This window comes from Vigna unguiculata, chromosome 7 (assembly GCF_004118075.2).
Source record: "Vigna unguiculata cultivar IT97K-499-35 chromosome 7, ASM411807v1, whole genome shotgun sequence".
In the NCBI taxonomy this organism is placed as follows: Eukaryota; Viridiplantae; Streptophyta; class Magnoliopsida; order Fabales; family Fabaceae; genus Vigna; species Vigna unguiculata.
The window spans coordinates 3124815-3252314 of NC_040285.1; the positions used below are offsets into that span (position 1 = coordinate 3124815).

General features: G+C 29.9%; 10 protein-coding genes across 10 annotated transcripts; 5 read left to right on the forward strand and 5 right to left on the reverse strand.

Annotated features, from left to right (window-relative positions):
- Nucleotides 1-477: 477 nt before the first annotated feature.
- On the forward strand, nucleotides 478-4188 carry LOC114190980 (probable glycosyltransferase STELLO1). Its single transcript, XM_028080086.1, has 3 exons — nucleotides 478-2475; nucleotides 2849-2975; nucleotides 3441-4188. Exons 1-3 carry the CDS (start codon nucleotides 791-793, stop codon nucleotides 3909-3911), a joined length of 2283 nt encoding a protein of 760 aa, XP_027935887.1. The 5' UTR covers nucleotides 478-790; the 3' UTR covers nucleotides 3912-4188.
- A 12965-nt stretch (nucleotides 4189-17153) lies between these two features.
- LOC114192511 (protein N-terminal glutamine amidohydrolase) lies at nucleotides 17154-22414 on the reverse strand. Its single transcript, XM_028082257.1, has 6 exons — nucleotides 22210-22414; nucleotides 21796-21901; nucleotides 21184-21261; nucleotides 20920-21047; nucleotides 18087-18211; nucleotides 17154-17572 (listed from the first exon to the last, which is right to left on the reverse strand). Exons 1-6 carry the CDS (start codon nucleotides 22260-22262, stop codon nucleotides 17403-17405), a joined length of 660 nt encoding a protein of 219 aa, XP_027938058.1. The 5' UTR covers nucleotides 22263-22414; the 3' UTR covers nucleotides 17154-17402.
- Nucleotides 22415-26566: 4152 nt separating this feature from the next.
- Nucleotides 26567-29589, forward strand: LOC114192510 (LEAF RUST 10 DISEASE-RESISTANCE LOCUS RECEPTOR-LIKE PROTEIN KINASE-like 2.1). Its single transcript, XM_028082256.1, has 3 exons — nucleotides 26567-27412; nucleotides 27716-27751; nucleotides 28068-29589. Exons 1-3 carry the CDS (start codon nucleotides 26674-26676, stop codon nucleotides 29153-29155), a joined length of 1863 nt encoding a protein of 620 aa, XP_027938057.1. The 5' UTR covers nucleotides 26567-26673; the 3' UTR covers nucleotides 29156-29589.
- Nucleotides 29590-37762: 8173 nt separating this feature from the next.
- Nucleotides 37763-51169, forward strand: LOC114189847 (villin-3-like). Its single transcript, XM_028078563.1, has 24 exons — nucleotides 37763-38075; nucleotides 40612-40718; nucleotides 41232-41331; nucleotides 41643-41711; nucleotides 42041-42277; nucleotides 42349-42526; nucleotides 42623-42755; nucleotides 44266-44425; nucleotides 44510-44660; nucleotides 44751-44851; nucleotides 44935-45093; nucleotides 45799-45867; nucleotides 45941-46009; nucleotides 46102-46239; nucleotides 46340-46468; nucleotides 47469-47616; nucleotides 47730-47740; nucleotides 47861-48001; nucleotides 48088-48213; nucleotides 48520-48582; nucleotides 48920-49024; nucleotides 49349-49610; nucleotides 50155-50378; nucleotides 50582-51169. Exons 2-24 carry the CDS (start codon nucleotides 40663-40665, stop codon nucleotides 50693-50695), a joined length of 2943 nt encoding a protein of 980 aa, XP_027934364.1. The 5' UTR covers nucleotides 37763-38075; nucleotides 40612-40662; the 3' UTR covers nucleotides 50696-51169.
- A 3230-nt stretch (nucleotides 51170-54399) lies between these two features.
- LOC114190109 lies at nucleotides 54400-55698 on the reverse strand. Its single transcript, XM_028078878.1, has one exon. It carries the CDS (start codon nucleotides 55696-55698, stop codon nucleotides 54400-54402), a length of 1299 nt encoding a protein of 432 aa, XP_027934679.1.
- A 9202-nt stretch (nucleotides 55699-64900) lies between these two features.
- Nucleotides 64901-78077, forward strand: LOC114190649 (RRP12-like protein). The gene is made up of 18 exons (XM_028079610.1): nucleotides 64901-65523; nucleotides 65942-66488; nucleotides 67121-67372; nucleotides 69789-69880; nucleotides 70556-70766; nucleotides 71257-71438; nucleotides 71537-71758; nucleotides 72101-72270; nucleotides 72938-73031; nucleotides 73147-73215; nucleotides 74165-74299; nucleotides 75107-75178; nucleotides 75266-75379; nucleotides 75613-75774; nucleotides 75857-75985; nucleotides 76097-76198; nucleotides 76956-77029; nucleotides 77116-78077. The coding sequence occupies exons 1-18, from the start codon at nucleotides 65038-65040 to the stop codon at nucleotides 77444-77446; spliced, it is 3444 nt and encodes a 1147-aa protein (XP_027935411.1). The 5' UTR covers nucleotides 64901-65037; the 3' UTR covers nucleotides 77447-78077.
- Nucleotides 78078-78158: 81 nt separating this feature from the next.
- On the reverse strand, nucleotides 78159-79766 carry LOC114190650 (shikimate O-hydroxycinnamoyltransferase). The gene has a single exon (XM_028079611.1). It carries the CDS (start codon nucleotides 79610-79612, stop codon nucleotides 78251-78253), a length of 1362 nt encoding a protein of 453 aa, XP_027935412.1. The 5' UTR covers nucleotides 79613-79766; the 3' UTR covers nucleotides 78159-78250.
- Nucleotides 79767-81972: 2206 nt separating this feature from the next.
- Nucleotides 81973-85320, reverse strand: LOC114189595 (heat stress transcription factor B-3-like). Its single transcript, XM_028078205.1, has 2 exons — nucleotides 84926-85320; nucleotides 81973-82456 (listed from the first exon to the last, which is right to left on the reverse strand). The coding sequence occupies exons 1-2, from the start codon at nucleotides 85160-85162 to the stop codon at nucleotides 82058-82060; spliced, it is 636 nt and encodes a 211-aa protein (XP_027934006.1). The 5' UTR covers nucleotides 85163-85320; the 3' UTR covers nucleotides 81973-82057.
- A 15005-nt stretch (nucleotides 85321-100325) lies between these two features.
- Nucleotides 100326-109183, forward strand: LOC114192284 (thioredoxin reductase NTRC). Its single transcript, XM_028081962.1, has 10 exons — nucleotides 100326-100635; nucleotides 101993-102200; nucleotides 102272-102377; nucleotides 102794-103059; nucleotides 104375-104654; nucleotides 105095-105202; nucleotides 106823-106909; nucleotides 107047-107151; nucleotides 108663-108793; nucleotides 108925-109183. Exons 1-10 carry the CDS (start codon nucleotides 100407-100409, stop codon nucleotides 108983-108985), a joined length of 1581 nt encoding a protein of 526 aa, XP_027937763.1. The 5' UTR covers nucleotides 100326-100406; the 3' UTR covers nucleotides 108986-109183.
- A 10068-nt stretch (nucleotides 109184-119251) lies between these two features.
- LOC114190291 (protein MIZU-KUSSEI 1) lies at nucleotides 119252-120429 on the reverse strand. The gene has a single exon (XM_028079119.1). The coding sequence runs from the start codon at nucleotides 120274-120276 to the stop codon at nucleotides 119383-119385; it is 894 nt and encodes a 297-aa protein (XP_027934920.1). The 5' UTR covers nucleotides 120277-120429; the 3' UTR covers nucleotides 119252-119382.
- Nucleotides 120430-127500: the final 7071 nt, after the last annotated feature.

Here is a 127500-nt window from a genome sequence, read left to right on the forward strand (position 1 = left end):
TCAAGATAATTGCTAACAACACATTTTTCATTTTTGGGTGAACACAAACTAGCTTTTCAAGCCAATAAAAATCTATGAATCATATCATATTACAACCGTGGTTGATAATCTATGTCCATCCCTATTAAAAGTAATAGTTTGATGAGAAATCTAAACATGTGCTAAATTGGTATAAGAAAAAGAACCCATTATCTAATCTAAGGTAATATGTCTTTTGAAATATATTATTTATTATTAACTAAAACTTTACTAAAAGTCATGATAGTACGTGAGTATGGTTCCAATTTGTTGGGTTTTGGTTATGATAAATGTTAAAATGTGAACTAATAATATAAAAATTTTAACTGAGTGAAAATTTTGAAAGATATATCTGGAAAAGGTATTGACATGGCAGCTCATAAATCAAAAGCATTATAATAGCAAGTTCCAAATCCAATTAATACCCTAACGTGAAGTATTACCTAATGAGTCCATTTTCCAACAACAAACCACAAAAAAAATGGATTAAAAATAATAAAATAAAAAGAAGATGTTACAACTGAACCAGAAGAAGATTCCACTCTACCAAACTACCTGCACTTGCATTGAAGCTTAAGGAACCGACACACACACACATACCTGTCGGCAACCACAACCTTAACCAAAACTTCAACTCCCAAACCTCTGAAGAAACTACTTACCGGCTATGTTTCAATTGGGAGGAAAAAGAAAGAGTTGAAAGGTGTTCAGCTCAAGTCAATCGGAAGGCACATTTGGGGGAAGATTCAATTGAATTCAACACCCAAACTCAATGATGGTCCAAGAGCAGCATTCACTTCCAAAATCAGTGAATCAGAAGCCCAAAACGCGGACGGCGGCGCTGGCAGCCACCAAGAGCCTCGATTTCTCCGCGTGGGTCTCTGACAACCTCATCAGGATCGTGGCCGTGGTGCTCCTCGTCGTGACCGTCGCCGCCGTGTTTTTTCTCCGGAACGCCGGCGACACCGCGGCGCTGCTCTGCTTCGAGAAGCAGGCGCAGGAGCTCGAGCGGATCGCGTACCCGCGCGTGGAGTGGGGCGCGATCTCGCCGATTGCGGACAAGACCTCGAAGTTCGCGAACTTCCGGACGGAGAAGTGGATCGTGGTGTCGGTGTTGGGGTACCCGAGCGATACGCTTAGGCGGCTTGTGAAGATAAAGGGGTGGCAGGTGGTGGCGGTAGGTGGCTCGAAAACGCCGTCGGATTGGAGTCTGAAAGGTGCGATCTTTTTGTCCCTGGAGGAGCAGGCCAATTTGGGGTTTAGGGTTGTGGATTACCTTCCTTACGATTCGTATGTTAGAAAGAGTGTGGGTTATTTGTTTGCGATTCAGCACGGTGCCAAGAAGATTTTTGACGCTGATGATAGAGGGGAAGTGATAGACGATGATTTGGGCAAGCATTTTGATGTGGAGTTAGTAGGGGAAGGTGCGAGGCAAGAGGTTTTGTTGCAGTATAGTCACGATAACCCGAATCGAACCGTTGTGAACCCTTATGTGCATTTTGGGCAGCGTTCGGTTTGGCCCAGAGGGTTGCCTCTGGAGAAGGTAGGGGAAATTGGGCATGAAGAGTTTTACACTCAGGTTTTCGGAGGAAAGCAGTTTATTCAGCAGGGGATTTCCAATGGCCTGCCGGATGTAGATTCAGTGTTTTACTTCACCCGGAAATCCACTCTGGAGGCGTTTGATGTGAGGTTCGACGAGCATGCGCCGAAGGTGGCGCTGCCGCAGGGTGTGATGGTGCCGGTGAATTCCTTTAACACGATGTACCATTCGCCGGCGTTCTGGGCCTTGATGCTGCCGGTGTCGGTGAGCACGATGGCGTCTGATGTGTTGAGGGGTTACTGGGGGCAGAGGCTGCTTTGGGAGGTTGGTGGGTATGTTGCGGTTTATCCACCTACGGTCCATAGGTATGACAGGATTGAGGCGTACCCCTTTTCAGAAGAGAAGGATCTTCATGTGAATGTTGGAAGGTTGATTGATTATTTGGTTTTGTGGCGGTCTGATAAACATAGGTTGTTTGAGAAGGTTCTGGATTTGAGCTTTGCAATGGCAGAGGAGGGGTTTTGGACTGAGACGGATGTGAAGCTTACTGCTGCATGGCTGCAGGATTTGTTGGCTGTTGGCTATCAGCAGCCGAGGTTGATGTCGTTGGAGTTGGGAAGGCCAAGGCCAAATATTGGTCATGGTGATCGAAAAGAGTTTGTACCACAAAAGTTGCCATCGGTGCATCTTGGCGTTGAAGAAACAGGAACGGTGAATTATGAGATTGCTAATTTGATCCGGTGGAGGAAAACTTTCGGGAATGTTGTGCTTATAATGCACTGCAATGGGCCGGTGGAACGAACCGCTCTTGAATGGAGGTTGCTTTATGGAAGGATATTCAGATCTGTAGCTATTTTGTCAGAAAAGAAGGATGTAGATCTTGTTGTAGAGGAGGGTCATTTGGACTATGCATACAGGTAAGTCTGGTTGTGTTTTACATTTCTTTCTATTGCTAAATTATAATTGTTGTCTTGTAAATTTTGCTATTGTTTCTGAATCTGAATACTGGCCTTTCTTAGATGGTTCTGTTTTATCAGTAAGAGTAAAGATTGCTTTGCATTATTGGCTGTTTGGTGAAGTAAAATACAATTAAATTGCTTATGTCGCAGCAGAAACAGAACTTTCCTTCACTTTAAGCATGTTAGTATTAGTGTGAGAGATGTTTTGTAGCCTGTGTAGGCAATGGAAGCTTTTGGAAGTGGAAAGTTAGAAATATCTCTTATTGAAGAGGTTTTGTAGCCTGTTTTGTTCTTCGTGTGATTCTAATTTTATCCATCGCCTGATTTTCAGGTACCTGCCCAAAATTTTTGATCAATTTAGCAGTGCAGAAGGATTTTTGTTCGTACAGGATAATACCATTCTTAATTACTGGAACTTACTGCAAGCAGATAAAACTAAACTGTGGATCACTAATAAGGTATTGTTGTTTTGTTCCTCTCACCCAAAGTGTGAACTCTTACTTCTGCATGATTGAATTGAAACTCCTACCAAATTGATATTTTAAGGGCTTATTGGCCCCTGTTACGAATGCATCCACTAATATTGTAAGAAAACAGTTTTCATCTAGAGTAGCAAACCTCATTCCAATCTGTGAAACAGTAGTAAGCATTGGTCTGATTCGATGAACTTTTTCAATGAACACTTGTAGGATAAGAAAAGGGAAAGAAAAAACAAAATAAAATTGTCCATAACCTAATGTATTAGCTAATCCGTAGAAACTTTTTCATTACCTTCTTGGAAGTTAGATTTGTCCATAACAAATCTTTTTGTTTATGCTGTTTATCCTACTCTTAGTCAATTTACTTTGAAACATAGCTTTAACTCATAAAAATTGGTGTAAGCCCTTTTCTCTCTGACCATTAACAAAGTTACTGGGATTCAGGTGTCGGAATCTTGGTCTTCTGTAATAACCAATGGTGACAGCTCGGATTGGTTATCACAACAAGCAAACATGGTACAGAAGGTTGTGAGCACGATGCCAGCACACTTTCAAGTGAGCTACAAAGAAACAAGTGACAATGACAAGAACCTCTTACTATGCAGTTCTGAGGTGTTTTATGTTCCTCAGCGATTGGTCAGTGATTTTGTTGAGCTTGTTAGCCTTGTGGGCAATCTAGAGATACATCAGAAGGTTGCAATTCCTATGTTGTTTGTGTCCCTGGATTCTCCTCAGAATTTTGACCCTGTTCTTGATTCAATGATCTACAAGCAAAATCCTCCTGCTAATTCCACCACTCTTTATTCGGCCAAAGTTCCTGCTGTTCATCCATGGAGCGTATCGAGTGAGCAAGACTTCATAAAGCTTATCAGAATAATGGCAGAAGGGGATCCACTTCTGATGGAGTTAGTTTGAAAGTAGAAAACTCTTTCTTCTTCATACCACATGATCAGAGAGCACGCAAGAAACATGTAACACTTAAAATAGCACTCCTACACGGTCTCTTTTTAATTGAAAACAGTGTTACACAGTAATTTTGTTTCTAGGGTGGGTTTTTTTTAACCCTTCTCTTTTCCCCCCTCCCCTTTATTGTGTAGATTTCTTCCACAGAAAAATGTATCATTCCTTATTTTTTCTTCCTTCTTTTTTTGTGAAAAATGAAATGAAAATGTACTTGTATTCAATATTGCAATGCAATCTCTCCATTAAGAGATTCTTTTTTTATACCGACTTGAAGCGTGTCTGATATGCAGTGCTTTCTGGGAATTTGCATGTCTATGCAAAAAGAACGATTAATACTACATTCAGATAATAACTCTGCAAGAAGATGGCTTAGCATGCATATGCAATTTCGTGAATCTGTTCTTCTGTCAATGTTTGTTGTCCTGTAAGATACATATATCATTGAAACATGTTTGAAAATGGAAATTTTTAATGTCACGAGATTTACAGAATTCAAATTGTTTCTGTCTATACTTTGAATCCATATATAACATTGTTTCTTTCATGTAAGCAACAGATTATACGAAGATTGTTTCATTTCGTGCTTAAAGATGATACAAATTTAACAGCTTTTGCAAAAATGACGATATTTTGGTGTATCAGTCAACAATACCCTTCAATCAAATTTTAATGTTTATGGAACTGTTCGAAAGAAACGAAGCATGTAGATTTTAAGGATGTTCAAAAAAAAAAAAAGAATTGTTATTTTTGTAAGATCCTAAAAAATAACGTTTTAGAAGTGATAGTGAGTTCAAATAAGTGATATTTGATTATTTTAATATTAAAATGTTTTAGTAAAAATAAAATTGTTATAAAAATTTTATTATTTTAAAAAACATCATTTATCTAGAAATCACTCTTCTAGAGTTCTTTTATCATTTTCTAAGGGTTGTTTTTTCTCTATTCGCCTAATTGAATATTTGAGGTTATATGAGTGATTCTCACGGAAAGCTTTTCAAATTGAACCGATCAGTTTTCCCGTTTGCATATAGATAGAGCATCCTGTGAGGTTAGAGGTGCTAAGTTGTCTTATGGTTATTTGTGCAGTTTGGTCAGGTAAGGAAAGTTAGTTTTCTATTGAATTAATCATCTTGATAGTTAATTATGATGTGGTTTGTTGAATTGATGAGTTGTATGTTGAATTGGTTGATGTGGTTTGTTGAATTGATGAGTTGTATGTTGAACTGTTTGATGTGGTTTGTTGAATTGATGAGTTGCATGTTGAGTCGTTTGATTTGGATCTATGTTTAGTCTTGATTTGGAGAAATATTTGAATTTTTGTTTTGAGTGATTTGGTATCAGTTTTTCACTCTCAAAAACAATTTGGAATCAAAAACACTAATGGTGTGTTTGGATGAGGTAATTTAAAAAAGTAATTAATTTATTTGGAAAATTTGAATTTCTTAAAGTAAAATGACTTGTTTGGATGGACAAATTAAAGAGAAATTAAAATTGAGGAATTTTAAGAAGGTATTTCAAATAACAAGGAAATTGAAATTTCACAATTTATAGAATTCTTCATTGGTTAGGATAAAACGGGGTTGGGGAGGACTCGACCAGGACTGACTCGACCGAATTTTGTCAAATTTCAATTGATGTTGACTTAGCTGAAATTTAGTTTGGACTAACTTGGCTGGAATCAACCAAATTTCAGTTGGGGCCGACATGAAATAGTTTGACCAAGTATTTTGCTAGGACCAACTCAACCAAATTTGATCGGATATGTCTAAAATTTGGCCAAGTTAACCTTAGCTGAATTGTGGTCGAATTTGATAAAGTCAACCATGGTCGAATTCGATCGACTCAGCCTCGATCAAAATTTATGCCAAATTTAACCTATTCGGCCTTAAGAGAAATTCTTACAAATTCTACTGAATTGACCCCAGCCGAAATTTGGCAAAATTTAGTCGAGTCAATCCCAATTGAAATTTGGTCGAGGAGACCCAAGCTGAAATTAGGCCAAATTTTACCGAATAGTTCTTAGCCAAAATTAGCTGAATGCGGCAGGGTTAGCCCTAACCAAAATTTGGTGAAATTCAATCAAGTCGAATTTTTTAGAATTTCGGCCAATTTTGGTCGAGTCGGTCTCGGCCAATTTTGGTCGAGTCCAGCCTGACCTAAATTTGGCCAAATTGGAATGAGTTTATGCCAGATGAAATTTGGCTAAATTCGTTCGAGTCAATCCGATTGAAATTTGATTGAATTTAAATATTTTAAGTTAACTAATATATTTTTTAAATTTAATTTCAAATATTTATATATGAAAAAAAAATATAGTTAAAATGAAAGTTTATCTTATAAGAGAAATTAAATTATTTTATCCAAACAAAAAATTGAAATGTAAGATATTTTAATTACCCTATCCAAACAGATTATTTAGAAAATGAGGAGCATTCAAATGGAATGCATTTCAATTTCTTAGAATTGTTGAAATATTTCATTCAAACACAAGGTAATAGTGTTTTTGGATGAGTCAACTCAAGAGAGTAATTCATTTATTTGGAGAATTTGAAATTCTTTCAAGGAAAATGACATGTTTGGATGAGAAAATTAAAAGAAAATTGAAATTGAGAAATTTTAAGAAGGTATTTCAAATAACTAAAATAGTAGAATTTGAAATTTACTCACAAAAGAAGGAAATTGAAATTCTCCAAGTTGAGGAATTGCTCATTATTAGTTAGAACAAAAAAATCTACATGTCCAAAAGGTCGAGTCAAGCACAACAGAAGGTCGAAACGAGTCGGTTTAGGTCAAAGGTCATACCAGATCGAGTCAGACTAAAGATTGAGTTGATATTAAAGAACAAAGATATTAAAAAACGCATTCTTACATTATCTCTTAGAGAGATTGAATAACACATTCTCACATGATCTCTCCCAAATTAAGTTTTTCCCAAATTAGTATGAATCTCGATTACAATTTTATGAATTCTTTTATGAAATTGATATAAACCCTAATTATATTTTTCTCCAAAGTAGTATAATCCTAAATTTTGAAATTTTGAAATTTGTGTTTATTTTATGGTTATGATAGTGAATGATAGTCATTTTTATTCTATTATCATGTGTGATTGTTTTAATTGGAGAGAATGAAGAGTTTTTTTTAAATTAAAAAAGAATAATTTATGTATAAAAATTTGAATTTGTCACCCCTGAACTTTTTGCCCAAGTTCCACCACTGGATATAGGAGAATTTGGAAGAAGGTATCTTGACTTTAATAATCATTCAAACTCACATAAGGAAGAATGAGTTATGTGATGAGAGTGGTAGGAGGTGCTAGCCTTTGCACTTATTGTTCAGTCATAGGCTAGGATTAACCTTGTGTGTTTGGGTGATGACCCCTTGTGGCTTGTATTCTACGGAGACTAGAAACCATCACAAGTGCAGATGTAAGGCCCATTAAAAATGTTCCATTTCTTCTGGCCCAAAAATGTAAGGGGCTGCCCTTGCGAGTGGGCCTAAGGGTTGGCCCAGTAGATAAAACCATCCTTTGTTGCCCTAAGTCTCACTTTTCCCTCTTTTCAGAAAACCTAAGACTTGCAGCTGTCAACCCCTCTGATAGGGTTTCTGCCTCCGCTGTTACGTTGAGCCAGGAAGTTTCGTTACTCCATGTAAGTGACCTTCGAGTTCATGGTAGTTCCCTTTTTATAACCTTTTCGTAATCTGCCGTAAGAGCCTTGGTTAACCCCATTTGTCTGGTTCTGTTCCACTCTCATCTCAGCCCTGTAGTTCATCCTTAGAGTTGTCGTGCTCGTGGTCGTACAGTCGGGGTCTTCGCTAAACTTTTTCCAGGTACGGGAAAGTTAGAGTCTGAGTCCTGATTATTTTATGGCTGGGTTAGAGTTTGTTAGACGTTGTATGCATTATATGATTGCGTTGAATGTGTGAACTGCCATGTACTGTCTTTTGGGTGCGAACAGGTGACTGTTACAAGAGAACAGTGGCGAGACCTGTTAATCTCGCCCAAGCGAGCCAGTCTCGCCTAGGCGAGACGAACATAGAGCTCGCCCAGGCGACCAACTCGACTTTTTGAGCGAGCGAGCATCTCGCCCAGGCGAGAAGGGTCTCGCCTAAGCGAGATCTCGCGTGTGCTCCTACTTCTTTTTTCGAGCCCTCGCCTAGGCGAAGGGGGCTCGACTGGGTGAGAACGTCTCGCCTGAGCGAGACCCTTCAGCTTGAGCGAGGTGCTGGGCGAGGCAGTGCGAGGTGTGTTTGTTTTCTGGGCTTTGTATGGATAATGCTTGCTTGATTTTAAGTATTGTGCTGAAAGTTTGAGATGAATGAGTATGAATGAGTGGTGCAAGTCATAAATTGTGAATGTTGGGTTGTTATGAGTTTAGCATGCGATTTTAATGACATGGTTGGTATCAAAGAGGCATGATAATGAGATGAGATGGAAATCCTTTATGCATGGATGGTTTATGATGAGTTGAAATGGGTTGGGCCTGAGACATGGAAAGGGCATTGGCTTTAAAGGTTGGTACAATTAATGTATATCTATGCATGGTGAATATTCTTTGGCTGTGTGAATATGGTTGATCTATGTCAGTGCATAATTCCTTGGAGTCTCTAAGTGAGACTTTCAGGGTTGCGCTTCAGTGGTCGGGACGTAATTCCATGGCCCCTGTTAGTGGGTGTCCATGGTGGTGCCCCATTTGTATAACTAGGTAAGGATTCAAGGTAAGGTTGCATCCTGACGCTCTAAGGAGTCAGTTAGTCTCACCTAGAGCGGACTGACTCCTGTGGTGAGAGTAGCAGGAGGCCTGAAATTCATTAAGGGCTAACCTTGTGGTGAGGGAAATTGATTCATTGTAACACTTGTGACACATAGCTCGGGGGTGAGCAGCTCGGGGGTGAGCAGAGGTATCCACCACAAGTGCGAGCATCCGCTGAATCCGACCAAGTTATACGTATCCGGATGAGTCGAGTCGAGTCGTAGTGTATTGATTGAAAGTCATAACATGCTTGGTTGTTGTATGGATATTGAATGGTGAAAATATATTTGACTGTATGATGAGAATATTGTTGGCTCTAGCTTACCCTGTTTGTTGTATGGTTGTCTTGTATGTGGCTATTCTTTCTTGCGATGATCATCAATTTAATTGATGGGAGCAGATGGGCGAGGTTCCTGCGGTCAGCAAGGAAATGGCGATTCCGCTGCTTAGCCATCTAGGCTGGACTTCATATTTCTTTTCTTCATGATTTTCGTTAGGGCTATGGCCCATGTATTGTTTTACGCCTTGCTACTCTTTTCTCTTTTGCTAGACTTGTATTTTGGGTTCCGTTGGCATCGTGGTGTGCCCAGGTTGTAGGGATTGTGTTAAGGACCCCAGGACTACGCTACAGTACTATTTTGTGTGACGTTTCCTTTAATTTCGCGTAATAATTAAATGGGACGTTACAGCAGACCTTCAATGGTACTTTATATCTATGGCATGTATCTGGATAATTGAGTTTAGTGTCAACTGCTTGTGTGATTATAGATATAGATACCTATATACCATGCTTGTAGGTTTTTGGCATGATATAAATATATGTGTGAATATTTCTTTTCTACACTAACTTATCCTGTTGTGTGTTTTGTGTTTTCTTGTATTGTTCATCTCTTCTATTGCAATGATCACCTATTTGGTGGAAACAGATGAAGTTGCAGGTATAGAGACACCTCTGTGAATAAAGAGCTATCAGTTAGAGTAGTGGAAGGTCTTGAGGAGTTTTAGTAAGTGAATAATTTTATATAGACTTGTTAGTTTAATTAAATGTATAGATGATACATTTGTAAAATTGTATTAATATACTTTATACATAATTACTTGTTTTCAACATTATAATGAGACATCTGATCTTATTAGTTTCATGCGGCTAAATTTAGGATGTTGGAACTTTTGTCAATAAAAATTGTGACAATATTTATCCTTAATTATTCTAAAGTTTAGTAAAACATTAATTTTAAATTAACATAAAGAATAAATTGAACTAAATTCAATACATAAAGAATACCAAACTTGATTTATAATTTAAAATTAAGGAGACGTATAATATAAATTTTATTACCTCAAAAGTAATTAGTTTGAAGAGTAACTCTAAACTTTTTATCATTGGACCAATCTCAGGATTGGATTAGTAGTAATTTAATAAATACTATTTTTTCTACAAACATAATTTAATTCTTTTTATTTCATAAACAAAATAAAAACATTATTAAATATTTTGAAAGTTGTTGATTAATAATTTATAAATAAACAAAGTATAATTTTCAATGCTTTCAAAGATTTTTAATGAAAAAATTTTAATATATTAGTAATTGTCCTTGTAATGTATCTATATATTTATGCAAACTAAAGTTGAATTTAAGGAATATATAGAAAAAGAAACAAACACTTATTGACCTTAAGAATTTAATTAATTAATTACTCACCACAATTACCTAAATTACCTAGTTAATAATTGTACTTAATTTTAATACATAATATAATAATAGTAATAATAATAGTAATAATAATATTATTAAAATAAATTTATTTAACATCTGTAGATAAATTATATTAGTATAATATTTTTTGTCGCATAAATTATATTTTAAAAATATTAATACATGTCAGAAATATAAAATATTTATAGAGTGTGCAATAAATGTGTATCTTGTATTAAAAAAACTACTAAAGTTAATACAAATATATTTAAAAAATAATAATATATTTTAGAGTTACATATTATATAAGTAAATATTTATTAACTTTGTTGTGTAAATAACAGAAAACATTTTAAATACAATTTCTTTTTTTTTTTTTTGTTAACAAAATTTGAATATGAAATGTTCTGGCTGGTATTGGTCCCAATTCACTGTTTAGAAAATAATAAAAATAATTTTAGATTTTTAGTTGAAGGACAAGTAAATTTATTTTCTACATTCCAACAAAACATAGGTTTAAATTATATCATATAGAAATTATATGAAAAGAAGGAAATACACACACGTTGGTAAAAATTGTTTGGGAGATTCACCGTCTATAAAATATGAGTTGTCTGTAAAATAGAGTATAAGTTACTTAATTATTATTATTATTATTATCATTCTGAACTTTCTTAATTATTTCTATTCAACTTGATATTTTTATTTACCAAACTCTTGTTTGGTCTTACAATAATAGATATCTCTATCTTCCTCTCAATCATTCGTTAAGACAAAAGATATAATATCATTATTGAAATTTTTTTATTAGACATAAGTTATTTGTATAAAAGATCATAATGCATATAATATATATTTTTACATACAACTTTTATGAAAAGTATATGTCTTTATTTACATGCAACTATATAACTTCTAAAGTCTCAAATCAAATAATATCAATAATTTTTTACATATAATCATAAAGAGTTGAAATTATTATTTTATTTTATGTTATTTAAATTAAAATATAATATATAATTTCAAAATATTATTATAATTAAGGACTACTAGTTTTTACTGGTGTATTATATTTACAAATATAAAGAGTTGAAATTAAATAAGTTTTAATTTCAATTTACAATGACATGAAATGTTAATATGTAATGGGTACACGATAATGAATTTGAAGTGTTTATATTTTAATAAGATAAGAAATTAAAATAAAAACGTAAATATTATAAGGGAAACAAAATTAAAGTAAACATATTAATAAAAAGTAAATGTACAAGCCTTAAAATAAAATGATATTTTGTAAAAATGATAATTATACTGCTTTATCGTAAGATAAAAACACAAAAATTAAATTATAAATATTAAATTGATATTTAAAATATTTAAATAAATTAATTTGTAAAATAATGTAGATGAACTTTTGCGTTGTTTTATCAAAATATGATAAAACAATCATGATGGGTTTAGAAGATGTAATTAGGTTTAATTACTTATATGATATCCACTTTGGTTAGTAGAGATGTGTCAATCTGATATCCGCTTTTAAAAAAGTGTCAATTGTATCTCAACTTCTAAAAAAGTATTTCGATTAGGTCCCTTTCATATTATTTTTATAAAAATTAAGTATTTGATATTTATATTAAAATTTAATGATAGTTAACTACGTCTACAAATGATGGAAACATTCTTTTAAAAAGTGGGATACAATTGACACTTTTTTTAAAAAAATGGATATCAGATTAACACATCTCAATGTGGGTACCATCCGAATAATTAAACCATATAATTAAGTTTGGTCCTTTTTAACTCAATTTTTTCTCACCTAATATATATTGTGATGTATACCTTATACATATATATTTATGCGTGTTCTATAAAACAAGAACAATAGAATAAAAATTTTAACGCATCTATTTAAGATTGCTAAAGGTATGTTATTCGTTTAATGTACTAAGATATGTCACTTTATAAAAAATTGTTTGATTTTAGTCAATAAAGTTTTATGATAAACATCTCATATATATGACAACAGAGGAATTGATTAAAATCAATCAATATATATATATATATATATATATATATATATATATATATATATGGATTGAGGTCAAATAATTGCTGTCATGTGTCGTAATCAGAAAATATTTTTAGGAAGAAAAAAGAAGATAAAATGAATTTAAAAACCAAAAAAGATAAAAGAAAAACAGAAGAACAGAAGAACAGAGTGAACCCAATAAGAGTGCAGCAAAAACCAGAAAATGAAAAATGAAAGAAAATGGTTTAAGAAATGAGCAAAGCCGTGAAGCATCTTTGCTGCTGAAGCATTGCAGAGAACACAGAAGCATTTTGTTTTGTATAGCATTGGAAACATAGATTAAGGTATATTTTTGGTGTTATCGAGGTTAGGGTCTGGTTGCATAGGTTAGCACTTCAAGGTTTTTTGTACTTTGGAATTTGCAAATTTCAGTATGGGGTTTTGTTTCATTATATAATTGAATCGGTTTTGTCTGTACCAGTGTTGTGTTCCTTAGAGGTGTGTCACTTTGATTCAGCACATTACACAATGTCTGAAATGACAATGAAATTTCATCTTTTGTATTTCCGTGGACGGAAAAAACAAAAATATACCAGGCCTCCGATAATTTCAATGTATAGAAAGTCCAATTTTTTTATGAATTTTGTTATAAGCGGCACCAGGTTTAGGTTTTCAATCCATGTGTCCATGTATTTATTTGTGGTCATTTTGAAATATAAACCAGAAAACTAAATTAATGTAATTAATTTATTTTGGTTAGTTATTTGTGTGTGTTGAATATTATTTTCTTAGCTAATTTTGAAGCGAAATGAGGTGTAATGAAATTAATAGTTTCATCATATCTGTTAAGTTAGAATTAATATGTGTCTGTATAGGATACGTGTTAAGTCGTGAAATTTTTTAATTTTTTTTAATTTTTTTTGTAAAAATTTATAAACTGTCACGTGTCAGTTTACTGTCGTGCCATGTGACAGCTTACAATCATGACACGTGACAGTGGTAATATTTATTTTCAATTTAGTCCTCTATTTAAATTTTTTGTTCAATTTAGTACCCCAATTCTTTAAAACGATCCAATTTTGTCCTTTCCAATTTGAGACTAAATTAGTAACTAAGTTTAATTATAACATATATATACATGTTAAAATAATTTTTTTGAACTTATACATCAAATCACTACACCTAAATATTCAAATTATTTTATTTTTTACAAGTGTAAAAAATTTCAGGTGTAAAAAATTACAAAAGTAAAAAATAAAATAATTTAAGTATTTATGTGAAATGATTTGATGTATATATTAGAAAAAGTTATTGTAACATGTATATATAAGTTGTAATTAAGCTTATTTACTAATTTGGTCTCAATTTGGGAAAGGACGAAATTAGATCATTTTAAAAAATTTGGATACTAAATTGAACCAAAAATTTAAATAGAAGACTAAATTGAAAACAATTATTACCACTGCCACGTGTCATGATTGTAAGATGTCACATGACACGATAGTAAACTGACATGTGGTAGTTTATAAATTTTTACAAAAGAAATTAAAAAAATTAAAAAATTTCACGGCTTGACACGTGTCCTGTACGGACACGATGTTAATTTCAACTTAACAAATATGACCAAATTGAATCTTTTTAGATAATTGAGGTACTAAATTAAACAAACTAAAAGTATGAGGACCAAATTGAACTTAACCAAAAAAAATTGGAATACCAAATCATTAATTATACCTTGAAAATATGATGGAAGTATCGGTTTGATTTACTATTGTGTAATTAGGGGTTACTTAGGGTTATGTGGTTGTGTAAGTAAGATATATGATTTTTATACTTATTGACTTATTCTTTTATATGTTTATTATTATGTAGTTTTTTGTTTGTTATGTTAAATTGAAGTTAAACTATATGAGTTTGGGTGAAATACATTGTGTGTAATTGTATAAATTTTGCAGCATCTTATTAACTAAACATTAATATATATATATATATATATATATATATATATATATATATATATATATATATATATAGCCTACAAAACATTATATAGATATTATATATTCTTTAAAAACCTGTAGTTTACATCAGTAACTTGTCACATTGTTACCAGTTCTTTGATATCTAAAACACAGACATAAAATATTAACAGACAAATTTTTCCTTGTGAAACTGATTTATCTGCATTGTAAACAAACATACGTGATTGTATATATGCAACTAATGGCTTTCCCCTTATGAACAATTAAACAAACATAGCTTCATTGGTGTATTATTGACCATGCCAGGTCACCAACTTTGCAACAATCTGTAACAGGTTTTTTGGTGTCAACATAGCAGTTGGGAGAGAATTATTAATGACAAAGAGGGTTGGGTCTCATGGCAACTCGCAAGCCTACCAAAACGGGACGGGTTGGGTAAATATTTTAAGGACAATGATACTTTAACCCACTTTTTTTGACCCACTTTTAACCTACCACTTCAATCACCATTAGATCATCATATCACATCACTAAAAAGAATAAAAAAAGATGATCTAATGGTGATTAGAGTAATGGGTTAAAAGTGGGTCAAAAAAAGTGGATTAAAATATCATTTTCCATATTTTAAATCCATTAGTCAGTTTTGACTCGGTTCACCTAACATGTAGAACTAACGGGCCAGTGTGCCTTTAATCCGTTGACCTTTTTTGTTTTTATTTTTTTTATTTTTAAATTAAAATAATTAAAAATATATATATTTTTTATATTATATTGTTGTAAAGATATAAATATACAATATTATTATAATTTAAATTATTAACACTTACATTCTAGTTCCAATTATTAGTTATAATAGAGTAATTTAATATGTAAATATAATAATTATTTTAATTTATCCAATTAAAAATATTAATTAAAAGCTTACAAAATATTTATATGATTAAATATGTTTTAAATATTCATTTACAAATAGATATACAAAAGAATTTTATAAATAAAAATTAAATAAAAAAAGAAAAAAAAAAGGTGAAGGACCGGCCCATCCTTTGATGAGGTAGGTTGCAATTCCTAACTCGTTTTACAGTGATAGACTAGTTCGACCTGATTCATTTTTGACAGACTAAAGACAGAATGGGCCAAAACAGTCCATCTTGTAATGAGATGGGTTGCAATTTCTAGCTCGTTTTACACTAATGGGCTAGTCCAACCTGATTTATTTTTGACAGACTAAAGACAATGGGCCAAAACAGTCCATCTTTTGATGAGATGGGTTGCAATTCCTAGCTCGTTTTACACTGATGGGCTAGTCCGACCTGATTCGTTTTTGACAGACTAAAGACAGAATGGGCCAAAACAGTCCATCTTTTGATGAGATGGGTTATAATTCCTAACTCGTTTTACACTGATGGACTAGTCCGACCTGATTCGTTTTTGACAGACTAAAGACAGAATGAGTCAAAATGGTCCATCTTTTGATGAGATGGGTTGCAATTCCTAACTTGTTTTACGGTGATGGACTAGTCCGACCTGATTCATTTTTTGACAAACTAAAAACAGAATGGGCCAAAAGAGGCTTGTGATCCATTTTGCTACCTAGAGAGAATATACGCATGTGCAAATAGATACTTCTAATTGTTAAAAATGAAAAAAATAAAAAATAGAAGAGTATGAGTTTATATATGTGCTTGTGTTGAAAGTCTCTAACCAAATTATATAAGTACATGCAAATTTTATTTTACAACAAGTTTTTTTCAGGATTAAGTTATATTTCAAATTTATTTTTTTAAGATGGTGTGACAGTTCTAAAAAGATATCTTAAAAAATTAAAAGCATTTCTGAAGTGAACTAACCAATTATATTAAGTAATAATTTATTGTTTTTGTTTTTGGAAACGTAGCTAAAACAATATAATCAATTATATAGGATTTGAAAATATTTGAACTAGTAAGTACATGATCAATTATCAATAAAAGCAATGTTTTGAAACTTTTTGTGCTAATCAAGACTTAATCAGTTATCTAACTTAAAATAATTATTTATTACAAGAAATTATTGATTAAAATGCTCAGTAAGTCTTTTAAAATATTCTTGATACATTTACAAACTTTTTGAAGGCAGTGATTATCCATGTTACTTAATTTAAATGAAAACTTTCTCGATATGCATGATTTACACATTCAAGCAAGTCATAAAACATAATACAATTTTAGTTTCTTCGTGAAACATTTTAAAGGGAAAACTTTTCAATAATCTTAACCTTCTTCGTCATCAAAACATCTTCAAGATAAAACTCTTCAATAATCTTGGTCTTGATCAATAGGATGAAGTAACATATTGAAGATATAATAAAAGATAGTCGAATAACTACATCTTATATTTAAACAATTATCAAATATTTTATTGATAATAATTGATTCATAAGATATCCAAATTATATTAAAACAATATTGGACAAAGGTAGGTGCATGTAGCAAGAAAAAAGAAAGTGATAAAAGAAGTGTAGGATCCAAATTTAGGCAGATTTAAAACTAATAAATATTTTATATTTACATGTAGACTTCATAGAATATAATAGCTTATTACTTATATCACCACTAGCCAAACTATTTGTTTATGTTAAAAAGTTCATATAAAATATTGAGATTATTTTCTTAGTAAAATTCAATAAGTTCGGTAGTCTTTTACACAACTGAAAGTTCTCAGTAACAGTTCAGATTACAAAACATTCTTCATATCAGTTCTAAAATAACATCGCCATATAGTAATAAAAACCACGGGTATTCATGAAGAATTACAGTAAAAAATTTGTTCATCCCCTGAAAAACAAAATGTAGCTTAAACTTGCATTTCTTGCACAGCACTCTCAAAAAGACACCTTCAAAAGAAGCATTTTTACAACACCCATTAAAAGGGAGACAACATTTGACAGTATCTTGGATAGCAGCTGAACATATACAAACCAGGGAGCCATATGAATGGGGCTATTCTAAAGAAGATAACTGACAAATGAATTCCTCAAGCTGATTATCCTTTATCACCACACCATTTTTCTGGGTAAAAATTACATCTTTCACTGAACTGATAGAAACATCGGTAATAGCATCAGCAACAGATATGTTAATGTATTCATTCAGGTTGTGCACTGTTCCATCTGCATGGATGAAGATAGTGTAAAAATAAGCAACTGAGAAATAGATTCATTATATCAAGTGTATAACTGTGACTCGTGCTATTATTGACAGTATTCTTTAACAAAAATAACTACAGAATAGCTGTGTGTGATCCAATATGGAAAGTTCTTCCCCAGCTTGCACTGCTAGACTCTTCTTGTTAATAGAAAAATCTTGTCCATGCATGTTAATCACTTAATTCAACAACTGAAGTGACTTCGCGAAATTCACATTAACATTACCCAGCTAAGATATGTTTGGTTTGATAAAATATTTCCAACTTCTTCTTTTTTTTGCTTTCACTATTAATTACAAAATGTGGCATACTGCTCTTTTTTTCACTTATTTTCACAGTAAGCTTTGAAAGGTGCTTTCTGCATTTCATATATTTCTCTTTATTATGTGATATATAACATATGTGATATATAACATAATGATCAGTCAATGTAAAAGCCAAACAAGTCCAATTTCCTATAGAAACCTCCCAGTCATTACCTTCTGCAATTATAGGCTCATGTGGAGGAGGTTCTTCAATCCACTTTCCACCAGAATCTTTCATATGTCTTCTATCAGATGCAAAACTACGAAGAAATAGTGGAGCGTGCACAACTCTGAATAATCTGAGATATCATAAGAAACAATTTCATATACTTCACTTTGATTAGCAACTGTACATCAATACCGTCGATCAATACATTATTTCATTGATAAAATTGAAGAACACACCTAAAGAAAGCAAAGCTTATACATAAAGTTACTTACAGGCGACATATTGCGATATTATGATTCATGGACAAACAAATTTTGACATGATGTGAAATGTTTTTGACATCCTTAGAAAATGTTTTTAAACAAGATGTGTTAGAATAGTCTATAATATATTCTGAGAAAAAGTTCTTTTTTGTTGTATCAATCTGTAACCTAGAACCCAAGGGAAATTTCTCTCCTTCCTTAAGCTTTGGTTGTAAGCCATTGATCTCTCCCAGAGCAGGTTGGTCCACTCTACCTATATGTTGGACCTGCCTACTTGCTTTATGGGTCTCACAATAATTACTTTGGAAAAACTTAATGGTAAAAATTAATTATATGCTTCTGTCGAACTTTGGTTTTTTGGCCTAGGTTTTCATGATTACTTGGAAATAGATGGTAGTGAAATATCATCAAGTGTTGAACAATAGAAGATGCAGGAATTCCAATTTTGTCCTATGTTGTGGCAATTTGTGGAACCTTGTATATTGGAGATCCTCCGAATATTCAAAACAGGTAAATTCTTTTGGAAGAAGGCTCAGAGCATCTTTGCAAATGACAATCGGAGACTTAATGCTTCTACCCATAAATTGGTATCTCTTAAACGAATAGATCATATGAAATTTTTCATTTTTGAAGGTCAATCTGTTATTGAGGAGTTAAAGATGTTATTAGAAACGAACTCACGGGAAGAAATCAAGGAAAACATAGACAAGTTATATATGGTCATGATTCTTTGTGCCATGAATCCAAATTTTGATCATATTTGGGATCAAATGTTAACTGGCCAAGAAGCACCATCAATGGAAAGCCTAACAACACAACTCTATGTTCCAACTCTTAAAGGTAGAAATCTTCAGGAATCTACTAAAGCTTCTGCCACGGTATCTACTTGTGGAAGGATAGGTCAAAGCAATAGAGGAGGATGTGGTGGTTGAAGTCGTCCAGAATGCTTTTATTGTAAGAGAATGCATCATACTCAATAAAATTCTTAATCTTTGCATGACTTTCCTGATAAGATAACAAATATCTCTAAAACAGTGTTTTGGACAATTGAGCAGAGAGGATTAACGTATTTTGGGCATGGCTATACAAAAGATGGGGTATCTGCTAACAGTCAGAAGTAATGGCAACTAGGTTAACATCTATTGTCTATTGATCCCAAGTGATCTTGGGGATTCCTAGGTCTAACTAGTTATTACAGGAGCTTTGCTCGAGACTATGGAAAAATTGCCAAACCTACAACTCTGCTCTTGGAAAAGACAGCTTTAACTGGGGCTTGGAAATGCCGACAGTGTTCAGAGCACTTAAAAATGCTTGACAATCCAGCCATCAATCAAGGTAACTGATTTCTATAAGACTTTAATCATAGAAACAGATGCACCCAGCAGAGGTTTAGAAGTTGCACTAAAACAAGAACAGAAACCAGTGGCTAAGCTTCATTATAAGGGGCCAGCCAATTCAATCCAGTGTCAGGGCTATAGGAAAAAAGGGAGCTAGTTAATATAGTTAAGATATTTATTAGCTAGGTAGGGAGTTAACGAGTTAAACAAATAGGAGAATGTAAAGGAAAAAGGGGGAGTTAAATCTATATTCATTTGTAGATTGAGCATTAGCTCTTTGCGAAAGAAGAAATCTTTTGCGAAGGAGAAGCACTTGGAGGAGAGATTTCTCTCCTATTTATTGTTCTTTTCATCCTATTCAATAAAAATCTTTCTTTTCTTTCTCATTTATATTCCTTGTTCTCATCAGTATATGAATGAAACTCAATGGCTATGGTGGTAGCTGTGAACAAATGGTATCATAACTTGTTTGATTTCAACCAATTTGGATGGTTAAGACTTGGATCTTGACAAAGCCCATTAAGAAATCCAAAGCTCCTTTGGTACATAACATCATTTATACAAATGTGTTGCCGCAGATTCCGATAACTTAGCTCACTCATTTCAAATACAAATGTGTACTATTTGCATGTCTAGCTCCGAAAAAATTAGCCACTAATTCCGTTATTCTTACATTGTAAGGCATCTTGTTTCTTTTGGTAGTTTCCATGGGTCTAATATAAAGGAATCAGTAGAAGCAAGAAGACTAAGGTTATGTCCAGAGTATAGTTTATGCAGTCCTTAATGAGAGTAGAAGAGAACTTCGTGTACCGGACCTTCTAAAAATTTTTTATTTGGGAAAACAGTAACTTTTTTATTGTCTGTGGTGTCCTACTCATGGAAGCTTCAATATTGTTGTAATCCTAGATTCGTAGGGTAATTGAGAAGCCTTGTTGCATTCAGGGAAAAGAAATAACAGGAGGACAAGTATGTAGTATTGTAGGACATAATTGTGTCTTCCCCATGTTAAATCTACATAATGATAAACCAAGTAGGCCACTATCACAACCCCAGCATATATAAATTTTAATTTCTTAAAAGAAACAATGTGGCTAGTAGCCACTATCATGTGACCCATATAAGCCTGGACTTGCATTTCTATCAACTGCAAGTTAGAAACATCAACAAAAAGACTATAAAGCACCAAAATACCCATCAGAGCAGAAAAAAATGGCAAAATAAAACAGAAAGTGCCTTGCCTGTTATAATCAGAAAAAAGTTGAAAAGACGGTCGTATAGTTTCAGACACGTATAAGGGTAGAGGTGAAGGAAAAGGAAGGGTTGAATCTAAGTCCCATACTAGTGGAGGGACATTTCCTTGTTTTATCTGTAATGCAATCACAACAAAAGTATGACAAATGATCCCTATAATAAGAAATTTAGATATCAAAATAAACTGCTTTCACAAACCTAGCAAACTAGCCCCCACAACAAAAGGAAAGGAAATACATATTAGGACATACCTGAATGCAAATTACATGATAATCCCATAGAATCACCCCATCAGCTCTTTTGCTAGCCTTTTGATTCCATAGTGGGATCTACAAAAGTTAAGACAAACACTTCAGAAATTGACTAAAAGAGGATTTTAAATTTGCAGAAAGTTATACAAGTGTAGCTGGAAAACTCTTCAATCAGATATGTAGTGGCAGTGGTAAGAAAAAACATGGATAAATACTTGAACATGCAGTTAGTACTCTGTTTGCTTGTCAGCATTACATAATTAGGAAGAAAGCAAAATAGATGAGAGATAAATACTGGCAATATTATCAAAAACTTTGACATGTTTTTCCATCACATTCAACTTGCACAGTGCAAGAGCCATAGAATTATTTCCCATCCCACTATTACTCTGTCCAGTCACTATTTAGCAACAGTAAGCAAGGTATTAATTATATCTTAGAACAGAAAAAAAAAAAGCAATTGACGAAAAAAAAATCAATAAAACATCAAACAAAAGAAACTCAAATACAAAGAGTGTCAATTACTATTCACAATAACAACTCTATTCCATGAATCACCTTGAACTAGAAAGTGAACATACAACACCAACCAGAGGAAGAAATAGAGCATGCCTGTTTCTTTTCATTGGAAATGAAGACAACAAAAAGATCAGATCCCTCAGCTTTTGCTACTCCATCACTGCACAGCTTCTTGCAAAGCAAGTATACATTCTCCTCACTACAAATAAATATCCAGAAAATAATCATGAAAATTCTACAGAACATTACCATACAGAAGGAAATCATCCAAACTAGTTAAGAGGATGAAACTAAATAAATTGACAAAAAAATGAATTGTCCCCAAATGTTGATGGACACCAACTCCAAAACTAAAACCCTACACATCATTAAAAAGGAATGATACGGAAAAATTGGTTTCTGTAAAATCTAACAATAGACCAGTTCATCCTATCACCAAAATGTACTATAGAATCATGAGGCATACACGATGAGAACAAAAACAAAAAGCGATTATGAGGTGTTCACCAGTAAAAAGGGGTGTGCTGGAAATGAAGAACATCCATAGTTGACGTTGCCATCGTTCTCTTGAATACTCACTGGTTACCAACAACCCTTGCGTAGGCTCAAACCTGATGGGATCCAAGATACTGGTTTGCTTCCAACAAAACCAAAAACCCAAAACCCAAACCAGTACATACGTTACATGAAACGGGTTTCGAGTAAGAAAAGAATAATTATATGTTTTCTTATAAATCTTTTACTAATACACTTACTCTTTTATTCTTTATTCAAATAAATTTTAAAGGCATGGTAAATTTAAATATTTCCAATTCAACTTCTTAAAAAGCCTATTCTATCTATTAAAAAAATTATAATCAAATTTTTTTTTCTTCATCCACGTATTTGTACTGGTAGGGAAATACTGTGATATTACTTTTGTTTTTTTTCCTTTTTTAACTCATTAATTAATTTGTTCTTTATTTATTTAATCTCGTGTAACTCATTAGTTAATTACTTTTACTCATTTCTTATAAATGAGTTAACACAAGTTGTACAGAATTTGAGAAAGAAGGCACAAATTTATCAACAAATTTAAAATAGGAAAACAGAAATGATGACTATGTCATTTCCATCAAATACTAAATACCAGCATACTTAAAAAAATTATTTCAAATACTTAATAAAATCAATTTTTTAATAAATATTAACTAAATATCCTCAAAATTATAAATTATTTAACTTAATTATTTCTTTATGTTTTTATTAAGTATTTATCTAAGCGTGATAAAGTGGCATGTGAAATGAAAAAGAAATGTGTGAAAAATTGCTAGAAAGAAGATGATTTGTTTGAGGTGAGGTGAGATTGAAAAGTATATATAATAATTTTATCTATATTATAATTAGTTTTTCGTAGTATATTGAATATTCAAAAGTTTATATATAATGATTGAAAAGTATATATATATATATTATAATTAGTTTTTCGTAGTATATTGAATATTCAAAAGTTTATATTTTTCAATATTTGTTGTCTAATTTTATGTTAATTAGATCATTGGATTATGTAATTCTTATTATTAAGTGATAAACTTGATAAATGCTTTGTATCTAAGTTTATTAACCTCTCTTATTTATCTTTATTTTATGTTTTTGAGTTTATTTCTTAGGAAGTTTATTAATGTTTTATGTTTTGCTTAGTTAGGAGTATTTTTCTTTTATTGGGTCATTGTTTAGGAAATTATATAGGAAAATGGAAGTCTACAAAGCTGTTTGTCAGAACCATCTCGCCCAGCCAGAGCTCCACCACTCGCTTAGTGAGAAGTCTGTCTCGTCCAATGAGACATAGTAGTTGTATTGCAGTTAAATGATCTCTCGCCCAGCGAGAGATAAAGCTCGCCCTAGCAAGCAGACAGTTTTTGGTTGGTTAAGTGTCGAGAATCAAACAAAAGGAGTTAGTTCTTTGGTGTGGAAACGCAAGGAAACTCGAAACTTCGATCTAGGGCACATTTGGGGGACAAATCTACAGCAAATTCTTCCATCTACTCGTGCAAATTCATCAAATATGTATGTTCTAAATGATTAGGAGTAGTTAATCTCCATTTTTATTAGGATTGAATGTAATGTATTCATACTCTATGTAATTTTGCCTATATAATATAATCTCTTTCGTATTCAATTATTCTATCTTGATTATTGATGTGTATGATAGGAATATCATGTTATTTGTTGTTACCGAATCATTGGAAAATGAATTGGAACTAGACATGGAGAGAACGCCCAAGAGTTATGTTATAGGGATAGACATCATCTCTTGGTCATTCTAGAAATGTAAGCTTAATACAAATTATATGCTAAAATGGCTAAGGAATTATAGTTTTAACATATGATTTAGAACTTGCTTCTAAGAAATTAGAGTAAGTATGCTTTTAACTTGAATGTGAGTTCCTATAGATATATATTATGTGGTGTTACATTAATTTGATTCATAAAATCTAATCCTAATGAAGCTTTTTACCGAATCACATATTTATTTTTATAAATTTTGCATGCTTTATTTTACTTTGTATCAAAAATGTTTTTCACAATTGCTAAAATCAATAAATAATCACAAGTAGATTAACAAACACAAATCCCTTTGGGAAACAACATTTGGACTACCATTTTACTACTTGGAACGAATTGGTACACTTGTCAATAAGTTAACATTAAGTAATGAAGTTTAATAACAATTTGTGTTTGATTTATTTGTACTAGCAAAAACATATTGGTGTATATGTATTGTTCTGACTTTAAGTTCATTGAAATATATTCTTATTGTCAATCACTTGATTCTAATTATTGTTCAAGAGAGTTTGAAACTTTCTCATAATTTGTCCTTATATGACATCTTATAAGGTATAAGAAGAAATAGGTATTTAAATCGTCTTTGGTCTTAGACTCTTAAGTGAAAGGTGGGAGGTATACTAGAACCAGCTTTTAGTTGATATCTAAGGGAGATGAGAGTTCATTCCCCAATGGAAGGCTAAGGGAACAAGGATTCATCTTTACAACCTCATTTTCATGCCTACTAATGGTGCCAATGTTCTTTGTCACCGTGATCGGCAATGACAATGTTGCAAAACTTGTGAATATGAAATGATTAAATTACTCTTGTGAAAAAAAAATTATTATTATCATTATTTATATATTATCATCATTATTATTATTATACTTATAGTTATTTTATTATTATTAATTTTATTATTTATATTAAAAATTAACTTTCTTCACCCCTCTTTCTATGTGAGCACATAAAGTCAATATTTGTCACTCATTTATGTCTTTGTTGAGTTTTTATCATTAGAAACAAAACAGTGTAAGGATTTGAGAGAGTGTGAGTGAATGAATTCAAAAGATTTGAAGGTAAAGTTTGTGTTATTTCTTTTAAGGAATTTAGAGATGAAAGTGAAGAGATTTAAAGATAAAGTTTGTCAAAGTTTGTGAATGATTTAATGGATATGAATATGAGAAAAAAAAAAGGTTTTAATATATTAAAATGTAATATTACACTTTTACCCTTATGATTAAAATTAATAGAAAATAAAATCCATTTAGTTAAAATTAATTTAAACACTTTTTTCGTACCAGGCATGCACCTTCAAAATCGATTTCATCCCCATTCATGAATCTAGAATCGATTTCATCCCTACACATAACCTAGAATCGATTCCCCCTACATCTTCAACTTCCTTAACCAGCATGAAAAACCATGTTCATGCATGGACTCTTTGCATGGGACGAAAAAATGAATAGTCATTTCGGTAAATGGACAATCCATCTGCACAAAACTCTTCACTTCAGCGATGGAACGCACCTTCTCTCCCTCGAATATGGCCCTACAAATCTACGCAAATCATTTAGTACTAACATAAATGTCATTCACTGATTCATCCTCACCAACAATAAATCACTCCAAACAAACACACACCAAGTGAGGGTGAAAAATGTCTTATTATTTAAATTTTTTAAAAGTATATCATCTAGTCAATGTGAAACTATATGAATACTAAAAAATATACAACAAATAGGTTCTTTAGAAAAGAAAAGGAAACAATTCCCTAAAGAAAAAACACATTTTAACTAGAAATGAGATTCAAAACAAAATGTAAAAGGGGAAATGATAAGAAAGAGGATAACTACAAATTGTTAGAGCTTAACCATAAAATTTGAGTTGTTTTAGGAACTCAAAATGAGTTTTAAGTCCAATATTAGTTAAAAATGAATAAAATCAACAATGTATAAATAAAAAAAATATATAAACCTAATATCTTAAAGTTTTGAATTGAAATTGTTATTCTAATATCTTATGAATAATAGTTCACAACTCACTGAAACATACCTTAATTAGTAATATTCTTCTTATAGCATGACTATAGGAAAATATATTTATGTTCGTATAAAAAAAACCTTGATACTTTGACCTTGTATTGTTATTATAAGCTTAATTACTCTTTTTGATATAGTTTTGGTTGAAAAATTGGAAGTGAACTTCACTTTTATCTTTGTTTTGATCAAATTCCAATTTTTAAAAAGTTGACTAAATTAAGCCTTTATTATATTTGGCACTCATGAATATTATTATTATTTCAAAAAAAATTATTTTTATTTATTAAATATAATGTTTTACTAATAAAAAGAAGAGTCAAAGCTGATAAAAGAAAAAAAAAAGTAAGAGTCAAATGGAAGTAAGAGAAAAGTCGTGTTATTGCCTAAGATCTTCCAAAGCATGTGGTGGTGAAGTCTTCACTGACTTGTTCAAAGTCGTCACGGATGGCATCATTCAAAGACCATCATCTCTTATAAATCACACACAATTCTGGTTCTTTTTCTGTTCCATCGGTTTCCCTCAGCACAATTAATGCATTAAACTCCACTCTCATGTCTCTCAATCGCTACTGTTGTAATATTCTGGTAAAGTCACAAACTGCAAAGTAACAACAGAAAGAAGGCATGAAGAATCAAGAACCTTTTCAAACCCTCTTCTTCTTCTTCTCCACCCTATTGCTGCTTTCTTTCTCCTCTGCACAGGGAAAATGCCCACCATCATTTCTTTGTGGGAACCTGGGCACCATGTATTTCCCTTACACTGACACGAAACATCCTCATTGTGGGTTGTTGGTGATGCATGGCTGCGATGACCGTGACCCAGATGCGGTTAAAACGATTAAGAACAATGGAGAATGGTTTTTCATCACACGTGATCCAAACACAAACGCCCTTGTGTTCAGAGATGATGAACTTCGCACCTACTTGCTGACACGAAGCTGTGGGGTGTTCGAGAAAAACTACACCAGTTTGGACACCCCTTCTCCTTTCCTTTCACTTCACTTTACCACTGCTACTCTATTCATATGCAACCGCACCCTCAACATCAATCCTCCTTCTTCAGCATTTTATAAATCTACAATATGCCCGAAGGAGGACATCTTCTATGGCACATCTAATGTTGATGAGTCCTTCAGTTACTATTCCGAAGAGCTTCATGGTTCTTATTTTGAACAGTGTTCAATGGTTAGACTTCCAATAAGAGATGCAGAGCTTGTACCTAACTCGAATGGAAGCCTCTTTGACTATGTATCAGCTGATATTCCGGTTAAAATAGAAGTGTCTGATGAGTGTTCTTCTTGTTACCGTCTTAGACGAGGCCAGTGTCAACTTGACAGCCAAGGGAAGTTCTTATGTATACAAGGTACCTTGTTTATTGATGGAAATAATTTGTTTCAACTAGCTCCTTAGGCTGATGATTTATCTCTTGTAATTCTGATGTGGGTTGAAGAAACCTGATCTAAGTATATCTAACTGGTTAAGTTATGAAACAAGCACTTAAGGATCCAATATCAGTTCTCACTTTCTCATGAATATAGGTCAAATCAAAGAGAAGTTTAGTTATAAGAAATGGTTATTTAACCGATCCAAGTTACCACTGATTTCTACTTAAGGTTTTATTGTTATTTGTTTTTGTTTAATTCCTGTTTTTTTTTATGTTTTGCAGAGAAAACTAGTAGAAAGGTGAAGATAGTGGTAGTAGGTACAACTTTTTCAACCCCTGATTATCTCTGCAGTGATTTATTTAACTTCGAACACAAAAGTACAACATTTTGTAAATTATTTGTCAATCTTGTATCATAGCAGGTTAAATATCTTCACTGGTTGATGGAGTTTTCCCATATAAGTTCATCTTATGAATAATGATGAGTGATTAAATACAGAAAAAAAGATGTAGATGTATGGTGACTTCCTATAACAAAAGTAAATAAATAAACAATCTCATATGAAAATAAACAAATCATCATGGAGGGTATGTTTTTTTCTTATTTTAACTTCTTACTGTAATAAACCTACAGCTACATCAGCTGCTGGAGCATTGGGAATTTTGATGGTGTTGGCTTGCATCTTACGAAGATACTATTTCCACAAGAAGAACCCCACTTACATAATGATTGAGAACTTTCTGAAGCAACATGGACACCTTTCAGCCAAAAGGTACAGTTATTTGGAGGTAAAGAAAATGACCAACTCCTTCAGAAGCAAATTAGGCCAAGGAGGGTTTGGCAGTGTATACAAAGGGAGATTACAAAATGGAAGTCTTGTGGCAGTGAAGGTTTTAAGTAAGTCAAAAGGTGACGGAGAAGAATTCATCAATGAAGTTGCCAGTATTAGCATGACTTCTCATGTTAACATTGTCAGTTTACTGGGGTTTTGCTTGGAAGGCTCCAAAAGATTTCTCATATACGAGTACATGCCCAATGGATCCCTTGAAAAGTTCATATATGAAGAGAAAGATCCTTTAAGGTTTAAACTCACAATGAATTGCATAACAATGTACAATATTGCCATTGGTGTTGCTCGAGGACTGGAGTATTTGCACAAGGGTTGTAACACCAAAATCTTGCATTTTGACATAAAACCTCACAATATACTACTAGATGAGTTTTTTTGCCCCGAAATATCAGATTTTGGACTTGCTAAAATATGTCCTAGAGAAAAAAGTATTGTATCAATGATAGTTGCCAGAGGAACCATAGGATATATTGCTCCTGAATTGTTCTGCAGAAATTTTGGTGGAGTGTCACATAAATCAGATGTATACAGTTATGGAATGATGGTTTTGGAAATGCTTGGTGCTAGAGAGAATAATAATCGCGGAGTTGATCTTTCAAGTGAAAATTACTTTCCACATTGGATTTACAACCATCTTGAATCAGATCAAGATCTTCAATTTCGAAGCACCAAAAATCGAAATGATGAAGAAATGGTGAGAAAAATGACTATTGTAAGTTTGTGGTGCATACAAACCGACCCTTCAAATCGACCTGCAATGAGTAAAGTGGTGGAAATGATGGAAGGAAGCATTAGCTCTGTGCAAATTCCACCCAAATCTTTCCTTTATTCATCATGGGTTCCCCAATCCCAATCAAGTGATTCTTCATAGTTATTGACCTCAGACCCAGCAAGATGCAATCAGTTTCAATAAACTACAACTGCAGCTTGCAGCTGCTATGAGTTTCTGGTTTGCATTGATTGTGGTGCACTCCTAATTTTTAAGTTTTGCTTTATCTATCTTATTACATTGACTCTATTGATATGTAATGAATGTATGAGGAGGGATCTTACCAATGTGAAGATTAGAGGGTTGGGAGGATCTCGATCAAGAAGGTGTTTTAAGAAAAAGAACCATGGGAGAAAATAACATCAATGGCAGAAGCAAAAGAAACATATAATTAGGTTTGAAACATTCAACCAATTGTAATGGAAAAACAAGAACAAGGAATGAAAGTAAGAATGGATTGAGATTAGAAAAGGGAGAAGAATCTGCCACCTTTAATCCAAGAATCAAAAGCTAAGCGCATGAAGATTTAACACTTAATAAAGTTTCTCAATATAAGAACCAAATCAGAAGAAAAAAATTCTCTAATTCTCGAAATTTCTCAAAGGACAACTTAGTTCAATATTCAACTAGTTACAATGGAGAGAGTCACCTATTTATAATATTTATAATGGAGGAGCTCGACGTAGGAGAGAAGAAGCGACACATATTTGAAGTTAACTTTGTTAATCAGAAGTTAATTCCACTAAACATGATTAACACAACTAAAACCCTTGCAATTAGGGAATGCACATGGGATAAGTTCCTAAAAATTAAAAAGATGTAATGATTATGACAATTAAAAAATAAAATAATTTAATAGGAGATTTGGAGTTGTCATAGAGATAAAGCATGCTCAACGAAACCAAATTTTAGATTAAGATATCTGAATTTTGGATCTAGAAATAGGTCAAGGTAGGAAAACTATTAACATTCTACATCGTCCAAGGTACTTTATTGTTTTTCAATACATTTTCTTTTGTATTTTTTTAATTATTTAAAATAAGTATTATATGACGTAAATAACCGAATTCACTCCATAAGAAAAAAAATTATTATTAAATTTTTAAAACTTTTATATTCCTAATACTTTTATTATTCTTAGACAAAAAGAAAGTATGTGTGAAAAAAGTAAGAATACAAGGTTAATCACACACGTGGTGCTTTGAGTGATTAGTGTATGATAAACGTAAGATTGCAATGTGTAATAAAGCTCAATCAAAAAATAAACACACAGGGTGTAGGATTAATAACAGAGATGTTTTGATAATTTAACTTTTTATTTATTAATTTTTTTAATATGACACATTAATCAATTCAGTCACAAAATTTCATAAATTTCATTCTTTAATCATCCTAAAATCACCTTTCAATCTCTTAAAAAAAATAACATCAACTTCACCTTCTAATTCTTTCCATCTTCTTTCTTTCTTAAATCATTTCTTCCAATAAAACACAATTTAAGGTATGATTGATAAAAGAATTTGAAAATTAAGTTTGTGGATAATGTTATGGGTGTAATTGATTAAAAACAAATTTAATTGATAAAAATATATGATTGTCAATTTAGATACCGAAATGTGATATAAATTTAAATTTAGATAGTGAAAATTATATTAAAATGAATTTAAATTTCTTAATTATAATTTGATAAATTTGTTGTTGTTAATATTAACTGTAATTTTAATTATTAATATTTTTAATGTTGGTTTTATTATTATATTGTATATGATAAAAAAATAAAAACTATATATTTATATATATATATATATATATATATATATAAATTAATTCTCATAAAAAAATAAAGGATAATTTCGTCTTTTCATGTGCAGTCTCATAAATCTTCGCTAATTTTTACACCCATGTGAGGATGAAATTTGGTTCACACTTGCAAATTGGCTCTCTCAGATACTTTCAAATTTATTGAAACAAACAATTTATGCATTTTCACATCCATGCTTGCACATCAACATTAATGGTGTATTTGGTTGTGTGGATGGAAAGTTTTAAAGCGTAGAAATGCAGTGAAAATTAGATATTTGAGGTAAAATTTTATGAAAATCAAGAGAAATTTTCTCATTCAACTTTCTTTGCTCGTATACAAAGATTTGAGAGGAAAATGTATTTTTTTAACTTTAATATTAAAAAATAATTTTATTATTATTAGATAAATAATTTTATTTTGTTAAAATCAAATAGAATATAATAAATCGAATAATAATAATAATAATATTAATGAAATAAAATAATAATAAAATAATAAAAAAGTGATTATAACAACAATAATAAATATAATAATAATATATAATAATAATAATAATAATATTTTATTTTTATTAATTAAAATACTTTTTTAATTTATTAAATCTATCACATCATTCAATACATTTTATAAACTTTTTTCTCAAATCTCTTAATCCAAACATCTTCATCCTCACATCATTTTCCTCTTAAATCTATTTATTTTCACACTCTCAAATCTACTCTTTCATCTGAACATAGCCTAAGAGTATCATCTATACAAACACAGCCTAAATCAAGGAGACAAATGACTTCTTTTTTTTCAAAGACATAACTTAAATTCATTTGTATATATTAAATGGAAACTAGTTTAAAATTGAGCAAAGGAAACTCAAGAAGTTAGGTTACTTTCTTTTGGAATAAAGTCACTAAATTTGCTTAGTAAATGAGGAGGGTTTGAAGGTGTGTGAGAAGAAAAAGTGAAATATAAAAATTGGGTCTAGATCAAAACAAAATATAAATAGAAAAACAGGGTGTGAAATATAAGAAAAGAGGATCTAATAAATATAAAATCAAAATGTAAAAACTATTTTTTATTATTGTTTTTTAAAAATTGTGCCAAAACAAATAGTCTATTTTTAATTTTATTATTTTTTATGTTTTAATTAATTTTTAAACCTAAAATTAAATTCTCAAAAATCTCTCAAGTAAATTTATTTTACTTTTTTATTTATTATTTTTTAAATTAATTAAATACGTAAATTTTGTTTTTCAAAAATAAGTTTTATTGACCTAAACAGAATTGAGTGATGACAAAGTCCAATTTGTATTTCTTAATTATTGACTCAACAAGCGTAAAATCAAAGTAAAGTAAAAAGAATATAAGGAAGAAGGTAATTGTGAAGAAGCATGGAAAGTCCAAGGACACATGCTCAATAATTTTAGAATAAAATAAAGATTTACCATATTTTTTTATAAAAAAATTAATTTCAAAATTTCCTTTCTTAGACTAGGGTTTAGGAGCTTCAATTTTCTATTACATATATGTCATTTAAGATATATATTTACAATTCATTTCAGGACACATGTTATATGTCCTTTAGTTTAGAATTTTGGTACAAGTTAAATAACCATTTACTTTCGTTATAAAACAACTTTTGAATATATTGTTAAATGAAAGATTTATTTATAGAGATTTCCTAAAGTACTTTGAAAGGGTGTGATTTCTTTTTATATAAGTCTTATCTTGAATCAAGTGATTAAAATAAAATTTTATCGATATTTATTCTGAGCTTCTTCAAGTGATGTGATATTTTTTTATCATTCCATAAGTTTCTCTCTCCTATTTTTTTTTCTTTGTCAAATTGATTTTATTTTATTATTTTTTTAATTTTGTTTTAATTTTTTACTATGTGCATTTTTATCTTTTATTTTTAGAAACAAACTTTCACACCGAAAAAGAAATCCAATTTATTAGTACAAATGGTTAAGTGATATGCTTAACATAAACTATTTAAAGGGACATAGAGGGAAAATAATGTCAAACTCTGTAAAAAAAAATTGCATGTAAAGGTGATATAGTATTTGTTATGTTAGAATCGCACAGTGGAATCTTTGTGTGTGGAAAAAAAATCAATAGGAGGTAAATTATTTTAATTAATAAAAAATAATACTTTAAAAATTTTATCAAAATTTTACGCTTAATTAAAAAACTTTCTTTTTATGTAACCGTAGATAATAAAATATAGTAAAGAAAGAGAAGATTGACACAATGTATTTATACTAGTTAAGATCAAAATATTCTCCTTCTAGTTGTTAATTTTTCAACTATTAGTATACGCATGTGTTGTCCAACTATCGTAAATCATGTTACATATTTGAGCATCGTCTACCGTAACATTCAAAAGTCCTTTGTCCATGTCCTCAATCCATCTCGTAAACTCCCAAATCCTAGTAGAGGAATCTAATGCAAGGTTCTTTTCTCCATTCATTATGTATCTATTCAAAAGAAAAGTCATCCAATCATAGTAACACATTACACATATTGGGATGCTTATACCCAAACCATAACACAAAAAATGAACCACCCCATTGTTACGTCACCGCAACAAACATCGACAAGAACCTACCTCAATGGCTCAACATAAACCACCTCCACTGAAACCAGTACCCGCAACACAAAACACAAAAAGGCTTTCAAATTAATGGATTTGGATGTATGAGAATCAGTTCCTTGATAAGAATAATCCCCCCAACAATGTTAAACATGAAGTGATTCCCTCATCAAGACTAAGTTAGTTTCACCACCATAAACATTTTCCTTTACCACACTAATTGTTTTAGACAACCATCCAGGATTTGCCTAGGTCAAGCGAAAACCACCCACCATACCAACATATATAAGTTCCAACATGCAACGACCAAACACAATTGGTTCCATCCCATGGTATTGATTCTTTCATACCACTCATGCACCCTTAACCTTATCTTTCATCCCACTACCATTTTGACCTCCCATGCACTTGCTCATAACCACTCATCATGCGCCTTTCACACAAAAACTCATTCATTCCCCACTAAAGAATTGGTTCCACGTGCATCAAAATTGGTTCCCTCACATGAGAACTGATTCCTCCTACCATTCATGCAATCCTTCTACCTCTATATCTTATAACACTTCCATTCTCACCTCAAACAAGGGTATACCACAAATAAAGCACTTCAACAAGTTGGGTACAATTCGCTAGATAACCACAACTCACACCAACACAGCTATGTAACATCGTTCACAAATAAACGTTGCATCAAACCCACATTTAAATAAATTAGTCGATCATAATTATCTATGTTCAGTCAATATTCGTCAAGAATCTCTTTGTTCATGCATGAATTCTAGCCCTCACTGCTTTTGATGCCATGCAGAGTCATGGGCACAATGAAGAGTAAAAAACAAAAGGAAGAGTGGTATATGAAGTTATGATTACTGATGTAGGATTATTTCGTAAAAACATACAATATCTACTATGTTTATCCACACATTTCCTTCATTATGTGAGGATTCTTAAGATTGTATATCACTTAAATGATCGCTTGCACTCATACAGAAATCACTTAAAAGAAACACGCGAAACACTTACAGATGATACTTACTTAAATGTGAACTCAATATAAAAGACAAATTAATGATTATTCATAAAAATAAACAAAAATAAAAGCTTAATCTCATTAAAATTATTATAAAGCTTAATTTTTTTTTGTACTTTATTAGACCTATTGCAATAGGTTGACATAATGTGAAAATAATCCTCTCCATACTTATTTAATTTTTTTTTTTGTATTTTAAGTTGAAAGCTTATGGACCTACTTACTTGGGAAATAATCGAATTAAAATTAATCTAACTATTATGGATATCAAAATTGAAAAATGTTACTAGTTACTCATTGATTCAAAAGTCGAGTATTGGATTAAAGATAGAAAGTCAATATTCAAGTGCTTAATCATAATCAAATATAGTTCACATTACTCGTTCTTATTATTTAAGATCCAAAAACCCGTATATACATAGTTGCTCAATATTAAGTCATTCCTTATATTATTTTACTACATTTCTTAACTTGAACAATGAATAAATCTTTTGAACAAAGACCTCTTTTTTGTATTCAATCCTCGAAATATGCACAAAGTTGAAAACACCAAATTGACTTCTTCACATTTTAAAAAAGTAAAACAATACTCTATCTTCTTGTAAAATTATAAATATTATATGCAATAATAAGTCTAAATTAAAAAATATAAAAGTTTTAGTTGTTGATTTTTTTTAAAAAAAAAACGTATTAGTTAAACCAAATATAACTTGCTTAATGATAATATAACACATAAAAGTTACCAATTATATTTTTCAATATATAAAATAATGAGTTGCTTACTAGGGTTTTCTTAATTTTAAACTTTTTGAGGCCATGGACCATTTATGCTACTCTTTCAATATGATGATTCATTGAACACATTTGACAGGATGTGGTTTGGTTCAGTGCTATTAAAGAATGTTCTGAATTTAATACATTGACCATATAATTAAGCAGTCTTTAGTCAATCAAATACGCATTAATTGACATTTAAATTTGATTATTCACGTTCACCTGTTATCTTCAAAAAATAGGCACACTCTCTTTGCAACCTTAATTCATTTTTTATTTTTCGTGGTGCCCACTCCTACCTTTTTTTCTTCATTGTTATTTTCATCCACCCCTTTTCTTGAATAAAAAAAATTATGGTCAAGTCCTAAATACCATTAAGCTTATATTTAGAGACACACCTCATAGTTTCTTTCAAAACTTACGTGTCTTGTTTATTAACCAAATATTCAAGCTATGGTTTTCTATCGCTATCGGTTAACATCTATACAAATAGGAGTCAAAAGCATATTTGGCAACACGGAGAATGATAACTTTCATTTTTTTAAACCCATCTTTATTACCGAGGTATATTGATATTGTGCGTAGGACAAAAAATTAGTAGATGGTTCATTAGCGGTTATCTCTAGTTGATGTGAGACTTTTAACACACTCTTTTACACCGAGGTACTATGTTAGAAGTGGGAGGATTGCACCCACTTATATAATGTGGATTGACCTTATCTTTAGTCGATATGAGACTTCCAACATATATATTAATCAATGATCCACACTAATCCACGTCAAGGAGTAGAAGATGAAAGTTAATGAATGGAAGTCTAAGGTATAATTTTTCATAAATTAATTTCTATGAAATGTTTTTGTTAACATTTGAGAAAGATAATTTTTATTAATACAAACTTTAAGTTTACGATTCGTTTCTAAATACGAATGATATTTGATTTAGATATATTTGACATTTAAATGAAATGTGCGGTTTTTGAAAAGATTGATGACAAAATTATTATTACAAAAATTATTATATTATGATCGTAAATGTTATATTCTTTTAATTGCTTATTAATCCATAGAAGTTAAGAACAACAACTTGCAATTGATACGTGTCTTGATTGTTGTTAAAATGACTATTATTCTTTTGTTATGTTTATCCATAAGATGAGGTTTTTTCGCATAAAGTGGATAAAAAATGTGTCAATGTCACTTAAAAAAAAAATCCTAATAGACTTTGAAAAAACATAAACCAGAATAAAAAAACCCACTAATATTAATATTTTTAAATTATTAATAATTATTTAATATTTGAATAATTTTTCATATTTGATGATAATTAAAATATTTTATCTAAGTAAAAAAAATTAAAATTTAATAAATTGGAATTACTTTATCTAAATAAAATATTAAAAATACCTAATTTTAAAATAAAATCAATTAAAATATATTTGAATATATTAAAATGGTAAAATCTCTTATTTAATCACAATGTCAGAATTAGCATAATACAATTTTTATATTACAAAAATAAAAAAGATGGAAAATCCTTTTAGAATATATATATATATATATATATATATATATATATATATATATATATATATATATATATTAAAAAATTTGAACATAATAAACATATTAAAGTCATTTAGTTTTATTAATGTCCGAACAATAAAACACTCTTATGAGGAAAGCTAATAAAGTGATACATGTCTAAGTTCGAAAACCCTGAAAAATGAATAAGATTAACTTAAAAAATTGTAGTTTATATTAAATTGAATTTTTTTTAGACAAGTTTAGTTAATGTAATCTACGTTTTTAATAAATATAATTCGATTATCCATATCCTTATACACTTATACACAATCTATTATATAAAATAATAATTATATTAAAAAAGTTAAACATTATACACAAGAGTCCCAATCGCATAAGGTTGGACCATTTCGCCTTTCAGAACTCCCATGTCTTATTGCGAATTGGATATGCTTTTAATTCACAAACATACTAAACTTTTGATGTAACTTCTCACTGCAAAAACATTCAGAGGAATTTCTTATCTATTTAATTAATTTAGATTACCATATATTCTACTTAATTATATATACTTATCTAAATTAAATCATTTATTATTTATTCAAATTGATTACAAATGATGAATTTTTGATGCAAGAAAAAAAAAACACATCAGAATTAATAAATTTTGTAATCAATTTCATCTTACCTGTATCAACTGGTTTCTGTTGTTTCACTTTTTTTTCCTTTATTTATCTTCCTAACACTAAATTTAGAGTGCACGTTTTGATTTATCCATTACAACAAATTAAGGCGCAATGGAATGAGCGAATCTTGGTTGTAACGGAAATGATAGAAAACACACAAAAATTAATTAACTAATTTCTTACAGAAAAGCAAAGAGAAAAAGGAAAGAAACATGGACGGTGGCACTGTACACGTACCATGGCCTTAATTTTTGTCTTAACAAATAACAACAAAGATAACAATAACCCTTCTCCTTCTCTTTCTCTTCCTCTTTCGTTTTCTCTCTCTTATTGTTTTATTTATTTATTTATTTTTTTCTTCCCTTCCCATTCTGTTCATCTCACCGCCCTTTTTTCCATCATCATCGTTGTCATAATTCATCCACACACGACGCACTTTTTTTTTCTTTTCTTCTTTCCCTGCAACTCCTTCTCTTTCTCTCTGAATTGCAAATCTCAAAAGCCTCAAAAGTTAGAGAGAGAAAGACCGCGCTCAGAAACAGCAATAATTCACTTTCTTTTCAAACTATATTACTCTGTCTCTCTCCACCTCATCATCGCCGTTGAGATCTCAGGTATATACGTCAGTTGAATTTCGCGTCGGTTAATTCAAATTTTCCATGTTCTCTTACACCACTTGCAACCGCTGATCTTACTATTTCTTCGTCGCCGTTGTTGTGTTATCCTAATCCTTCTTTGCTCTCTTTTGTTTTCGAATTTTATCGAGTTTCGTGTGCGGTGATCTGTGTGTATTTCTCTTCGTTGTGTTGTGCTTCTTCTTTTGGTTTTGGATCGGTATTTGAATTTTCGTCGTTATTTTGCTTTCTCTTTTAGGCGATTCGCTTTTTTCTGTTGTGGTTTTCGATTTTGGTTGTGTTTCGAAGCTTTGGAAAATTCGCGTGTTTTTTTTTTTTTTTTTCTGTTTGCTTTTAATTTGAGAGGAGAAATGAAAAAATGAAATGAATATTAGATGACCGGTGCTGGTGGATCTTAGTATTCAAGTCTAACGTAATTGGCGTTTCTAAGTTTAAAATCCTTCGTTTTTTTCTTTTTAAATTGGTGTTTGATGCTTCAAGGCCTATCAACTCAGTGCTCAAACTTCCACGGTTTTACAATTACATAGCCGTGAGTGTAATCTTATATAGGTTCTCTGGTTTTGGCAAACAATGGAATGCTTTCCCGAGTTGGCTATTATTGATTTGATTTTATTTGAGAGAAGTTTTATGGAGGAGAAAGCTGTAGAAGATAAATTATTCGGAGAAATCTTTGCGGTTTGCAGCGATAGCACTCTAAGGTGGTATTATTGCTCTTGGTTTACAGTATCAGCCTAATTTGAGAACTGGGAAGCCTGGGACATGAATGTCATAGATGGTTGTTCTGGTAACGAGGAATTTGTTGCTTCATTGGTCAAAGAAGTAATCTGTGGTGAAAATAGTGCAATTATGGGACAGTGTTCCTTTGCATATTAATATTAATTTGCAAATGCTAATTGGTTTACGATTGCATAAAGAAGATAAAAATAAGAGAAAACAATACCGTTCCTTTATTGGTAATTGATGATATCATTTGTTGAATTGTGATTTGTGATGGTGGAGAAATGCTGAAGCTGATGAAATATGTTGCTGGTAACTGCTTAATCATGGATGCTTAAATCAGATACCAATGAGATTTTTCTAAGATAAAGATGACTTCAATTTTTTTTTTCCATCTCAAACATTGCTTGAGAATATTGACAAGACATATGATGTTGTTGAATAGAATGATTGGCCAAACCTTGTTATGGAAGATAATTTGGACTTGTGATAGCCTGAAAAATTTAAAATGATGACATATTTAGGTCACTGTAATTGCAAACTGTGATCTTCGCTGAAAAGCAGTTAAAAATCTGTGCGGCCTGAGTAATGCATTCTCATTGCTTGAAAATTGTTTACATTTTAGAGTTATCCTTCTTGCCTTACATGTTATTATTTTGCTTTCTTTTGTTATAGAACCCCGGGCACAGTGAATTCAGTTTTTTGTCAACTAAAAAACTAGGTTGACTCCAATCCAAATAGAATGTATATAAGTTTGGTTATCTTATGTTTCTGGGTGTGTTTATGTGTTGTATGCAAGTATGTATGTATGTATGTATGCATTCATATAACAAGGACAAGTTGTTTCTTTAGAAAATTTGAAATATTTCTTGTAGAGGAGTTTTAGTTAGACAACTTCTGAAATTACCATCTACTACATTTTAACAAACATGCTTTACCACAACCTTATGTGAAGCATACTTTTTTTCCTATATTATCGATAACATTTTTTTTTCTGACTTAATAATAAACCAAATTTGAGTTCTTTTGGGTCTCAATGTGTTCAAATTTAGGTCCTGTTCTATATATTTTTAATTCAAGCATCTCTCTGCTTACTTTTGTTTGAATATATGTCTGTAGTTCAGTTGGTTGGACTACTTAGTTTTAGAATCCCAAAGTTTGGTTTGAACCTCAATGTAGATCTGTTGATCTCAACATATCTCCTTGTAGAAGCAGGATGGATTTGTGTGTGCTTCCACCTATTGAACCGATATCCATCTAATTCCTCCTTAGGTTCCAATCTCTAGCGTAAATTTATGATTGTCAATGCCTGACATGAAACTTCCATAATGCCTATGGATATTGGTGAATATGAAAGGTGGCCACATTTTGTGGATGTTTGGATTTTTTGTTCCATCTATATTTTTGTTTCATCATGTCTTCTAGAATAATTTAAATGTATAATTTGTGACTTGAGACCCAAAAGTTGACTCTTTTTCCTTGATTTAGTCATTTTCCAATTAACATACAATATTTTTGCTATTTGTGCATAATGTGGTAGAGAAGACATAGTAGCACAATTTATCCTAAAAGTAGAGTTGGAATTTGGGGAAAAATCTTTCTATGATTTATTCTTCCAGAACGAACGGGAAAATCTTTCAGCCCGTGCTATGGTTGATAGTTGAAAGATACAGAAAACTATTTTATGTTTAAGAAAGTGAGGGTTTTTGATGCCTGATGTTCTCTACATGTTTATGTGCATAGTGACGAATGGTTTTCTTGTTCTTATTTTTTTGTTAACATCGGTTTCTTCATGCAGTGGATTACCTTCACATTGTAGAGAGAGGATACTTTAGAAGGAACTTGAGCCATGTCTAGCTCAGCAAAAGTTTTGGATCCTGCATTTCAGGGAGTTGGTCAAAGAGTGTATCCTTTTAGTAAAGGGTTTGATTTATAAAAAAATAAGGAATATATATATATATATATATATATATATATATATGTATATGTATATATATATATGTGTATATATATATGTGTATATATATATGTGTATATATATATATATATATGTGTGTGTGTGTGTGTATATATATATATATATATATATATATCTTTTTCTTTATCACTAAAGTAAAGTTGAGGAGTAAAATATAAGAAAGAATAATTGAACCATTCAGCTATAAACACTACTTGATTCACTATCATAAACCTAACCTTGGTCTATGTTGAAATTAACTTTTATCAATAAGAATCATGGACAGCAAAGATTAGACTTTGGACCAGAAGGTTATAGAGTCTCTGGTTCCATGTCATGAACTTTTTACCCTGAATACTGTTGGATTTAGACATTAATAATTTTATGTCTAGCATTCATCCTATTTTTTACATATTGAATGTACTATATGCTTTGAGAGTTTGAAACTTGACATTCTGTAGAGGAACTGAAATATGGAGGATTGAGAATTTTCAGCCAGTTCCTTTGCCCAAATCTGAGCATGGAAAATTCTACATGGGAGATTCTTATATCATCTTGCAGGTATGTACTATATCCGATATTACCTTGGAACATTGATATGTTTGCAAGTGTATGTGGTGTTGCAGTTTGGTGATAAGGCTGGATATTTTGGAGATAGTTGATCTTTTTTAACCCTTTGTGCAATGCTGTAAATGACTCACTTCATTCTGTGAATATTAAAGTAGATGATAATCCACAGTGTTAGATTAGATACAATATACAAGATGTATAAGGAAACCGCACAATCACATAATTTCTTTACGTGTGAAATATAGGTTGTTATCTTTTTCTTTCATTTATATTTTGAGCAATCGTTCTATGTGCCTATGCAGACAACTCAAGGCAAAAGTGGCAGTTATTTTTATGATTTACATTTCTGGATTGGAAAAGATACAAGTCAGGTAAGTTTGAACTTTCGCCCTCTTCCATCTCCATCCTGAATCATGCCAAATTTATCTTAAATTACTTTTTGTCCCTCCTTAAATGAAGAGGTGGGTAAAATGCTGAAGCTTGTAGAGTTGTGCCTTTTTAAAATTTAACTATTTTGAGTTTTTTTTCTTTTTTTTTTCTGAATATTAACTATTCCAAGGTGTTTTAACCGTCTTGTTTTTAAAATATTTTGATGTTTGAGATATTTTGAACATGGTTTACATCTGTTTGGAAATACATAAACCAATAAATATCTTTTTGACAGAATAATAGTCTTGATTGACACTGATTTCACTTCTAGGATGAGGCTGGAACTGCAGCCATTAAAACCGTTGAACTAGATGCTGCTCTTGGAGGCCGTGCAGTGCAGCACAGGGAAATCCAAGGTCATGAATCTGACAAGTTTTTGTCATACTTTAAACCATGTATAATACCATTAGCGGGTGGTGTGGCATCTGGGTTTACAAAACCTGAAGAAGAGGAGTTTGAAACACGTTTGTATGTATGCAAAGGGAAAAGAGTTGTTAGATTAAGACAGGTATAGTTTTCTATTTTCATTAAATTCATTAATTTGGAGAACATGCAGTTAAACATTTTTCTTTTTGATAGATCCCTTTTGCAAGGTCTTCATTGAATCATGATGATGTATTCATAGTCGACACTGAGAATAAGATATACCAGTTCAATGGTGCAAATTCCAATATTCAGGAAAGAGCCAAATCTTTGGAAGTTATACAATTCCTTAAAGAAAAATATCATAAAGGGAAATGTGATGTTGCAATTGTTGGTAAGGGAAATTTTCCTATTACATAATTCAGTACTTCTGTTCATCAGATGCACTTCATTTAGTTTTTTGCTTAATAAAAACTACTCCACTTTTCAGATGATGGTAAGTTAGACACAGAGTCTGACTCAGGTGAGTTTTGGGTCCTCTTTGGTGGTTTTGCTCCCATTGGGAAGAAGGTAGTCAGTGAGGATGATGTTATTCCAGAGTCAATTCCTGCTCAGCTTTATAGGTATGTTGGTTTTATGCTCCTCAAGCTCTATTGCCCTTCCTCCACTCCATGCATCTGTTTTGAGAATGTTATACAACTACAGATGTATTTGGTAATTTTTTAAACTAAGACAAAATAATACCATCAAAACAAATGAATTTTCAGCTACTATATTTTATTTTTAAATCGGTAAATCATCTGATGTGCAAGTATCAAAGACAATTAGAAAAGTTATTTATAATTAATTGGTGGTTTTATGCTCCTCAAGCCCTATTGCCCTTCCTCCACTCCATGCATCTGTTTTGAGAAGGTTATACAACTACAGATGTATTTGGTCATTTTTTAACGAAGACAAAATAATACCATCAAAACAAATGAATTTTCAGCTACTATATTTTATTTTTAAATCAGTAAATCATCTGATGTGCAAGTATCAAAGACAATTAGAAAAGTTATTTATAATTAATTGGTATACTACCTTATTTTTGTAAAAAATATTATTAAGATACCGTATGCTCTTGTTTTCATCTATGTTAGGAGAATACTGATAGAAACCTAACGCTGAAGATGAATATAGGGGAAGACACTCCTATTAAGAAGGGGATTAGAAAATCAGATAAAAGTTTTAGAGATGTTGGCAAAAGGATCTTGTTGTAGATATATTTATTGACAATTGGCTCATAGAGCCCAATTCCATTTTTTGGTCAATGCATAGGTTTTACACCCAATTTCTGTGTATTTGTGTCAAATGAGATTTTGTTTGAAATCATGGACGTTTTTTAATTCTTCTAATTCTACCTGATGCATGAATATGCCTTTCTGTTGCTGCTTATTAAATTTTAATGAGGACAGCAATTTTTTTTCCGTTAAATAGCACTATCATCATACTCATTAAAATTTTTAATGATGGGGACATGGGTATTTTAGGATGTAGAAATCCCACATTAAGTGGTATGAGAGACTAAATACAGTATTTAAGTGTTAGTGCTCACCTTAATATTATCATCGTATTAGTTAAAATATTTAATGAAAGTGACTTGGGTATTATGGGGGTCTAGATCGCACTTTAAGTAGTATTAGAGATTCAATAGAGTATTAAGTCCTTTACTGCGCTCATTTATCAATATTAGAGCTGGTTGTTAGGGTCTCAAAGGGATATTTTGAAGGTTTCTCACGCACAAGGATGTTGAATGAAGTATGACATAATGAAGTACTGTAGAGTGACCCAGAGATATGTTGGGTTTTAGGGATGGTGTTATGATAGGATTTAGTATTACGGAGAGCCCCAGTGCTACATTGAGTAGATTGAGGTGTTTGGTGGAGTATTGAGCAGTATGAGATAGTAATTTTATCAATATAAATTCGTATGAAGTTTATGCTTCATCTGCTCTATATGTGTGCATTAATTTTAGTTTTTTGACCTGGAAGAAATGTTGGCATCATCATGTGTTGATTAGCATTATGATTGTTGACAATGCTTCATTCTGATAACTAAAATGAGGACTTAACTCCCTATGCACTCTCCTTCCAGTATTGCTAATGGTGAGGTTACGCCCGTGGAAGGTGAACTGTCTAAATCATTGTTGGAAAACAACAAATGCTATTTATTGGACTGTGGTGCTGAGGTATTTGTCTGGGTTGGTCGGGTAACTCAAGTAGAAGAACGAAAAGCAGCCTGCCAAGCTGTTGAGGTAATGCCATTCTAGAATCTATTTCTTACAGAATCCATCTCTTTGTTAGTTAAAAGTGGACCATTAATTTATGAATATCTGCAGGAGTTTGTTACAAGCCAAAATAGGCCAAAATCTACTAGGATAACCAGGATTATTCAAGGTTACGAGACACATTCATTTAAGTCCAACTTTGATTCTTGGCCATCTGGATCTGCTAATACCAATGCAGAGGAAGGAAGAGGAAAAGTTGCAGGTGAATATCATATCTTCTCTCATGTATTTTGACTTGCCATTTTGTGTAGATAAGCCATGCTGACAAGTGTGCTGTTTGATGCACTGTTAGCATTGCTTAAGCAACAAGGTATGGGTGTCAAAGGAATGGCCAAAAATACCCCTGTAAATGAGGCAATTCCACCTTTGCTTGAAGGAGGTGGGAAGATAGAGGTGGGGTTATAATTTCCTTTATAAACTTTCCCTGGCTTGATTAATTTACACCTCTGAACATGTAATATTATTTAAATTTTTAGGTATGGCGAATTAATGGAGATGCCAAGACTGCATTGCCAAAGGAGGAGATTGGTAAATTTTATAGTGGAGATTGTTATATTGTACTGTACACATATCATACCGGTGAGAGGAAAGAAGACTTCTTCTTGTGCTGTTGGTTTGGTAAAGACAGCATTGAGGTAATTTATGTCCTTCAGTTTGAGATCTAGATTCATTGTGATTGTGAGGATTGTAAAGTTTCAATTTGATACTATCTTCAGTGCCAAACACTATTAGGACTTAACTAGAATTTGGATGTATAGGAAAACATGTTTTTGTTATTTAACTCGGTTTAAATTTTTTGGCTGTGATTGACGTTGTGAATATCAAAGCCTTAGCTTTATTTATTGGTGTCTTGGCAGGATATATTTGGATTCATGTGATCAAACTATACTCTGTTAGTTACCATAATCTATATCTGTAAAGTTATTCCATATCAAACAATCTATACCTGGATAAATTATATTCAACTATATATATATTTACATATACATACATGTGTTCACGCAGTAGTGCATGCTAGGCACACACACACACCTTATATATATGGTAACTATTATTTAATTCTCCTTCTTTAGGAAAGGAATAGTGCTGGAACACTGGGTAATTGACCGGTTTACTGATTAACTTTACTGATTAACATTGTTCAAAAAGTGGTTAATGAGTAATCACCTATTAGTCAACTACTTGAGATTTATTTCGTCTTGAAGGTATAACTTGTCATAAATCATTATGTGCAATTAAAATAATTATTGCTTTTCAGTACCTATTATTTGTTTCATAATTATTTATCCCTACTTAATTCAATTTGAATGCTTCGACCTTTGGTTAAATTTACTATTCAGGAGGACCAGACAACTGCTACTCGGTTGGCCAATACAATGTTTTCCTCATTAAAGGGTAGACCTGTACAGGTATCGTAAACACTAGTGTCAATTTGAGTATGTTGCATGGAAAACGTGTATAATTCACATTAGTTTCTTTCAGGGTCGCATATTTGAAGGCAAAGAGCCACCACAATTTGTTGCTATTTTCCAACCAATGGTGATACTTAAGGTATCATGACCAGAACTATATGTTGCTTTAAGTAATATACAGTATGTCTTAGAAAAAAAAACTAATTATGTTATGACATACACGTATTTTAGGGAGGATTGAGCTCCGGGTACAAGAATTTATTAGCAGACAAAGATGCATCAGATGAGACATACACATCAGAGAGTATTGCACTTATTCGAATGGGTGGAACTTCTATTCATAACAATAAATCTGTACAAGTTGATGCGGTATGTACCCATCAAAATATTTACTTTTTTCCTCTCCATTATGTATATTTGTAGAACATATTTTTTCCCAGTCCTTCATAATTATGTCATTCTTATACAGGTGCCGTCATCATTGAATTCTTTTGAGAGTTTTGTCCTGCAGTCTGGCTCTACAGTTTTTATCTGGCATGGGAATCAGTGTTCTTTTGAGCAGCAACAGCTAGCAGCAAAGGTTGCTGAATTTTTAAGGGTAAGGTCTTGGGATCTAGGTTTTTGGTCTTATTTAAAATTATTGAAGCACTTCCACAAAATTTTACAGCTTAAACAATTCCCAATTCTCAATTTTGTACAATTTAAACTTGTTTGAGTCTATAGTAATTGCTAAAGATCCGTCTTTCCTCATTATCTTGGAACCGGAAGACTCTCATTTCTTTATATAGAGTGGTATGGACACACAATATGCCCCTAGGGATGTATCATGAGTTGAGAGAGCTTCATTTTGAAGTTCAGATCACTATTTTGATTGATGTATCAAAATTGTGGCTGTGTGGCATAGAATTGAGGCTGGATACGTGTTTGTTTTCTTTTTCTTTTACAAAGTAGCTGTACAATAAAATCTTTTAGAGGATAAAAATGTCGTTGGGTGTAAGTTCTAGGCCCAATTATGTCTTTTCCGTCCTTGATAAATTGTGGTCTTTTTGTTTTTGTTTTTTTTTATTTTATTTTACTTTAGCATTAGCACATTTTTTAGGTAGTACCTGCCGTAATTCTAGATGTCAAAATTAACGTTGATGATGTCATATCATCCCATATAAGCAAAATTTGCACGTCAGTAATGATGATGTCACCAAAAGTGCCACATCAGTGTATGATGTCATCAAGGACCGAAACAAAAGAATAACATATTTAAGGATTAAAGACAAAAAATGATATATTTGTAAGGGACCAAAGTTAAAAATGGCATATTTGTAGGAATTAAAATTAAAAAAAAAGATATTGAACATATTGGAAAGACTAAGAAAATCCTATAAATGTAAGGGGGAGCAAAAAAGGTTAGTTCGCAGGTCAGAACGTTCTGTTGGTCCCTTTGGTACCTATTTTGAATTTGAATATAAGCAGGCTAAACCGACATGCTTTTCTATTATTTCTTACCTCCATCCAAACTAAGTTGTTTGCTTAACATGACGATAGAGTTAATAGTAGGTTTGCTATATACATTATTTTCTCACGAGAAAACTGTCGGTATTCAGCCTGGAGTTACTCTAAAGCATGCTAAAGAAGGAACAGAAAGCTCAGCTTTCTGGTCTGCACTAGGAGGAAAACAAGCTTACACCAGCAAGAAAGTTGTTAACGAAGTTGTCAGAGATCCACATTTGTTCGGCATATCATTTAATAAAGGTAACATTTTCTTGTCATGTTACTTATTATATAATTATATAATATTATTATGCAGTTGCATATTGTTGATTGATACACTGACCATTTCTGTTTTTCCATTGTGGGTCCACCAGGAAAGTTCAAGGTGAGCTTTGTTACTGCACCTTCATTAATTTTTTTTCCATATTTATATGAAATTTGTATACAGTGAGGACAGGAGATTCTGAATGTATTCTAATTAGTTTTCTTAAATTTTACCCTGCAGGTAGAGGAAGTTTACAATTTCTCACAAGATGACCTGCTTCCAGAGGATATCCTTGTACTTGACACACACGCAGAAGTGTTTATTTGGGTCGGTTATTCTGTGGACCCAAAAGAAAAGCAAAATGCTTTTGAAATTGGTCAGGTAACATGCTAAAAAGCATATGGCTTTTATTTTGTATATTTTCTTCTGCTTGAAATTGTTGATGCATACTCGAATGCTTCCTTCAGAAATACATAGATATTGCTGCATCTCTGGAGGGACTATCTCCACATGTACCAGTGTTTAAAGTAACAGAGGGGAATGAACCTTGCTTTTTCACAACATACTTTTCTTGGGATCATGCAAAAGCTGTGGTATGTACTTTAACACAAAATTATCCCTTTTTCAGTTTGAGGTGTTATGTATTTTCTTTGAAAAATTAATCATTTTCACTCGTTTAATTTAGCTTCATTTTGTATGTCTTTGCTGGTTGAGAAGAGGACAGTTTTATTGGTTTACTAGCAAGTTTAGTGATATTCCGTGTGATTGTTGTTATTGTTGATAGGGTTCTTAAAGTTCTGAATATAACATAGTACAGCTCCCATGTATGAAGAAGTTTAGTTAGTGCTGTCTATGTGTGTTGCGGTTGAGAGACTTACCAAAATAAATTTACTGTGCAGGTTCAGGGGAACTCATTTCAGAAAAAGGTGGCGCTACTCTTTGGGATTGGCCATGCTGTCGAGGTATGGCTCAATTTCTCATTTTTATGTGGTAAAATTTGGACCATGCAAATTAATCCACTTTAGAGACTATTGTGTCATATTTATCAAAACAACTTAAAAAGAACTTGAGTATAAGCAATGTTTTTTACATGCAAAGATTCAACTACTAATATTTAACCCACCCATGCTGCTTTTGTATAAATAAATATTTCTTTTTCCAAGTTATGGGTTGTATAGGTTTGTGCAGATGCAATTTTTTCAGTGCAATAAATATCATGCCTGATTTGGATGTTGGCATTAATTAGTATGCTGTATGTTCCTCTACTGTCTAATGAGACTTTGTTGATTCTGGTGATAGGATAAGTCAAATGGGTCAAGTCTGGGGGGACCAAGACAAAGAGCTGAAGCTTTGGCTGCTTTGAACAATGCATTTAGTTCATCATCTGAGAAAGCACCCAGTATGGTATGGTTACTTCTATAGATGATCGAGTACCTTTATAGTCAATGATCTTTAAACCAAAAGTAGATTAGTTGATAATTCAGTATAACAAATAGAGAATATTAAATAGCATTCTCTTTATTTTGTTATTGGAAGTTAAACAGGTGAAGTTTTAGAATTCGTTTTGCTCTGAATGGATAAGTGAGAATAAATTAAGAGTGGATTTACTTCAATAAAATTACCCCGAGTGGGGATCACATGTGCTCTTTGTGGTTTCTGTTCGTTTTGGTAATCTGGTTTCTGGTCAATTATCATCAGGGAACTAATTAATCTTGTGTGTTCTTTCAGACACAAGATAGATTGAATGGGTTAAGCCAAGGAGGACCAAGACAAAGGGCAGAAGCTTTAGCTGCTTTGAACTCTGCATTTAATTCATCATCTGGGACAAAGCCTGTAACTCCTCCAAAGGCATCCGGAAAAGGTCAAGGATCACAAAGAGCTGCAGCAGTGGCTGCTCTTTCACAAGTTCTTACTGCTGAAAAGAAGATAATAACACCCGATGGTTCTCCTGTGGCCAGCAGTAGTCCTCTCACTGAAAATAGCCCCACTGGTAAGAAAAGTAGGTTTTTTTTTTATCTAATTGTGATGTTGAATTCAATGGGTTTGCCAAGTTAAACATTTCACAACCCCTACTATGATATTTGTGTTTTTTCTTTTGAACAATGAATGTAAATCCTTTTGTTCAATTCTAATAATGTTCTTGTTTGATGATTTAATCATAGTAGTATATTCTGCAATTGTCTTTACCTCGTGCTAGTAAACTACAAGTAGTGGAAACGTTGTTGTGCAGTACACATGTTTGGATGAACTTTTGTACAAGGCACTTCTAGGGGAGAAAATAATAAGTAAAAATTAAGTTATGCATGATCTAATTTTCTTCTACTAAAAGTATGTATTGAAAAGTTTGTCAACCATACCCATTGTACTACATTCTTGAAATACCTTAAACTTTTTTCAGACGTAAGAGTAGAAACAGCACATGCCAATTTAATAAATTTTTAAGTTTTTTCTTTCCCTTATTTGAAACCGGACTATTAAGTGCCTGCTTTGGATTAAAAAAAAATTGACGATCGTTTGCACACTATTTGTTCAAGTTCTTGCTGCAGAAGCTAAGAGTGAATCCTCTGAAGTCGAAGAAGTTGCAGAGGCCAAGGAAACAACAGAGGAACTTGCCCCTGAAACTGCTAGCAATGAGGATATGGAACCAAAACAAGAAATCGTGGAGGAGTCGGATGGTAGTCAAAGGACGTTTACTTATGAGCAATTGAAGACTAGATCTGTTAATGATTTGCCTGGAGTTGATCTTAACCGGAGGGAGGTTAGTTGCTTTCTATTGTTTTTTTTTATTAGATTAAAATTAATTTGAAATATAAGCCCCCTACCTGAAATTTGTATTGATATAATATATCAAAACTCCTGAAAGGGCATCTTTAATTGCATTCCTCTTTGGTGATATATTATTCTGTTAATTTTATGCGTAGATTGAAATAACATTTTTCTTTGTTAATTTTTACTGGTCAGGCCTATCTGTCGGAGGAGGACTTCAACGCTATATTTGGAATGGAAAAAGAGGCATTTTATAAGTTGCCAAGATGGAAGCAAGACATTCTGAAAAAGAAATATGAATTGTTCTAGACTTGCAATCTGCTTCTTTTGTTACTATAGCTTTCCTCAGTTATCTTAAAATGCTCTTATCTGTTGGATAGGGTTTTATTGGGTATATACCATAGTTTGGGTTCATATGATAGCGTTTTGCTTTCGGCCTATATGATGGACGTAGCTGTGGTTAGTGTCCAAGTTTGAATGTGACGCTGCATGGAGAGTGATTTTTAGTTTTCTCCTTTTAGATTGCCGCTGCTGCCTCTTGCAATGTTTGCATATTGTAGCAATGAAGACACTAGACAGTGGTGAGGTCCAATTCTTTTATTTTCTCAAGTTTGTATTTTATATATCTTGTGCTATTTGCTTTATAATTTGTCATTGGTTAGAAAGGCGGGTGTATATGTATTGTTTTTTTTTCTTTTACACTTATAACACAATATAATGGAACATAAAAAAGTTTGTTATTTTTAGTTAATTTGTATTATGTAAATGATGTTATCTTTATTATCATTATTATTATTATTTAATTGCTGGAGCTTTTGAATTTTGGATAACATTGTACATTCGTTTAGTTAAAATGGAATTTGTTTACTAGGATTGGTTAATTTAAATAAAATTTTATTGTATAAGTTTGAAAAATATTACTTTAGAAAACGTATTTAAATATGCGTAATTGATTTTGAATTTTACTTATGTGGGCATTCTTTTAAATGTTACTAGAACTACTCTAAAGGAGGTATATTAAAAAAATATTTAAATTACCTTCATTAAATTACTAAGCTGTTGAATATGATATAACTAATTTATTAATGGGAGAATCGTCAATGTCAAACTAACATCACACTTGATACATATCTATTTGTCTACGAATACGAAAATAAATGGTGACCAAACTGGTTTAAAATTTTCAATTAACTAGATTTTAGAAGAAAGTCATATATATTATTATGGTTTGGCTTAATTATTCATAGAAATTGAAAAAATTACATTATTCCTTTTGGCGGGTTTGGGCGGCTAGAAGACAGGAGTGTGTCCTGGATTGGAAATTTCAGAAAGGGGAAAACAAAACTAAAAGCATTTCGGAATGCTCATTGTGCAATATATTTTTTAAATATCCATTTCGAAACATATGTTACAGAATAATCATTTTGGAAATATATTTCCGAATTATGTTTTGGAGTACTCTTCTTGGACCAGATTGGTTTATAGGATTTTATAATTTCTTATTAGATGTTTAATAGTTTGTATTCATAATTTTTTTTTTCATGAGAGTCTGTTGGTACTCCTAGTTATATCGGCAAAAATGACCATGGAAATATTAAATATGTTTATTAGCTTAATTATAAAAAACATGGAACAATATATACATATTTAAGAAATCAATTTTTGTATACGTGTGTTTTGATATACTAATTTAGTAAAAATTGAAGTTAAGAATAGTTATAAGGTGTTCATTCTCGTTAGAAAAAGTTAATCTTAGTGTATATTTAGCTTTAATTTCACTTAAGGAATTAGAATTGTTAATTAAGGGTAAAGGTTTAAATAATTTAAATAATTCAAAAATTCCCATTGACAAAATAAAAGCTAAATTTAATTAAAACCTATATTAGAAAAATAAGATAACTAAATTAGAACCCATAACAACACACTAATCTTGATATGTTTTTCTAATTTTATCATTTAAAAAATATGTATCACTTCCAATGACACTTATATGTTTACGTATATTTATTAAGATTTTGAGAATTTCTGTCTCCACAGATAATTATTTATCTTTTCATCTATGATATAATTGATAGACTTATTTTGACTTTAAATTCGTTGAGATACTATTTACTATCATTAAAGTTAATTATCTTATTTGAGATATCGTTTATTTTAGAAGTTAAAACTCATGCCACGATACAATTGATATTAATTCTTAAATAATATGAAATTATTAAATTTATCATAAGTCAACTTAAAATAATGGAGAATCCCAGCAAAGTTCTCAACCTAAATTCTAGAAGTTGAACAATCTTTTTGAAGCAAGAGAAAGAGCTATCTATGATAAATAATAGAGAAATAATTCTTATCAAAAGACTGCATTAAGTGTTTCCACTCTTCAACAATAGTGTCATCTAGGGGTGTCTAGTCCAATAAAAGGGTCTTTTGGTTCCCTCGCATTTATTACAAAAAGTATATATTTAAGATTTCACCTAAAAAACTTCTCTAACTTTTTCTATTGGGTTTATTATTTTTTTCTTTTACCATTTTTATTTTTTACTCTTGGTTTTAGTCCGTAATCAAAACCCAACATGTCTTAGACTCAAATCTCTCTCTTCAATTCAGTATAAATCATCTAGAAGTTTGACAAGGCAATCACTTGTATTATATTTTTGTAATATGTGTTTTTAGTCACTCAATAAATAATATGGCGATATCAGGTCATACATACTAAAAAAATTATAAACCAAAAATATAAATATATATCTTCTTAATCGGTTCTTAATAGTTAAGAATATGCATTACCCCATAACCTTTTTTCATTAAACTAAACCCAAAACTATCGCTTTTACACCGCTCCAAGCAGTGGACCTTGTTTGGGCATAAAAGCCAGACCAAGCAGTTTAGGAGGAGAATGCGTCTAAAAGCGCGTTTCGGCGGCTTCTGTGCTTTATAAAGCTCGAATTCCAAAAATTCACAACCAAACAATACCTATTAATTATTAATCACCAGGGTGGGCATAAAGATTAGTACCACATGCCACAATCAACGCGCTTTACAGCTACTACTCTTCCACTCGCTCACATTCACTCCATTTTTTCTTCTCTTTCTTTTGGACTTTAACCCCCAAAAGGAGCACGCGTCACACGCCCCCATTCACATTTCTCACACATAAATAAGTGCTTTGACTTTTTCCTGCTGTTAAGTTATCAATAACAGCATTAATAATTATGTTCCAGAAAGTAGTTAAAGAATTCACAGTAGACAAAACTGAACAAAAAAATGTTAATTTTACCTATGATTAACTTTTTTTTTTCCTTTTTCCGTTTTGGTAATTTATAATTTTGATTCCATTATCATGTTATATACACAATTATATTTTATTTTTATATTTTAATTGAGATTTAATTAGTCAGATGATATTTACTTTTTTTTATATTTGTTAGTTTGATATCTGTTTTTAAAAAAATATCAATTGAGTCTCAATTTCTAAAAATCATTTTCAACAAAAAAATTATTAACATTATTAATGGTATTAATTTTTAAAATGACTTACAAAATTAAGTATTGATATTTATATTAAAATTTAGTAGTAAAAGTTATAAATTAAGTTAACGGTTTTATTAGTTTTTGTCTGAAACTTAATTTAAACATTTTATTCAAAAATTTGAACTAAAATAACACACTTTTAAAAACGACTACCAAAATAACACATCTAAATAAAAAATAAAAAATAAATAGCATCAAACTAATTAAACCTTTTAAACAATCCATTGATAGACTAATAAAAAAGTTTAAAAGCCAGATGTAACATTGACACGAGTGAAGTTACAGGGTTGTTTATTGTAAGGTCAGATTCAGCACTGGTCCACAAGGAAACTTGAACAAATAAATATACAGTTATACAACAACCAACAAAACTGTTATAACAGAGGAGAGATGGTCAGAAAATTTATGTCGTAAAACTACTATACTTTTTTGAAAGCAAATTCAATGTAAGAATTTTTTAATTTTTTTTTTCTATTTTGTCTTTATTTTTCTAGTTTTTCCAATTGTTGACAATCCCTATAAACAAAAGAATCGATCACAGAAGAACAAATTTGGCTATTAACAATGGAATTTAGATCAGAGTTACCCACACCCCGTTCAATTATCAGATGATCCGAAAACGACGTCGCGTCAAATGCGAGCGGACTCGGTTCCGGTAACGGCTCGCTCGCCACGATCAAATCAACGTTCTTCAACACGAACTCCTTGCTAGCGAGTTGACTCAGAATGGCCGAGTCCGACACCGAGTTCTTCCTCTTCACCTGCACCGCGGCTCGCACAATTTCCACCAGCATCGCCTGCGACACGCGCCGGATCCCTCGAGCACCGCCCATCAAAACCGCCGAGTTGACAACGCGACGAGACTGAGTTCGCTCCGAGTTCCTACCGCGTTTAGGGAAAACGAAAACCGAGTCGGGACTCCGATTCCTGAATCGCCCGAGTGGGTCGTTAAAAATCAACACGCTGTCAACGTCCACGAGCATGACATGTTTGAAATTCCTCCTGACTCGCCCGAGCAGCATGGGGTAACACGCCCAGCGTCGTAAGCTGAGTGGAACACGGTCGAGGAAGCCAGCGAGAGAGTTCTCGGGGTCGAGTTCGTCGGCGTCGAAACTCAACACCGAGCCGTAACTCGGCCGAGTGAACTCACTCTCGGAGCTATTGCAAAAGCTTCGAATTTTCCTCCCCCAGATGGAGTCCCCTCTTCCGGGGGACCTGTGGAAGCGAGAGACGTCGAAGGTGGAGTCGGAGGGTGGGCTCCGGCGGGTGGAGTTGAGCTGGGCATGAAGAGCGACGAGGGAGAGGAAGGAGTTGTTCTCTTCGTGGAGAAGGGAGGCGAAGGAGGGTGAGGAAGTGGGGAAGATGAAAACGACGTCGGATTTGGAGGTGAGGCCGGAGCGGTGGAGGAGTCGTAGGAAGAGGCGGAGATGGTGGAGAGGGGTGTCTTGGGAGACGTGACAGAGGAGAAGGTGGTTCATGGCGCGGGTGCCACGGCGGTAGAGGGTGCCCAAGCGTTGGAGTGCGGGGGAAACGGCGTCGTTTGAAGGGTTGTGGGGAGTGGAAGGTTTGTGGGGGGTGGAGGGTTGGAATGTAGAGAGGGTGAAGAGGAGGAGGGTGGTGAAGAGGAGAAGGAGGCATATGGAGAGTGTGGATTGAGCTTTGGAGAGAATGGTGTTTGAGGTGCTTCTCTTCAGAGATGAAGAAGAAGAAGAAGAAGAAGAGAGAAGGTTCGTTTTGGCAGCAATGGTGTCTTCTGGGAAGAAAACTAAGAGGAAACCCATGATTCTTTCTGGGTGTGGCTGAGGTTGGTGTCGGTGTTTGTGTAGGGTTTTGGTTTTCATCCCATTTCGCTTTCAACCAATGATTCTGTGATTGTGTGTGTGTGTGTGAGGATTTTTATTTCCTACTAAGACTCTGCTACAGTGCTACTTTTTTGTTACTACTTTTGTTAGCCACTTAGAATGTTTTGTCATTGAACCTCCCACGCATGCACCCAAAAGTGACTCAGTGTTGGGGGATTATTGAGTGAGGGAGAGGGACTCATTAAAAAAAAAAAAAAGTAGAAACAAAATTGTTAAGACTGATACTTTCTTCTTTCTCTTTTTTTTTTTTTTTCATTACCAGCAAATGTATCTACACCAAACACCGGAATTAATTTTTCTGGAGTTTGTGAGATCAGCACTACGTGAAAATTCCTCAATTTGAGTTTTGTAGAGAGATTAATTTTTTAGCTATAACATTGTGTTTTTTTTTTAAAACATGTTTTACATTTCCTTTTATATGTCTCATTTATTAGTTATTATTTGGTTTACAATCTACTTTTTTACTTTTAATAAAATATAAATATAATTTGTTAACACTCTCATTTTAGAAACTCTCAAATCTAATTCACAAAAATTGATTTGGAATATGAAATTTACATCAATTTATATATTATAAATTAATTTTGAAAAAGGGTGGCAAAACAAGTTAAATTCGCAAAGCAAGTCTCTCAACTTATAAAAAAAAAAGTGGGTTGGATCAAGATTTTTAACTTGTTAGTATGTATGAATCCAATTTGTTTGGCTCATTAACCCATTGGGTTGGAGGATGTGTTGGTAGCTGACTAGACTAGACTGTAGTTCCTCAACCTCAAGTAAAACAGGTTGGCTTGTGTCCTGTATCAATATTTTTTGTTTTTTGTTTTTTTTTTCTTTTTCAACATTATTAATAGTTAACACGAATAATGAAACTAAAGTTCTTAAAAGTTGATTCTCATCAATAAATATGTTATTTTCATCTTTATATATTACTGCAGTGTATCCCTCTTTATCTTTTCTATTATAATCAATAATTTATTGGGGAATAATAAAGTTAAAAAAAGAACAAAAAAAGGATGGGCTGACTCGTTAGTCCGTCATGAGACGGATTGTGTTTTCTGATTTGTGTTGTATAAACGGGCTGACCCATCCTGACTTATTTTCAACGGAACCAAAACGGATTGGACTGACTTATTTTGCCACTCCTAAGTTTGAGCAACATAAAGAGAAAATTGTTAGGGACGTGATGACAAAGGCGATGTTTCAGACCATGTCAAGGACAAATTCTATAGGACTACCTCAAGTTATCGCAACTTATGGTGTGATTATGATGACTCCATTATGTACATGAACAAATATAAATACAAGTGCATGAACATCTTAATGATAATACAATTTTTTAATTTAATTTAAAGGAAATTGATTGAGATATTCAATAACAATATAAAATTTGAAACAAACTCGTATAAAAGTAATATTATATTTGATTGAAAATTTTAAAACAATAAATTTGTAACTTTTTTAAAAATTTATATGTAATAAAACTTAAATTCACACTTTTATTTCTAAAAAAAAAAAAACTTATTATTGTAAATTTATAAACAAAATTTATAAAACGATGTGTAAAGTAAATAAAGAGTGGTGATCTTATCGGAATATATTAAGAAATAGGAATATGAAGAAGGTACTACGTTTGTTCTGAAAAGGAAGGAAGGAAAAAGAAAGATGCATATGTATACAAAAGTGGCAGAGGCAGGAATAAGAAAAAGGCGAAAAAGAGCAAAGGAATTTTTCTTCTCAAAACAAGAAAACGAAATGGCTTTAGATTTTGGTTGAAATGATTATGCGTCGACTTAACAAATAACCACTTCCTCCATTTATGGCAAAAATAACCGACTTAAACAAGATGAGTCCTTCAATTTCGAGTTATGTTTAGTATCAGAAATGGTTGTCTTCTTTTTGTTTCTCCTCTATCTCAGCTACTCACTCACCACCCCCGTATAGTGAAGAGGTTAAAAAGTACTAAATTACTTTACCTTTATAAAAAGTTATAATCTTTTTAATTGTATATATTTTTCTATATTGCTTCCACAAATTTATTTCACCTAAAAAAATATAGTAAAACCAATCATATTTATCGGATCGGTAAAAATAATACATTTTACAAAGTTTTACATCACTTAGGACAAACAATTGAGTGACTGATAATAGCTATATCGTGAACTTAAAGTTAAACATATATTTAATTTTTTTTATATTCTTGTAGTATAGTGTTGTGAAGTTTTATTTAAAATCTTGTTTTAAAAAGTGTATGTATTTAAGATCAAATGATATGAGAGAAGTTTATGTATCGTAAAAAATTTCACATTCTGTTGTTCATTATTGATATTAGCAGAAAATTATAGTTTTTTCTCTATTTTTAAGTTTTACGTTATATTTTTCTATTGATTATTTTTATATAATTTTTCTATTAGTTAGGTAATTTTTTAGAATAAAGACATTAATTTTCTTCATGACATTTTTTTTTTCATTAGAGTGGTATTAAATTTTATGGTTCAATATATTTTGTGGTTGTAGTTTAACATGTTCTTATTATTTTATTTTGTAAAATTTCATTTTTATTCTTATGCAATATTTAATAGTATGCAATTTTTGTTTAATTCTTATTTCTCTTAGATAACAGATATATTTATACTTGTTCATACATATTTATTTATTAATTAAATAATTTTAAAATAATAATAATAATAACTAAGTAAATATGATATCATTAATTCAATATCAAAATGATCCACATTTTTTTACTCGATATGAATTACAATTGCAAATAAAATGTTAAATAATAATTGGATAAACATCAATATAATTATAAAAAATAAAAAATAATCATGTGTTTATTTTATTTTTTACCAATTCACATGTAAATATTCACAACAAATACTAAGTGTAGCACAAATGTGAAAGAAAAAAAAAAACCTCTCTTCCACTCATGCATACATATAAGATCATTTACAAGATCACCCTTTTTACTGTGACTTAAGGCATGGTCCATTTGGTAAGCAACAAATAGCTTCCGAACCTTAATTTCCCTAGATAGATTTGATGAAATTTAGGATTTTTCTTTTTTTTTTAATTGCAATTCGATATTTAAATAAAATCATGAAAAGGAAAAAAAAAGTATAATCAAAATTTAATGAGATAAAAATTATTTTGAAAATTCGAGTAAATTTAATAAATATCAAACAAATAATTAAACCATTGAAAGAGAATGATTTTTCTTATCAACCAAAAAGAATTTTAAATAAAATGAAATTAAAGATAAAAAAAATTGAGTTCTTTTACTTATATATAATAAACTACGATTTTTTCATACTTGAACAGTTAAAATTAAAAGTCAAATATTTTCATATAAAGAAACAAATAATAAATAAATAATATTCAAAATAAATAAAAACATTTAAATATATATATATATATATATATATATATATATATATATATATTCTAGAAACTGCTTTATTTAATAAAATTGAGATTTATATTTCTGCAATACGATAGATACATAATTTGAGAAAAGTTTATGAATTTTGAATAAATTAAACTATTAATAAAGAACAAAAAGAATATGTAGAGAAAATACTGAACTTAAATATTTTAGATTATTTATAAACTATGAATATTTTAATAATTTAAAATATAAAAGTAAGATGTTACTCATATTAATTAATTATTTAATATAAACATTTTATGTTATAATAATAGAATATATGTATCCCTATTTGTGACTAGTGATTTTCTTCATGGAAAAAAAAAATAAACCTTTAATATTTCAAGAGAAAACATAAAAAGAACAAGGAAAAAAATCAATCAACAAGAAAACAACGGTAAATTCCACTTTTTTTTTTTTATCTTTTTATATAAATATAAAAAGGTTACGATAAAATCTTATATAATGATTATGTTTCTTATTATGTAGTTAAATATTTTATTAATATTTATTTACATAATTATAGTATAGACATAATAACAACGGATTATGTTGTTAATATCTTTTTTCTATTATAATAGATAAATAACTAAAATAATAAAAGTAACAGAGTAATTAAAATAAAAATAGTAATAATAGACAAATATATTTCACTTTTCATTTATTTATATTATTTCTACCTTATTTTAAATATTTTTTCTTTCAATTATTTCTTTTTCTTTTTCTTCTCTTTCACTTCTTCAATTTTTATCCTTCGATCTAAATAAATCATCATTCTTAATTATGTTTGAAATTTAAGACTATTTTTAATTTAAAAAATATTTTTACTCTTAGACACTAATTTGAGAAACTTTCTTTTAAATACTTTAACCCCCTCAAATTTGGTAATTAAGAATTACCAACATCAAAGTGATTTCTTTAAAGTTCAGTAAAATACCAATTTTAACCTTTTAAAATTAAAAGAAAAAAGTTATTGTAATCCTTATACGCTAAACTTAAGAAGTGAAAATGAGATTTAAAAACCCTTGTTAATAATCTCCTAAACTTAGTGTTTAGAAACTAAAACTATATTTCATTAAATCTGAGTGATGAGATGATTTTCTTTACTTTTTAATTCAATGGCCTGACAAAATTTACCTCAGATGTTTAGGATTGAAAATATTAATGAAAACATTTTCTTTATTAAGAATTGGAGAGAAAAAATAGCAATGATCCAAAATGCAGTCTTTATAAAAGAAAATAGTTGGTAGAATTAAAAAGGTTATTGTGTGGTCCTTGAACACTACCCTATTTTGTGATGTGTTGAACAATAGTGTTTAGGACCACTTCTCATATATATCCAACCTTACACTCTTTTAAACCATTCATCCTCTAACACCCTAAGCTTTGAGGGACACTATCCTTCACAGAGACACTTCCAACGGTCACTTCATATCCCTTCCATGTTCCATAAGAACCAATATGGCAAAACCACCATCTAAATATAATATAAGAATTTGAGTGTTATCACCATTAAAGTTGCACATTTAGTAATATAAAAATTTTATAAATAGAAAAAATAGGAAATTATTATAAAATTAAATAATTGATTTCTGTTTTTTCACACTAAAATAAGTTTATTTTGAAGTAGTTATGTCTCGAAAATTTAGAGTTTTTATTAAAATAATTTTATATATATGTTGGGTTATATATTATTCATATATGTTGTTTTATAATATAAATAATTCCTCATGTTTTTTATGAATTCAGATTGTATTTTGGAAGATTTAAGTAATTTGGAGGAATATTGTTATATAATCAAAATTTTTGTTGTGTAGTTTCACTTAATATCACAAATGCAATACTTCAAAACAGTAGATAGTTCTATTAATTTGGAATGTTAAAGAGTATTTATTATGGAGTATTTAACTAACCCAAACATGGGTCAAACCATCATTTGGACTTGTACAGTACCGATAATATAAATAATTTGTTCTATAACATATTTGTAAAACCAAAATATGCATTTGTATAGACTTAAAATTTGTAATCGAAATCACCATTACATACTTTATGATATGATTTTAAATGAAATAATCTAAAATGTTAATTTAAATTAGGCTTAAATATATTTTGATGTAATATTAAAATTTGTCTTTGTCTCAAACTTCAATACATTTTAATCCCCAAACTCAAAAAATAAATAAATATAGTTATCCTAACACATTTGTGTTACAATTTGTTAACATGTCAAACACATTTCAGCATGACATTTGAGTTGTTTACGACATGTTCAAATTCAAATGTGAGCTTAAAACATTGTTTAACCAGCTTGAGAAATTCAACATTGTTAAATTAAAATGATTATAAGCCTTAATTTTAAAAATTTAGAGAAAAAAATTTATGAAAATTTGGAATAAAGACAAATTATAATTTTGAATCAAAATATAAAGACTAAAAATATATTTAGCCATTTAAATTATGTAATTCAAAACACATATATACAAGCTAACATATAATTCTATATTATATAATTCAAAACAATGTTTTGAATTGAGAAATTCAAAATAAGAATGTGTAGTTTTATAGGTAATCGAAAATATAGTTTTAAATTACATTTATATTATGTAATTTAAAATATATGTTTGTTAGTTTTGAATTGTATAATATAAATTGTCTTATATAATATGTTCAAATGGATTATAAAATGTTATAGAAAAAACACATTAATCATTTTTATGTTATGGAGGACAGAAAAATCTATAATTGGTTGACTATATTTTCTTTATCTCCAAATATTATATGTGTAGAGCGAGATTTAAGTATTATGTTTCTTAACAAGTGAAATAGTAAAATAAATAAATAAATATATATATAAACAAGAAAAATAAAATTAATAATACAGGAAAAATAGTGTAAAAAAATATTATTGCAAATGAATTGGAAAAATGAGAATCATTGACACGTCACGTGAATAATATAATGTTAAAATAGGATAAATGCAAATTCCACTTTAGGAAGGAGACTTATTATTTGATCATATCTTACAATAATGAAATAGAAACAAGCATTAATAATATATTAGTGTTATTTTACTTATTTAAAGTTTCTACATATTTTATTTTGTAGCTGTCTTACAATGTGAAATATTACAGAAATTACACTAATAATTTTAAAATAAATATCCATCTTTTTAAGTTTTTAATAAATAACAATCACATCACTACAAAAAAAATTAAAATTACCGACGGAATTTTACCGACAGATATATTTCTGTCGGTAAATTTGAATTACCGACGGATTTTACCGACGAATTCTCAAATTTTAATTACCGACGGAAAAATCCGTCGGTAAAAAAAATTTCATTTACCGACAGAAAAATCTGTCGGTAAAATCCGTCGATAATTCAATTTTTTTTACCACAAATTTATCGACGAATTTTTCCGTCGGTAAAAGAAGCGGGAAATTTTCCGCCCAAATTTGAATTACCGACGGATTTATCGACGAAAAAATCCGTCGGTAAAAGAAGCGGGAAATTTGTTGTCCTAATTTGAATTACCGACGGATTTATCCGTCGGTAAAAGAAGCGGGAATTTTCCCGTCAAATCTCACCTTATAAGAAGACGAGGAGAAGAAGAAAAGAAGAAAAAGAAGGAGAAGAAGAAGAAGAAGAGAAGAAGAAGAAGAAAAAGAAGGAGAAAGAGAAGAAGAAGGAGAATAAAAAAAGGAGAAGAAGAAGAGAGGAAGAAGGAGAAGAAGAAGAGGAAGAAGGAGAAGATGAAGGAGAAGAAGGAGAAGAAGAAGAAGAAAGAGGAAGAAGATGACAATGGCGGCGGCGGCGACGGTGGCGGCGACGATGGTGCCAGTGGCGACGGCGATGGCGACGGCGACATTGACGGCGACGACGGCGGCGACATTGACGGCGACCACGAAAAAAAAACGAAAAAAAAATTGAAAGAGGGAGGAGGAAGAAGATGAATGGTGTAATTAATTTACCGACGGATTTTTGGTAATTACCGACGGATATTTAGGTCGGTAATTACCGACGGATATTTTCCGTCGGTAATTACCGACGAATTTTACCGACAGATTTTTCCGTCGGTAATTACCGACGGAACATGATTTCCGTCGGTAAAATTTTACAGACAAGCATTTTACTGACGAATTTTTGACCGTCGATGATCCGTCGGTAATGTTAATTTAACGACGAATTTTGGCCATTACCGACAGATTTTGACCGTCGATAATAATGATTTTTCTTGTAGTGCATGTTTAATCTTTTTTAATATTTTTATAAAATATTAATCACATGTTATTACTACTTTTAAAAGAGTTCCAATAAAATAGTGTTAATCTTTCTTATGTTTTCAATGAATAACATTTACAATAATTATTCTATTTATAACAACATATCAATATATATATATATATATATATATATATATATATTATATATTATACAAGATAAAACTATTTTGTTATTATATATTAACTATATGAAAGATTACATTGCAGCCAATAAACTGTCTTATAATATAAAAAAAATTATATCCAAAATATAATAAAATTTATTAACTTACCATTATATATGATTTTAATATATGTGTATACATGTTGTTAAGCAATATAACTATAAATATAAATAAAATAAAGAATATCAGTATTATTTTGTCAATTATATAGAATATCCAAATGTTTATTTTTAAAATAAAAAATATAAATATTATTGCTAAAATCTTAGAAGGGATGAAATTTTTTCATTGTCAAATCATTCAATTTTTATTTATTAACCATTTTTTAATTTGTATACTTTTTTAAAAATTTAATTTTTAACTAAATTTTATTTAATATTTTCATTTTAAATAAAACAGTAGAAAGTAAGTGACACTCTATCAAACATATGAAAGAGACGAGTATTATTTTATCAAAAACATAAAAGCATACGTGTGTCTTTTTAAAATATTAGAAGAATGTAATTGTTATTTTATTAAAATAATAAATAAAATAAATATATATGATATAAAATATTGTTATTATTTTATTAAAAACTTAAGAAAATTTAATATCTATTTTAAAACTAAAAGAATAATTAAGTATATTTTTTCCATATACTAATAATATTACTTCCAAAAGAAGAATTAAACTCAACCAAATTTAAAAAATAAAAATCTAACCAAATTATTTCAAAAGATTATGAATTAAAAGATACAACTCATTTTATATTTATAACAATATACGAAGAAGAGAATTTCTCTTTTTCTGTTTATTTTTTATTTTCTAATTTTATCCTTAATTATTAATTGAAATAAATGGTTTTTGATTTTTTAATGTACTTTTTTTTCGTAATCTTTTATACTTTAACAATCAAAATTATTATTTGTATATAATATATCTCAAGTGTTCATGTGTTGATGAAAAATGGAGATATACTTCTAAAATAAGGCCACACATTAATAGTGTCAACCTTTGAAACTTCTAAAATTTTCAAAATTATCTATTTTAAAATGAGTATGTCAAAACTTTCCAAATGATTGATTTCAAATTTTGAAGTATGAAGATGAAAATAAAAGGCAAAACCCTCGTCTTATAAGAAACTAAAAATATAATTTTTTATTTTATAGAAATGAAAAATATTTCTTTTATGGAACAAAAATAAAACATGAAGCAATAAAAATAGGTTTAAACATTATTGATTTGTTTGTTCTTTTCGACGTTTTTGAAAAACATAAACCCTTCAAACCCTTAAAAACGCATAAACCCTTCGTTTCTGCGCCTTGTTTCCTTCTACACCCACCCACGACGGAACAACATCCTCCGAAGCAAGCTCTGAGCCGAAGTTCGAGCCTTCAAATTCAATGGAAGAAGAACACACGGAGCCATTCAAGGACGGTTCGGACCTCTGCCAGCAGCTCATGGACCGCTACGCCAACTCTGCCGCGCCGCAGCACCGCCACCTCCTTGCCACCGCCGCCGCCCTGCGCTCCAACATCGCTGCTGAGTCTCTTCCCCTCACGCCGCCAGCATACTTCGCCGCCGCCATCTCCGCCCTCGATGCCGCGGAGGCGCTGGACCCTGTCGCTCTCTCCGCCGTGGTGTCATTCATGGCCATCGCCCTCCCCCTGGTGCCGCCTGGCGGCATCGCGGCGTCGAAGTCGCACGAAGCTTCGGAGATCCTCGTCGCGGTTCTGGCCCGGGAGGGTGAGGAGTTGGGCGCTGCGTGCGTGAGGGCCATGGTGAAGTGCTTGGGGGTTTTGATTGGGTTTTGTGATTTGGAGGATTGGGACGGAATGAAATTGGGCTTTGAAGCATTGCTCAAGTTCTCCATTTGCAAGCGCCCCAAGGTTAGAGTCCATTGAGCTATATGCTTTCATGCTTAATATTATATACACACACACAGAAACACACAATTATGGGTAGATTCCTTTGATGATAGTATTTTGAGCTTGTAGTGTGCATTTATTAATTTATGGCCTTCCAACTTTGCAGACATTGGTCCCTGCACTCGTATCATTTCCAAATTTTGTGATTACAGTATTTGTTTTTTTATGGATAATCTATGTTCAATGTTTTAAGTTGCAGTAGATTCATTCGATGGTAGTTTATGCCTTGCATTGTGATGCTTTTACTATGCAATGCAATCAGCACTGGTTATGTCCTTTGATTTCGGGACATTGGTTGATGGCAATTAATCATTTTACCACTCTGAGATTATGGGCATTTTCTGTTTAAATTGTTTTGTCGTTTGTTTGCTTGTTTTAGGTACGCAGATGTGCTCAAGAAGCTATGGAGAAGGTTTTCAAGTCTATCAAATCCTCCACGGTTACCAAGGAAGCTAGCAAGTTGGTTTTGTCAGAGCTGAAAAGTTGCAGTGCTTTGACACTGAAGTTAAATGCTTTGAGGACTTCTGATGAATGTACAGAAGATAAGGTTTTGAAAAATGAACACCTGGAGGTCCTTCATCTTATGAATTTAATTAATCTCATTGCTCCGTATCTATCTACGAAAATCATTCTGAAAGTTCTTTCAGAAGTGCATAAATTATTTAGTTTTATGTCTCCGGAACTTGCAAGGCATGCTCTTAAAACTATTGAAGCTATTTTTGAAGCTGTGAGGATAAAAAATATAGTGCTAGAGACAGAGGACATTGTAGTTTCTCTTACTTCATTTGTATCTTTGAGGGATAAGAACCCTTTGGATACTGTGATTTTGGCATCAAAATTATTAAGAGTTGCAATGGACTTACTTTATAATGGACAAATAAGCTTGTGGATCAAGAATCTCCCTCCAGTTTGTAGATCTGTGATTGGTATGTATGGTTCATCCATGTTAATCAATAGTAGAATATTTGTTATAGTAATTTTCGGATTATTTTGCTTCATCTGGTTACATGCTGAGCACTAGCTTCTGTTTTTTTTTATTGAAAAGTATGCTGTATTAAGTTACAATTGATCTTATCATTACGTAATTAATTAGTGATTTAGAAATCAAAATCTATCAATAATTCCCATATAAAACATTTTTCATGCAGCCACACAGCAATACTATGCTGTTTTTCACCATGAATTTCTGCTAAGGAATTTTTATGGCAAGTTGTTTCTTCAAATTTAAAATTATGCAGTTTGAATCTAATCTATTTCCAAAGATTTTATTACTTATGATGATAAAATGATATAGATTAATTATGTCACTGTGGGAATGTTGTTTTGAAAGCTGTATTTTCCTTAACACCTTAATTTCTCGTTTTTATATCTTCCATGCTGCATTTGAAGGTTATTTGTCATTTCATTAGTGGTTTTATTGAATTAATGGTTTGGGGGATTTGTGTTGCTAAATACTTAATTAATTTTATTGATACTGCTGTTAACTCCTTGTATGTTCCCTTTTCTATGGTATTTTTTTTTTTTCTGAGTGAAGCTACCATACCAATGTTGAACTCAGGTCTTCTAACTTTTGAGGGAAACACTGCATCACAAGCTTCAAGTATTTTGAAGGATGTGCTCAAGCATCATATTAGTCCCATAAGCGTGTTAATGGGTACAGATCAAACATTTCATGATGGTAGTCTGGAATGTGTTAAAGCAGATGCAATAAAATCAACATGTGCGGTTTTTGAGGATGCCCTTTCTTCTGCTGATGGAATTCCAAATGAGCACGTTTTGTCAGCCATATCTGTTTTATTTCTTGAGCTTGGTATGGAATACTCTTTTCATTATATTAGTTTAATGTATATAAGAATTATTCAATTGAATTTCATTTAAGGAGGTCTATAACAACTTCCACATATTGCTCTGCCAACTGAGCTAGAACCCCTCAGTTTGTTTGTATATTGCCACCATTAGTGATTAATGTTTATAAAAAAATGAGGTGTTATATTATATGTATTCCAGTTTTTTGTGTATGCTTACAAGCTGGTTTTGTGAGGTTGAGTTAAATTTAAAGTCCACTTCTAACATGGTATCAGAACCATTGTTTAAAAAGCCTATCATATAATCCTAGCGAGATTTTTTGGTCATTCTGTTCCACCCGTTATTAATTTCTAGTCCCATGCACGAGATGTATATATCTCGGCGGGAGAGGGTGTGTTGGAAGTTCCATATCGACTAGAGATAAGGCAATTTCATAGTATATAAATGAGGTGCAACCTCATCTTACAAGCCGGTTTTGTGGAGTTGAGTTAGGCTTAAAGTCCATTTCTAACATATGGAACAAGGGTGCTGTGTTTTAGTTGATTAATGTTGGTTGCATTACTTTCCCTTTATAGATGTTATGGTATAGGTTCATGCTTGTGGTCACACTTTTGTGTTTTGAATTAGAAGAGTTGAGCTCTTCTCTTGTGCTTACGACCTAACAATTGGTGTTTTCATGAGAGTTTAGGTACGAAGAGGGTTACCTATAGGTTGAATTAAGGTGCAAACTGAATAAGGGTATGTTAAACAATATGAAAGAGAGACACTGAGCTGAAACCGTGTGTATTTTAGACAACATGGGCGCTTTATTTATACTGAGAAAACAAATAAAGGATACTTGATATCCTTTAATAATAAATGTATGGTATGGGAATAAATAAAAATATTCATAATTATACATGTATAATCTAGATTTTGCTGATTATAAAGGATTTGTATCTTATTTCTATAGTTATAACATATAAGTCATTTGCTCAGCTTGCTGCAAACATGATCAGTCCTTGGAGACTTGTTGAGTATTGTCAGCCAACTATTCACCAGAGTTGACAAATCTAGTGGTGATGTTTCCAGGCTCCAAATTGTCTCCTGAATGATCATCTACCTCAGTATGTTTGGTTTTCTCATGAAAGATAACATTAGAGGCAGTGTGTAGTGCTGCCTAGTTGTCACATGTAAGGTGCATATGGGATGCTAGTGGACAGATTCTAAAATGCACATGGCCTGCATCCCAATATGGTTGTCACATATAATATAAGCAAACTAACATCTTTGTGGCAAGCCATACAACCCCAAAGTCATAACATATGTGCTCATGTTAGGCAACATGAAGCCACCCAAGCTAAGCAGACATAGGGCCCTTATATCTTTGTGTTGCAAGAAGTGTCAAGAGATCTCAACACACACTGTACAATTGTTGTCTGCCATTGGTATATGGGCCTCACTTCGAAGTTATCCAAATGTCTCATGGGGACAAAAAATAGGTTTTGGTGATGTGTTAATAGTGGATTTAATAACACTACATAGTTGAGCATTAATCTTCATCCATTATTCACGTTTTTTAGGAATAAATTCTAACAACTATAGTGAGACGAGCTTTGTAGCCCAACCCACTTAATCATAACCCAATTTTGAAATCCTAAGTTGAATAGTTAGACCCCTACATCTTAATACTAACAATATGGTTGGGAAAGATGGGTGAACCTGTTATGGATGTTGATTAAGTGTTGGAAGACATTTTTTTCTATAAATATGGAAAATAATAAAATAACCTGTGAGAAAAAAATAAATTGAACCACCAATCAAACTATGATGGAGCTACCACCACAGGGGTAGGGTCATATGGAGGAGGCAACTTGGGGTATGGGTGGGGCAGCGATGAGGTGTTGCTGCAAGCTCTGCCATGTGCCGACTGGTGTTGCGAACTGCAGGGTAGATGATGCACATCCTCACATTGATGGGTGGTTCGAGTCGGAGTTTGTACAGTTGTGTGGATACGCTTGGTGTAATCCTAACCCTATGCTCGCAGAGCAAACAAAGGCTGTCAGAAACCTCACCGTAGACCACCAGAACAGTGAGTTGACCTACTAATATGGTTTTGAAAAGGCTTCAGATATTATGTTAAACTAAAGGAATCCCACAAGAAGGATAATGTAATCGATTCGATGTTGTGCTCTTAAAGTTCTCCAACATAATGGACTGGGTTGAACTCTTCTCGTATGCTTAAGTCCTGACATGGATATAACCCATTTACAAGGCTGCTTGTTTATTTTTAAATTTATTTTGTGGGGAGATAATGTCTTATTATTTGTTATCACACTTGTTTCTTTATCAATAATAACATTTCTTCTTTAAAAGATATAGAGTTGTAAAACTACATGTTTTCCATATCTTCTGACTTGTATTTTTATTTTTGGTTAAAGGAGAATTCTCGTTGGTGTTGATGAGGAACATTGTGCTTAAGCTTGCTGACTTGATGGTTCAAATTTCCGGAGGCAAGGTTCACAATGAGCATGTAAGTACCCATGAAAGATTCTGTAGCAGCTCCCACATTTATATAATTTTTTTATAGATAGATTTCTGCATCTTAAACGTGTCATCTTATGATTCGTCATCTGTTATTTTTCACTCATTTCAAAATTTCTGGGTTAGTTTACTGTCTATTTGCTTTTAGATCGGCATTGTGGAACCTTACTGGAACACGTTCTGAGGATAGTTGTTTATTTATTTATTAATTTTCAGCGTAACAATGTGTATTTTGATGTATTAAATATTTTTGTTTGTTCACACAGTCAACGGAATAATATTGAATGAATTAGTTTTTATTAGTTTATCATATAAATGTCACCCTTGTTTTTTCCTTATTTAGCCTAAAGATAAAAAAATGCAGGCATGTTAATAAATTTCGTGCTATTTGAATTATTTCATGCATACTTGTTTAGTTTATTCTGTTTATGATTAACTTTTTATTTATCTCCTGCATACTATACTTGAGTAACAGTTCCGAATGGCAGGTCATCCACAGCTCAACCTAGTTGAACCTCCATCGTCTATTTGCTTATTTAGTGATCATCTTTATTCTCGAAAACATTAATTACAACTTACTACTAGTACTTTTCCATTACTGTTATTTCTGTTCTGGTACAATTTATACTGAATGCTGATTCATCTGCTTTTCATTTTTATGCAGCTTCAGAAATGCATTGGGTCTGCTGTTTATGCTATGGGTATAGAGAGATTTCTTTCACTTGTTCCTGTATCCCTTGATGAACACAGCTATACTTATTCAAATATTTGGCTAGTACCAATCTTGAAGCGCTATGTTAGTGGTGCATCACTTGCATACTACATGGAGCGTATCATGCCTCTTGCCAAGTCCTTTAAGAAGGCTAGTCGAAAAGGTAGATTTTATGTCATGTGCTTTGAGGCGTTCTTCATTTTTTTTTCTTTTCTTTTAAGGTGGAGGAAACTTCAGTTTTTTTTTTTTTTTTTCTTGTGGTTATCCCCTTTGTCATTGCCACTTGCATTGCTTTGAACGTGGTTCCCGTTCCCTTTTTCTTTACTTTTTTGGCTTAGAGATCGATAAAGCTTGTCCGAATTTCTATTACTTTCAAAGCAGAGAAGCTTCTCAAAATAATTGTTTGTAAATAGTGCAAGATAATTACTTGTCCATTTTGTTTATATAAACAATAATAGGAAAAGGAAACTAATTTGTAGCAATTATATAATTTGCAATATTCTGATGATGTAGAAAAGCAATTAGAGAAAAGCACTGTATGTTCTTTTGTTCTCAAATATTTCCCCCTTTTTCTGCTGTCGGCACAATCCCAGTTTTACAATAATCGCTTATTTGTTCAAATTGGTGAGCAAATTTTTTCCTATTTCTTTCAGTCGGAAAGTCAGAGATTAGTCAGGAAATGATGGCTTGTGCTCATGACCTTTTGGGACTGCTGCCTGGCTTTTGTCGTCATGCAACTGATACTTACCAAAATTTTACCCGTCTCTCTGATGTCCTTGTTACTTTTCTTAAGAAGGATCCTTCCATGCATCAAAATGTTTCCAAGACATTGCAGGTAACACTTCCACAAACTAGTAGAGACCCTTGTAAATTTTGTTATATATTTTTTTTTCAGTTGTTTTTCCTTCTAAAATGGTTATGAATATTGTGCAGATTCTTGTAAATGAGAACAAAGCTGCACTTAGCCCCAAAAAGAGTATGGAAGATTGCCTTGGTGAATATGATTTTTTGTCAGAGTTCAATATGCAACCTACTTATTCAAAGAAAACTGCTACCAAAAACATAAAGTCATTGGCGTCTTGTTCAAATCAGTTGCTGTATGTTTTATCAGATTTATTTATCAGTTCTCTTCCTGAAGCACGCTTATCTTTAAAGGTTCTGCATTTATCACTTGTGTTACTCATTCTCCCGAATAGAATAATACCTTTTTCTTATGTTCTATTTTGTTGTAGAAAATGCATGAATTATTTATTTCTGCTATTGTGGTGTAATGGTCTTATATTCTACTTGGGCCATTCAAATAATTTGAAGAATTTCTAGGCTTAACATTATTGGCTTTTAATGTTGCCTCTTGCTTTCCTTGCCCTTAGGATGCTGGTTGATGAATTGTTTACACGTAGTTGTCAACTGCTTTCTGACCTTGGTCATTATTTACTTTATATTGACGTTTTGATAATGTTTAAGTAATTTGGAATAATTGTTTCCTTTCTTTTTCAGGGAGCAATTGGGTGCCTAGCGTCTGTCACTGATTCTTCTGTAATCAAAGAGCTTCTTCTGTCTGTGCTTAAGAGGTTTCAACTTGTAGATTGTGAAGGTGAAGCTAAAGTATTGTCAAGTCCCGGAGAGGTAGACAGTGATCAAAGTGACTTGAAGGGATGCTCTCAGAGGTACAGTGATTAATTTACACAGGAGTATTTGTCAGTGTTGATGTCTGTTAGCAAAATAATTGAGTGATTGGTGGGAAATATCAATCTAAAGACTCTATTTTTCATCTAATTTTGGCTGTATATAGCTAAATTATGTAGTAAAATAAAACCATTCACGCGCTTACACTGAACAATTTAAATTTAACAATTCATTCTTATGTGGTATATTGCCAACTTAGCCAAGTTGTCAAGAGTTTAATCCTTAACTTCTGCATTCTTCTAAAACTTACATTTATGATAAATAAAAGGTTGGTAGATTGTCTGTGTTTCATTCTGAAAGACTTGCGGGGTGAAACATGTTAAGAGATTTGATAAATCATTCGTGTGCTTACTACCAACTGGTTGAAGTTTTAGAGTGTTGGTGCCTGATAGTTATAACATTTGTTTTTTTTAGGTGGACAAAATTAATTGAAAATTGTTTATTCAGTTGTTAATCTTGTTCAGAAGCCAACCTTCATACATATTATCTGAATGGCTAAGCTTTTACACAACATCTTCTTGAGCAATAAAATGATGTTTCCAAATTTGAAATTAATAATATCTAAACCATAGCCCTGATAACCTGCTACTTCCTGTCAATTTCTTTTTATTATAATTAATACCAAAACAAAGTCATTGTGTTCTTCAGGTGTCTGATATTGGAAATGGTATCTTGCCTCGTTGAAGGAGCAAAGGATAATCTTATTGAGATAATTTATAATTTAACTATACATTCATTTCAGGTATTTTTCAATGTTTGAAGAATACTTTTAATTGATATTACGTCTTTTTTTTTAATTCTTTTGACTAACTATATTATTTTGTAAAATAATTTCATGTATGCTTTTGGTTTTACAGGAAAGTGATGAAAGTGTTCATCAGGAAGCATACAACACAATGAGCAAAATTTTGGAAGTCTGGATTTGTGTGAGATTTTTCTGTTTCATTTTCTCCCTCGTAGTCTTGTTATCTGACTATCTATCTGTGTTAGAAAATCTGAGAAATATTTGATATCTTTTTTATATATCTATACTGTTGTAGTGTACCCTAGGTGCTGTTAGGATTTATTTTTTCTATTTTATGATTTATATTTTTGTTTTTTAATTATGTTCCAAGTGAATGTTGTATTTATTGCTTTGAGTCTATATATTAAATGAGTATAGATGTCAAACTCGGACTGAATTCCATTGGCCAACAAGGCCCATCACAGTTGGCTCTGGACGTACTTAAAAATTAGGAACATTTTAGGTATATAAAAAAATTCACTTGGTTTACTTAGAACCTGACTCATTAGGCTGAACCTGTGATAACTGAACCGACTTGCTGGGCTACCTACCAAAGTAAAATATCTTGTGGTAGCCCAAACCATTAAGGAAACACTTTGCTCCGCAAGTTGAGTAATACAAAGGGAAACCAAATTAAAAATGTGGTTCGTAGCCTACAAAGGAGAAAAAATTAATTGTTAGAGTAAAGGAAGGAGGAAAGAGGAAGAAAGAGGATGATTATGGTGCTTTGTGATGGTGGTTACACGCAGTGAGTGTGATGAGAAATGCAAATATTTGGTGATGGTTGCGGACAATGACAGGGTTTCTTTTCATTTTGGAGAGGCGAGGTTTTCTTCCTTCCTTTACTCAGCAATTGATCCCTCTATTTTTATGGTAATGGGCTACTGGCCCATTTTTTTATCTTGATTGGTTTTCTTAATGGGCTGCCACAAGGTGTTGCATTGATGAGCCTTCCAACACATCATGACGGAAACCCATGGTGGGCTGGGATTCAACCTGTTTTTGCAGTTCTAGGTTCATCATATCTTGCATATGTTTTTCTCTCTTTCAACTCTATCTGTCTATCTCAGTATTGTTGCTGAATGATGCAGGAGAATCAATGCTTCTCTTCTGCTCGATACGTTGAGCTAATTGATTTATTACATGGATTAAAACCTCCAACTGCAATTGCATCTCTTAGAAGTCGATATTCTTGTTTTCACCTGCTAATGATACATGCAATGAAGGTCAGAATTCTCAGTTATGAGTTATGATAATGTTTCATTCTTATCTAAAATTTATTTGATCTGCACATCTTAGATATGTAGGACATGGTTCTATAAATTTTTTGGCGACTATGTTGCAGAAATCTATTTTAGCATCCAACTCCTTAATTGTTTAGTCCATGTGTCATTTTCAATTGATGCTGTATTTAAACTCACCAAAACGGGATAGCTAGCCTGATTTGTCTATTTTGGTTCTAATTCATTATAGCTTCACAATCAAGATTTAACTTGATGTCTTGATCATTGTACTAATGTACATCTACATTTTTTATATTTTTTATTAAAGTAATTTTAAATGCCAATTAATTTTTTTGAGTGCCATAAACTTTTTAAATAAAATTAACCGGCAACCAACTTGCAGCATTGAAATTGCTGTGCTGGTTTCCAGAAACACTTGTACGCCATAGGTTTTCAGAATTTAAGTTGTTACAAACATTCTTACTATAAGTTTGTATGATTATGTTTCTAAATAAATTTTTGTTTCTATTTCTTTTCCTTTGATTGTTGAAATTACAGTGAGGCTGGTTTAGCAAATGTACATTGGCACTTTTGTTAGATATATGCATGGTTTTTTCCTTTTAGTATTCTGTGAAGAGCCTGTCAAAAGTTCTAGCATATTAGACATGTTTTCTTGCTGGGTTTTGTATTTCTTGCTCTTTGGTCTTTGAAGGAGGATGGGAAGGGGCATATTATTTATATCCAGTCGTAATATTGTACATTATTGAGTGGTCATTTTCTTTTTTATATATATGCGTGTGTATTCTGCAGGCTAATTTAGAAGAAGAGGAGAACTCGAAGGTTTTTCTTATTCTCAATGAAATTATTCTCACATTAAAGGATGTAAGTATATGCAATACTTGCCATACTTATTCTTGAAGATCTTTGGCTTAGATTTAGTACTGATTTATGTTCAATGGTTCTGTTTAGGGCAAGGATGAAACCAGGAAAGAAGCATATGATTTGCTCTTAAATATAAGTTCTACCCTGAGAGACTCATTATATGTTGGTTCTATTGAACCATATCACAAACTAGTTAGCATGGTAAGTCCATGCATGATTTCAATTTTGTTTTACTCAGAGGATCACTAAGTAGGCTGCTCCTAAATATGCTTGTGGGATATCATATCACTGTATTAAGTATTGAACTTCCTACGTTTATCATACATATTTTATGTTTTTTCTATAAGCCAAGAATCATGCATCCAATGCTGTGTCCAGTGTGAGATAGAAACATGTCAGTGACTTATACTCTTATATATATACTCAATATACAGATAATGGGATATCTTTCTGGATCATCTCCCCATATAAAAAGTGGAGCAGTGTCTGCACTTTCTGTATTGGTATACCAGGATACAAGTCTTTTAATATCTGTTTCTGGCCTTGTCCCCTCTCTCTTATCTCTGCTGCAAACCAAAGATGTGGAAATCATAAAAGTGAGTGTTATACTTTTTTACGATCGTATTTTGAGTTTGAAAATCTTGCTGTTATTGTTGTTTAATTTTACATCTGTAATAGGCTGTCTTGGGCTTTGTTAAAGTGATGGTATCTACCTTACAAGCAAGGGAGCTGCAGAATATTCTGTCAGATGTTATTACTGAAATCCTTCCCTGGTCGTCTGTCTCAAGACATCATTTTAGATCAAAGGTATGAACAATATCTAATGTTTAGCTCTGGTCTAAAACATGCTGGTGTGTGCTAAATTAGATGTGTATACTTTACAGATCCGTAGGAATAATGTGTTTTTATTTTCTGCAGGTCACTGTTATATTTGAAATATTATTACGGAAGTGTGGTTCTGCCGCTGTCAAACTGGTTACCCCGGAGAAATACAAGTTTTTTCTCAAGAATGTTCTAGAGGTACTGTTTTTAGTATTGATTAAAAGATTATGATTGTATTGGTACTTCTGTAGCTATATGTTACATACAGCATTGTATGCAAATCCATGAAGGTCAGCAAATAGTAGCTTAAAAATTCATTTCAAGATTTGGCTTTTGAATAATTAGGCTTGTGCTTTAAAGGATAAAAATGCAAGCAAATTTCAGTTCTTATTTAGCAAAGATTATACCTGCTCTCCTTTTGGTTCTTATTTTTCCCTACTGTTTTGTGGGATACATCAACTCTTATTAGAGTGATTTTTGTTAAATTGGTGGATTAATCGTTAAATTTCTTTGTTTTTAAATTAAATTAGTTCGAGAAATTGTTAAATTAAAATATGTACGAAGAATAGAAACAAAGAGATTAAATCTCTGCTCATTATGAAAGCTAAAAGCACGTTTAAGGTTCTTCATTGCCGTTAGTTTTATTTTCATCTATTTTCTTTGTCATCTGGGACATTGTATTTATGCCTTAGATTTTTGTTATTGATATTTGTATTGTCCTTCCATCAGAATTTTTAAAGTCAACATCAATTAGGTAAACTCCGTGGCTAAAAGAATATTCACAATAAAACTTTGATGAATCATTCGTTGGTTGGTGGGAAATTCTTTTCTCCTTTTTCTTGCTTTGGGTGGATGAATCATTTATTTAAAACTTGTAATATCTGTAGATGGTGTACTTCTTACTGATTGTACAGGTTTGATAAAAGTTTCTATTGTGGTGTCTATTGACTTGCAGAACCGGCATGGTAAATCAAGTGAAGCAGGCACTAAAGATTCAGAAAATATCCCTCAAGATTCTTCTACGAAGAGGTATATTTAGTTGCTTCTGAAAAAATGAGTTGAGTTTTTGTTTCTTCGAAGCTGATTTAGAGTCCTCTTTTTCTCACCCTCTTTAGGCCAGAGTGGAGGAAGCCTGTAAGAGCAGCTACCTCAGATAAAGATTCAATAAAGAACAACAAAAGAAAGAGAGACAACAAATTTGAGACAGCCAAGCCTTGGCATAAAGAACCATTTAAATCTACCAGTAATGATGGATTAAGTTTACCCAAGAGAAGTAGGCCAGAAGAAAGTAGAAAAGGCAAGAAAAGTGGGAACAAAAGTTTCATTGGTGGTGGTGGGAAGAGAAACGTGAAGATGTCCAGTACTGAAAAAAATAAAGCAGCTCCTAAGGTGCCTACACGACCTTCTAAGTCACACAAGCTAAAAGGAAAATTCCAAAGAAATTAATAGATGAGTCGTATATTGAAGCTGGTGAAACACTTCTTAGATGTCATATCTCCCTGATTGTGTAGGGTTGACAATGCGATTTTATACATGTAACTGCATATTGGGAGATGACAAGTGAATCATTAAATGCAGAATTTTTGAACAACCACTATAGAGAGGAACTTGTCACTTTCTTCGGATGACATGCTGGAATCTACTGGTTGAGAAAATGAAGTTCTGCTTGCTGCATGCATTTTGTTGCTGGAGAAGTTAAGTTATTGATGAGGGAAACTGCTGTGTTAAATGTATGGTCGTGGTTGATTATGTAAATGGCTACGTGTTTCCATCGGAAGGATTTTTCCCAAGGTGGTTTCTTACTAGATATTGTATGTCTTAACGAAGGATACCTTGACATATCTTTGCACTATTTTCCATATACTTGGAAAGTAGTCAATCAAACATAATGCAAGAGTCGTACTGAACACAGCACACATTCATTATCGGTAGGAAAAATATTTTGACACTACATGCACCAATTTACAACTTTTTTTAAAGGAGTATTTTGGTTATTAAAAAGTTAACTTTTGTATTTGTGAAGAAGAGGAATTGTAGAGTAAAATAATAATTGTAAAGTATGTGTAAAAATTTGTTAGATGTCAACAGTATCTTATATGACATGCTGGTGTTCTTGCTACACAACTTTATTGACAACTAAAGATCAAGATAAGCATTATTCATTAGAATACTTCCTAAAGAAAAGAAAAAAAAAACAGACAGACAAACACTGATACCGAACCATAAAGAAGATAAAAGCATTGTACTGCACTAAAGTTCAAGATGAGAAACAGACACGGGGTGGAAAATTGGGTCATTATGCAATGCTTCTTCGAGTTGTGGCCACAAAATGGCAGACACAGTCCATGAACCATCACCCTTGGCACTTAACCTTTGGTTCATGTAACCAACTCCTACCCTAGGAATGCTAGTGTACACTGTCCCTAGCAAGGGGTTCCCAAATCCAAAGTCAACCTCAGTCACTGGAAACCTGTGTCCTGAGGACACCACTAGGGTTGGTACTTCTTCACCCAACACTGCCTTTGCTAGCATCAAACCAGGCCTATGGCACTCAATCCAATCAATCAAGTCCAAGAAATGAGCCTCATTGTTTACCTCTGAAATTGCCTCATGCACTGTGTTAGCAATGTCTGATATAGAACCTTCCTTCAATTCTTGAATACTTGCCTCCCCGAATGCCACAGACAGCACATTACCAATGTAATTTGACATCAAATTCTCACCTCTTCCCATCCTTTCTCTTCCATCCACCAACCAACCCATCTTGCACTTTTCATGAAGCCTTTGATCAATGCTACCAATCATTACCTTCCATACATAAGCAGAGAAAGCTTCAATCTTTGTTTTCTTGACTCCATTCCCAGAAGCAAGTTTCTGCAGCATGTTGATGCTTGATGCTTTGATATGATAAAGGCGTTTCAGTGAGATATGGTTCATTGGCATGTTCTGTATCTCTTCCATGGTGCACCTCATAAAATTTTGATCCAAGGATGGTTGATATTTGGGAGAAGAACGTGCACGAAGGTGTCTGCTATGGTCTGGTATGCACGAGAGTGGTTTCTTTTGAGCCATTTCACACCAGGAAGCAATGAACTTTCCAAAGGAAGTGGCATCACCTAATGCATGATCAAAAGTAAAGGCTATAGACACACCTCCACATGAATATTCAGTCACCTGAATTTGCGTGGGGAAATCTGGTTCAACCGAGACTACCTTATCTTGAAGAGTTCCATTGAGATCATAAAAATCTACACTCTTTAATGGCGTATTTGTGTGTGCTTCAATGATTAGAGCACCATTGTTGTCACATATGATCTCAGGCTCACTAGTTTTGGGATTCTGAACAATTTGGCCAGCAAAGGGATAGTAGTGATCAAGTATCTGTGCTAGAGAGCTTTTAAGAGCATCAACAAAAGCCTTGAAGTTATCTGATTCAGGTTTGCGGTAGAAATACAAGTATGTAACAGGAAAACGACCTGAAAGCAGGTCAAGATTTGAGAGAGTGATTGAAAATGGTTCTTCTGGAGGATTGAGTGCTTTCACAACACTTTTCTTACTCACCTTAACTAGAAAATTTTCTGGGGCAGCAATGTTTTTGAGAAAGTCTGACATTTTTCGGAGGAGGATAGTGTTTCTCTGATATTTTCTCAAAATGGATTTGAAATAATGAAACTATGTATATAGCATTTATATAGCATTGTTTACAGTGAAAGTTGGTGGATATTGACATCAATGTTTCAGTGCTTTCTCATCACACATTATGGAATGGAAGTGATACCATTACCATGTCTCATTATTAAGAGCTGATATCATGAGTTTTGGTGCTTATTTCCACCAAAACTCAATCTTTGGTCAAGTTTGGTAGGCAACATAATTGTGAAAGTGCTACATTTGCATGCATTCTTTAGTTAATCTTCTGATGACAGTTATTTTTTCTTTCTGTTGTTAGACACCAGTTAAAGTGTTCAACAATTTTTGAAGAAAAAAATATTTAACAATTTTTTATTAATCAAATAGTTTGATGCAGATTTTATGTGTAAATTACAACAGAACCAAATCAAGTTATACTTAGTTGTAGTGATTATTTAATAAAAATAGTTGTGTACAGATGAAGTGATAGTGGAGAAGGGTGATGTTTGTTATGTCATGAAAAGCTGAGATTGGAGTCAAATAAGGAAATTGAAGGTTTGTGTGGGCACGTTCTTGATCTTAGACACCGTTAGTTTTCCATGTGTTTAGGGAAGCTCATTTCAAAGTACTCCACATTGCACCACCACCACCTAGTGCTTGTCACTTCACAAACATTCATATTCACAAACATGCTTTTCACCACTTTCCCCCAACCATTCCAATTTCTTAGATATAACTTTCTCTTTTCCTTTTCATTCCCAAACATGCCTTTTTAGGTTTACTTCATTCCAACCTTACTTTCTATCATATAGTTCATCATGTATGAAGACTATATGTGTATCAAATTCTAATAGACTTAGTTTAACTAACTGTTATAAAATTTGGAATACACATAGCGTAAATTTACATATTAGATTATACAATCTGTAATATAATTTGGAAGACAATTCATAATGTAGATTACATTTCGGATTGTATAATTTGTATTATAATATATATTAATTTTAATTATAGAGATAAAATATTAATCTTACATTTTAATTTATTAAAATATATTTTTATTTTATCACATCAATCAAATCTTTTATTAATTTTAACTTCAAATATCTTCACTTTCACTTCCAATCCCTTAAAATAAATAACACAAACTTTACCTTTGAATTTCTTCAAATTCATCGAATTACTTTTCCTCAAATTCATCCTTAAAAAAGAATACACCCAAATGTTGTGTTTATTTCTAGAAATTTGAGAGAGAGAAAAGGAAAGAACAAAAAATTCCCTTATTTTCGCATCTCTTCTCATGTGAGATGAGTTAAGAAAGATTACCATGATGTCCTCGATTCATTTTTTCCTCTTCTTAATTGACTAATATCGTTTTGCATAATCTTGATAATAATGTATAAATATGCCTTAAAATTACACTTACAACAATAACTAACACCCGAAATTTATAAATTGTTCATCAAAATAAAATGTGAAGAAGTAAATATATTGTAATTTTATTATTTTTTATTAAAATATATACTTTTTAATTTATTTATTAAAATATTTTTTATAAAATAAATATAACTCATCTAAATATAATTTTAGATTACTTTCAACATCAACAGTAATTTGTTAATTTTGTTTTTCTATCAACTAAACTTAATTTTTAATTTGTCATATCTGTCAAATTATTCACAAATTTTTACAAACTATATTTCTAAATTCATTCACTTTCACCATTAAATCTCTTAAAAAGAATAACATAAACTTCACCCAACTTCACCCACTAATCTACTCAAATTCATCTTCTCCCTCTTTCCCATATTAATCTTCACACGTAAACATATCCTAAAAGACTTTCTACAATATTACTAGAAGGGACAATTTGAAAGTCACTTTTACAAATAATAATAAGACTGCCATTTTAAAATTTATATAGGAGTGTAGATAGAAGTTATGAGGTGCAACTAGAAAAGACCGTACGATTCATGTCCAAAATATAAGAAATAACAACTTTACTATCCTCTGTAATTAACATGACAAAAATCTCATCTGAAAATTAAAATTTGTATAAATCACATAATAAAAATAAATTTGCAAAATTTTTCAGTTAAAAATGATTATCAATTTAGTCTCTTTAATAATAATCAAATTGTGTTGAAGCGATGTACAGCATATATTTGAGTTTAAGAATATTTTTTAAATTATGATGTAATTAAGAAATTAAGAAATATTATACATATGTGTCTATATTATACACAAACATATCATAATTGATATGTGTTACAGTTTTCTCTAGATATATGAAGTTTTGCCTATTTAAGCTTTCTTCTTCACACAAATATCTCACTCTGCTATGAGATTATAAATATGTGTTTTTTCTTTATAACACATTGACTTACTTGCTAACTGCATAATTAAGCAGAAAATATCATCATAAATCTAAATAATCATAGGAGATAGAAAAATGTTTGTGTTTTCGCTGATATCAGCTATTTTGTTCTTCTTTTTAATCTCTCTTTCTTCTTGAACCTGACACAACATTGTTTTCTGATCCTTTGCACACGAATATTTGGTGACCAAATCGAACAAGTCCTTGCACTTTCTCTTCATGGTTGTGAGCTCTGAGTGCAACACCACATTCTCCTTCTTCAATCGCTTGTTTTCATCCATCAGAACTGCATAATTTGAAGAAAATGACCTCTCATCTTCATGTGAGTTATGTTGTCTCTTCCTCACCCATGATTTTTTACGTCTAATCTCGCATAGCAGTTCTTTCTCACCCTTTCTGAATCGCTCGTTGCAAAATTCCCATCTGCTTGTAGTAACCTTACGAAAACCCTAAATATGGATGATTTAAGGTTTACAATTCTCGACAAAAACATTTTTCAAAAGTAAGATGAGATTAAACTAAAAAAAAGTTAAATATATTTTTGGTTCATTAACTTTCGATGAAATTTTGAATTAGTCCTTCCTCGAAACTTTGAACTAATTTAGTCATTCGTATTTATAAATGTGTGGATTTAGTCTTTTTAACCAAATTTTGTTAAATTCATTTGATGTTTCAAACGCATTTCAGGATTGTATTGAAGTTATTTATATTGTTTGAAACATTAATGTTAAATCAAATACTATTATTAAACACGTTTGAAATGTCAAATAAACTTAATAAAATTTGGTTAAAAAGACTAAATCCATGTATTTGGATAGATGAATAACTAAATTGGTCCAAAATTTCGAAGAGGGACTAATTCCAAATTTCACTTAAAGTTAAAGGATAAAAACATATTTAATTCCAAATTTTTATTTGATATTAATTTAATCTTACAAAATTTACTACTAAAGGAAAGTCATGTTTTACATATATATTATTTTATCTTGATTATATCACTCGTATTTACAAAGTTTTAATCTCGTACATCTTACATAAACAAATTAGTTATCTCAAACATCAAATATACTACATTACACATTTGTATATGATTTCATCATCGACCAATGATTCAAGAAACTCAAGAACAATCATTTAAAAATAAACTTTTATAAATTGGTTTATAATATTTTACCACTTTTATATTTTAGTATAAGTATATCATTGGCATGATTAGGTTAAAATTTATAATATATATAACACTTATTTTCTTAGGATAACACTCTTAAGTTCAATATATTAATACATTCCTCCTGTGTATAATATAATAAATGTATCAATTTATACCATGAAGGTTAGCTATCACTAGCTGTAAAATGAATTATCTACAATGTATCATATTGTTAATCCCTAATGCATACAATACTTAACTATTTAGTTTATTGAGTCAATATTATCTAAGAAAGAGATATAATATTTTTATGACAAAATATGTAATATTAATATATTAGTTTTTGTTATCTAAGGTGGAGATATAATGTAAGGAGATATAATATAATGTGAAATCATTTGATTATGTCATTTTTGGTTATATAAATCTAGAGGCCACCTACCATAACTCAGATGGTAGGTATAAGTAACTAAGTAAGGTGTTGATTAGTAAAGGTCATCAATTGTTACATTACATTAATCTCTTCTATTTCTAAATTAATGCTGGTTTAAAATAAAAGAATTTATTTTTATACATTTTAAATATAACGAGTTTGTTAATTAGTTAAAAGCAATTATAAATATAACTTTTATTTAACAATATTATCATACATATCCATACTTGAACGAGAGTGTGAAACAACTTAAAGTCATTTTAATTAAATCAAAGTAAAATACTTAAAATGAAACATGTGTTATAGAATAATGAAATTAAAATAATAATACTAATAATAATATTTAAAATTTATAAAATTTATAAGATAAAACAATAATTAGTCAAAAGGACTACGTAGACTAGTAGTATTTTATGAAGAATTTTTTCAGTGGTCCTTTCGATCCAACAATATTTTAATTAAGATACTAAACTTAATCCTAATTAGGTCAAACAAGTTCAGTTAATATGTTTCTATCATCAAGAACTCAATGAAACAAATAAAATTATCTTCATTTCTTTATTCGCTAAAAGCTTCTACAGTGGTCAACTTACTCACCAACCATCCATACCTACGTTCCTTTCGCTTTTATCCAACTCATTCTTCTCTTTTTTCTAAAATTTAATCTTCTTCTACCTATCTTCTTTCCCCCTAATAATCTTATAAATTTACTTAAAATTTTGTTAATATAATAATACTTCACTCGTTCCAATATAATTACAGTTTTAATCATACAACAAAAAAAAAACTCAAAATACACATTTTATGATTGATTCAAATATATTAGAAGCTACCAAGATTTATAAAATTCAACCAAAATAGTAAACTATATATACTCTCCCTCTATAAAATCTGAAATCTCAGCCATTGGAAAAAAAATTCAATAACTGAGTGATGTTTGGAGTTTTAATACAGTATTTTATTTTTCTTCTTTCCAACTAATTACTTTATACCAGTCTAGTAATTAATGCATTTATTGAGAAAGTGATGTATATTATTTAGTAGTGTTAATGAAAGAATAAACTACACAATCATTCATTGTGTTAAAAGTGTGTGCATGTTGCTAATATTTATGATGTACGGATATATTTAGATAAAAAATATTTTTTGACTACTAAATTTTGACAATTTTCTCTTACAACCTTAGACGTTATTTACTAAGTAGTTTTTTACTTTTTTTTTCTCATTCTCAATAGTTTAGAACCACTTAAAAGATGACATCTCATGTTGTAAGAGAAAGTTGTCAAAATTTAGTAGTCAAAATATCGTTGTCCGATCGAGAATTAAGATACGTACGTAAGTATTGAGCTGGCGAACAAAGCTAGAGAAGTTGCAATGGTTGAAGAGAGTTGGAAGAAGATCACGAGCGAACTCTGCAGGTTGCAACACCACAAACGTTGTTCCATCATCATTCCACGACACAACATCATTGGTGGCAGGATCCTCAACCAACATGTATGTCTTCAACAAAAACGGTGGTGTTGAGAATTTTCTCACACTCTCCAACAACCCTTTCTTACTTTCTTCGTCCATTGTTGAGAATGATTTGAGAAGAGATTAATTTGTGATCAGAAGAGAAGAAGAGCAGTTATGAACTCCCAATCCCAGCAATAGAAACCCAACACCACTCCACAGTTCATCAGAAATGCAAGACCTTCTTCTTCTTCTTCTTCTTTCTCTCTGCATCAACAAATGGTTGAAACGAAAGGTGTTCGCTAAGCCTATGTCCACTTAATATAATCCCTCCTTTCACCAAATCTATTAACTCTTTATTATTCTCATATCATAAATAACTATTTTGTGTTCATTACATTTTGCAAATAAGGTATTGCTTATTATTATTATAATTATATTCTTCATTGGGAAGATGGCGTATTTAGTAGAACATAGTTTAATTTATAAAAAATTGTTAATTATAGCATACCCACAATATACCAATAATTGACATTATAAATGCCAAAAAAATTAAATACATTTATAGTCTTTTGCAAAATTAAAATTCTTCCATGTTTTGAATTTTTATATATTTTTGTTTTCAAACTTAAAAAATAATGAATATAATTTTTTTAATCAAATATTAGTCTTTAGTCTTTTTTTTTGTTAAATAATGTTTCAGATTGATATTTAAGTTATAATGTATTAATTAGTGTAAACAACTTAAATGTCGATCTAAAAAATCATTTAACATGTAAAATGAATTAATGACGTTGAATTAAAATGACTATATTCATTTAATTTAAAGTTTTAGAACAAAAATTATCAAAAGTTGGAAAAGAAACAAATTTTAATTTCACATCAAAATTCAGGGGGATTAAAAATATATTTAACTTGTAAAAATATTATTTTTTAAGGTTAATTATCATTTTCAAGATATATATTATTAACTTTAAAAAGTTCATGTTCTTTTCCCCGTGTTATCTTTAAAGAGTGTTTTGATTTTAGAAAGGAAAAAAGTTTACAAATAATCTTTGACCTCAACTTCTAAAATATATGAGATCTCCAAGTATTAAATTTTTAGTGAGTTTAGATTTAACTCAACATTTGTAAGATGAGAATAACATTTCATTTATATATGTTATAATTTGACCGGCTTTATTTATAGTTAATATAAGATTTATAACACATTTTCTCACATTGAACAATAAACTTATCGACTGAAATTAGGAACATGATTAAAATAAACTCCTAATGATTCTCATATATATAATATGAGTAAATGAGTTATATAATATGAGTAAATGATTTTATGTTTAACTTGTAAAATAATGATTTTACTCCACACTTGTATATTATAGTTTCACTTTATTCCTAATGGATATCGGATTTTCAAAATAAATCGTTCATTTCTTTTCGTGGCAAAGAGTTAGAAATGATTTAAAATTAGATTTTATACAATATTATGAAGGATACTCATAAAAATTACTATTATATATCAACCAATAGATAAAAATATTTTGATTTAATTACACATTTTATCATTTAGTTATAATTATTTTATTAATTTTATCATTCAATAGTGTGTGTTTTATCATTATTATTTAAAAGAAAAACTCACATATTTCTGTTTTTGAAATCCTCTTTTTGATTAAAAATAAAAGGTTTTAATTACAAAATATATGAAAAAAATTCAATAATAAAAATGCATAAAATAATAATGATTAAATGATAAAATATTTCCTCATCCCAATATAGTTTAGATGCATATAAAGCAGCACACACAAATAGTCACAATAGTTTTACTTTAGCTTGCTGAAGTATAAACAGAAATTAATATATTTCCTTTGTTGTTAGCCAATATGTTGCAAAGTCAATAATTAATTTAAAGTCAATAAGGTGGTGATGAAGTTAACTTCACTAATTTGATTGCAACATCATAATCAAAATAAAGAAAACCCAATTATATAAGATATCAAATTGTTTGAACATTAGTGAATTGAAAATTAAAAGACATGCTAACAGGGGTTGGTGGGGTTCCTATCCTCAAATTATTCTCTATACTACTTTATTACTATTTGATTTCTTATGACAACAATGCATTATAATTGTTGTTGAAATAGTAAAAAGATCTAATTATAATTTCCTTCAACTAAAAAAAAATTCTAATTATAATTTTAATCTAAAAAAACCAGTCTCCAACTAAAAAATATATATCATTTTAATACATCTCACTTTGTGTTTAAATATTTTTATCCAGGATTTAAAAATTAAAAATTAAAAGCATGTATTTTTTAATTTGAGATTTTTTTTTAAATTTTAAAATATAAAAACTGGGTTAATCTCGAGACAGAAAACGTAATTAAGCCTTATAAAATTCTTATCACACTACAAAAAGATATTTAAATGCGAATAGTGTTTAATTGTTTTAGATGTGACCAAGTTATAGGTGTGATGATTTTTTCTGTATATCTTTATTTCAATATCTTACCAACAACTTCATCCAATGTAGTTGATTTTTATTTTTTGAAGCTTTCACATTTTCTACAAAGGAAGTGACTTTATATGACTTTCTGTAAAACAGGGTTTAAAATTTTCTTCCTTTCAAACTCAAAGTTGTAATTGAATATAATCAATAATGTTAGTTTTTAAACACTTTTATAAATATAACAAAAATTACACATTTTTTTTTTCTAACCCAAACAATTTTATTCATTTCTTCTTTTTTTTCCTATTTCCAGTTTCTCACTTTTCATCCTTCAATTTAAATAATTAACACTGGGTGATTGATGATACATACAACAACTTTAATATTTCTTTATCATTGATCTGGTAAGCCTATTAATTTCCTATTATCTATTGTGTCATGTTTCATTCACAGTCAATCAAGGTTTAATACCTTCTATTACTATGGATTTGTCCAACACATTCAAAGCAACATTTATTCTAAACATTCTTTGGTGGTTGATGAGAGAAAATGTTGGTATTTTTAAAGGGAAATATATGAATATTTAATAACAATAATAATAAGGAGTCATTCCAAAACCTAAAAATAATGGTTTGTAGATTTATTTTCTTCCATTTGTTGAACAACAAAAAATCACCGTTAAATTCTTAGAATATATATTTAATTGTGTTTCTTGAGAATTTAGGTTCCATACTTGCTAAATATATTTGTTTTTACCAAATTAATTCGAGTGGATTCTTTATAAATAGGATTGGCAAATAATTGTTTTCCAATCAAATTTATAATTTTTAATTCAAAATTCCATAATTAACACAAAATTGACGTTTATATTGTGATCAATTTAGCAAATACGTTTAATTCACTAAATTGTTGTTTTATGTGAATATCAATTAGAAATTCATGCATTCCTTTTCATTTATATAGTGTTTTTCTATTCTTATATGGAGATAGAATTGTGAGAATATAGATGATAGGTTGTGAACAAAAATGAAGATGATGAAGATGGTTGAAGTGAAAGTGTTTGAGAAACCCAAAACCTAAAGTGTAAGAAATGTAAATGCAGAAAACTTAAATTATCAAGGATAGAATAAGAACTTATAAATGAAATCTATGAGGACGGTGACCCTAATTGGAACAAACATTACTATTGGAATAATCATTCTTCTATTTACATCGACATTCTCGAAATATGTGTTGTCAATATAATTTGTCACCACTTTTTTGAACATAAACAACCTAATTATACTTTATCACCCTTTTCTACCAATTAAGCCAAAAAATAAATTACATAATTTGTAATAATTGTCTAAAAATTGTTTATTTGTGTCAATTATACCTACTAAGTCCATATTTTGCGGTAGTTTCCATATGCCTCAACTTTCCCTTTTGTTCTCGCATAATCCATCTTTTGATTTTGTTTAGTGAACACCATTCTTGATGAAGTTTTTTAGTTCTCAATCATTCTTCAATTTTCACTACTATGTTGGCTTTATTTGTATTCTCTATTTCAATTCCATGTGTAACTATCCTTTTTTAATCTTGTCATCGATTTCTTTATCTTTCGATGTATTTACTAGTATCACCTTTGATTTCTCAATTTCAATATACCCCGAAAAGAAAGCCCTTAAGAGACTGTTGATTTAGGACTCTAATGAAAAATATTCTCTTTATTCTCATCCAAAATCTTGAAACAACTAATGGTTTACATTCCTTAGCCTGCACACCTATGCATTCATTGACCAGAAACGTTATTTGTCCTTTCACTAACCCCACATTAAACACACTCGTGACATATACTTGAGTGTAACCGATTTTAATATAAATATGAGTACTTAATTTTATAAAAATATTTATACTTATTTATTTTAATTATATAAAAATGGATTAAAAAATATATTTCAATTATTAAAAAAAGAGACAAAATTCAATGAAAGAGACAAAAGTAAGAACTAAGTTGAATAAAAAAGATATATATATATATAAAGACTAAATTGAAACTAACACAATGACATTTTGCAGTGACACATGACATTTTCTTGCCACGTGATACTGTTAGTGTTACGTGTCATATCATGAACCTGACACATGACACCAATTTTTTACAAAAAAATATATATAAAAATTAAAAATTTTAAAAAATTAAAAAATCAGAAATTAACACGTGCACATCGTTAACTGCGTTAATAATTTTCTTTTTTTTTGAAAAAACATAATTGAAGTACTTTTCAACATTTGAGACACAATTAACATTTTTAAAAAATGATAACAAAATTGATATACTCCTACCAATTAAATCTAAAATAAAATTTGATTAACCGATTATTCTAATTATAAACTCTTATTTTTATTAATAAAATAATCAAGCTTTATTTTTTAAAGATCACTTTTACTCTATGACTATTTTCTTTGTCCTTACAAAATTGATACTAGTAAAAGTATACATTACTAGTTAAGAGTTTTTTGAGTTGACATTAAAATAAATCACAAATTAATAGTAAAAAATAATATTTATGCCGATGATAAGAAAATAACGCATATATAAAATAAATATTTCACAATTATCAAATAAAATCTCTCATGTAGTAAATCCTAAATAATACGGAGTAAGGAATAATAGTGATATTCAACAAAAAGAACCTCAACATTGTAAATAAATAAAAGATACTTGTATTAATATCAACAAAAATACTTTACTCGACATTAAGCATTGAATAAGAAAATCCTAATTAATGTTGATTGAAAGATCACTAAGACTTACATCATTTATACATTATTTAAAAAGGAACTTGAATTGATTGATATTGGTTAAAAAGAATTTGATTGACATCAATTCAAAATTATCTCAATTTACATAAATTAAAGAGATATATTTGACATCAGTCCAAAATTATCATTAATATTGACTAAAAATCCTAACTAACATTAATTAAGAAATAATTATTATCTAACATTTAGAATAAAATATTACAATAACAATGCCAAAAAAAATAAATTTAGTATAAAGAATTTTGTTGTTGAAATTTATAAAAAAAATATTGAAATTTTTACATTCAAACAAGTCAATAATATTTCAATTTCAATAAAGTCGGTGACTTCCTAATTAAAATCAATGTGATAGAAGAATACAAAAATAAAAGAAAAGAAACATGAGTTAAAATATATGACAAATTTCAAATTTATATTTATGAAATAAAAATTTCTTCTAAAATTCTTTACTGTATTATTATTGTTTCTAGTTAGGGATATAAAGAAAATTCAAATCCGCGGGTATTTACGGATAAAATCTACAATGAATAAGAAATGAATACATGTGGATAACATGTACAAGTATTTTTTATACCCACATGTTAAGGAGACTGATATCAGTATCATAGTATTTATATTTATGAACACTCGTACCCGCTAAACTTTAATTTACCATAGTATCCAAACACTAATTAAAAAACGTCCATTGTGTTAACGAGATTTAATATTTACTTTTGTAATTTTATTTAGACTCAGTATGAATTTGAGCTGATTTGCACTTTACTTATGATATTGATGTATTGTATTTTATTTGTAGTTATAGTTAAAATATTTTGTTAAATATAGTTATTTTTTTTAAATATTTGTAAATACCCACAAATATTCGTGGATATTAAAAAATATGCGGGTATTCCAATAACGGATACTCGTACGAATATGAAGACGAGTACCAAATTAATATTTATACAGTAAATAAATACGAATGATTTACTACTCGTACATCTCTATTTTGTAGTGAGTACTAAGGTTCATCAATTTGATAATAAAAGATATTGTGTCATTATTGGAAGTTTTAGTTCAATTTTAATGACACTTTGTTTAGATGGTTATGATTATTTTTGAATAAATTATTATGGTGAAATTACCTCTTTGTTTCTGGGAGATGAAAGTTAAGATGTGTGAAAAATGGCTCAAAAATTAATGAAGAGATATTTCGTAAAGAATAAAATAGATAAGAAAACAATTTTATATTGATTATTCTAAACTATCTATCGAAACTACCTCAAATTTATTCATTGGAACTTTCAAGTTTCATTAAAACAATTATACATATTAGTATTTTTCAATTAATTTTCTTAAGTATTGCACGAGAATCTTTTCAGACTTTATACTTCCAAGAATTAAAGAAAAAGGTCGTTACATTCACAATGTCTCAGACAAAGTATGAAAGGTTAAATATGTTTTTGGTTTTTCAACTTTTAGTAAAAGTTGGAATTAATTTCTCTTGGAAATCTTTAATCAATTTAATCCTTAATCTTTAGAAATACGTAGATGTAGTCTTTTAAACCAATTTTTTTTAAGTTTATTTGACGTTTGAAACGCATTTATCAACTAACATTGAAGTGAATATGTATCAGTAAATAACTAAAATATTATAATGAAATGCGTTTGAAACCTCAAATAAACTTAATAAAATTTGGTTAAAAGAACTAAATATATATATTTACAAAGTTGAGGACTAAATTGATTTAAAATTATTCTAATTTTCACTAAAAGTTGAAGGACAAAAACATATTGAACTCAAGAATGAAATATAGGTTCAACTTCTCAGCTAAAAACACAAAGGGAAAGGATAAAACAATTTTTTTTAAAGTTTGAATAAAGCGTAGAGAAATTCACTAATGATTAAGTAGTTGAGTTGCTTCCTTCTTACTTATAAGTTTTTTATGAGTCTTAAAAAAGATAACCATAGAAAGATGTTAAGCAAATCTTTTAGGATTATCCTATATTTAAAAGTTATAAGAATAGTTTTGTGGATTTTGAAAAGAGGTTGAAATATATTTTAAATTCAACTTTCTCACTAACAAAACACTAATCACCAACGTTAGCAGATAAAAATAATAATAACTACAAATATATCTTTTAATAATTTCAATATTATAAGTTTATTATTTGTTTCTGTATGCGTCAAGATAACACTCATTAATTAATTTTAATGTAACGAACATGATTTTCGAAATATCCAAAATTTAAATATTAAGTTAAAAAGAGATTCATTTAAAACAAAAATTTATTCACATTTTTTGATTAGTTAATTCATGTACTGATATATTCATTTATATTATTTTAACACATTAGCCTTGTGATTACTGTTTTACGTATTTCTTTCTGATCTATATAGAGTTTAAAGATGTTTGGTTAAACAAGGTTTGTCTTAATTATTTGAAGATGCAAAACGAATACTTAGATAACTCTAAATAGATTGAGTTAAATACATGTAATAGTTTGAAGCAATGATTATAATAATTGATCTTAGTCTTTGGATAAGATGAATTAGTATTGAATTATTGGGGTGTCTTTTCTATGTCTTTTTCCTCTTGTCGTTTATAAGGGGAATTCATATCACTTTCTCATCTTTTGTTTTGTACAACTTATAGAAAATTTAAAATTAAATAAATAATAAAAAGATATATGGAGCTTGGAAATTTGATTTTCATCTAAATCAGGGTGTCTTAATAAGTTTAAACTAATGAACTAACTTAATTCATTGAGTTTGAGATGATTAAACTGGAAAAAAATATATAACTTTTAATCTAAGTTAAATTAAATTTAACTCATTTATCTCTTTGACTTAAATTGATTCAAAATGCGTTGGAGATCGACTAATTCGTAATATATAAACAATATATTTCAGTAGCTTTTTCATTATAATTGTTTTTATCTATAACAATATATAAAGGGGATTTCCCTTTTTGTGTCCACATTTCAAAATACCCATTTTATCCTTTAAATATAATAATTTATTAAATTTTTAAAAATTGACCGTTACTTTTACAAGATTTTTATAAAATCGGATGTCTCTGCTTCTTCTCTTCATCTTTATTTATTAATGTTTATTCTTTCGTCTTTTTAAAATAATTTAACAGGTATCTGTTATTCTACGGTTTGTTTTTCTCTGCAACAACATCATTTCATTACTGTTTACCTTGCTTATTGGCTTTGCTTTCACACTCACTTTGTTGATGCTATTTATCTTTATTGGACAAAACAAAAAAGGTATTTTCCATTGTTCCTTTTCATTTATGATTATCTCTATTAAATCTTTATTGAATGCCCAATTATCCAATTTATGATTATTCGCTTTTCATGTTTTTTTATTGTTTCAATTTTTTTTTCCTATCCTTTTTCAATTCATTATGGTGGAAAAGTAATCAACCAAGATATTCTAGGCAAGTCCGGGAAAATTCCTCTATCACAGTGGGAACGATGATAACTTACTTAATAACCAAATATTCAGATATGTTCTTTATTCATTAAAGAGCGTCCTGCGAATCAACCATAGTATAATCTTCCAACTGCATCTTAAGTAGCAGCTGTATACGGGTCCTAGACATCAATCTTTATTTGGCCTCCCAATTAAAGAAATGGTTAAGGATGTAAATGTATGATACTTTCATTTACTAATTTTTTTCTACATCATGTATGTAGTAAATATATATTTCAGTTTTGTAATGAATGTATATTTATAGACACCTACTAAAATAGTTTGTATATAAACAACTACCATTGACTCCATCACATATAGCTCATTAACCCAAATCTTGATCAAATGTATTAAATATTAGTTCATATGCAATCTTACGAATTAGGAATTAGTAATTTACTGTTTTCTTATTCAACCAATCTATGTAGTATACCCATCATAAATTGTTATTTATTATTCTTAATATTATACATATAGCTACATAAAAAAAAAAGCTAGTAACAATAAAGGGGATTCCTCTTTTTGTGTCCACATTTCATAATACCTGTTTTACCCTTAGTTATTTTAAAAATTAATTATTTTATAAATAATTTACTTTTAATCATTTTTCTACAAAGCTCTTTTGTTTTAAATTATTATTTAATTTTTTTAATATATCTTATTTTTGTTATTTTTGTTTAAATTATTTTTATTATTGATCTTAAATTTCTTGAAAATTATATATTTATTATTGATCTTAATTTTTTTGAAGATTAAAAAATGCTAATACACAGGCGCGACAGCGCCTGTATGTTCGCTAGTTTTTGATATAATGTTGTTTAATAATATCCGAATGATTTTTTTGTTTAATTTATTTTCTTGTCCAATTGCATAAGTTAGCACTATGATTTTTTGTTCTTTCTAAAATATCTTTATAATTCTATTTTCTAATTTGTAATTGATGTTTGGTGAAATATGTAAACACCATTATTATATATTGTTGTAAATATGTGGATTGAGTTAATATACTATGATGTTATGCAATTCCCTTAATTTACCAACCTATATGGTTCTTTAAAAAGTGATTTAGGTTAAATTATCTCATTTTTAACTCAAGTTAAGTTAACTTAGTTAGACACCTCTAATTGAAATCAAACACTCTCCTATCATATTTATGAGCTTTTGAAAGGAAGGTCTCACGTTCGAAGGCTTTAGGCTTACAATCTGATAATAAGTTCAATAGTCTACCAAATTTTCAAAACTAATGATTCAACCTGATCACTAACTTAAAAGAGTATGATATGAATTCATATAATATAGAATGTATCATTGTCAAAAAATCATACAGTAAACATTTATTTAAGTCCATACTCATTTAAGTTTATATTTTACTTAAATCTGCATTTAAATTGAAAAAATTATAAGATTAATAATTTTGTGACTTTGTTTTCAGAAAAAAAAAATTAGGTGAAGTCGTTTGACTTTTATATTATGTTACATTGTGTTATATATATATATATATATATATATATATATATATATATATATTATAGTATATGAATAAAATAAAATAATAAGTTTCTCATGTAACATATCTTTTATATTTATCATATATCTTATATCTCTCATATTATCACAATCACTAAAAATTGTCAACACTCCATACTCTAATTATATGATCCCTAATATTTTATATTATAATATGACTTATAAAATTTCTTAAGTCTGCATCCTAGTTAAGTCCACATTAAGCTCTTAAGATCAAAATGTGAACTTAAGTGAATGTTTAATTGTAAATTCAATCCGAATTTGAAGTTCATATTAAATAAAAATAAATCATAACACAAATAAAAAAACCTATATATCCACTATTTTAGGATTTTGGATTAGATTTAATATATAATTTTTAATTTTTATAAGAACTAGTAGATTGACATGTGCGTACACACGAATTGTATTTTTTTATTTTGTATATTAAAATAATAAAGTAGTAAAAACATTATATAGTGAAATACCATGAAAATTAAGTTATATTGGTGTAAATGTTATTATTAAAGTAATCAAGTAGTATATCTAAGTGATGTGATAATAATTTCAGTTTTAAATATAATAAATAGAATTGATATCATAATATGGTGCATTTATTTGATTTTATGAAATAATTATAGTAGCATGTGATATGTGCGTGTATAAATGTTTTTTTTGTTTTTTTTTTCAAATCCTTTTAAAATAATAATATAATTTTTATCATATTTATTTAAGCATTAAAAATACTAAGAATAATATTAATATAAATTATAAAATTTTTAAAAAATTAAAAATCTATTTAGCATAATTATTTAGTAAAAAAATATTTTTATAATTAAAAAACACTTATAAATAACACAACTATGAATAGTAATAATAATAATAAAAATTATAATAATACCAATAATAACAAACTAATGACAAAAAAAAATAATGATATTAATGTTTATGCTATAAATATTAATGTCAATGCTAATATTAAGGCTAATTTTAACGATAATAATATATAATTATATATAAAGATAAACATTAATGACAAAACAAATAAAAAGTACAAGTAATTCAATTATGATCTCGTAGATAGAATTAAGATGTATGTCTAACTATAATAATATCCCGTAGTAATAAAAATAATAATAATACAACAATTACATGTGTAAAGAGACACACAATTTTTGTGTTCTCTTTTTGTTTTTACAATTTTATCTTCTTAATTATTATTTGTTAAATTTAAATAATTATTCATAATAAAAAATCATTTGTCAGTTTTATCATTTTACTAACTATTTTTTTAATTCAAATGATTACACAAATATAGAGATAAAATGAACAACAAAACAAATAAAAAATACAAGTAATTGAGATATGATCTCATAGCAGATAAAAGTAAAGTATGTGTCTAACTATAATAATAATAATAATAATAATAATAATAATAATATAACAATATCATGTAGTGATAAAAATAAAAATAAATAGTAATAATAATACAACAACATATATAAATAGATAAACTTTTTTTAGTCATTTTTTGTTTTTTTAATTTTATTCTCTTAATTATTATATTTTAAATTTAAATAATTATTTATAATAAAAAATTTATTATTAAATTTTATTATTTTACTAATTTTAGTAATTACTTTTTTGAATTGAAATAATTGTTCAAATATAAAGATAAATAAACAACAAAACAAATAAAAAGTCAAGTAATTAATAAGTAAGATGTGTATTTAACCATAATAACAAAAAATATAATCACAATAATAACTTTTATAATAATTATAGTTCTTATTAATAATAATAATAATAATAATAATAATAATAGTAATATAATAATAGAGATAATTATAGTTAATAATAATGATAATGATACTTATAGTTGATAGTAATAATGATCATAATATTTATAGTTGATAATAATAATTATAGTTAATAATTATTATTATCATTATAGTTAATAATAATTATAATAATTATAGTTAGAGTTGATAATAATAGTAATAATTATAGTTATAATTGATAATAATAATAATAATAATAATAATAATAATAATAATAATAATAATAATAATAATAATGATAATAGATTATAAATAGTTGAATGATATAGAATTTTACTAGTATATTCCATGTAAACACACATTGAACAACATTTTCCTTATGTTTCTCGTATTGTACCGTATAATTTAAGTAAAGTTTAATTAGTGATTTAATACTTTAATTTGTTGATTTTATTTATTTTTTGTCTTCTTATTATTTTTTGATTCAATTTAGACTTTCAATTATTTAGAAAATTTCAATTTTGTTATTTTTGTTAAATAGACGTGAACACTATGTCTGCACATGTTAAAATAATTTTTGAGAATTTATACATCAGTCACTTTACCTAAATATTCAAATTATTTTATCTTTTACAAATATAAAAGATTTCAAGTGTAAAATTTACTAGTGTAAAAATATAAAAAATAAAATAATTTGTGTATTTTGATGAATAAATTATAAAAAAATTATTTTAACATGTAAATATAAGTTGTAATTAGTTTAATTATTGTTTTGGTCTTAAATTGAAGAAGACTAAATTAAATCATTTAAAATAAAGTTTAAATTGAATAAAAAATTTGAATAGAAAAATTAAATTAAAAATAACTATTACTACCACGCATGTCACAATCATAATTTGACATATGATAATTTATTTAATTTTTAAATAAAAAAAAAACTTCACAAATTGATACGTGATGGTGATGGAGACGTTATTAATGTCAATTTAACAAAATAACTAAATTGAACTTTTTTTTTTAATTTAACATACTAAATTAAATAAAAAATAATAAAGAAATAAAAATGAACAAAACCAATAAATAAATCACTAGTTAAACCTTTAATAATTATATTTTTAACTAATTCATTCATCTCGACATAAATACGTCAATATGGTCAATCACAAATTCCAAATACACTAAACTGAAAAATGAAATAAATTTTGTAATGATTTAATAAAGGATCCAACTCAATTTTTACTTCCGTTATAAAAAATAAAGTTAAAATAAATATTTAACTATTTAATTTATTATATATTACCAAAGGCTTAAAAACATTCTTGGAATGCGAAAATTTAAAACATTTGGACAAAAATGACATTAAACTTAAAAGTATGGAGTTAAAGGTAATTAAGAAAGGAGTTGGTGTTTATTTTTAATTTTCAATTCATTATGTATGTATTATGTTCATTTTTTTAATATTATGTTTCGCTAAATATATAAACAAAAACTATGGATGAAATTTTTATTTTAAAATAACTATTTTAATTTGTGATTAATTGACTTTTTAATCTAACAACATGTTAAACCAGTATTTTTAAGATTAGAAGTTTAATGATTATTACATCGAGACATTTATAAGATGGGTTGGTTCTTATGTATTTAATTTTGGTCATATATATATATATGTGTGTGTGTGTGTGTTTTTGATATTTAGAATATTTTATGATATTTATTAACGAAGTATTGAATTTATAAAGTAATAATATTTTTAATTTATAATTTTTTAGGTTAATAATTTTGATATGTGTGATTTTAATTTTAATTTATACTATAATAATTATATATTTATTATATTTTAAAAATTATTGTATATTTTTAATATATATATATATATATATATATATATATAAAACTATATATAAAGGAGATTCCTTCTTTTGTATTCATATTTTATAATTTTAACTTTATCTTTTATAATTTAATTATTTATTAAATTTTTAAGTATTCCAACTTTAAATATTTAAGTATTAAAAATTTAACTATTTACTTATCTCCTTCTTCTTTCTTCTCCTATTATTCATCAATAGTTATTTTTCTCATATTTTCTTCATATATTTTACTTTATTTTTTATATATTTATTTTAATTATTAATTTAATAACATTACAATATCATCAATAAATATATACAAATTATTGTGCCTTGTACCTGTGTTTATACTGATAGGTTATATATATTTTTTCATATATGGTTATGATTAGTCATTGTCATGGCATAGTTATGGTCATTGAGAGATTGTGGTTCTATATGGTTATATGACATTAGTCTTACACATATAAGACCTTAGACACCACTTTTACACCAAAACCTTAAGGCAATGTTGTTATGGGTCTTTATTCTTATATGGTGTTTAACTTTGTCTTTTCTATCCAATGTGGGACTTTTTGACTCACACTTGGACTATTCCCAACATCTCCCCTCAAGGGTGAGTCCCTTGTTTTATTTCTTTTTTTTCATATGGTATATTTCCCTTCAGGTGTGTATGAGTGACCCCTTTGGTTATGGTTATGTGGTCAGTCACTTCGGTGACCCCTTTTTGTTTATGGTGGTGGTTATGCGGTCAGTCACTCCGAACCATCGGCTCTGATACCACTGATAGGTTATATTTTTTCATATATGAGTTATAGTCATGGTTATTGACATATGGTTATTGGGAGATTATGGTTCTATATGGTTATATGACATTAGTCTTACACATATAAGACCTTAGACACCACTTTTACACCAAAACCTTAAGGCAATGTTGTTATGGGTCTTTATTCTTATATGGTGTTTAACTTTGTCTTTTCTATCCAATGTGGGACTTTTTGACTCACACTTGGACTATTCCCAACATAATATTAATATATATATATATATATATATATATATATATATATATATATAGACACGAGCATAAACATATGTGCGATAGTGTGTACGCATTCATTGATGATATTGTATAAAATATCTGAACTGGGAGGTTAAATTAATAACAAAATTGTATTGATATTGGTATTTAATATTTCTTTTTAACAACTTTTTATCAACAAAAGATAACATACTAAAAAATGTAATATTGCTCTTATTTCTTCTTACAGGATTTACTAATACCAAATATTAGCAGAGTTGAAATATCTAGTGAGAAAAAAAAAAAGGTGATATTTAGTGTTGGAAAATTTTCGGAGGCTAAGAACAAAAATTCTGGTCGATTTAATAACAAAAGGAGCCAAATCTTTGCAGCGAAAGGATTTGGTTGGAGCGCGTGTATTGCACGCTTCAGTAACCAGAAAACATAAGAGAAAGCGCTCCAACTGTTTTAGTCGCTTATGCAGTTTGTATGGTCTCAAAGAGCCCAATGGCTGCTACCAAGATAGGACTCGGAGTTGGTCCCGTCCCGACTCACCGAGTCACCGCCGTCGCCGCTCCTTCATCCGCCGCATTCTCCCCGCCGCCACAGCACCGCCTCTTTCTCCTCAACTCGCGGCGTGCCCTCAGACCCCGCCCTTCCCCCCAACCCCTTCGAATAGCCGCCGCCGCCTCCTCCTCCTCCTCCGTTGCTGCGCCAGGTCTTTATCGTCGCGACTACTACTACTTTGCGTGAATGTGACCGTAATCTCACGGCGGCGAATTCAATGCGATTTTCTTTAATTTTGTTTTTTGTTGTTTTGCTTTTTCAATTAAGTTTTGCTTTGGAGGTTTTCGGAGAAAACGAGGTTTTGTTGTGTTTCGAATTGTGAGTTGGTTTTGGAGGATTGGTGTTGAAGCACGAGAGCGAGTATTGATTGTGGTGCTAGTGTGGGGGAGGAGTCTGCATTGCTAATGTTTTTTGAGTGGCAGCTGTGTAGTTAGGATTGGGGTTTAAGCTGTGATTTTAGATTGAAATTGAGTACAAGGTGAGGAAAACGTGTGGTGAGAATTGGGTGTTGGGAAAAATGGTGGGTGGTAGTAACGGGGTTAGATAAATCGTATTTCATTCGTGAGTACAGGCATTTGAGACGGAGGCATCAAGAACTTTGGGTTTGGAAGGCTGTTTTGGAATTTTAGAGCGAAAAGATTGAATTGTGTGGTTGTTGAATGAGTGTCGTGGCTTGTCTTTGTGAGGTTTGATTACAGTCTCAGTTAGTCATTTAGGCTAGTCAATAAGGGCATCATCATCTTCATCATTATCATTTAGACTAGTCAATAAGGTTTTTGTTTTAAGCTGTAACAATTGATATAAGGTAAGGGAAAATGTTTCATGACGATTCGGTGATGGAAAAGATGGTGGGATGTAGCTACGGGCTTGATAATTTGTATTTAATTGTCTGAGAACGAGTATTTGAGATGGAGGCATCAAACACTTGGATTTTGGAAAGCAGTTTTGGCATTTTATAGCGAAAAGCTTGCATTGTGCTGTGTGATTGTTAATTATTTGTTCTGGCTTGTCTTGGTGGGGATTGATTAGTCTCACTTAGTGATGTAGACTACTGAATAAGGGCGTGCTTATCGTCATCAGTGATACTAATTCTTTTGGTTATTTCCTTGAGTAAATTGTTGTATGCATTGACAATGTGAAGGTTTACCAACCATTATGTATGGAAAATTTTGTTAACTTTTACTATAATTGTTTTAAGGTAATAACTTTATTGGTTAAAAATGTAAAAAAAAACTTACATTGACAATGCATGTTAAAACTCTTTGATTAGCCCAGTTCTCTCGGCCTAAAGCTAGTGCCAACCTTTCTGGCAGGTGTTGCTTTAATGACTCTGTAGAAGTTTAATGTTTTCTCTAATTGTAGTACCGTTGGCTTATGGAGAATGTTATTATTGGATTTTCCTTGAGTTTGTCCTTAGTTTTTGACAATGTAATTCCCTTGTTATTGGTCTTTCTTTTGTTATTGGTAGACGTGAAAAGTTGATTGTGGCATCCTTTTTCTTCTCACAGGAAAAGGAGTAGAGAATGTGGTAATTATAGGTTCCGGCCCCGCAGGATACACAGCAGCAATATATGCAGCACGTGCCAATTTGAAACCTGTGGTGTTTGAGGGGTACCAAGTTGGTGGTGTCCCTGGGGGACAATTAATGACTACAACTGAAGTGGAGAACTTTCCAGGATTTCCTGATGGCATAAGTGGACCTGATCTGATGGACAGGTGTTAAAACTACTTTGTAATTGATTTTACTCACCTGGCTTTGGAATTCTCACATTTTTCTGCTTATCCAGGATGCGACGGCAAGCTGAACGTTGGGGTGCAGAATTGTATCAGGAAGACGTTGAAGCTATTGATGTCAAAAGTAGTCCTTTCACTGTCCAAAGTAGTGAACGTAAGGTGATATATTCACTAGCAGCAAGCTGATTTACAATTTCATGATTGTGTAGACATATTGATATTCCCAAAGCTTCAAGGTTTTATCTTTTATTTTTATTGATTTTTTTAATCCACCTAGTGATGCTCTTGTTTGGAATTAAATTTATGCAAATTCTTGTACATATTTGGTAAAAGCTTTTAGTTTGAAATTAATATAGGAAGTATCTTTCCTTCGTAATGTAGGTCCTGGCTTGAACGTCACTCAATTTACTGTGTATATACTGAAATTATTGCCATTACTTGTGATACTGATTTACTTTTATTCTGTCTTCTGACACCGACATGTTTGTTTAATTTTATTATCTTTCTGGTTGTGTTTATTGAGAAGAAAAGCAGTTGTAGTTACATCAGGTTTTCTCGATTGTATCATAATTCAGGTTAAGAGCCATACTGTCATTTTTGCTACTGGAGCTACTGCAAAACGACTTAGGCTACCTCGAGAAGATGAATTTTGGAGCCGAGGAATTAGTGCTTGTGCAATTTGTGATGGAGCATCTCCTCTCTTCAAAGGTCAAGTTCTTGCTGTCATTGGAGGGGGGGATACTGCTACAGAAGAAGCATTATACTTAACAAAATATGCTCGCCATGTCCATTTACTTGTACGTCGGGACCAACTGAGGGCTTCCAAAGCTATGCAAGATAGGTGTGTCTGATTAAAATTTGTCGTTTCTTGCTTGTGAATATAGTCTGAATGTATCATGAACAATCTATAAATTGAACTTGGTAATTACCTACTTATATACACTTCATATTGTATAACTTCATCTCTCTCTTTCTCCCCCACACACTCGCTCACACTACTCCTGTGGAAAAGGTAGAGTCTTTTACAATCTTTGTTAGATCTTTCTTTTAATCTTATTGTCTGTAGTGGGTTCTCTGTTGCCGAACCTTTATATATGTATTATTATGTACAAAATGTTTTTTATTTTCTACCTTATGCTTGATTAAGGTTATGCAACTTATAATTATACTTTTAGGTTCCTATTTTTTTTTACTTGCCATACACATGATGATAATTTCTTTTATCTTTAAGTGAATTTTTATTATTCTCTGTTTCAATGTTTTATATGTGGGCCTTTTGTTAGCCAAGTTCAAGTTTCTTTTGACCTACTTGCAAAATATATCCTAGATTAAGGTTTTGCCTGTACCTCGCTTTATAGTGTATATGAAAATTATATTATCCAAAGGACATAGAAAATTTGATCTTAATTATTCTCAGTCATGGGAAACCACAGTGCCTCACTCTTCATATCCACGTAAAGATGTAAACAAAGGTGTTACTTGATCACAAGCACGTTCTTTCAAAATGCTTGATTGGATAATAAGCATATCTTCTTTGATAATATTTGTCATTATCTCTGCAGTTCTTGTAGACTTGAAAAATAATTGTATCATGTTATGATACCATTTTAATTCAGGAAGACATATGATTTATTTTGGGAATAAAATGTTTTACATTTCTGGCTAAATATTAGAATTATATTAGATTTCTTTTCAAAATTATAGTTCCGTAGTGGTTTTGAAATCATTCTATGGGATTATAGATCTTCATTCTAGCATGATGTATTTGGTGAAAAAGGAGTTTACTTTTGTTTTGCACATGGTAAAATTTTTCTGTCTGGTCTAACATAATCAACGTTTCTAAGCTGAGCCCAAAGATATTACATAGTGGAAACATTCATATAAAAATAATTTTCTATGGTGATCTAGAAGTGAATGCTTGTCTTAAATAAGATATTAAATAGAACCTGGTTTTGGGCATTCTCTAGACTATAGATACTCAAGAAGTTGCTTAACACTGTTAAAAAATTTACTAGACAAAAAAATGGAATTTGTAATCATGTATCTTTGTTTGTTTTCTTTATGATGGTGAAATTATCCACTAATAAAAATTTTGTATGTGAGTTTTCAACTACCTGAATGTTTGTTTAACAGGTTGATTATCACGAATGTTTCAGAGTGTATGACAATCCCAATGTCACCGTGCACTTCAATACTGAGGCAGTGGACCTCGTAAGCAACACCAAAGGACAGATGTCTGGCATTTTAATACGGAAGGTTGATACTGGGGAGGAATCTGTGCTTGATGTAAAAGGGCTGTTTTATGGCATAGGCCATTCACCAAATACACAATTGTTGAAAGGCCAAGTCGAACTTGACTACTCTGGCTATGTACAAGTTGAGGAGGGTACTGCAAAAACTTCAGTTGACGGTGTATTTGCTGCTGGAGATGTGCAGGTATCCTATCCTATTGAGTGCCTTCTGCTTATGTAGTTGATTGTTCTAGCATATTACAATCAACACTACATTGCCTAAAATAATGTATGACTTGATGTACTATAGTATATCGTTTTAACAGTCTTTAACATAGCACAATAGAATCATTTGTTCCCTGGGTTTGGTGAAAAGTTCTACATCGTCTGGCCAACCCACTTAATGTGCTGAGGCTGCATTTGATATACCATTTTATGGGGACAGGATTTTGACCCTTTTCCTTCTTAATTTAAATATGATTATTGGAGTACATAAACTGAACATATGTTTGAATAAGCAAATTTACCGGAAATTTTATTGACTGAATTTATCTTGTGATTCAATGTTTTACCTTTTGTATGAATAAAATGCAGTAAAGTAACTGTCGGAAGTATATTTATAAAAGTTATTTCTTATTCTTATAGGACCATGAATGGAGGCAAGCTGTAACTGCTGCTGGTTCTGGATGCATTGCAGCTTTATCAGTTGAGAGGTATCTTGTGAACAAAGATCTTCTTGTAGAGTTCCATCAGGTATCTGACTTCAAAGAACTCCTATTTATTTTCATTATTGTTCCTTTTCCGCATAAATAACACTGTAGACTAAGTCTACAAATCACGTTACCAATTTAATATATCTTTATTATTCTAGTCTTAACTATACATTCTACAGAAGCATATGCAATTTTGGCAAGATTTGTATGATAAACTTATATGTTCTATAATTTGGATAACTTTACATGACTTAATAAAGACCGTGTATCTAATTATTATTGGATAATGAAGTTAGCCATAGAATTTTCTTTACTCAGTCCTTTAAATTTATGTTATAGAACAGGACAAGAAGTGAAATACAGTAAAAGAACTTTTATTGATCAAGCAATCTCGGAATTGATAACAAGGTGATACTGAACCGATATCAATAACATTGTTGAGCACAGCTGAACTTTCTCTCCCTCCCATGTCTTTATAAACATGAGACGTGGATTTTCTCCCTTCCAAAACAATCAACACCCTCCTATTTTTCTCTTGAACTACCTTGTAACTATTCTCTCTCTGTACAGTACTCAACTAAGGGCTTATTTGTTATACACCCTGAATCAAGTACTCTTACAGTGACATTGCAGTTGACATTAATTTGGGCACACATCCCAGTTAACTCAACGGCACAATATTAATTTTACCAAAATCAATTTTACACAATTTAAAACAAAGAGGCCCTAAGCTGTTCCTCTAGTTATTCTTCTATTTCTATTAATAACAGATGTTTCCATTAATAGTAACTTTTAGCTCTAATTCTCCTCACTTCCTCATTCTTTGTATGGGATACTCTTCATAATCCAGGTTTGCTAATATTTTTTGGGAAGTGATAATAGTAGTTTTCAGTTGACTTTTGAACTCAATTACACGGGATTATTTTTGTCCACTACCAATCTTGCGAGCTTCTCTCATTTCATCGGCATGCAATTAACTTCTACTTTAATGACATCGTGAGGTGTGAAGTAGACACTGTTTTCTTGTTGAACATTTATTCAGAGAAACATAAAAAGCTGAGCTGCATTAGCCATTGTATTTTTTTTATCAATACACAAAACACGTTTGGTATTTGAAAACCTATCAATGAATAATTTACTCTAAAATATTTTACCTGAATGTGGCTGGAGTAAGACTAGTTTTTATTTTTTTTATCATTACATAAAACACTTTTGGTATCTGGAAAACTATCAATGAAAATTTACTGTAAAATATTTTACCTGAATATGGTCCAAGCAAGTAGGGAAAGGCTCTAGTTATCGTTGATGGACCTGGTTATGGAAGCCATTTACCACCTACCCTTAATTTTATGAACAGGTTTTCCCAAGTAGCTTGTCATCTATTGCTCTTTGCGATATTTCCACAGGAAGGACATATCTTGGGAGAAAATATGAAGAAATGATATACAGAACTACTATATGTATCTAGTCGTATTAAATATTTCTTCTTTTGCAAAAGTTAAGTTATATTGCTTTAGCCAACATAAAACTGGTGCTGGTTAATACTATATATTAATTCTTAATTACTAATTTAAGGAAAACAGACTTTGCATTAAACCAGTTGATTCGTGCAACTTAATCCAATTGAATCTCAACCGTCCAATTTAATTACTTGTAACAGCCCAAAACTGAAGAGGTTAAGAAGGAACTAACAGAAAGGGACGTTCATGAGGGCTTTGACATTACACTTACAAAGCATAAGGGGCAGGTATGTGCATCCTAATCAGATGCTGATGTTAATGGGATTAAGTCTTATTATTTGTGATGTCCGGTTATTTCATTTTTTGTTTAATTCTTTGCTTCACACTATAATATGTTGTTTGCCTTGTGATTTCCTCTTTACAGTATGCTCTACGAAAATTGTACCATGAAAGTCCAAGGCTTATATGTGTATTATATACATCACCAACATGTGGTCCATGTAGGACACTGAAGCCAATCCTTAGTAAGGTATGTGAAAAAGGGAGGATTTAAAATTATATCATAATCATGAAGCTATATATCATAATACTTGTTGGTATTTTCATCCTGTGACACTATAAATAAGAACTTACTACGAATGAGTACACAATTTTGTCTTCTGTTAGTACAAAACCTTAAAAAGAGAAAGAAACTTCATTTTGTTTCTTGCTCTTCCAAGAAATAATATTTCCTCTAGTGAAAACACAATATCTTGTATTAGAACCTCTGTCCATAGGAGATCTTGCCCAATTAACATTACAATTCTCAAAGATTTGGCTATTCTCTGTATCTTCATATGATAGACCTTGTCTTTGGAGCCTTTATATGTATCTTAGACTACAAATGACAACATTCCTATGATCAATACATAAAGTGTTTATGAACTGATTTACAATACCAACTACAAAAACAAGTCTTCTGTTTCCTTCTAGGTCAGAGAAAAATTCATCCTACTCTGTCGTTCATATTTTATTTGGGTCCACAGGACTATCCACTAGTTTATATATAGTCAAGTCAATCATACCCATCTATTTTAGGATATTTAGAGCATATTTTCTTTGAGAAATGTTAATTCCTTCCTTTGATTGGGCTACCTTGATGCCTAAAATATATTTGAGATATTCAAGGTCCCTTGGTCTGAAAATGATTGTACAAGTGTTTCTTTAGCTAATAGATTTAGGAGCTTCATTCTCTATAATGACTATATATCATTAACATGTACTATTAAGTAAACACATTTTTCATGGGAGGTATAACAATAAAAGATCGAATGATTTGTTTTAGTGTGTTTCAACCCAAAGATTTTGAATAATGTGACTAAATTTTCCCAACCGTGTAAGTGGAGATTGCTTGAAACCATAAAAACATAATTTACAAAACAAATTAGACTCCTCTCGAGAAACAAACATAGGAGGTTTTCCATATAGGGATAATTTGGTCATCTTACAATTTCATTTATTAGAATAATTTTTTTTATCATCCACATCAATCAAATCACTCAGAAACTTTCTTCTCATATCTCTACATTTCTCTGTATCTTTCTCTTAATCCAAACAACCTCACATTCACCTTTCTTTCTTCTCAAATCCATCATTTTTCACTTTGTGAAATCCATCCTTCCATCCCAACAAAGCATAAGTATAGACAGATACAACTCAAAAACAACTTTTTAATAAATCCTATTATAACAAGATCTATAAGCGCCTCTATCAAGTTTATATATGTCACCGCCCATGAGATGATGAGGCAGGCAGGGCTTACCACGTTTTAATGAAATTTTGACCGATTAGGTAAATAATTATGATTGAGCTCGTTAGAAAGAGAATTTCAATGCAGAATATGAGCCGGCCTCAGTAACTTGATTGGTCTTTTGTTATGGGTGGTTATGGGTTAGTATGGGTAAATAAAACTATATTTTGTTCCATATATTTCACAATTTATTTTCGATCGTAAATTGAACACTGATTTTCTTAATGTTTTTCTAACATCTCCCTTTACAGGTGATTGATGAATTTGATGAGAATGTACATTATGTTGAAATTGATATAGAGGAAGATCCAGAGATTGCAGAGGCAGCTGGAATAATGGGCACTCCATGTGTGCAATATTTTAAAAATAAGGAGATGCTCAAGTTAGTAATTTTTTTTTCTCTTACTCTATCATGCATCATCTGTACTATATAAATATATGTTTTGATATCATGGTATCCACTATATAAACATCAACTTTTTGTATCACTGATGGGTACTGAATATTTTGCAGGACTGTCTCTGGTGTCAAAATGAAGAGAGAATACAGAGAATTTATTGAAGCAAACAAATAGAAGTATTTTTAAACACCTGAGGTGATACTCAAATTATGTGATTCAATTTTGTCTTCCATTTGAAAACAGCTGAATAGCGCTGTCAATTTTGACAACTATTCCTTCAACTAAGTAAACTTCATAGATTGTACATGTAGAGTTACCAATCACTATTATTGTTTTGATTGTTCAATATTACCATTTTCATATTTTAGTTCAGCAAGCCTCAACTACAAGCTGAAACTAATGCTATTTATTATTATTTTTTGAATTGATTAGTTTTTTCTCAAAAGTAATTTAACCTATCATACACTTGCATTTTTGTGTGTCAGTATAGTCTTCAACTTAAATAATGATAAATACAACTGGAATGGAAATATATATGATGAAGATTTATTGAGTTTTTAATATTTAGAAATTTATTTTTAATTTAATAGAGCAAATGATTACATATCCAAGAGAGAAGGTAATTTGTATAGAAAAATTAAACAAATTCTGTTTAATGCAACCAAATTAAAAATTATTTTATAAGTAATTTGTTCAAGTAAATTTATTTTTCAAAAATAAAAAATTACATATTAAATATAAATATATTGAAAATTAAGTATAGGTCGTCCCAAGCGAAATTATAAATTAGTGCAGTGCACTGAACTTTCTTTTATAACAGTTCAGTTTTAAAATTAATTTAAAAAAGGTTTAAATTCAATTTTACTTTTAAACAGTTTAATTATTTTAAATTTTAATTAATAGAAATTTTAATTCAGTTATTTTATTTTGGACAGTAGCTATCCGAGCTAAACAATTTTATATACATTTTAATACAAATTAAACTCACAATTATTTAATTTAGAAATAAAACATAATTTTTAATTTTAATTTATTTTACACCTTTATTTAGAATATAAAAAAAAAAAACAATCCATACAATAGAATCCTTGATTTTTCCTATTTTGTAGAGGGAAAATATTTTCTCTTTCCATTTGGTTTTGATTGTGGGCTTTTCTTCCTGTATCCCATATTTTCGTTTTGCAGCCCTGTAATTTTTTAAATTTTAATTATACTCTACTGGAATTATAGTTTCAGATTATACAATTCGTAGATATTATGGATTGTAGAATCATAATGAAAATTCACAATGCAAAATTTATATCTCAAATTGTATAATCCGTAATGTAAATTTATATTTCGGATTTATATCTCAAATTGTATAATCCGTAATGTAAATTTATATTTCGGATTGTATAATCTGTAATATAAATTTGAATGTCAATTTAGAATGGAAATTACATTTTAGATTGTATAATCTGTAATGTAAATTTACACTACAAAATTTACAATCTGAAATACAAATTTTAAAGACAATTTGTGATGCAAATTACATTTTTGGATTGTACAATCCGTAATATAAAATTACATTTCGGATTATACAATCATTATATAACTTTGTATTATGTTACATTACCAATTATATAATTTAAAATGAGCACAGATTATATTTGGAATTTATATTTCTTTTATCATATATTTTCATCTTCTTTCTTATACTTTGTATTATTGTGATATTTCTATCTATTTTAATGGAAGTTGTGAATGTTTTTTAATGTGGATGTGAAGGTCGAGGTGGAAGAAGAAGATAAGGTGAAGGAGGAGATGGAAAGGAAGTGAGAGAAGATAAGGTGGAGTTAGAATTTGAAGAATAAGATAGGGTGGAGGTGAAGGTGGAAGAATAAGACAAGGTGGAGATGGAGGAAAATATGAAAGTGTTGTGGAGGGAGGGAAAAAAGAGAGGGCAAATTTGACTTTTTATCTTATTTATGGGGCACAGTAAGCAAAGATGGAGGTGCAGAAAGAAATTTCCTTTTTATTGTTAAGGAGTATTTATGGATGCAATTTCTTCTTCCAGTCCCACATTTTCTTCCTTTCTTCCTGCACCCCGTAGACTTTGTAAAATGACTTAAAACCCTGATTTCTTTTTTTACTATGTTAAAATCCTTCCTTACACTTCCTTACACTAGTGCCTAAAAGTAACATTATTAATCAGTGAGTTTAAAGTTATAATATTATTATAATTATTTATATATGAACTCACATTCAATTCAATAATTTGAAAAACTAAAAGTAATAGAAGTTTGAATAAAGAATTGAACGTAGAAGTAATTTCATCCTTATTCTATATTATCATTTTAGATCTTGAAGATATATATTCCAATAATTCTAGTTCATTGTCCATGGTAGCATAATACAATCTAAGTTAGTACACGTGAAATTAATAATTTCTAAAGCGTCTCAATTTTAACTTCAAGTATGTGTCGTTCCATGTGTTAGGTATGTACGACTTGTTCTTTAGATCTTCAATTTTTATCTTCAAGTTCAGATTTTTTATTTTTTCCTTTTGCTTTCCTAATCGTTATAATAAAAGCAGTTTAATAGATTAAACAATTGCATATATTTTTTAATAAATTAAATTGATCTTATGTGACGTAAGAATCACAAATTCTGATATTCCTTCAAAATAACAACTCTATAGTTCTCCTATTTTCAGCATTTTCTTTTATTTTTGGAATGATATCTAATTTTTTCTTTATATCATATCATACATATGCATATATAACAAATAATAAAATTTATAGACGGAAAAAAACTTTGTTTTGAATAAGTTTGTTTGTTCCCTCAAAATCATTAAACTTCTTTCCTTCTTCATTCTATATGCATATATGATCTAAATAATATCCTAGGGATTTTATGAAGATATGTTTGTGTAAATAATTTAGCAATATTAAATTTACGGAACTAATTAATATCTATAATTGACATAATAAATTTAATAATAACTTAAGATAAACTTAAATAATATCTTAATGTTATAAAGTTAACTTGTAAAATAATGTTAAGGTATATATATATATATATATATATAGGGTTAAATATGTTGTTGGTCCCTTAACTTTCAGTGAATTTTGAAATTAGTCTATTTCGAAACTTTAGACCAATTTAGTCATTATCTTTCGAAATACGTGGATTTAGTTCTTTTAATAAAATTTTGTTAGGTTTATTTGATGTTTCATATGCATTTTATGATTGTATTTGAGTTGTTTATACTATTTGACACATTTTTGCTTTAATGTTAAGTTAAATACTATTATGAAACGTGCTTGAAATGTCAAATAAACTTAACAAAATTTGATTAAAAAGACTAAATTCACGAATTTCGAGAGATAAAGGACTAAATTGGTCTAAAGTTTCGAAATAGACTAATTTTAAAATTGACTAAAAATTAAGAAATAAATAAAATATTTAACCCATATATATATATATATATATATATATATATATATATATATATATATATATTACTCATATCACATATAAGACCTCCGATACTAATCAATGAAGAAAATGAAGAAAATAGGAAAATTATACTTATATTTTTCTAAAGTAAGAAATCCTTTACTAACATCTTTAGATATATATTGAAATCTGCATCTTTTTTATTATTATAATTATAAGTCCTAAAACAATGGTATAGTCATACTTTTATCTTAATATTATATTATTTTTTCAATTTCGTTATACTAATTTAGACGTTCATAATATTTTATTTATTTAAAAATAATATAATATAATTAATTTGAAAAATTGATTATTATTAATGCTATCAATTGGAACAATGAATAATATATAGTTGTATGACGAAAATAAATATATTAATAATTTTTCTTTAAAATGTGGAAGTGAATTAAAAAATAAATAAAAGTAGTAAAAATTAAATTGAAAAAAAAACCATTATAATAATGAAAAACTATTAAACCTAAAAACAAAATAGAAAAACTTGCGCATATATGTTTGGGAACTTGTATGTGCTGTATATACTACTCTAGATGGTCGAAGAGAAAAAGAGGTTCATATACAATATTTGTATTATACCTGTATGTTTGTTAGTAATTTTGTAAATAAGTTAAAATCTTATTTTATAAATCAATATTTTATTAGAGTTATTTTATAAATCATATTCAAAATTTATTTTAACGAGATTTATTTTTTTGTTAAATTTGTTATAATACTGTTATCAAATTATTCATTAATATTTAGTTTCTTGATTAAAATATGTATGTTTGGTATAAAATGAATGTGTTGGAGATTTGACATTGACTAAATTTGTCACTTAAGAATATTCATACTACTACTCAATCATAGATTTGCAATTTTTTTTTCTATTTTGAGGTTCTTTTGACTATATATTTATAAAATAGGGTCCGTTGAATTTTCTATTTTTAAAATTGAGTTAAGTTGTCGTAAAAGAGAATGACATTAAAAATGAAGTTCTCCTTCATCCGACCAATTTCTTAACTTTTTATATTCCAAAAAACAAAGTCATCTTAGTAAGAGACAACTTATGTTGATGTGAACAATGAAGTCATCATCATAAATGATAACTTCACTTTTAATTTTTTTTATTGAAATAATAACTGACAAAAATAAAAAAATAAATTAGAATAAAAGTAAAAATAAACATTAATATATTTTAACCGACCAGCGGGTTGGTTGTCCAAAGCGGATTTTTTCTGAGACTCGAACAATTCCTTTAACTTCATAGCCTCCGCATTAATCTTTGTGTTCAACACCTCATCTATCGTAGCTTTACCAGCATCACCGAACCAGAACCATTCTCCTCCTCCAAATAAGCCCGTTCGCTTTCCGTCTCAGAACTTTTCCTTTTTTTCTTTTCTGCTCCTTCTGCTACGCTTCGAACTAGACCTTGAAGAAGAAACTGGTTTAAAAATAACAAAGGTTTACAAATATTAATGTTTATTTTATTTTTATTTCAATTTATTTTTTTATTTTTAGTGGTTATTGTTCCAATAAAAAAAACTAAAAGTGAAATCGTCATCTCAGATTTTACTGTTCACATCAACAGAAACCGGCCTCCCATATAACGACTTTGTTTCTTGGAAAAAAAAAGAAAGAAATCGGCTGGTGGAGGATGACTTCGTCTTTAATGTCGTCATCCACCCTGATGACTTGATCCTGTTTTACAAAATAAATTTTCACAGACTTTATTTTACAAATTCGAGTTGAAATCGATCCTAGATAAAAAAAAAAAAAAAAGCCATAGATTTGTGAAATGAGAGACAAATTAGAATGATATTGTAGTGTATGGTTGTGATCTTTAGCACGTTATAATTGGACAGAGATGATATCCTGTCTGAATAATATCACTTAGCAACTTGAGCAATATTTTGATTGTGAATGTGATGATCACATTTCAACTTGTCTCCATTTTAACTGTTCTTCCCCCACTCATACCACCTTTCAAATTCTGCTATCTATGCCTCTCAAATGTCATCAAATATTTCCGACAAGACAACCTTTCTCTTTCTCACTTCTCAAATCAAACATTAAAAACATTCAACCAAAAACTTCTATTAGGTGCTTTCACATTGATTTGTACAAGCCAAGGAACAAATTTTTTAAAACCCTTGTTCATTTTTGTTTTTTTCCAATATATAGTAAAGCCCTATAATTCTAATCACGTTACTGTTTATATAGTATTAATTCATAATTGGCAATTTTATTTTCCTTGATTAGCAATTCTTACTCAATTTCATGTTTTTGTCACAATAGTTTGGCGATTGAGACAGCTAATTTATATCTCTAATTAAATAACTATTACAACTTCTTTTATTAATTTAGGTGATCATTTTATTGATGTTAGTTTCCCTAAGATTACACCATTTTGAGATATCTATAAATAAAAGTGTATTTTGTTAGCTATTTAAATAGTTGAGAAAGAATTTTGACATATAAAAAATGTTACTGAAATCAGTATATTAGTTAAATTTTATGAATTATATGATCTAAAAAGAGGTTGTTTTGTTCAAAATGTTAGCGCTAAGATCACATAGGTAAATAAAGATTACATATTAGATCAATTTAATTAATATTCTTCTACTGAAAGTTAGTTTGAACAATTGTTATATAATATAATCATGTTTTTTTTTTTTAAATCTAAGAAATTTATATATTAAGATGGTGATGAAATGAAAATACGTATTACATAAGTAAAATATGCTTTTAATATATATGAAATATACTCTTATGTCATTTTTTTTTTCTTTTTCTATTTTTTCTGTATTTGTTTCTGTTTTATTTTTATTATAGTCTATATAAAAATTTTCTATTTTAAATTAGTCCCTTTGAAATATATTTGATAGGATCCAAAAATAAAAGTAGCCACGTATTAGAGGAAGCGAAACAAAAAAAAAATAGATATACAAGATCGCTAAATAGCAATCGGTGACTAATTTACATTCTATTTTATAAATTAAAAACTACTAATATCTAAAATAGTATTTATTATAAAATAAAAATTATAACTGGTTAGAGTCTAAATTAGTCTTTAACATGGTCTATCAAAATTTTAATTAATAAAAAAAATTAGTGTCTAAATTAATTTCTAGACAAATTTAGAATTAACAATAACAAAGAGCTCAAAACCGTATTAGATTCTAATTCACTGATCGATTGTAACTATTTTTATAATAAATATTTTATGATATAATAGCTTTTAGTTTATAAAATAATATTTAATTTAGCTAATATAATAATTAATTATTTTAATCTTTAAAATTAGTTGTTTTTTTAATAATTTTCTTGTAATAGAATTAAAATGAAATAAGAAAACAAAAAATATATATTATAAAGTATAGTTAAGAAAAAAAAGATAGATACAAAAACGTATCTAAGTCATGTTATATTAATCGAAAGCATTTTGAAATTCTGTTATGTTTTACCTAGATAAAGTTTTAAAAATCATGATTAGAAGTGGAAGTATAAAGAAATTTATACATCACTAAAAATGTTAAATTGTATAAAAGTGTTAGGTTTATAGTAACATCAATAAAAGCTGAGTCTAACCTCGAGTACTCTTTGACACACTATATTGATATACTTTCCCTCTAACAAAACATAAGTCCAACCAAAACCACCTAAAATAATAAATTTATAAGTTTTCATTTTTATATAGTGTTTTATCATTTTATTTCTAGTTAATGTGACTCACACTTGGATTTGGATTCTTAGATAGGAAATAACTTTATTTCAACATATACATCTAAAATATTATTAACAGTAAAAATTATTATGATAACTGAAAGTAGTTTTTAGAAATTAAATTTACTCAAATAATATATAATATTAATGTTAAATTGGGAGAACTTGTAATTTTATACATCGAGAGTCAATTTTTAAAAATATTTAGTTACAATTTTTTATCAATAAAAAATAATTTATGAATTATATCAAGGGTTAAATATGTTTTTGGTCCCTTAACTTTTGGTGAATTTTGGAATTAGTCTATTTTAAAACTTTTGACCAATTTAGTCCTTCATTTTTTGAAATACGTGGATTTAGTACTTTTAATCAAATTTTGTTAGGTTTATTTGATGTTTTGTATATATTTCAGAACTATATTTGAGTTGTTTATATTATTCGACACATTTTTACTTTAATGTTAAGCCAAATACTATTATGAATGCGCTTGAAATGTCAAATAAAGTTAACAAAATTTGATTAAAAGTACTAAATCTACGTATTTCGAAATATGAAAGACTAAATTAGTCTAAAATTTTAAAATAAACTAATTTCAAAATTCACCGAAAATTGAGGACAAAAATATATTTAAACCTTATATCAAATTAATTTATAAACATAGACCACAAAAGTGATTAGATACAAACTTGCTCAATAGAGTAATTCTCTTATTGAAAACTTGATATCCTACTAAGAGTATGCAGAAAAGCCAGAAAAGGTGTTATTAAACAATGCTATAATAAAGAAATTAAATAAAAATAATAATATTTCCATGGTGTTCTTTTAATTAAAAAGTGATTAAAAGGGAATATTAAAGAAAGGTATTTAGAATTATTGTTGGTTGACTATAAGCTGAGAAGTTTAGGTGGACATATAAATTGGAATCTTATCGAAATCTCATACAATTTACAATGTGTGCCACAAAGGTGACACTCTTCCACATATGCTGGAAATTTTCATCTTCCAACCATTTCCATTGCTACTTTAACAGTAAGAAATACTGTAATCATCAACTTCTCCATTCAAGATGGAATTGGATAGAAACAAAATTATATTCATTTAGGAAAATAATATTTTGACTATTAAATTTTGATAACTTTCTCTTACAACATGAGGTGTCATCTTCTAAGTGATTTTGGAATATTAAGAATGAAAAAAAGAAAAAAAAATGAAAAATTACTTAGAAGATAACACCTAAAATTATAAGAGAAAGTTTTTAAAATTTAGTAGTTAAAATTTCATTTTCCATTTAATTAATGTAAGAGTTTTATTTTAAAATTTGTACATTGAATTTTTTTTTATCAATGTTAGTTGTTAGTATTTGTTAATAAGAGAGTTGAAACAACAATTCCTTAGGTCTCCTCTTTCAAACTTATCAAACAAATTTTATATCTCTTATTAATAGGAGTGTTAAACACACAATCTCTTAGATTCTCTGTTTTAATTTTATCACTAAATCAATTTTATATCTTCTAGAAATTGAATGTAGAAATAAATATTATGGATATATATTTAGAAAATGAATAGATCTAATAAAATAAATAGTTAAAAGAGGCTATAATATCATATAAGATTTGCTTTTATATCTAGTTAATGCATATCAACCTCAAATACTCAAATTTCTTTTAGTACTTGATTGGTCAATCCAATAACAAAATAAAATGATTTAAGAATTTAACATGTGTTTTTCATTTCTGACTTTTCAGTTAGATATATTCTTAGTAGAGTAATGTACATACTCTAAAAGTTAAAGTATAATAGTAAAATGTTAAAAGTTAAACACATACTCTATAAAGTTGTGACCTACGTGAGTTTTGTCATTCCATATTCACATCCACTAAAATACTTGAAATAGAACAATCATCAAATGATATTATTAATCATAAAGTAAATTGAAAAATCTCTTTTATTTCACTCATACGTGAGGATAGAGAAGAATTTTTATTTTTAGACAAAAGATGGTATAAAATAGATAAAGTCCAAGCATAAAATAGAAAAACTTAAATTATGTGATCAATTGTGAGAAATGAAAAAAAATATTTAAATAATGTTCATGGAATATAATTAGATTGAGAAAAAGAAGTAATCTATCAAATCTCTATTAAAAGACACACAAAGGGTTTGTGTAAGATTCCACACTTAAATTAAACGATTCTTTTAAGACGTTTAATAACATTTTAAATTGATTTGAACTACAATAGAAAAGTAATTTCCGGTTTTTGTATATTTATTTTTTGGAAAAATTACGTATTAGGAATTTCTTTTATGGATTTGCCGTGATCCATTTGTGTGTTACAAAAAGCAATTAGTTGTTTGATCTTGTGACTTGTGTAATTACAGCCGCAGCTTTCCCACGTGATACCTGGACACTGCAACAATCACAAGAACATTCACATTTCACAAGTTCAAGATATTAATAAATATATCGCTAATTTTATAATTCTATAATTATTTTATTCATTTATTATTTTTGGAAATGAAAACTTTCTTATACAATTTTTTTCTTCAAACAAATTGGTACACTTACTATATTTAATCTCTTCTTCTTTCGTTAATAGCTTTTAAAGAGTATAAAGTGAGGGTAGAACTTATACCTATTCTCCTTTTTTTTAACCAATTAGGTCACATTTTAAAGAAAAATAAACAATCTTTAAATATACTGAATGACCTTAAAATATCCATTAAAAAATTGAACTTGGAACATAAAACGACTGAATTTTAAAAATAATAATAATTTAAATGCAACTCTGAAACGAACAATAATTCAAATATAATGATTGATTTATTAAACTTTCTCATCAAATAGTAATTTATTCTCTTCTCTTAATAATATAATAATAAATAAAACAAAAAGTATATATAATATTGTTACCCATTTTGTAGGCTTGTTGCAGGCCACTAAACTCACTTCACATGCAAAAAGATTAAGTGAGGATCCAATTATACTGTTTCATATATTGAACTGCCCAATAAAATAACCCAATTAATTTATTCCTACACGTAATTCATCTAACCTTTCTTTTTTCTTTTCAGGTCCCTATCATAAAAATTATATATTAATTATAAACACGATAAACTGAATTACCCATATCAGCAGAAAAATTTCTATCTATATATTATCAGAAATTAAATCACATATCTTTTCATCTTTATATATATATATGGACATAATTGAAAAAAAAAAAAAGAGCAAACAAGTGAGATCAACCTAAACAATACATCAATATCTTAATCCGAATCCCTAATTTTGTTTCCTTAAAACTATTTCAAACAACAAAGTCTTATGACAATTCTCTCTGTTTTTTTTTTTTTTGTCAACAATCTTCACATCATATTCTCAATAGAAAAATACTAAGTTCAGGTCCTCCATTACCATCAGGATTCAACATGTAAAACGCCTCCGAGTCACGACTCCCCACGACTCGTTCAAACCGTGCCCTCATGTACATCAACTCGCCCTCCGACCCGCCGCCGCCGCCACTTTTTCCGTCCTCCAGAAGGGGGATCACGCCGGCGCCGACGGAGACGCTCTGGACGGTGGTCAGCACGTGCCAGTCGAGGTCCCCGCACGTGCGGGACACTGCATAGCCGCAGTTCCTGCCGTTGCAGTACATGGTCCAGGAAGGCTCCTGAAAGAGTCTCTTGTGGTGCTGCCGACCACCGTTAGCGGCGGCCGAAAACGACGACGCTTTCTGGCACTCGAGCGCGAGACGCACGAGACCAGAGGACATCTCCTTGACGAGGGAGGAGGTGGACATGGCGAGTTCCACGAGGAGGAGGGGCTCGGCGCGGGGGTGGAGCTGCACGGCGAAGGAGATGTGGCCGCGACGGTGGCCGAAGAGGGTTCCGGTGACTTTCCGGCCGAGAGAGGGGGTGATGGAGAGGTGGGAGGGGATGGTGAGCCACTTGCATGTGGGGATCATGGTGGGGAACGTGAAGATGTTGAGGAAGGAACGTATGAGAGAGGATAACTTGTTTTGAGGCGTTAGTTTCTGCCCCTGTTGTTGTTGCTGCTGCTGCTGCTGCTGATGGTACAAGGTAGAGACCGAAGGTGATGATCCTCGTCGCACGAGGAGTTTGTCGGAAACATCATCGGATTCGAAGGCGCGGGAGTGAGACAGTGTGGAAGGTAGGATTCTTCGGGTGTTTCGTGTTGTGGCTGTGCATGCACTTGAGCTTCTTTGGAAGATTTGGTGTTGGTGTTGGTGTTGATGGTGTTTCATGCTGTGTTATTGATGGGGTTTTGGATTGAATGAAGGATTGTGAATAAAGGTTGAAATTTTGGAAGAGGAAGAAGAAGAAGAAGAAAAAAGAGAACCGACAAGGTGATTATGGTGTTGGGTGAGAGGAGGAATATAAAGGGAGGGTGTGGAGGGTTGTGGTTGCGATGATCATAATTTGTTGGACTTTTGTATTGGGAATGGTCCTACACTTCTAACAACACCCATCATCTATATGTTGCTTAATCATAATTTTATGAACTTAATTTGTAAAATCAAAAAGACTAATAATTATTAAAAATAAATAGAAACTTGTATTGTTCGGGGATGACTGACCTCAACATGTTCGTTTCGATTCTGATCCGATAAATATTTATCATAAAACGACGAGTTTTAGTCATGGATCGAGGTGACGAGCAAGGAATTCGAGTAGAAATTTGGTTGAGCTGGATTTTGGCCAAACAGTAATTGGGTCGGGCAGGATTTGGGGCAAGTAGGATTTGGGTCGAGCGAGAATTGGGCCGAGCAGGATTTGGGTCGAACAAGAATTGGGCTGAGTAGGATTTGGGCCAAACAGTAATTGGGTTGAGCAAAATTTGGGTCGAGGTGGTTAATTCATTCCTAAAAGAAAGGAATTTAATATCCAACAGAAAAAATAGGAATGGTTGCTGATATTTTGTCATACTACCATGTTTTTCTACAAATCAAGTAGGTACGAGGTTTATATAAAGGAGAAAAAAGAAAGAGATGGAGAACCTTTGTTTGAGATCAAAATTATTGAAATCCAAATAACAAAAATACATATCTACCGGTGTAAGAAGGTAGAATAGTAATTTATTTTTAGTTTTCGTCTCGAGATTCGAACCAGAACAAAACTTAATTAAAAAAAAATGTTAATAGTTGGGAGAAGGAATAATTAGCCTTATGAAAAGAATGTGGGAAATCTTTGTATCCAAGAAGATGTTGTTGAAATGCAGAGAAAAAAATAAAGAATTGAGAAGATCTGATATATGAGCTGGTTTTGATTTATTAGGTGATTAAAGTTTTGTTTATTTGTATGATTTAGTGTTGACCGTTGGATTAAAATGATGGAGAGATATATGATAATTATGGTGGAAACATGCGTGATATGGGGACCTGCATGAAATAAATAAAAAGTATAAAAACTCTGAGACACATTCGTGAGACATGCACATTGATTTGATGTCCGTGTTGTATATATATATTATCTGCAAACACGCGCAACAAAAGAATCAAAACAGTTGCAAGAATATCCCTAACAACACTATAATCCTTGATTAAGAAGCGATTTGGTCCACTAATTAATTAACTTTATTATCACACACAGCTTCTAATCCAATAATAAGTTATAAACATTTGAGTACCTTCTTGCACATTCGTGTGACCTAACAAACTATTCAGATATCAAAACTTTGTACACACAAACATACACTATTTAATAATCATTTATCCTTTATGCAATCATATTATTAAATTTGTCCTTTTTTTTTTTTGCAAAATTTATATATTCACTGAAATGGGTTATGCATTATAGACCGAATCTTTTTATATTTATAATATTTAGAGGTTTATATGGCTTGACTGAAATTTGGTCAAATCTATTCCACTAAGGTGCTTCAACACGAAATATTTTAATTTGCATTTTTTTAATCTAAGTATACAAATATTTAAGACTGAATCATTTTCATAAAATTTATAAAATTGATTAATAAGATGAAAATTGTTTCTATTTGAAAGATGTAAAATGTAAATTGGTCTTTATTTTTAATAATGATGAATATCCAACAACTATATCATTTTAGAGGAGAAAATTTTGACACATTTTTTAGTAAATATATAAAGAATAAATTACTGGGTTTTTTACGTAAATAAAAGTTATATTCAATTACTGAAATAGCATTAATTAATTGACCTGTTTTTATTTAAAAATATTAATAAATATTGAAATAATTTACATAAAGTTTTTAAATATTATTTATGATATCAAAATCTCACTCGATTGCTTTAAGTTTAAATATAATCAAAATAATTTTGAAATAATAATACAAATTAGAGATCAATTTATTATTTTAACTAGTTTAACTTTTTTTTAAAGGTGTGAATATAATTAAAAAGGTCTTATGAGTATGAATGAAAAGAGTATAAAAGCTTATCATATTCTCATTCCATCTAATTTTATTTGTCACTTTTACACTCAGAGATTTCTTTAACATTTCATCAAATTCTATGAGAATTATTGGAATTTTTTTATCTAAACCGTATAAATATTGGTTCCAATTTTTATAGGTGGTTTTAATCTCTAAATTTAAAATAAAACATAATTTCGTTTCAATTCTCAACTTTGTAAATTTTTTATTTCTTCTATTGTGGCTAATTGACATTAAACCTAACAGTCCATTAAAAATAACTTAAAAATAAAATATAAAAATAACATTGAATCAAAATTTCAGATTTTTTAAAATCTAAAATCAGAATTATAATGACAACTTTTTATTACTCTATGAAAAATAATAACTAAAATTGCAGATTAAAGTTTAAAAAAAAAATTATTTTCTCATCATACCGTAAAAGAGAAAAGTTAAATGGAAGAAAAATACTTATAAATTTAAAATAAATTTATTATTTTAAGATTTTAGATTTAAGATAATGAGAATTTTTTTATATAAATTTAACTCAAATTTTATTAATTTTCTAATTTATAAATGATATTAAAGTTAAAAGTTCGTTTTGGTGACGTAGACGAATATAATATAAAGAAACAATATGTGAAAAAATTGATATTGAAAGTTTTTGTAACAAAAGTTTCAATCAAACATCATGTTCTATTGTCATGATAAAAAAAAACTATATAAAAAAGTTACAAATTAAGTACTCAATACTAAAAATGTTTACGTCAAATAAAAATATATAAAAAATATGAACTTTATTAAAAAGAATACTTAATTTATGTGCATTAAAGAGTTTCAACAATTCTAGGTATTATGAAAAAATAAAAAATAACGAATAATTTAAACCAATAACATAATTAACAAAATCAAAGAATAACCGAAAAGGTAAAAGAAATGTATTAATGTGGTGGGAGAGAGAAGAAGATATAGGAAATTAGCAAGAATTGAAAAGAAGAGAAAAGAAAAATGGAGGCGCGTGCTGGTGCCACCCTAGAAAGTGGGGAATATATTACAAAATTGCATGACACGAGGGTCACCATCATCATAACCTCACCTCAATCACAATTATGCTGTTTCACTCAACCCACTTTTTCAAATCAAAATTAATTAACTATAATAATATATAATACAAAAATTATATTTTATAAATTTATATATTTCTACCTGCGTTTCTATTAAATTAATTTATTTTATTAAGTATTTAAAATATTTTTTATGATTATTTAAATAAATTTTCATTTATTTTTTACTGTGAGACGAAGTTACTTTTCTTTTTCTCTTCTGTTCCAACTCTTTGATGAATTTTTCTTTTTTTTTTTTTTTAAGTTTTCTTAACTCATCGGCTGAGTAAGAAAGTAGGAGATGAAAGACGTAAATTAATTGACAAATTAAAGAGAGAGAAATAAAAATAATAATTACATCTTATCTGGTTAATAATAAAATTAACAAAATAATATGTTAATATGTTAAAAGTCTTGATTAGAATAAGTCAATTTATAATATATAAGTGAATGTAATTTTTATGTTACAAGTCGATATTTTAAGGTTGAATTAGACTTAAAACACAGTGTAACACTTGGATAGAATAAACAAAATATTTAAATTTAAAAAGTATTTAAAAATAAATTAAATTCTCAAATTAGTTTTAAATATAATTATATTTTCCACATTATCTAATTGTTAACTTTTCTATCATCCATTTTTATATTTCTTTGTGTCTGATATAATATTTGATTTGAATTGACGATTGATTGCGTTCATCATTGGCCATGAAAAGAGAATTTTAGTTAATTATGATTTTGGACGGTTCCAAACCCTGGATTATGCCTCCAAGATCCATTGGATCGGTTAACAAACCATTTTAATATAAGGAATCATGGAAAAGTGTTTATGTCATTTGACAAGGGTAGGTTACATTAAAATAGCTGTTGCTTATTAAAAAAATCTTGAAAATATATTATGTTTTTGTTTTGAGAAAATATAATTAATATAAAAAATTGCGACATCTAAATCATAAAAGGACCCACCATTTTTATATATGTGTGGTTCCTATGAATCCACCAATGTATAGAATTTTATTTTTTTATTTTTATTTTTTGTGGAATGACTTATGGTAAGAATAAGAGTTTCATGTTAAGAACAAAGATAAAAAAATATTATCTCCTTTTTATTATACTTTTAGACTTAAATGTATGAATGAGAATGATTATACACATACACACGCCTGCACAAGTCTTTAGACAAATGAATAAAAGTTATTAAAATTAAGAAGACCAAGTCCCATTAATGGAAAGAGCAAAAGAAAAATCTTAACCAGAAAAAATTGTAACGTTGTCTATGATTTAACATATTCAAATGAATAGATATAAAAAATTAAGGTTTAAACTGTCGAATTCTTTTTTATTATTGAGAAATCTCAATAGAATTATCAGATTTTAATTTATTTCAATTAGATACACATATTTTAAATTTTAAAATGAATTGTAATTTGATCATATTGGTTAGTACAATGTAGATAATGTTAATTGATGTATTACATGTCAGTTTCTATTTTTTTAATTAAAAATAAATAAATAAAATTGTCAGAAATTAAGATTTTATTACATGTCATTGTTGACGTGAAAATTTTTAATTTGACCCCTTTATTTATTATTATTTTCAATTTAATTTCAATTTCTTTTTGAATTTGAGCAATCTCATCTCTTTCAAGTTGAAACTAAATTTAACTTTTATATAAATATTATAATAATATTTTTATTATAATTGATATTTTTAACCAAAAAATGTTTATTTAAATTTATATTTTACATTGGACTTTATTTAAAATTTATTTTAAATATTTATACACTAATATTTTATAGACAAATGTTAAAGTTAGTTTAAAAATGACAATTTTATAGATTCAAATGCCAAATTTTAAAATAATTTTATAACAATTTAAAATAAATATATTTATTTAAAATTTTATTTAACAATGTATAATATTTTAAATTGTTATAAAAGTATTTTAAAATAAATTTATTTACTCATTTATAACATTTAAAATTGTTATAAAACTGTTTTTAAATTATACATTTGAATTTAAAAAGATGTTATTTTTAAACCAACTCTAACTTTTGTGTACAAATTATTGATATATAAATATTTGAAACAAAATTTAAATAAAATTCAATGTAAAGTGTAAATTTAATCTTGTTAAAAATATCAATGCAACATTTATATAAAATTCAAATTTGGTTTCAATTTGATTAGTGGTGAAATTGTTCGAGTTTAACCAAAAATTAAGACTAAATTGAGACAAAATAATAAATACAAGTACCAAATCGAAATTTTTTACATCAACAATGACACATGACACTGTCACTACCATATCATACTATCACCTGGCATAACCCTAATTTAACACATAACATTTTTTTTAAAAAAATTAAAAAATAAATAAAACAAAATCCATGAACTTACACGTGACACATCAGTCAACATTGTCAGTACTACATTAATGGAAAGTAACAAATTGTAACATATTTTAAAAATTAAGAACCTAATTGATACGATTTAAAATTTGAGAACCTAATTAAAATTGTTGAACAAAAATAAAGACAATATGAGAATTTTAACTAAAAATAAATTGATTTTATCTTGATAACTGAATTTTAAGTCTAAATTTCGAATAATTTTGATATTATTTTGAGAAGATAATTTTAAGTTTGATTCGATCTAATAAAATTAAGATTAGATTTGTATTTGCATATGTATTTTAAATTTATTTTATATTTAGTCAATATTTCATTTTCAACATTTTATATCAAATTTCTCACTAAAATTAGTTTGTTTTATCAAATCAAAGTTACATAATTATTCGGAAAAGTAGTTCAATTTCGGTTCTAAATTAAGTTGTTTTGTGCTAAAAAAAATATGGATGCTTCGCTTCTCATACTTACATTTTTCTTGTGGAAACTCTTACCTTACATTTATTTAACTTTTAAATTTTTCTCACACCATTAGATATACCACTGTCACCTTAAATTGAAAGCACATAATCCTGGCCCAAAGACTATTTCCTTTTGCACCTCTTAATTTCGTTTTGCACCTCCCATAGCTCCATTTTCTTCCTTCTTCTCCACTGGTTGTGTTGCTACCATATGGTCTTGTTGCTTCTTTGGACATCGAAGTTTGAGCAAGGGAATTAGTTCAAAATCAGTTTAATAGAGATTGAAAGAGGATAGTTCATTTATCAAAGCATTGGAAGTTTTTTTTTTTTTTTTAACATCTGAAGTTGGTTTAGTTTTTTATTTCGTTCCATATTGTTTAATGTGAAAGTTTTTTAGATTAAACAATCCATAACTTGTATTGAGGAATTTATAAGTAAATATTTAAATTTAATATTTTTTTGGATTCTGCAATTCAAAACTTTTGAAAACAATATTTTGGATTATAAAATTATAAATTTAGAGTTAAAAATAATATTTTAAATTAGACATTTTTTAATACAATTTTGAAGTTTCGAATTACACTACAAAGTATAATTATTGCTTAAATATCATATATAATTGGAAGTGGTAATGTTGATTAACCTAAAGTAAAACATCACACACAAAGTTGATATGATATCTCATATAAATGAAATTCTTGATATTGTGAAATTTGAGTCAAAAATGAATTAGTTAAAGAGAATTATGTAGAATCTTTTAATGACAAAGTAAGCAAAATATATTATTATTTGTATTGAAAATATGACAAAAAACCTATTTTGAAATTCATATAATATTTGAGATGCGAGATGAGTTACTTCAATACATAAAAAAATTTCTAGTAAATGCAAAGTGTAAACACACCCAAGATGGAAAAAAAATAATAATTATGTTAATCCTTTTTATTTTTAACCATTATATTAGTTCAAAATAATTCATCAGTAAAATTGTTTCTTCTATAGTCAAAATTGTTTATTCTACTCTTCACTCTTTTCCTTCATCTTTTTAATCTATTAATTCAAATAAATAACTCATTTGTAACCATTACAGTTAGAAAAATGAAAATG

What these genes read in the sequence shown, in the direction of transcription:
- LOC114190980 (XM_028080086.1), top strand. Translation starts at nt 791, where the DNA reads ATGATGGTCCAAGAGCAGCATTCACTTCCAAAATCAGTGAATCAGAAG. An exon ending in CATTTGGACTATGCATACAG is followed by an intron (nt 2,476 to 2,848) that starts GTAAGTCTGGTT and finishes CCTGATTTTCAG; the next exon opens with GTACCTGCCCAAAATTTTTG. An exon ending in AACTGTGGATCACTAATAAG is followed by an intron (nt 2,976 to 3,440) that starts GTATTGTTGTTT and finishes ACTGGGATTCAG; the next exon opens with GTGTCGGAATCTTGGTCTTC.
- LOC114192511 (XM_028082257.1), bottom strand. Translation starts at nt 22,262, where the DNA reads ATGGCAACGTCAACTATGGATGTTCTTCATTTCCAGCACACCCCTTTT. An exon ending in CAGCACACCCCTTTTTACTG is followed by an intron (nt 21,902 to 22,209) that starts GTGAACACCTCA and finishes ATTTATTTGTAG; the next exon opens with TGAGGAGAATGTATACTTGC. An exon ending in TTTCCAATGAAAAGAAACAG is followed by an intron (nt 21,262 to 21,795) that starts GCATGCTCTATT and finishes TAACTTTTGTAG; the next exon opens with ATCCCACTATGGAATCAAAA.
- LOC114192510 (XM_028082256.1), top strand. Translation starts at nt 26,674, where the DNA reads ATGAAGAATCAAGAACCTTTTCAAACCCTCTTCTTCTTCTTCTCCACC. An exon ending in GAAGTTCTTATGTATACAAG is followed by an intron (nt 27,413 to 27,715) that starts GTACCTTGTTTA and finishes TATGTTTTGCAG; the next exon opens with AGAAAACTAGTAGAAAGGTG. An exon ending in GGTGAAGATAGTGGTAGTAG is followed by an intron (nt 27,752 to 28,067) that starts GTACAACTTTTT and finishes ATAAACCTACAG; the next exon opens with CTACATCAGCTGCTGGAGCA.
- LOC114189847 (XM_028078563.1), top strand. Translation starts at nt 40,663, where the DNA reads ATGTCTAGCTCAGCAAAAGTTTTGGATCCTGCATTTCAGGGAGTTGGT. An exon ending in ATGTGATGTTGCAATTGTTG is followed by an intron (nt 42,527 to 42,622) that starts GTAAGGGAAATT and finishes TCCACTTTTCAG; the next exon opens with ATGATGGTAAGTTAGACACA. An exon ending in AACCAATGGTGATACTTAAG is followed by an intron (nt 46,010 to 46,101) that starts GTATCATGACCA and finishes CACGTATTTTAG; the next exon opens with GGAGGATTGAGCTCCGGGTA.
- LOC114190109 (XM_028078878.1), bottom strand. Translation starts at nt 55,698, where the DNA reads ATGGGTTTCCTCTTAGTTTTCTTCCCAGAAGACACCATTGCTGCCAAA.
- LOC114190649 (XM_028079610.1), top strand. Translation starts at nt 65,038, where the DNA reads ATGGAAGAAGAACACACGGAGCCATTCAAGGACGGTTCGGACCTCTGC. An exon ending in TAAGAAGGCTAGTCGAAAAG is followed by an intron (nt 70,767 to 71,256) that starts GTAGATTTTATG and finishes TATTTCTTTCAG; the next exon opens with TCGGAAAGTCAGAGATTAGT. An exon ending in GACATCATTTTAGATCAAAG is followed by an intron (nt 75,986 to 76,096) that starts GTATGAACAATA and finishes TATTTTCTGCAG; the next exon opens with GTCACTGTTATATTTGAAAT.
- LOC114190650 (XM_028079611.1), bottom strand. Translation starts at nt 79,612, where the DNA reads ATGTCAGACTTTCTCAAAAACATTGCTGCCCCAGAAAATTTTCTAGTT.
- LOC114189595 (XM_028078205.1), bottom strand. Translation starts at nt 85,162, where the DNA reads ATGGACGAAGAAAGTAAGAAAGGGTTGTTGGAGAGTGTGAGAAAATTC. An exon ending in TTCGCCAGCTCAATACTTAC is followed by an intron (nt 82,457 to 84,925) that starts GTACGTATCTTA and finishes ATCCATATTTAG; the next exon opens with GGTTTTCGTAAGGTTACTAC.
- LOC114192284 (XM_028081962.1), top strand. Translation starts at nt 100,407, where the DNA reads ATGGTCTCAAAGAGCCCAATGGCTGCTACCAAGATAGGACTCGGAGTT. An exon ending in TCCAAAGCTATGCAAGATAG is followed by an intron (nt 103,060 to 104,374) that starts GTGTGTCTGATT and finishes CGAATGTTTCAG; the next exon opens with AGTGTATGACAATCCCAATG. An exon ending in TGAAGCCAATCCTTAGTAAG is followed by an intron (nt 107,152 to 108,662) that starts GTATGTGAAAAA and finishes CTCCCTTTACAG; the next exon opens with GTGATTGATGAATTTGATGA.
- LOC114190291 (XM_028079119.1), bottom strand. Translation starts at nt 120,276, where the DNA reads ATGAAACACCATCAACACCAACACCAACACCAAATCTTCCAAAGAAGC.